Below are 144,179 nucleotides of genomic sequence, written 5' to 3' on the forward strand. Positions count from 1 at the left end.
AGGTGCTTTGTTATCTGATGAAATTACTGAGTCGTAATTTTGTGCGATTAAGATTAAAGCCTCCATAACATTGGAAAGCATAAACCAGAAAACACGATATCTGTCTCCAGTGTTCCTGGCATTTCTGCACCAAATCTCAATATGCCCACCACTACTTTGACAGAGTTTCTGAGGACACAAAACAGAACTTAGAAAGGGCTTAACATAGAGTTCCTCAGAAATATGGAGATTCCTTCTGAGGCCCTCAAAACATGGAAAAGCTCTCAGATTATGGAGGCTGACCCACTCCAAGGGGAGTCACCTGGCCCTAACTGTAGATGTGATGAACCATCATTGGAGCTGAAGGAGAAGCTGAAGGACAGATGTCCCTCTGTGAGAAGGAGAAAAAGAAAATGAGGCTTCTCAAACTAACTTCCATTTCAAAGAGACTACTTGAATCACATTTTAAGGTCTATCTTCCCCTTTAATAGTTGGACCTCACCTCTGTCATCTACTTCATTCATGCCCACCTACCTGGGTCTGTGCCCTCTGTCTCCTTTCCCTTTACATCCCGAGGCTCCTTCTTTTACTGCAAAAAGATGACCAGGGCTGGCTTTGACACAACAAGACTTGTTTATTAGAAAAAAGGAACATGAGTGTGGTTGGAAACTCCAACTTCTGATATACTATTGTGCTTAGTAGGGAAAAGATGACACTGTAGAATTCTATAAAATTATTTCCCAAATGATGATGCCCAATAGACCCTTTAGAACACGCAGGAGGGATTTCTGATGTTTAGACCTTGATCTCTGCTTCCAAAGTATCATCACAATAATGAGTAGAAATTGGAATTTAAGACAGGGGAAATAACATTTTATGCCATTCAATATTTAGAATGGCCATTAATCTACAGAAATAAGATGTTACCTTAAGGAAGGCAAAGCTAAAGCAGAAAAGGAAACATCATGAAGGTATTTGTCTACATCTAACAAACCCCTACTTATTCCCCACATTGCATGGATCTGAATCTCAGTCATGCAATGAGGAAAGCTTCCAAGAGACAGTCTTCAAAGGAAAGAACAAAACCCTGAGTGTGGTTTGGGACGTCTGGAAGGAGTTACGCTCACCCAAGAAGAGGAGGTGTCCTTAGTTCTCTAATATCACATCCCTGTACAGTTCCCGCTCACTGTGGTTTAGGAATCTCCACTCCTCCTGAGAGAATTCTGTGGCCACATCCCTGAATGTCAGCAGTCCCTGCAATAAAAAACACAGTTACCAAGTGGCCATCAGTAGAGTTCATATTGGTACCTAAGATGAAAGAGGGAGATAATGTCACCAGCTAGACCTCAAGATGTGATCTTCATACTAATCTATTATGCCCAATGACATTTGTCCCACATTTTAGTTATCCTCTTCTTCCCATCTTATCTTTTACTGCAGGCAAAAGACCCCATGGGCATAGCCTCCTGTGGGAGAAATGGAAACTACATTAAAAAATGTAGTGACTGCCCTGAGGAAAAGCTTGGGCCCATTGGTTTCAGCTTAACCTTTGACTCAAACCTATGGGAATAGACCAAGGTATAAGCCAGGGAATGACAGACAGTTACACACACCACATTATAATACTAAACTCTCCACCCAAGGAGGAGAACAAACCTCATTTACATAAGATGCAAAGTATTTAAGTAACTGTTGTCTTGAGGTGCTTTTGCAACCTTGTACCCAACTCTTCATAAATGACAGAACACCTCTTTCTAAATATCCACCCTAACCCCAAGAAAAGGAAACCATCCCCCCCCCCCCCTTTCTCTGTGCAACTCTGGTTTGGAAGTTATCCCCTCTGATCTCCTTAATGATTAAAAATCAAGTTACCTTTCTGTGACGACCCCAGGTGGTATAGTTTCTATCTATGACTCTATTATATTTCAGGGTTTTAAGACATTCAAACATGTTTCTTTCCTGAAAATACAAAAAAGTAAACAGAAAGGTTTTTCTCTGACCTGAGTGTGGAGGAAAATACAAACCTACAGAATGGAGATCTAATTTAGAACCTCCACTCCCAGAAGTCAATATCTCTACTACTCCAAGGTGAGAGGCTTCATTGTCCAATAGAAACTGATGTGATGTAGGCTGGGAGCAAAGTGTCAAGAAAGCATTCTTGAGACATTTATGGTGCAAAAAAGATGTATTTATCAAAGCATGGGGACAGGACTTGTGAACAGAAGACCAGAATTGTCCACATGAGAAGCCATCCATTATATACTTTAACATTGGGGAGGGGGGCTGGCAGAGATAAAGTTAGTGAATGGATTTTCATATGTTAAACAAGATACAGGATCCTGAAGGTCTGGCTGTTATCAAGCCAAAGTTGCTTTTTACTTGTAGCAAATATTAACATTAGGGCAGTTGTGAATTCCTTAAGGAATGTCATGCTCTGGCTGTCTCAAATATTTATCACTGGGATGCAATTGAAGAAATTTACTTTTTTCTAAATATCTTTGGCCCTTGTTCTCAACGGAAACTACAAGCAAAACAAACTGAGAAGAAGTTCTGTGTAAACATGATAGTTTGTCACATTAGTAATCCACCTAAGATGCTTAGGAATGACAAGAGGGATAATATGAATTTTATAGTGGAGGAATCTAGCAGACAGCATCAAGCCAAGTAAAAGAAGGTAACAACAGCTGCAAGAAAATGAATTGATATCAGTGCCTAAGACACACCAAAGGATACATTATCACTGGTGTGTTCTTATGGCCGCCAAACATCAAATCAGAAGATATATCAAATTATGAGAATACAGTGGATTTATACACCCTTCAAACACATATAGTTTCCATGTCCTGTAATATCTACTATATTTTAGTTTTTTATTTTAATGTTTTTTTTTTTTTTTCAACTTTTTTTTTTATTTATTTTTGGGACAGAGAGAGAGAGACAGAGCATGAACGGGGGAGGGGCAGAGAGAGAGGGAGACACAGAATCGGAAACAGGCTCCAGGCTCCGAGCCATCAGCCCAGAGCCTGACGCGGGGCTCGAACTCACGGACCGCGAGATCGTGACCTGGCTGAAGTCGGACGCTTAACCGACTGCGCCACCCAGGCGCCCCTAATGTTTATTTTTGAGAGAGAGAGAGAGAGAGACAGAGACAGAGACAGAGCACAAATGAGGGAGGGGCAGAGAAGGAGGGAGACATAGAATCTGAAGCAGGCTCCAAGATCTGAGCTGTCAGCACACAGCCCAATGCAAGGCTCGAACTCACAAACCATGAGACCATGACCTGAGCTGCAGTTGGAAGCTTAACCAACTGAGCCACCCAGGTGCCCATTGAGAATATATTTTAAACAGACAATCATTTTAAAATTTGAAAGAGCAGGATACTGCATCCCCCACTCCCACTTTTTTTTTGAGAACTTTCTGAGTTAGTCTGGCTCTCATACCCATTGTATTTGTGTATTTTCTTAATCTTGTCAACACAGAGCTAATAAAGCATACAGACAGTACCTAATTAAGAACTTATTTCCGTAGCCATCAAAATCCTTGAGGAGAAAGCAGGCAAAAACCTCTTTGATCTTGGCCACAGCAACTTCTTACTCAACACGACTCCAGAGACAAGGGAAACAAATGCAAAAATGAACTACTGGGACCTCATCAAAACAAAAAGTGGAGAAGATATTTACAAACGACATATCAGATGAAGGGTTAGTATCCAAAATCTATATATAAAGAACTTACAAGCTCAACACCCAAAAAACAAATAATCCAGTGATGAAATGGGCAAAAGACATGAATAGACACTTCTCCAAAGAAGACATCTAGATGGCCAACCGACACATGAAAAAAATGCTCAAAATCACTCATCATCAGGGAAATACAAATCAAAACGACCATGACTTAGTACCTTATACCTGTCAGAATGGCTAACATTAACAACAACAGATGTTGATGAGGATGCAGAGAAAGAGGATCTCTTTTGCATTGCTGGTGGGAATGCAAACTGGTGCAGCCACTCTGGAAAACAGTATGGCAGTTCCTCAAAAAATTAAAAATAGAACTACCCTATGACCCAGCAATTGCACTACTAGGCATTTATCCAAGTGATACAGGTGTGTTGTTTCGAAGGGACACATGCACCCCCATGTTTATAGCAGCACTATCAACAATAGCCAAAGTATAGAAAGAGCCCAAATGTCCCTCGATGGATGAACGGATAAAGAAGAAGTGGTATATCTACACAATGGGGTATTACTAGGCAATCAAAAGGAATGAAATCTTGCCATTTGCAACTTTGTGGATGGAACTGGAGGGTATTGTGCAAAGTGAGATTAGTCAGTCAGAGAAAGACAAATATCAAAGACTTCACTCATATGACGACTTTAAGACACAGATGAACCCAAGGGAAGGGAGGCAAAAATAATATAAAAACAGGGAGGGAGACAAAACATAAAAGACTCATAAATATGAAGAACAAACAGAGGGTTCCTGAAGGGGGTGTGGGAGGAGGGATGGGCTAAATGGGAAAGGGACACTAAGGAATCTACTCCTGAAATCATTATTGCACTACTAATCATTAGTATGCTAACTAATTTGGATGTGAATTTAAAAAAATAAAAAATAAAACAAGCTAAAATTAAAAAAAAAAAAAAGAAAAGAACTTATTTCCTTGACTGAAATCCCAGGAACAGACCCCATCAGCAATAGGAATCCTTGATTCCACAACTTCCCATGTGGATCTGTGGCAAAGGCAATGTTTCCAATAAGTGCAAGACTTTAAGTCAAAGTGACAAATGTTGATGGCCTATTGGCAAACAGGTGGGAGACAAGAGAGAGAAAATTCTGGGCCTTTAGAGAAGTGCTCTAAGTGTCATTGAGTATTGCGTATCATTTATAAGAAGACTTTTAAAAATTAGGTGAAAATATGAGACAGAAACATCAGAAGGAATCAACATTTGCAATTTCTAAATGCATGGAATTTCAGGAGAAAAAAATGACAGGGACTTTTACCTGGGACACCAGCCTTACTGTAATAGGTCAACTTATAAGATATCAGAAAGTTTATTGTATATAAGTTTGGCTTAAACTCACCTTTCATGAATAATTGACATAAAAGGCTTATGTAGTTCCCTATTAGGGTTATCAGAAATTACCAACCACCCTATCTCGCTTCTGTGACCTCGCCTGCTTGCTAAATAGATAACTTAGGATGCAAAACGCTCCCCCACACCTTCTACCAAGATCTGGCCTAGGCAAGACCAACATATAAAAAGTCACCTACTCACTGCCCCAAGGTATCTCAGGTGGCTAACTATGATTGGTCATTTTAAACCCTCTTAGGACAAAGACCTTTAAACTGATAGGTTCCCACCAAAACTAATGTCTGTGTGTCACAATATAATTGGCTACCATGAAATGTTGTAAATTGTAATTGGTTAACCAAATAATGATGTATTCTGACTTGCTAAAATCCATATAAGCTCACTGCTACCTTTGTTCGGGGCCATTCTCTGCATTTTTCTCCTTAAGATCAGGAGATCAGGTTTGGCCTGGCCGTGAATAAAATCTTGCCTCACTTCTATTCAGCGTCTGGGGGTTTTTTCGACAGCACCCTGTTTCATTACCTGAGAACTGGCCATTTCTTCTTTCACCTTAACTCCTAGATTCCTTTCTCAGAAGGTATTTGTGGAGAAATCACAGCTGCATCAGGAGAAAATGCCTTCAAAGCCACCAGCTGACTCTCCTCACCTGTAAAGTGCTCACCTGCAGACGGGACATTGAAATGCAGAAAACACCCAACTTCCTAGTCCTTTGTGTCCTGAGCTTTTCAGAAACTGTAAGTCCCTACTTGGAGAACAATGCCTGAGTTTTCCTTCTCTACTTTCAGGGGGCTCCCTTCCACAGAAGTTCACAAATTCAACTAAAGTATAGGAATAGTGTGCTGCATGGACCTGAAGCTCCCAGACTCAAGTAGAGGAGACCCTGCCTGTTACCACTCCTTGGGCCAACGCCTGCACTCAACTCTCACAAATTAATGGGAAGTCTTCCTGCTTAACCCTGGCCTCACTTAGAATCACCCGGAGCACTTAATTAAAACAACAGTGTTGTTTCCACCCAACAAGTTGAGGGAATCTGAGGAGGATGGCAGCAGCAATGATCCTTCTTAGAACTCCACACGTGATAGATCCTATGGGGGAGCATTTGGGGAAGTGACCAAGCAAAGCACAGTAACCGTGGCTATGGTTGTTGTCCAGATTTACATCCATGCCTTCTCCACTGATCAGTTTCTGGAGATTTGCACATTCTCCCTCTTTCCTTTACACAGAAAGAAACACCCTTAAATGGAGTTTTTCCTCATGCTTGCAATGTGTCTTACATAAGAAACTTATACTGGGTTTCTAGCTTTTTTTGGTCTGTTTTTTCCTCAAAATAACAATGTTGGGGGCACCTGGGTGGCTCAGTCGGTTAAGCATCTGCCGCCTTTGGCTTAAGTCATGATCTCAGGGTTCACGGGTTCAAGCCCCACATCAGGCTCTGTGCTGATAGCCCAGAACATGGAGACTGCTTCATATTCCGTGTCTCCCTCTCTCTCTCTCTGCCCCTCACCCACTGGTGCTGTCTCTCTCTCATAAATAAATATTTTTTTAAAAAAATTTAAATAACAAGACATATTTTTGGCTGACAAACTGCACCCCTTCAGTATGAATTCTGTGATAATGAGTAAAGGTTGAAGAGTGATTAAAGACCTTACTACATTCTTTACATTGTTAAGGTTTCTGTAAAGTAGAAATTTTGTGATGTCAGGTAAGATGTCAAGGGTCCATTAAAGACCCGGTCACCTTCTTTACATCTGTAACGTTTCAATCCAGTATGAATTCTGTGATGTTTAATCAGGTGTGATTGTTGGCTAAAGGCCTTGTCACATTGTTTACATTGGTAAGGTTTCTCTCCAGTATGGATTCTGTGATATCAAGTAAGGTTTGAGTGCTGGGTAAAGGCCTTGCCACATTCCTTACATTTGTAAGTTTTCTCTCCAGTATGAATTCTGTGATGTTCAGTAAGAGGTGAGTGTTGGGTAAGGGCCATACCACATATTTTATGTATGTAAGGATTCTCTCCTGTATGGATTTTCCCATGTCCATTGAGTGATGAGCCATACTTAAAAGTTTTACCACATTCTTCACATTTGTAAGGTCTCTCTCCAGTATGCATTTGCTGATGTTGAATTAGTGTTGAGTGCCAGTTGAAGGCTTTGCCACATTCCTTACAAATGTAACCTTTCTGTCCATCAAGGATTATTGTGTTTATATTTAGTGTTGATGACTGACTAAACATGTTTCCATGTTCATTGCATGTGTATGGTTTTTTTCCCACATGGCTCCTCGGATGATCACCAACATTGGAGGACCGGTTAAGAATTTCCCCACACTCAGTATATTCAGAAGGATTCTCTCCCAAATGTATTCTCTTCTGTCTAATAAGGTTTGAGCTTTGATAAAAGACTTCCGTACATTTAGTACAGTCACATAGGTTCTCTGGCAAATGAGTCCTTAGAAACTTATTAACGTTTGAATTCCTGGTTAAATATTTTCCCAGATTCACTACAATGAGCAATTCTGTTTTCATTGAAAATGCTGTGGTTTTGTTCTAAGGTCGACTGCTCAAGGAAGGACCCCTCAAATGTATACCACTTACCATTTTTGTCTTCCTTTTTCAGTCTCTGGTTTCGGGAATATTTGACTGAAAGGTTAATGCAATCCTATTGTCAAAATTGTACAAATAAGAATTTTCAGCATGGACTAGGTCACTTTCCAGATTTTCCAAATTTTTGTTCTGCAAATATGTCTGACCATTTGAATTGAGCCTTTGATTATAGAAACACACTGCCTTGCAGAAGTAGTGGACTTAGAAAGGGGGGGGTTTCCAAAATGTTTTATATCCTTCACTGTTTGGGGCAGTGAGATTCATATAGTGGGCAGTTGTCTCTGTTTGCATATGTGCTCCATGAGATCTTTGATGCCATTGTCTCTCTCCAAAACTGTTCCAGTCTATCATTAAGCGTCCATTCTCAAGGGCACTATGTTTTTCTCTACCCACTGACACTCTTTGGAAAGAAGTTTCTCTGTACATCTTTGGAAGGGGGCTCTGGGTATCATTTGAAGATACAGCTGAAAGGTAATGAATAAAAGTAAAATCATTCCACTTTCTGCCGTCAGATGAATACAATTAATATTTCTTATACACAAAACTGAAATCAGAGAACTCCACTTCAGGAAAAAAGAATCATTAGTTTTTCTACTTCACTCGAATTGTATCTGAATTTAAATCCAAATATTTTTTTTTTACAAACTTATTGTTGGCATATTTTACAACTTTGATGATGTTTGTTTATTTAGAAATGAAAGGTTTTAGGGTGTTTGGGTGGCTCAGAGGGTTGAGCATCTGACTCTTGGTTTCAGCTGAGGTCATCATTTCATCCTTTGTGAGTTCCAGCCCCACATCCCGCTCTGCACTGACAGTGTGGGCCCTGCTTGGAATTCTCTCATCTCTCGTTGCCCCTCCTCCATTCTCTCCCTGTCGCTCAAAATACACGGAAGAATAAAAACCATAAATTAAATGAAATGAAAGTCTTTGCTTGTTTGATTTTTTTAAAAATTGTGTGTAATAATGTCTTCTAAGTGCTATATTCATAACGGTTTTCATTTAGAGCATTCCATGGTTGATATTAATGAATATACTTTACAATTTTACTGTCCATGAAGACATGCCAATAATTCAAAATGTTCCTTTTCATGGGTACACAGTCACAGTTTAGTATTATATCTACAGAGGCATCTACGTGGCTCAGTAGGTTCAGCGTCTGATTTCAACTCAGGCCATGAATTCATCATCCGTGAGTTGGAGCCCTGTGTTGGGCTCTGTGCTGACAGCTCAGAGCCTGGAGCCTGCTTCAGATTCTGTGTCTCCCTCTCTCTCTGCCCCTCCCATACTCACACTCTGTCTCTCCCTCTCAAAACTAAATAAAAAAAGATTAAAATTTTATAAAAAGCAAACAGTTTATAATTATAGCCACAAAAGGGCTCATGGGTGGTGGATTAGTTGGTTAAGAGTCTGACAGTTGATTTCAGCTCAGGTCATGATCTCACATTTCAGGAATTTGAGTCCTGCATGGGGCTCTGCGGTGACAGCGCACAGCATGCTTAGGATTCCCTCTCTCTCTCTCTCTCTGTCTCTCTCTCTCTCCTTCTCTCTGTTCCTCCCCTCCTTGTGCTCCCTCTCTCAAAACAAAAAAATAAAGTTATACTAGGTTTCCTTTAAATAATTCACCTTATGTAGAATTTTTTGGGTTATATTTTGTCTTATTTTGGTTTTGCAATTCCATAATAATGTGTTTCCTTTTGTATAGGACTTTACACAGCATTCTTTTTCAACTTCAGCTTGAAGTGTGGTTTTGTTTTTACCTGTGTATTTTGTTACAGGGTGACAATTTTCGACTCATTACATTTTCAGACAATGTCAGTGTAACTCAAAAATGAATCAGCTGTGTGCCCTTTGCCAATAAAATGATCTAAGCATTCATGTGTAGAAATATTACCCATGATACTTTGTGAATCGTCCTGTGCTTTTCTTTCCTGGATTAGTCGTCAGTGAATGTTGTCTCATATCTATGTGAGTTGTCATAATAATAGAATTAATTTCATTATCTATTTATTGGTGGATGTATTTTGTACATATTTTCATTGCAGTTTCTTTAGAGATTACTTAAAACATCTTAAAGGTGTAACAAAACATTATATTCAGCACAGAACTTAACAGAGGGGTTGAACTCACAAACTGTGAGACCATGAAATCAAGAGACAAAATCAATAGCCATACTCTTGACCAACTGAGCACCCTGACATCCTATGTACCCCTAATATTAAACTGTGACTGTGTACCCATGAAAAAAGGAACATTATCAATTATTGGCATGTCTTCATGGATGGTAAAATTGTAAACTATATTCATTAAAATCAACCATGAAACCTCTAAGGAAAACTTGTACAAATTAAGCAGCTAAAAGACATTAAATAGTGTATTATGTTACTATATCCCTCCAATGACACAGAATTTAAGGGTATAATCCATTCTTTAGAATCAAGCATACAAAAATCTTTCCTTTCTTTTAAGTTTTTTCAAGTGTATTGAAAGAGAGAAAGAGAGAAAGGGAGAGAGAGACAGAGACAGAGACAAAGAGAGAAAGTAGGAGGGGCAGAGAGAGAGGGAGAGAATCCCAAGCAGGCTCCATGCTGTCAGGACAGAGCTTGATACAGGGATAGAACTCACAAAGCATGAGATCATGAGCTGAAGTGAAATGAAGGGTCAAATGCTCAACCCCCTGAGCCACCTAGGTGCCTCAAAACCTTTCATTTCTTCCGTGATCAGACGAGATCGGGTGCGTTCAGGGTGGTATGGCCGTAGACTAAAACCTTTTATTTCTAAATAAACAAACACCATCAATGTTGTAAACAGGCCAACAAGCACTTTACAAAAAAAAAATCTTTGAGATCAAATTCAGATACATTCTGAGGGAAGTAGAAACACTAATGATTCAGTTTTCCTGATGTAAAATTACATTTATAATTAAAACATTTTTCTCTAAATATAGGAATTTTACTGATAATCTACCTCATTTCTTATAAAGTACATACCCATGTCATATCAGAACTTTTGATCTAGGGATACCTGAGTGGCTCAGTCGGTTGGGCATAAGACTTCAGCTCAGGTCATGATGTGAATTGTGGGTTTAAGCCCCATGTCAGGCACTGTGCTGACAGCTCAGAGCCTGGAGGATGCTTCAGATTCTCCCTCTTTCTGCCCTCTACCGCTCATGATCACTTTCTCTCTTTCTCAAATATAAAGTTATTTTTTTTAATTTTGATCTAATAAATCATAAAGTAATCTCATATATTAACTAGTAAGAAAGTGAAAATATATATGACAAAGTCACAGGAACTTCATATTATACAAGGCAAAATTATACAATGACTAAACTATTAAGAAATAATCTAACAATTGAGACTTTATTATAGGCTGTGAGTTTTAAATTCTAAATGTTCTATCTCCCCTATGGCATTAATTTGTGTAGGAATTCTAGGAAAATAATAGGTGCTTTAAATTATTTCACCATTGAGGAACAAAACATATAGAGCGGAAATCTCTTAGTTTAGTTAATACAAAAAAAAAAATGAACTACTCTTACTTTTTACGTTTATTTTTATTTATTTTGAGAGAGATAAACACCAAGTAGAGGAGAGGCAAAGAGAGAGAGGGAGATGGAATTCCAAGCTTGCTCTGTGCTGTCATCACAGAGGCCTGTGCGGGCCTCAAACTCCCTAACTGTGAGATCACGACTTCAGCTGAAATCATATGCTTCACCAACTGATCCAACCATGCGCCCTCAAAACTGAACTTTTGAAATGAAATAAAGGGTTACGTGTTCTCATTTTAGGGAGGTGCTTTATTATTTGATGAAACTAGTGCGTCTCAATTTTGTACGATTAAGATTAATGCCTCCATAAATTTGGAAAGCATAAACCAGATAACATGTGGTATCCCAGTGTTCCTGGGATTTCTGTGCCAACCACCAATATGCCCACCACCACCCTGACACACGTCTCACACAAGGCAAATACTCAAAAATGAATTAACATAGACTTCCTCAGAAATGCAGAGATTTCCCCAAACACTCAAAACAATGGAGAACGAGTCAGATTATGGAGGACCTCACTGTGGACGTGAAGGACCTACAGTGGAACTGAAGGAGAATCCTTAGAGAATGTAAGAGCATGATGTGTTGGAAAGCAGAAGTCCACTGTGAGAGGAAGATACATAAAACTAGGTTTTTTCAAACTAATTTCTACTCAAGGAGGGCTGCTCAAACCACATTTTCATGTCTATGTTCCTCCTGGACAATGGCACCTCACCTCTGTCATTGGATTCATTCCCACCTACCTGGGTGTGTAGCTACTGTCTCCTCTCTCTTGATATCCCAGAGCTCCCTCTTTTGTTCCAAAAAGATGACCAGATCTGGCTTTGACACAACAAGACCTGTTTGTTAGAAAAAAGGAATAGGAGTATTGTTGGAGATTTTACTTTTCAACTGGACTCAGTGGAGAAGAGAGGACATTGTACAATTCTGGAAAATGATTTCCCAAATGCTGTTGCCCAATAGCCCCTTTAGAACACCCAGGATGGTTTCCAAGGTTTACATCTTGATCTCCACTTCCAAGTATTACCACTACCATAACGAGTAGAAATTGGTATTGAAGATGGAAATACCATTTTATGGCACTCAATGTTTAGAATTGCCATTAATCTAAGAAATGATGAGGTTAGTCTAAGGAAGGGAAAACTAACTTGAAAGAAAACATCATGAAGGTATTTTTTTACATCTAAAAACTCCTACTTCTTTCCCTTATATAGGGATCTGAATCCCAGTCATACAAAGGGGAAGCTTCCAAGAGACAGTCTTCAAAGAAAGGAACAAAACCTGAGTGTGGTTTGGGAAATCTGGAGGGAGTTATCCTCACCCAAGAGGAGGTGTCCATAGGTCTCTAACATCACATCCCAGTATAGTTCCTGCTGACTGTGGTTCAGGCATCCCCACTCCTCCTGAGAGAATTCTACAGCCACATCCCTGAAGGTCAGCAGTCCCTGCAATAAATACCAGTTACCAAGCGGACACAGAAGGAGGTCATCAGGATCCCTAAGATGCAAGGGGGAGTTCATGGCACCAGCTGGAAACCACCTTCAGTGCTTACCTGCAGGTGCTCACTGACCTTAGTCCCTCAGTTTACTTAACCTCTTCTTTCCACCTTACCTTTTACTTCAGGCAAAACACCCCATGGGCATACTGTCATGTGGTGGAAACAGAAAGCATCCAACAAAAGGTAATGACTGCCCTGAGGAAGAGTTTGGATTGGCTCAGTTTGAGATTAACCCCTGACTCACACCTAAGCACATGGATAATAGAGTAAACCACAGCAGTGAGTACAGTTACCTTCACCTCATGTATACATATACATATATACGTATACATATATGTACAGTTACCTTCACCTCATTTATACATATACGTACATATATGTATACATATACGTATATGTACGTATATGTATATGTACCAACAAAGGTAATGACTGCCTTGAGGAAGAGCTTCCATTGTCTCAATTTGACCTTAACCCCCGACTCACATCTATGCATATGAGCATTAGAGTAAGCATGAAGTGAGAACAGTTACCTTTATCTCATTATATATATAAGTTTATTTCCTGAGAGAGAGAGCACAAGTATGGGTGGGGCAGAGAGAAGAAATCCCATCAGGCTCCATGCTCAGCATGGAGCTTGACTTGGGGCTTGATCTTAAGACTATGAGATCATGACTAGAGCCTAAATCAAAAGTCAGAAGCTCAAGGGACTGGGACACCCAGGAGCTCCCTTTTACCTCATTATAATGCTAAAATCTCCACCCAAGGAGGAGCACAAACCTCATTTACTATGTAACACACTGAATGTATAGAGATGTTTTCTTAAGGCTCATGTACAACCTTATCCCCAGGCTCATTTTCTAAATATCCACCCTAACCCTAAATAAAAGGAAACCATTCTGGGGCGCCTAGGTGGCTTGGTTGGTTAAGCATCTGACTCTTGTTTTCAGCTCAGGTCATGATCTCACGGTTTTTGAGTTTGAGTCCCACATTAGGCTCTGTGTTGACAGAGCAGACAGTGCAAAGCCTGCCTGAGATTCTCTCTCTCCAACTCTCTCTGGCCCTCCCCTGCTCTCTCTGTCTCTCAATATAAATAAACTTATTTTTTTTTAAAGGAAATGATTCCCCGTTCCTCTGTGAGTCCCTGCTTTTGGCATTATTCCCTGTGATCTCCTTATTTCCTGTAAATCAATTTTCCTTTGTCTGACATACCCACTTGGTATAGTTTTTTTGTGATTCACCAAGGACTGTATTCCTGTTTGTTCAGTTATATTAGGAGAACTGGTTCCTGCTTAGATGAGTTTCTTGCTTTCTGCAGTAAGATAATTTGTAACACAGTATTATGCTCTAATATATTCTTGAATTTGAGGTATGAACCGTTATAAATATTGTGTTTATTCAAGAGAATTTGTAAAATAAAGGCATCAACACAGGCATACACATTTTGGAATCCTGTATTTCCATCATACAGTACATGTGGTGTCTATTTCTTAATGGGAAGTATCAGTGAGTTACAAATATACTTAGTATATCCTAATCTGAATAGAACTCACAACAGTGCCTTGGAGATCTTGTTAAAATGCAGATTCTGTTCAGGAGTTCTGAGATGGGGTAGGTTTTTGCATTTCTAACAAGACATTAGTCTATGGGACAAGGGATACAAATACTTCAATAATGAAGAAGTAGAACTCAAATTCGAAAACTCTTTGAGGACTTGAAGCTGAACAGGTTTTATACCAATTACAAGTTCTTCTAGAATAGCAAGAAAGGCAACAAGGCTTTCCAAGCATTTCCTGGTCAGTAGAGAGCATCTAACAGTTTCTCATAAATTCATGGAAAATAAATAATACTAATCTAAGAGAGGAAACACATTATCCTTTTTAGTGAATATTCTGTCAAGCATCCAGCACTTGGTATGGATCAGATTTTAACCCAGGTTAACTGACCTAGAGTTGATCTAAAAGGACACACAGATCAATATACACAAGGGACCCTAAATCAATGTTCACAGCAGGTGTTAAAACCTGAGATGACTGATGGAAAGAAGAAGGTATGCACACAAAATTGATCCACGTTTATACATTCCATGCACACATCCATACGTTTTGAAAGGAGTTATATAACATTAAACTTGATAGACTAGAAAATTATCAGGATGACTAAAAACCAATTTCAATGAGCAGTGACCGGGTGGCTTAGTCAGTTAAGTGTCCAACTCTTGATTTCAGCTCAGGTCATGATCTCAAGGTTCGTGAGTTCATGCCCCACCTGAGGCTCTATGCTGACAGTGTGGAGCCTGCTTGGGATTGTCTCTCTCCCCTCTTTCTCTGCCCCCCCTTGTCTCTCCCAAAATAAATTAAAAAAACAACCAACCAAAAAACATTTTGATGGCATGAAACTCCTCAATCTAGTTGTAGGTGATAATGCTTAGGTCTTTGACTCACACTACGAACACAAACAGAATGATATGAATATAACAGTTTTTTTTTTTTTTCTGACTCTACTATGATGAAGGATACAAACAGAAACATGTTCACCTTCACCACAGAAGTCTGACCTAGGGACTGCATAGTTTGGATGAGCATCAAATAAAGACTCGGTAGTGCATTCAATTTTTCTTTTTCCATGTTTATTTATATTGTGAGAGAGAGCATGGTGTAAAAGGGGGAGGGGCAGATAGAGGAAGAGAATCAAAGCAGACTCCAGGCTGTGACTTAGCCACACAGGTGCCTCTGGATGCTGCATTTTTAAAAGTGTCTCCTGAATGTTGGTATGTCTCACCAATAGTTATTATTGAACTAAATGATAGCCACCAGAGAAATCTTGCAGTTTTGCAAGTATCAATTTAAAGAAATATTTGCGATTGAACACCCTTTGCAACTACCCTCCCCCATGAACATATAAGCTTCATGCAGCCAAAGTACATTTCTTTCTGCCCACGGGTCCTGTGCCTGTACTATTTTGGTAAATTCCCTGTCTTGTACCATACAGTACCTCAAGAACAGTATCTTGACCATAGTGCTCAGTGATCCCGTAACATAGTATTTCATGGAAACCTTTTTTTTTTTTTTTTTAGATTTTTAATTTATTTATTCTTTACTGAGAGACAGAAGGCATAAGTAAGGAAGGGTGGAAAGAGAGACGGAGAGAGACAGAGAATCCAAGGAGGCGTGGAGATGGAGAGGGAGAGGGAGAGGGAGAAGGGGAGAGAGAGAGTTAGTTAGTTGTGGGACGCGAACTCATGCACTGTGAGATTGGTGACCTGAGTTGAGTCAGATACTTAACCAACTGAGCCACCAGGCACCTCGAAAGCCATTTTTTAATTTAATGTTTATTCATTTTGATAAAGAAAGAGTGAATTCAAGGGAGGGACAGAGACAGAGAGAGAATCCCAGGAGAGCTCCCACTGTCAGCATGTAGCCTAACATGGGGCTCTACCTCACGAACACTGAGATCATGATCTGCACCAAAATCAAGAGTGGAGACTTCATCGACTGAGCCACCCAGACACCCCTCATTGAAAGCTTTTGTTTCAATCATCAATTGTGCTCTATGGTATTTCAGGATTTTAAGACACTCAAACATATTAATTATGTCATTCTTCTCTTTCTGAAAACACAAACAAGTAAATAGAAAAGTAGGTCTATGTCATGACTATGAAGTGAAATAAAAACCTACAGGATAAAGGTCTGATTGATTTAGAATCTTTGCTCCCATAAGTCATTACATCTACTACACAAGGTGAGGGCCTTCATTGCCCAGTGGAAACTGATGTGAGGTGGGCCAGGAGTAAATAAATGCTCAAGAAACTATTCTTGAGACCTTTTTGGTGAACGAGGCTGATCTTATTAAAGCACAGGGACGGGGCATGTGGGAAGAATGAGCTGCAGTGTGATTGTGAGGAGACATTCATTATATACTTTAAGTTGGTGGGGGGGTTGGAATAAAGATTCTGAAGGGATTTCATAGGTTAAAGAGGACTCACAGGATCCTGGAAGTCTGGCTATTGTCAAGGGAAGCTTGCTTTTCCCCTCTAGAAAAGCATTAACATTAAAACAGTTGTAAATTCCTTGAGGAATATCTTCCTCTTCCAATCTTAAGTATTTCTCAGTGGGTTGTAAGTTGTAAGACAATTTAATTTTACCTACATTTCTTTTGCCTTTGTTTTCCTCACAGAAACTGCAAGGTAGGGGTGCCTGGGTACTTAGTCAGTTAAGCGTTTGACTCTTCAGCTCAGGTCAAGGACTCATGGTTTTGTGAGTTTGAGCCCTGAGTCATGCTCTGCACAGACCCTGTGGAGCCTGCTTGGGATTCATGCTTTCTCTGCAACTCCACTGCTCCTGCTCTGTGTCTCTCAAAATACATAAACTTAAAAAAAGAAAGAAACTACAGAGAAAGAGAAACCAGGAGAAAGAAGGTACCAGTTTAAATGCGACGGTGTCTGGAAATCGCTTGGGAACTCTACCTAAAATCATTACAACTGATAAGAAGGAAAATATGAACTTTACTGGGGGGAAATCTGGCAGAGAGCCAAGGCCAAGGAATACAAGGTAACATCAGCTGCAAGTACACCATTCATATCAGTGCCTAAGGCACACCTCAGGACACACGATCACCAGTGTATTCTTGTGACCCCCAAACAGTAAATCAGAATATAAACAACTTTAAGAATACAGTGCATTTATACAGCCTTCAGTCACATATAGTTTCCATGTCCTGTAATGTCTAGACTATTTTAAAGTATATTTTCCACATCCTAATGAGCAGGAATATTCCAGGTTATTCTGTGCCTCATATCCCTCTGGTGTATCTGTGCATTTTCATAAACCTTCTCTACCCAGAGCAGAGAAACCACCCAGATCAGACCTAAATGGGAAGTGTTTTCCTTAAGTGCTATCCCAGAGCAAGCAAAAGGACACTTGGATTCAACATTTTCGCCTCTGGATCTGTCACAAAGGGAATATTTTCAATACTTGCAGGAATTTAATTCAAAGTGAAAACTGTTGATGCCCTACTGGAAGCCAGGTTGAAGAGAAGGGAGCAAAGTCTCTGGGATATAGGGGAGGAGTGTTCTAAAGACATAACCTAGAATATCATTTCTGAGAAGGTTAAAACTTAGGTGAAAACATAAAGCAGAACCATCAGAACTAAAAAAAAAAAAAAAAAAAAAATCATTGCCTTTTTTTCTTTTTTTTAATTTCTCTTAGAGAGGATGCATATAAATGGAGGACAGGGAAACAGGGACAGAGAGGAAATCTTAAGTAGGCTCCAAACTCAGAAGGAAGCCTGATGCAAGGCTGAGATCATGACCTGAGCCCAAATCAAGAGTCTGATGCTCTCAAATGGCTGAAACACCCAGGTTCCCTGCAATTTCTACATGCATGGAATTCAGGAGAAAAAGATCACAGGTCCTCCGGCCTGGGACACAAGGCTTACTTGAGAACTGGCCATTTCTTCTTTCACCTCCTCTTCATGATTTCTTTCTCAGAAGACCTTTGTGGAGAAATTCCAGCTGAAGTAGGAGAAAATGTCTGTAAACACACCAACACAGCCTCTCCACCTGTAACCTGATCTCCTGCAAGCAGGGCTTTGAAATGCAAAAACGGCCCAAATTCCCAGTCCTTTGTGTCAAGAGCTATTCAGAAACTGTCATCTCCCACTTGGGCACCAATCTCTGAGTTTCCCTCCCCTGTTTTCAGGGTGCCTCCCCTCCCACAGGAGCCCACAAATTCTGCTACAGCATAGGAACAGTGTGCTACATGGACCTGACCCTCCCCAACTCCTGTACAGGAGACCCTGTTACCTCCCTTTGAGGAAAAGCCTAAACTCAACTCTCATAAATTAATGGGAAACCTTCCTGCTTACTCAGGCCTAACTTACAATTTTGATAGGGAAAGATAGGATTCAGTAAGCAGAAAGGGAAGGATTAGGACCTGAGATCCCTGGGTGGGGAAAACACTTTTTGGAACAATGCTGGGAGTGTCTGACCGCAGCAAAACCCCTCAGGTGTAAGGTTCCTCTTAAGGATGTAACAGTTACCACCGGCTTCCCCTCAGGTTCCCATCAGTAATTTGAGAAATAATTTTGTATATCTTTTGTAATATGCTGTCTTCTCTTGTAAACATAATGCTTGAGTTGAAATCCTAGATTCCCCAGCAAGACTCATGTTTTTTGCTTTGTTTGTTTTTGTTGTTGTTGTTGTTGTTGTTGTTTTTTGTAAATAGGTCTTGCTGTCTCTGGATCTGGTCAAGATTTTTGGAAAAGGAAAGAGCCCTGGCATGTGAAGAGAAAGGAGACAGTACCCACACACACAGGTAAGTGGGAATGAATGCACCAGATGACAGAGGTACGGGCCAAAGATCAAAGGAGAAAACTTGACCTTAAACTGTGGTTTTGAAAGCTCTGCTTCAGTGGACTGATTCTGGAAACCTAGGTTTACTTCTGTGGTGTGTTTATTTCTCTGGTGAACAGAGGTGGTCACAGAGGGACCTATCCTGTCTCCCTCTTGTCATGTTCCTACATCCTCTAAAGAATTCCCTTCTGTGCCAATGTCTTCCATGGCATTCACAGTGAAACCCAAATGCCTCTCCATGGCCAGTGAGGGTCTGTGTGATCTGAAGGCTATTCCGTTGCTTTTGGGTGGCAGGTGAAAATCTCTACACATAGGCAGTTTCTAAGTGGAGGCCCCAATGTGATTTATTCCTCTCCCACTTTTGGGTACCCTTGTCTGTTGCAGACATGCACAAATACTGGTACATCAGGAATGTCTGGGTAAATTGAATCTCCCATGTCAAATAGTATATAGAGCAGCTTTCCCCATAGAGGTTTCCCTATTGACCAGACCCTGTCCCCCATCCTCAGAAATCTACCTGGGAGCTTGGTGCTTGGGTGGCTCAGTCAGTCAAGCGTCCAACTTCGGCTCAGGTCATGACCTCATGGTTTGTGGGTTCGAGCCTTGCTTTGGACTCTCTGCTGACAGCTCAGAGCCTGCAGCCTGCTTCAGGTTCTGTCTCCCTCTCTCTCTCTGCCCCTCCCTGGCTCACTTGCTTGCTCTATCTCTCTCTTAAATAAACATTAAAAAAAAAAAGTACCTGGGAGCCTCAGTGTTCACATTGGCCTCACAATGGAATACGTTGGGCCACTTCATTAATATCTAATTGACGCTAGGCCCCATCAAGAACTAAGTGCCAAAATCTTTGGGGTTGGGACGCTGGAGATGGTAGTGCAAAAAACTACACAGGGTATCCCAACGGGAAGGCAAAGCTGAGAACTTTTCTAAACGTTGCTTGTCAAAATTTCATGTATATACCAATCACTTCAGGTTACCATTAAAAAAGATTCCAGGGCCCCACACTCAGATATCATGACTCCCTAGGACTAGACGAAGGTCATTAGTTTGTACTTTTAACAGCCATTGAGGTTGGTAACCCAAGACTACATTTCCAGTAGCACTAAGCTAGAGAAAGCAGAAGAGCACACCCGAGCCCCTTACACCCAACCATCTTATCTCAACATAAACACTGCTGTTGCCAGTGTGAAGATTAACAGCTTCTGGAAAGATGGCCTTTTCTGCTCATCCCCTGCAAGTTGGAAAGGGACTAGATAAGGCAGGGATGTCTGAGCAAGGCTGTTTGGGGTACATAATAGGTACTCATTCTCGAATGTCTACTGAGCATCTTTTCCATGGTCTAGGTATAGGAGGATGCAGTCTGTCCAAGATACTGTGCAGGGAATTAGACATATATTACGTGGGTTAATCTTTCTAAAACCTTGGGAATTGGGTACTGCACATTCCTTTGTTCCAGGTGGGTTTTGGATGCTCGGTGAGCCTTCCTGGGTTTAGAGATGGCTTCTCTTCTTTTGCATCATCAGTAATCTTGAAACAATGTTGGATTTAATGGCACAAATATAGAGAAAAGATTGGGAAACAGAAAAGAAGGGTGGATTAGAGGGATATTTAATAGGCCAGTAATTTTCCTTACCTATTTGGTTAGTTTTATTAAAGAATTCTTTTAATGTTTATTTATTTTTGAGAGAGAAAGAGACAGAGAGAGAGAGAGAGACTGAGAGTGGGGGAGGAGGGGCAGGGGCAGTGAGAGGAGACACAAAATCTGCAGCAGGCTCCAGGTTCTGTCAGCAGAGCCCAAAGTGGGTCTCCAACCCACCAAATGTGAAATCAAGACCTAAGCAGAAGTCAGCGGCTTAACCATGTGAGCTGAGCCTCCCAGGCGCCCCCAGGTGCCCAGTGTTTGGTTAATTCTAAATGTGGACTTTCAAAGGATGTCCCAGGAATGGAAGAGGGGATGCTTTGGGTTACCTTGGAAGCACTGTTTTAACCAGATAGGTGAAAAGGATTCACCAAGTTGTAAGTGCTTGACTCTCCTCTATCTGAGTCTGAGCCTCAAGAAATTTTGAGCATCAACTTAGGCCACCCAGTAGGTGGAGCTGCCGGAAACTCTGTCCTCTGAGCTGTTCTTTGAAAGGAGGATCAGGGACTGACTGTGGAGGCATGGAGGGCAATATCAGGGCCCAACAGGTCATCTTTGACAGAATCTGAAGGGAAAGTTCTCTGTTGGGCTTTGCAAGCTGCATTTAGGCAGAGGGTCTCTTCCCAGTGCAAATTCAGGGGTAGCTGAGCTCTGTGCCCAGTGTTAGGCCCAAAGTATGGATCAGGAATGGGGCTGGGGGTGGTGTGTCAGAAGGGCCACTGGAGGTGGGATTGATGGGTCTGGTTGAGCCAAGATGCAAGGCTGGTGCTGGGGAGCCCTGGGCAGGTGAAAGGAGAAGCCGGTGACTACAGGTTTAGTCCCAAGAGGGGAGGTCTGTGCTACAAGTCCCCTGTGCGCATGTGCCGCACTTGGTGGCAACCTGTCTGCGCAGGCGCGGTGGGGAGCCATTACCAAGAGTGAAGTCTGGGCAAGTGCGGGCAGAGTTTTATTGAGGTCTAAGGTGCACATGCAAGAGTGAGCAGCGAGGGGCAGGGAAAGAGGTCACACTGACTCTTAGGTCCACAATGCAAGTGGGCAAAATGGAAGGTGATACTGTGTGGTGGTAAATGATGAACTGATGTACATTCACATTTTCAAGGGTTAATTTGACCGTTTAATTGATCTATTCAGATGACTGAGCATGTCCACTTGTAGGAGGTAGTGATAAGGGTTTTACAGAGTAGGTGGAAGCAAAGGAAGGAGAGTGTTTTATTGCATACACCTTAAGCATTTCCTTGATTTTTGGAAAGCCTAGTTGACTGTAATTGCTTGTTCTTAAGTTAATTTTTGTCCTCTCCAGTGCAGTGACTGCGAATTACGTCAAGGTTTCCCTACAGAGGCTTTGGTGGCATTAGAACCACCGCAGGCTATGGCTTCCCTATTTCACTTAACTGTGGAAACATGGTTGGTAGGATATTATGTGGTGTTCGTTTTAAATCCATTAGCAAGGGACATTTAGAAATAGTCCATTCAGTATAAGAGTGCAGTCATGATGATGCAACAATCTCCATAACCACCCAGTTAAGTCACATGTTTTCACCTCAAAGATCACATTTCATGATGTGTGTGATAGGAAGAGACAGACACATTCAACTATGTAAGCGTATAAACAAGAAACTGTTGGAACAAGGACGTTTTGTTTATAATTACCGTGGTATTTGATGCGTTTTGGTTTTTGTGAAATCAATTTTTACTGGTGTGAAAATACCACCCTCATGTAGCATTAAGAAAAGCAATTTGAGAATAAGTTTGATGTGACAATATTTATAGAAACATTGAACCAAGCACAAGATACTTTAGTGCCTGTGTGTTGCTCAATTTCAAGGGCAATTTCACATACACTCTGAATTTGCCTAAGAGGGAATATCCACCTCTACTTGAAAAATAGTTATCTCCGAAGGTCTAGCTATTTTTGATTGACAGGAATTAATGTTACTTTTTATTTAAATATTTTATAAGCGTATACTTTATAATTTTCCTATTATAATTCATGATATGCCTAAGGTAGTTGTTTTCTATCACTACCATAACCAGTCATCATGATTTTATGAGCGAATGTTAACACAATTGTGTTGTTGTTAAGTGTGAATTTCAGTGGACATGGCTTTGCTTTCTGTTCAGGGTCTTGTGAGGTTAAAAATCAAGGTTTCATGAGGAAAATATCTTCTGGGTCACCACATTCATTCCCTTATCTTTATGTATGCACAACCACTAGTCTGCTTATTTACGTTTTTTTTTTCTACTTTTATTCAGAGAGAAGTTGTACACCTTAGTCTAATATAATGTGTCACTTAAGGATTTGATACATGTATATATTGCAAAGTATTTACAATAAACCTAGTTAACATCCATCACCTCACAGTTAGAAATTTCTTGGGTGTGATAAGAAATCCAAGAAAGCTACTCCGTTTAGCATCTTTCAAATAGGCAATACAGTATTGTGAATTAAAGCTAGCATATACCTTATATACATACCACATTATCTACTTTTCTGACAGGGGCCACAAATGTTTTTCAAGTCTTGGCTTTTAGGAGTGTTGTGCTTTTTTTGAGTTTTCACACACTTGAGATTTTTATTTTGTTTTGTACTTCTAATTGGCTTTTGGTTTTATGGCATTGTGTTTGAAAGAGATACTTCCTGATTTTTTCTTTTAAGTTTGTTCCTTTGGAGATAAAGAGCACCAGAGTGAGCATATGAGGAGGGGAGGGATGGAAGGAGGGAGTGAGAGAGAATCCCAAGCAGGCTCCACCCTGTGATTGTGGAGTCTGATGGGGGGCTTAAACCCAAGAACTGTGAGATTGTGACCTGACCAAAGTCAAGAGTTGGACACTTTTGAGCCACCCAGGCACCCTGCTTCATAGGATTTCAATCTTAAATTTATTATGATTTTGTGACCCAACATGTAACATATATTAGACAATGTTCCATATGTACATGAGAAGAATGTGTTTCCTGCAAATGTTGGATGGAATGTTGTAATACACCTACTTAATGGCATTGAAGTCTGATATTAATTGATTTTCTGTCTGGATACTCTACTTATTATGGGAACGTGCACAATTGAAGTCCCCTGCTAATATATCTTGTCTTTTTCTCTATTCTTGTCTGTTAATAGTTGCTTTATATTTAGGTGCTTTTGTGTGGGATGGACAAATATTTACCGAAGTTCTATCTTTGTGTTGAATTGATTCTTTTATTTTCTATTAGTTCTTTTAAAAAAAATTATGTTTATTTATTTTTGAGAGCAAGAGAGACAGAGCTTGAATGGGGGAGGGGTTGAGAGAGAGGGAGACACAGAATCTGCAGCAGGCTTCAGGCTGTGATCTGTCAGCACAGAACCCAATGTAGGGCTTGAACTCAGACCGCGAGATCATGACCTGAGCCGAAGTCAGCAGCTTACCTCACTAAGCCACCAGGCACCCCTCTATTTATTCTTTTTTTAGGGAAAGCTGGTTATATTTCTTTAAAAAAACTATAAAAGATATATATATATACATATATATGTATATATATATATATATATTTAACAAACAAAACAAGATTTTAAAAATAAATAACTCTAATGTACCAAAAGTTGGCCACATCAACACAATAATCGGATGCACAAAAAGATTATTAAGTAGCTCAAGGAGTAAAAAGCAATAAACACAATTAAATGTCTTGTCAATGCAGACACTACATGGATATACAAATCTATCGCTTTAAGGTAACACGGACAAAATCTAAATGCATGCATTAGCTACCTTTCTCCAACATGAAAGGATTCATGTTTTCTATTTGGTGAATACATATATAATGTATAAAACCTTTAGTAACAGGTACGGAGGTCTACAAAGTGTGAGCCAAGTAGAATGTAAGGTTTTCATCTATCATTTCAGAAAGAACCCAACATGAAATAAATCCACCAGCACAAGTATTGCAAAGGTGATCCATAAAAAGTGATGATTGGCAATTTCATACAAAGAAGAGTCCTCAGAATTGAATATTAGGAATTTTACAGAGAGGTATTCTGGTAACCTGCCTGAAAGGACCAATAACTTATTTGGGGGCTTAAAACATGAGATAACAATGTAAAGTAAATGACATGTGAGATGAAAAAAATGCAGTGTTCTTACAGCAAGAGGTTAGCAAATGGAATACTGTGGGAAAGATTTATTAGCCTCTACAAGTTGGTTTTCAGAAACCATTGGTCACTTGTTACAGTACAGTACCCACATTTTCATTGCAACAGTTGTTTTTCCACACTCATCAAAACCTGGAAGCAATAGGTGTTTCTCAAAGTGTCATTCAGAGTTCTTTTTTTCCCCCCAACCCTCAAATCACAGGAATAGGTCTTTGAATATCAACTAGCCATTTAGGAGACTCCTAAGATACAGATGTTCATAAACATTACACAAGCTACAATTCAGATACCTGCACAAACACCACCAACATTAATGGAAAAATGTGTTGGTTTTTAAATTGTTAAACACTACATGAGTTACACGAACACTCTTGGTGTCCTTCCCAAAAAATGGGTGAACACCTTATTGTCATTCTGCCAAACACCACATAACTAAAAACGCTGCATGAGGTGACCCCTCTATTTTGTAAGGACATGCACTGTGACTTCTTACAGTCTTGGGCTTAAAGTCTGTTTTGTCTGATGTAAGCATGGCTACTCCACATTCTTTTGTTTTCCACTGGCATTGAAGATCTTTTCCACACCTGCGCTTTCAGCCTGAGTGTGTTCCTACAGCTGAAGTGAGTCTCTTGAAGGCAGTACATATCCTTTGTTTGTGTACTTCTTTCCCTTCAGCCAATGTATCTTTTGGTTGGAGAATTTAGTCCCTTTATATTTAAAGTAAGTATTGACACAGGTATGGATGGAGTTACTCTTGTCATTGTTTCCCATGTTTTTAGCTCTTGTAGAATTACTTGCCCCTTTCTTATCCATTTGGTCTTTTTCTTTGTGATTTGTTGATTTTCTAAAGTGGTGTACTTTGATTCCTTTCGATTTGGGTTTTGTGTATCTACTACAGGTTTTGCTTTGTGGTTACCAAGAGGCTTTAAGGAGACATCTTTTTAAAATCTATTTTGTTAACACCTTAATCTTGCATACCAGAACACTTTGAGACCTAAGGTAATTCTTAAACAATGTCAGTGTACAATCCTATGCCATGTCAGGGAAGAGTTAGTTACTCTCTTTCTGATATCTGTGAAGGTTTCTTCCTTTCAACCACATCAACTGGTATTCTCTACTTTTAACTATATCTGTTAAGAAGTTGTCTCAGTATGTGCCTGGACTGCACAAAACCAATAAGTAAAACATTTTATTTGTAACATTCAGAAACATTTTTAGTTTTAATAAATGTTCAAGAATGATGTTCTGAAAACCCATTTCATAATAACTTACATCAGTGTTAGAAACATAAATGACACCTCCATTTAAGTTTGTTCATAGATTCTACATCATATTGTCCTTCATCTTCCATGGAAGATCAGGTATGCAGGAGTCCCACCTAAGAGGGAAGGGCATCTGATATCTTTGATGCAGGAAGAATCAGCCACATACTTTCAACACCCACTGGGAATCAGTGAATTGTCTGAAGTGATTTGAGGGCACAAATAATTATTACTTGCTAGTCAACATCTTAAAGAGGGCCAAGGTAAAACAAAACCATATTGAAATTACTTATTCCTATGCAAAACACCACCCCCTTCTCTATTTTCCGGCATACCCGCATATTCGTTATCTAAGTGTTCAACTTTGTTTTATCCCATATGGTTAAGTATTTTTATGGAGATAATGTCTGAACAGAGTGGCCAATGTACTTCTTTCTACTGTGAATTCTGTGACGTTGTCGTTCAGGTAATTAGATGACTATATATATATCTTTCAGGTTACTTTCCTCTCTGTATGGTTTTGTTTTCTGAAGTGTATATTTAAAAAGGTCTTTCCTTCTTCATACATTATCCCCAAGTAGGCATTTGGGGATACTGAGTCATGATTGAATTCCAGTTAAAGGTATGGCCACTCCCTTTACATTTTATAGTTTTGCTCTTGTATCATAACTGTGATATTGAGGCAGTTGTGAGATCCAGCTAGAGGTTTGCCACATTCATTACATTTGTAATGTCTCTGTGCAACAGGAACTATGGTAATGAGTAAGGCTTGAGCAGTCTGAAACGTTTTTTACCACATTCTTTGTAAGTTTTCTCTGCAGTATGAGTTCTGTGATGTTGGATGAGACTTGAGTACTGATTAAAAGGCTTGCCAAATTCTTTTTATTGGTAAGATCATCTCCAGTATATGTTCTCTGACGAAGAATCAGGGTTTACTTGTAAAGCATTGCTTTACTATCTTAACAATTTCCAATGGGTATCAATGGGTATCATTACTCTTCAGTATGAATTATCTGATGTGGAATAAGAGTTGAGGAATCCTTAGAAATTCTGTCACAGTCTTAACATTTGGAAGATTTGCTCTAGTATGAATACTATGTTAATAAGTCAAGGATGAACAGTGAAGAAAGGTTTTCCCACATCCTTTACATTGGTAAGGTTTCTCTCTGTTATGGATTCTGTGATGTTCATTAAGATGTGCCTGGTGGGAGAAGGTCTTCCCACAGTCTTGACATTGGTAACCTTTCTCTCCAAGATGGATTCTGTGATGTACATTAAGATGTGCCTCGTGGGGGAAAAGGCCTTTCCACATTCATTACATTGGTAAAGTCAGTCTTCAGCATGAATTCTGTGATGTTTGGTAAGGCTTGACTGTCGCGGATATGCCTTGCCACATTCTTTGCATTGGTAAGGTTTCACTCCAGTATGAATTCTGTGATGATCTGTAAGGGCTGAGGGCCGGATGAAGGCCTTGCCACATTCTTTGCATTGGTAAGGTTTCTCTCCACTGTGAATTCTGTGATGTGCCTTCAGGGCCGATTGCCAGTTAAAGGCTTTGCCACATTCCTTACATTGGTAAGGTTTCACTCCAGTATGAATTCTGTGATGTACTGTAAGGGCTGAGGGCCGGATGAAAGCCTTGCCACATTCACTGCATTGGTAAGGTTTCTCTCCACTGTGAATTCTGTGATGTGCCTTCAGGGCCGATTGCCAGTTAAAGGCTTTGCCACAATCTTTACATTGGTAAGGTTTCACTCCAGTATGAATTCTATGATGTTTGCTAAGGTTTGAATATCGCGTATAGACCTTGCCACATTCTTTGCATTGGTAAGAGTTCACTCCGGTATGAATTCTGTGATGTTCTGTAAGGGCTGAGAGCCAGCTAAAGGCGATGCCACATTCTTTACATTGGTAAGGTTTCTCTCCACTATGAATTCTGTGATGTGCCTTAAGGGCTGATTGCCAGTTAAAGGTTTTGCCACATTCTTTACATTGGTAAGGTTTCTGCCCAGTATGAATTACTTTATGTTGTTTAAGGTATGATTTCTGGTTAAAGGTCTTGCCACATTCATTACATTTGTAAGGTTTCTCTCCAGTATGGACTCTGTGATGTACATCAAGATGTGATGGGCAGTAAAAGGCCTTGCCACATTCATTACATTGGTAAGGTTTTACTCCACTATGAATTCTGTGATGTATCTTAAGGACTGATGACCAGGTAAAGGCCTTGCCACATTCTTTACATTGGTAAGGTTTCACTCCAGTATGAATTACTTTATGTCGTTTAAAGTTTGATTTCTGGTTAAAGGCCTTGCCACATTCTTTACATTGGTAAGGTTTCTCTCCACTGTGAATTCTCTGATGTAACATAATGGCTGAGTGCCAGTAAAAGGCTTTACCACATTCTTTACATTGGTAATGTTTCCCTCCAGTATGACTTCTGTGATGTACTTTAAGGGCTGAGAGCCAGCTAAAGGCCTTGCCACATTCTTTACATTGGTAAGGTTTCTCTCCACTATTAACTCTGTCATGTGTCTTGAGGACTGAGTGCCAGATAAGAGATTTAGCACATTCTTGACATTTGTAAGGTTTGAGTCCAGTATGAATTCTGCGATGTTTCAAGTTTGAGAAGGACCCAAAAGCCTTGCCACATTCTTTACATTGGTAATGTTTCACTCCAGTATAAATTCTGTGATGTTTGGTAAGGCTTGACTGTCGCGTATAGGCCTTGCCAGATTCTTGGCATTGGTAAGGTTTCACTCCAGTATGAATTCTGCGATGTTGTGTCAAGTTTGAGAAGTTTACAAAGGCCTTGCCACATTTTTTACATTGGTAAGTTTTCTCTCCCGTATGGATTCTGTGATGTCTCCTAAGGGCTGTGCGCCAGTTAAAGGCCTTGCCACATTCTTTGCATTGGTAAGGTTTCTCCTCAGCATGAACCGTGTGATGTTCAGAAATTTGTGAATGATGCCGAAAGGTCTTACCATATTGTTGACGTTTGTAAGGTTTCTCTACAGTATGAATTCTTTGATGTCCTGAAAGGGAGGAGAGCCAGATAAAGGACTTGCCACTTTCTTTTTCTTGGTAAGTTTTCTCTCCAGTATGAATTCTTTGATGTCCTGTAAGGGTGGAGAACTGGTTAAAGACATGGCCACACTCCTTACATTGGTAAGGTTTCTATACAGTATGAGTTAATTTATGTTGAATAAGGGTTGAGACAATTTAAAGGTCTTGCCACATTCTTCACATTTGTAGGTTTCTGTCCAGCATGCAGTTGCTGGTGGTCAAAGGCTTTGCCACATACGTTACCTATATAACTTTCCTCTGCTGTACCAGTTGTCTTACCTGTACTGAATCTTGATGAATGACTAAACATGCTCCCAGGTTGATTATATCTGCAACGGTTTCTTCCCACATGAATCCTCTGATGATCACAACATTAGGAAACTGGTTAAGAATTTTCCCACATTCAATATATTTATAATGATTCTCTCCCTTAGGGATACTCCTCTGCATAATAAGGTTGGCACTTTGATAAAAGACTTCCCCATATGTATTACATTCATCATCATTCTCTGGGAAGGAGTCCCCAGATACCTTTGGTCTTCACTCTCCCCAACCTTGTTCCAGTCTGTGAGTAAGTGTACATTCTCAAGGGAACTGTGTTTATATCTACTCATGACCCTTTTAGGAACGAAGCGTCAATGCATGACTTTAGCAGGAATGTCTTGGTACCATGTGAAAATATACCTGACTGAGATCAAATAACAGAAAAGTAAAATCATTCCAAGGTACTACTCTCAGATGAAGGACTGACAACTTCTAATATAGAAGCTTAAAATCAATCAGAATATCAGGAAGACAGCTAAGAAGAAATCATCAGGACTTGCTTCTTTCATGAACACATAAACTTGCACACAAGGAACTGACAACATAGCTTAGTAGAGAATTCTGTAGCATCTCTTGGTGTAGTACAAATCACGTTCTTGTATCTCAGAAAATGAAGAAAATCACCCTATGTGCCATGTGCTCAAAATTAGCAGAAGAAAGGCAATTGAAACATAAAACAGAAATGAAAACTATAGAATAAAGCAAAAATTGGAAAAATCAACAATAGAAACAGTTGTTCAGAAAACCCCCTAAAATCAACAGATGTATGTCTAATGAAGCCAGAATGATAGAGAAGACTAACCAAAGTCAAGTGAAGAAGTGAAGACAGACACAGTATAACTGATCTCATAGAAATAATAAATCCAGCCCACGATAATTATATGGCAAGAAGTAGATACCAAAGAATGCTTATGAATTTCCAAAAAGATAAAACCCACCAGGACTCCATCATGAAGAATTCTGTCTGTCTGTCTACCTACCGAACTAGCTACCTACCTACCTATCAATCTAGGGTCTTTAACACACCATAGAGATATTGGGTACCTGGGGAAAGAAAGGTGCATTTTGGCACACTGTTCAAGTTCATTTGGAGAGTAGAGCAAGAGCCCAGGCATGTACCACAATGGAATTTTGATGTCCTCCCTTACACCCTTGAGAATTGTACAGTACTCTTGTGGTCAGAAAGCAGCTCCTGCCCAAGATTTTGGGGGAACGATCATTCTCCTCTTTTCCACATCCCCAAGAAATCATTGTTACAACAACTGTGCCTCTGATTTTGAAGAACTAGACATAGATAGATTTCCTCGTATTTGGAGTGTCAGGAGCGGAATTTGGCACAGCTCCACAGGGTAAGAGGGCTTGATTATTTACAACGGGTGGTCTGCCTTGCACATTTGGTCCTTGCAGGCCTGTCATGGCAGAATCATTGGTTGCCAGGACCAGAGGCAATACTGGGGCTCAAGCCTCCATCATCTGGGGAGGGGCTCATTTGAGATGAGGTTGACTGTGGGCAAACAGCATCTCATTTCCATGTAAGAGCTAGCCAGTGGATCCTGGTCACCTCATGGTGGTTTTCTATGGCTTTGGGCACATTTTGAATGTAACGGCATTGGGCAGGATTTTTTGAACACCTGCCAACAATTGCAATATAATGAGAACTGTGGTCTAAGGGGAGAATACTAGTTGTTGCTTTATTGGAATAAGCTATTTTCTTAGGTGACACTAATATTTACACTGACTTTCAAGTTTTTAATAGATCCTAAGGATGAGAATCTTAAAATGATAGAAAAGTCTCCCTCCTATCATTTAAAGGATTATAAAATTATTATCTGTATAATTATCCATGTATCCACCTATTAATACTCTACCAAAATACAAACCTTTCTTTCCTTACTCTCCAAAAGTTTTTTTTTTAAATGCAATTATAAATGCAGATTATTTTCCTCCTTCCTTATAGTTGGGCATTATTCCACTTCATTGGTTTTCTACCAAAGGATTTTGGGTTGTTCCCAATCTTTGGCTTTTACATAGGGGTGGTGAATACTTGAAGGTCACTGTTGTGCAAGTTTGCAAGTACTGTGTAGGTAAATTTGAGGGAAAACTGTTAGCCAAGAGATGAAAAAGTATACATAATTTTGCTAGATATTACCAAATTGCCTTCCACAGCTACGTAGATAATTTCACCCCCAATAGCAAGCACGCCTGTTTCTCCCCAAGGTCACCCAGAATGATTGGCACTATTTTGCTGATCTTTTAAGGCACATAGTCTGAGTTCAGTATTTCTGGCTTGAGTCTGCTTCATAGGCCAGCAGTTGTGGCTCTCTCAAATTTCCCTCAGCTAGTGCACCCTTCCCACAATCACTTGGCAATGAATGTGTGTGCAAATGTAAACTGGAGAATCGGGAACCCAAATTCTGCAATGTGAATGAAACACACAAAAAGGTCTTTGCCTTTAAGGAGCGCCTGGGTGACTCAGTAGGTTAGCATCAGACTCTTGATTTTGGCTCCTTTCATGATCTCATGGTTTGTGACATCCAGTCCCTTCTCGGGCTCTGTGCTGTCCATACAGGGCCCGCCTGGGATTCTCTCTTTCCAAAAACAAATAAATATTAAAAACAACAACAGGGGTGCCTGAGCCCCTCAGTCGTTTGAGCAATTGAATTTGGCTCAGTTCACAAACTCGTGGTTAGCCAGTTCAAGCCCCACATTCAGCTCTGCAGGAGGAGAAGGAAATACCAAGGAAAAATCAGAAATTCATTAAATAGTTGGGACACCTGGGTAGGTCGGTCTGTTAAGCATCTGACTCCTGATTTCAGCTCAGGTCATGATCCCAGAGTTGTGGGATCAAGTCCCAGGTAGGGCTTCACTCCCAGTGAGTAGACTAAGATTCTGTCTCTCTTACTTTGGCCCTTGCCTCACTTGCATGTGCTCTCTCTCTCGCTCAAAATAAATGAAAAAATAAAACTAAAAACTTAAAAATTAGAAATAAGAGAGCAGAATAAACAATAACATGGAAAATAATGCCCAGGTTTTTCAAAACAAACAAAATTGGAAATTCTTCAACTACATTAACTAAGAAAAAACGAGAGACAACTCAAACACCAAATGGAGAAATGGAACAGAAACCTCACAACAGATAACCACAGAAATACATAGTGTGATAACAAATCACTATCAACAATTATATACTAACAAGTTAGGCAAAATTGTAAAAAAATGTAATTTTAAACAACGCACAAGTTACCAAATTTGAGAAAAGAATCTTGAACTCAAGAAATAGGAAATCTTCTTAGACCCTCACAAAAAAATAAGTTGAATTTGGAATAAAAAACCTCCCAGCATAGGAAAGCCCACAACCTCTTATCTTCATTGGCCAATTCTGACAAACATTAAAAACAAAACAAAATTTAGGACAATCTTCATGAAAATCTTAAAAGTAGAATAGAGGGAACCCACTGAAAATAACCCTAGGAGGCCAGCATTACCCTAGTACCAAAGCAGGATAATTGCCACACAAGAACAAAATACGTGGTTTGTCCATCCTAAGTATTGCTACTCTGGCTTTCTTTTGACCTTCATCTGCGTGAGAAAGGTTTCTCTACCACCCGCACTTTCTTTCTTTAAGTGTCTTCAGGTCTATATGGAGTCTCTTGTAGGCATCATATAGATGGGCCTGGGGTTTATTTTTTTGTTGTTTTTGTTTGGTTGGTTTATTCCATTCAGAGACTCTATGCGTTTTGATTGGAATGTATAGTACATTTTTATTGCAGGTGTTTATTGATAGATATATATTTATTGCCATTTTATTACTCGTTTTGTCATTGTTTCTAGAAACTTTCTTGATCCTTTTTCTGTCACTTTTGGTGTCTTCTTTGCACTTAAAGATTCCCCTTTGACATTTCCTGCAGGGCCAATTCAGTGGTGAGGAATTCCTTGAGATTTTGCTTGTCTGGGAAACTCGGTCTCTCCTTCCCTTCTGAATGACAGCCTTGCTGGGTAGAGAATTCCCTGCTGCCTATTTTTCCCAGTCAGCACGTGGAATAGATCATGCCACTCCCTTCTGGCTTGCCAAGTTTCTGTTGAAGAATCACCAGGTAACCTTATGGTTCTACCTGATAAGTGAAAGATATCTTCCTGCTTTGAAGAGTTTTTCTTTATCACCATATTTTGTAAATTTAATTCGAATATATCTTGGTGTGGGCCTGCTTTTGTTGATTTTGACGGGAGTTCTCTGTGCCTTCTGGATCTTACTCTTTATTAAAAAATTTTTTTTAAGTTTTTCTTTATTTTTGAGACAGAGAGAGACAGAACATGAGCAAGGGAGGGGAGAGAGAGAGAGGGAGACACAGAATCTGAAGCAGGCTCCAGGCTCTGAACTGTCAGCAGAGAGCCCGATGTGGGGATAAAACTCATGCACTATGAGATCATGACGTAGCCAAATTCAGAGGCTTAACTGACTGAGTTGCCCAGTTCTATTTTTAATTTTTTGTGTGTGAAGTAACCCTTACACCCAACATAGGGTTTTGACTTCCAGCCAAGCATTCAAGAGTTAGGTACTCTACTGCCTAAGCCAGCCAGGCATCCCTCCATTTACATTGTCTTTTCTGTAGGTACACATCAACATTTCATGGTGTGCTTACCACAGAATAACAGGTACTGAGAAATGAATTATTATCTTTCAATTGAACCAATGTGAAATGTGACTATCACATGCTACCCAACGTTATCTTATCAGTTTCTACAACTGATAAAAATCCTCTTTCCCCTCAAGTCAGGATGGGTGACAAAGACCATGGGCTGTAAAACAACACAGGGACATCTAACCCCAAAACCGCGTGGGCTCTGTGAAGCAGACATCCTCGCTACTGGTGACTGGTGATCTGGTACCCAACTAATCTGTGTCTTGCACACAGTCCAGAGCACAGGACTAGCCTCATCGTGGGGCTGCATGGAAGTCAGGAAGGTCCCTGCTGGCAGGGAGTCAAGATACCTGGGATGTCATCAATCTTAGGGATCAGAGAGGTGTTGGGGTTGTATACCTGGGATGCCAGTGCTTTGTGGAAACACCACACCCACCTTGCTGGTTCTGACTATTAGTGTTCAGAAGCCTGCTTCATCTTCAACTTCCTGTCACATGACACCTTAAAGCAGTGGCCACACTGTTTAAATCCTCGTATTTCCCCTTTCCAGCTACTGCCACGTATCTGGGCCTGGGAAAGGATGGTTACCTATGGCATCCAAAGCAACTGGTCCTGAGGACGGCCAAGGAATTCATGAACACATGAGGAAAGGATCTGACTTCCCTCAACCTAAGAACCTACCACATTTCCCATGTCCCCATGTCTGTCACATTTGTTCATTACAAGTATGTTCCTAAGACTTTACAGTGACCAAAGGAGGATTCCTACCAGATCTTTCCCTGCATTTCAAGAATTCTCCATATGTGCTTTTAGTAGGACCTATCGTTCTGGTCAAGGATAGCATCCTCATATTCTATCTGTCCTCACAACTCTCTCTATGCCAAGTGAATGAGAAAATCCTGTGGCCCATTGATGTTTTCCTTTTCCTCCAGGGAAGTGATGACCACATTGTATTTAAATCTCAGGTATGGCCTCCATACCGGTTAACAACCATTTCCCTTTGAATTAAAAGTTCCAAATCACACCTAAGAATCTACCAGAGTCTGTGCGGCTTATGTGGGAGTGGGAGAGTGGTAAAAATGGGATATCCACAACACAGCATAGAAGGACAGCTGTGATGCCTGCATCACTGTAATGGAGATGAGAAAATGAAAAAACTGGAGACGATTCAGAAAGAAAACAAGCAAAATGTATCCTTCTCCAACCAGAGTCAGCAACACATCTTGGACGGTGTCCTCTCCCCACGTGAAGAATTCATGGCAATGCTTCAGCCTAGATGTTTTTCAGTATTCTTTGGGCTGCAGAATTATTCCTAATACAAGATTGTTTTCTCCCTATATGTAGAACATCTAGTAAGCACCAAGCAACGTCACATGCTTGGTCTCATCAAGTCAATGTTAAAACAACCCTTGACACATGAATCTGCAAGTTTTCACTCTGAAGTTTTCACTCTCCAAGTGGACAACTTGGAGGATACCACTTCCAAGAAGGAAAAAGAACAGTAACTAAAGAAATCTTACTTCGTGTTCTTCTCCAATTGAGAGAAGTGAAATGTATTAATAAAACTATACGGAATTTAGTATGTTCACTGTTGAACTACTCCCATAATCAAACTAATTTTGGAACACCATGTCATTTCATGCAAACCATCCTTAACATCCCTGGGTATACCTGATAAGCAGCAGTTCCTAAACATTTGAATGAGGAAGAGTATATGCTACATAACTAATAGGCAGGTAGACAAGACAGGATTTGCATGGGGAGATTCTCAAGCCATGATGCAGGAGATTTAGGAGAAATGAATCGAATACGATCTATAGAAAATTATTCCCATTTTCAATCTGTAACATTTTTGTTTACTACATAAAGCATCAATTTTGAAATTACCTCATTGGATCTAATAGTCCCTTTCCTTCTGAAGATATAGGTACACACACTTAAATATACACACCCCTATACTTGCACTTCTTTCGAGTTAGTTCTTTTATTCCAAACTACATCTTTAGCAGGACACCTGGGTGGCTTAGTTGGCTAAGTATCCAACTTCAGCTCAGGTTATGACCTTGCAATTTATAAGTTCAAGACTTATGTTGGTCTGTTCGCTGACAGCTCTGAACCTGGACCCTGCTTTGGATTCTATGTCTCTGTCTCTTGCTGGCTCTTTCCTGCTCATGCTCTGTTTCTCTCTCTCTCTCTCTCTCTCTCTCTCTCTCTCTCTCTCAAAACTAAATGAACATCAAAAAAGATTAAAAACAAAAGAACAAAAAACTAAAACGTATCTTTAGCTTAATATAACATACTGTATTCTGTGCGTATCCAAGCCATAAATATTTGTGTTCTGTATACTCCTAAAAACAACATAAGCGGAGAAAAAGAGTGTAAAATGTTAAAAACAATAAATGATAATTCTGTACATATGGCTTATAATTATAGTTGTAATAACTTTGTTCCCTTAGGAGTTAAACAGAAACTGCGGACATTGGATTGTGAGCCATGGTTGAATAAAAGAAAACAAAGAATGTGAAACAATAAAGTTTGCTACTCACAGATCCCACAGGATGTACCCAATATGCCTTGAGGTCAGGGCTGAGTGAAGACAGAGACAGTGGCAGGAACTGGGGCAGATGCCTTTTGTAGGGTCTACAGTTGGAGTGCTTTGCACTTCCTGAGCTAAGTCTAGAATGTACAAGTCAAACCCACATGAAAAGAGCATGGTGAACTCTGCAGGGCTCTTCTCTAAGGGATGCTGAAGGTAGACACACTGGGAGTGGGTGCTCTTTCACAAAGGTTATTGGGGAAGCCCAAACAGGGACTACTTTGAGACTTTGAGGGCATTATCTACTCTATTGGCTGCTGGGTCTAGCTAGAGTCCCTTCAGTCCCCCTGTAGCCAGTCTGGTTATACAAAATGGATCCCATGGCCACAGTATCAAGAAATTGAGTAGCTATGCTCTAGGGGCAGCTGGGTGGCTCAATCGGTTGAGTGTCCCAACTTCAGCTCAGGTCATGATCTCACAGTTGGTGGGTTTGAGCCCCGCATCAGGCTCGGTGCTGACAGCTCAGGGCCTGGAGCCTGCTTCAGATTCTGTGTCTCCCTCTCTCTCTGCCCCATTCCCCACTCGTGCTCGGTCTCTCAGGAATGAAAAAATGTTGAAAAAATAAAAAGAAGAAATTGACTAGCTATGCTCTCAAGAATACTTCCGTGTCATCTATATTAACAGCACCTTAATGTTCCAGCAGTCACAATAAGGAAGTTAGAATACATAAACTTGCGGAGAATAGTTATTAGGGATATCATCCCACTGCTTTCCCAAGCATGAGTGACGCTTGAACAATGCAGGGGTTCAGTGTGGCCACCCCTCATGCCATTGAAAATCTGTGTATTACTTTGACTCCCCAACACTATATTTTAATAGTCTACTGGTGACAAGGAACTTGATCGAGATCGATTAATGTATATTTTATGTTATATGTATTATACATGGCATTCCTATAGGAAAGTAATTTCAAAAAAGGAAAATGTTAAGAAAATCAGACGAGAAAATAAATTTCTGTACAATGAACAAACCTGACTATAAATGTACCCACACAGACCAAACTCATGTTGTTCAATGGTCAAGTGCACTTTGTGTTACTGTTTACCTACAACCTTAATGAAGGTGGGGCAGGCTAAGGTTGGTGTAGGGGAACAGTTCATTCATTCAGACAGTGTTAACACATTAAAATCTATTCAGTGTTCTTAATCAAAATGTATTAAGTTCAAACACATGCTAAACATACCGTTGCAAAACCACTGTACGATCCTTGGTCAAAACACCCATTCAAGCATTCAAGAACTATTCTGTTCCTCTGATATAAGAATCTGTGAGTTGTGCTTTCCATGCTGTGCAAGCTGAGGCTCATCATTGAATAAATGTGGATTTACAATAATTTTACACCCTTTTATGCAAGAGTTAGCTATGCTTGCCTAAGATGTGTGAAAATCTCTATTTCAACTGCCTAATATTCTTGACTTCTATCGATTGCTATTATGAAGATGCATGCAAATTTTAATCAACAGCTAACATAATCTCCTTGGAAAAAAACTGGCATATCTATTTAAAATTCAGAATGTTCCTCTATCTTACTTTTATTTACTTATTTTTTAAAAATTTTTATTATTTTAAAAGTTTATTTATTTATTTTGAGAGAGACAGAGAGAGCACAAGCAGGGGAGGAGCAGAGAGAAGGAGAAACAGAATCCCAAGCAGGCTCTGCACCATCAGTATTGAACCTGACGTGGGGCTTGAACTCATGAACTGTGAGATCATGACCTGAGCTGAGATCAAGAGTCAAACGCTTGACAGACTGTGCCACCCAGGCATCCCTACACTATCTTACTTTTAATGCAAATAATGATGTCCTGAATGATCACTTCGTGGTGACTTACATCACTGTTATAGATCAGCCACAAACACCATGTGAATGTACACTTTCTTCATACCTTGTACATGACAGTGTCCATTATGTTCCATGGAAAAGTTGGTATGAGTGAATTCCCCATCATACTACAGCCCTGCACGTCTGAGAGACAGAAACAATCAAATCCTTTTGCATGCACACGAGCTAATAATATTTTCCACCCCCTCACCCCCAAAATTGCAATTATGGTCAAAAGAAAAAGGAGACGGTGACATTATTCCTCTCCAGACACACAACCATCTTCCCTTCATCCTTTCACGCAGATTAACAAACACAGTTGACCATGTTAGAACATGGGATTGAACAGTGTGCGTCCACTTATACACAAATTTACATATATTCTGTAAATCTGTTTTCTCTTCATTATGATTTCCATAATATTTTCTTTCCTCAAGCTTGCTTTATTATTACTGCATATAAAATAGGCCATGTATTAAAAATGGGTTATTGGCTGTTTTAGATGAGGCTTCTGGTCCACAATAGGCTATTTCCATGGGAAAGTACCTATGTTTTTAAATTTGGGGACTCGCAAGTTACAAGCAGATGTTCACTTGTGGAGGGGTTGGCACCCATAGCACCTCCATTGTCCAAGGATAAATAAGTGATCTGAATGATTTGACTTTGGATTTTCATCTATAATAAATACTGATTTAGAATCATGTCTCAAAAGTGGTATTGACTGCTTTCTGCTGAGAATTCTTTCAGTTTATTTAGATTTCACATTCCATTACACAGCTTGCCAACTGTTCACAGCTGTAATGTTTTTTATATTCAAATAAGTTTGCTGTTTTTCAAATATACACTAAACACAAAGTTTTTCATTATTCATTACATTTCTGGGGTTTATATCCAGTGTAGTTTTCTGATGTTTTATGAGAGTTCAGTTCTGGGTAGAGTTTGCCAACATTCTTGACATCTGTAAGCTATCTCCTCAGGACGGTCTCATGTTGAAAGGTTTTGATGAGGATTAAATGCTTTGTCAAATTTTTTACATTGGTAATCTTTCTTTCAGTATGCACTCTGTGATGGTCACAAAGTTTGAAGTTCTGCCTAAAGCCTTTGCCACATTTTGTAAACACCTTTCAGCCTTCTCCCCAGTATATATCACACCTCGTGTTGACAAGTTTTGTGGTACTGAAAGCCTTTGCCATATTGTTATATTTGTAAGCTTTCTTCCCATTATGAAATCTCTGCTGTTGAGCAAGTTTGAAGACTGGTTAAAAGTTTACCAGAGTTGCTGCATTGTTAAGTCTTCTCTCCAGTAAGGATGCAATGATGTGCCATTGGATTTGAGCTTTCATAAGACACTTTCCCACATTTATTACTTTTATACTGGATGTTTGGAAACGGAGTTCTCTGAAATTGAGGATTTGACCCTTGCTTCACGTTTCTTGCCAGATTCTTGGCATTGGGAAGTTGTATCTCCATACTAAACCCCTTGGTAATTATGGAAGATAGAGTTCTCACTAAAGGCCTTCTGAAGTTCACCACACATAAAAACTAGATCCAAATTAGGGACTATGTGATAACATTGAACAGTGATGTTTGCATACAGACTGTCTGGTTATTACCAAATTTAGAGACATTGGAAAAGGAGGGATAAGGCAAGGTAGAAGAATAATGAACCCTCTGAAAAGCCCTCTCAAAACAATCACATTTAGACACTGAAAAAGGAAGATAAAAATTCTAACTTTTAGAAACATTTCAGTGAATAAGTGAATGAAGGATTAAACGAATTTTATATTTGAAATGATTTCAATGATTAGTTTTGGCATGGATTGGTTCATTTTCCAGAATTTCCAAAGTCCTTTCAGAGAATATTTAAGAATAAACATGAATTTTGGAGGGGCAGCTGGGTAGCTCAGTTGGTCAGATATCTGACCTCACCCCAAGACACCATCATCTCATGGTTCAAGAGTCCAAGCCCTACATCAGACTCTGCTGATAACTCAGAGCCTTTAGCCTGCTACTGAATATGCATCTCTCTCTCTCTGCTTCTCCCCTGCATGGACTCTTTCTCTCAAAAATGAGTAAAGTATTTTTAAAGATTTACAATAATGTATTTTAGTTTTCCCCAAACAAAAACTGAGGGATTCACCACCACTAAACCAGCCATACAAGAGACCCTAAGGGGGATTCTGTGAGTGAAATGTTGCAAGGACCACGAAGGACCAGAGACATCACTACAAGCATGAAACCTAAAGACATCACAGTGACTCTAAACCCATATCTTTCTGTAATAACACTGAATGTAAATGGACTAAATGCTCCAACCAAAAGACATAGGGTATCAGAATGGATTAAAAAAACCAATAACATCTATTTGCTGTCTACAAGAGACTCATTTTAGACCTGAGGAAACCTTCAGATTGACATGAGGGGATGGAGAACTGTCATGTTACTGGAAGTCAAAAGAAAGCTGGAGTAGCCATACTTATATCAGACAAACTAGACTTTAAATTAAAGGCTGTAACAAGAGATGAAGAAGGGCATTATATAATCATTATAGGGTCTATTCATCAGGAAGAGCTAACAATTATAAATGTCTATGAGCTGAATACAGGAGCCCCCACATATATAAAACAATTAATCACAAACATAAGCAGCCTTATGGATAAGAATATGGTAATTGCAGGGGACTCTGATACCTCACTTACAGCAATGGAGAGATCATCTGGACACACAATCAATAAAGAAACAAGGGCCCTGAGTGATACACTGGATCAGATGGACTTGACAGATATATTTAAAACTCTGCATCCCAAAGCAACAGAATATACTTTCTTCTCGAGTGCACACGGAACATTCTCCAAGATAGATCACATACTGGGTCACAAAACAGCCCTTCAGAAGTATAAAAGAATTGAGATCATACCATACACACTTTTAGACCACAGTGCCATGAAACTTGAAATCAACCACAGGAAAAAGTCTGGAAAACCTCCAAAAGCATGGAGGTTAAAGAATACCCTACTAAAGAATGAATGGGTCAACCAGGCAATTAGAGGAGAAATTTAAAAATATACGGAGACAAATGAAAATGAAAATACAACAATCCAAATGCTTTGGGATGCAGCGAAGGCAGTCCTGAGAGGAAAATACATTGCAATCCAGGCCTACCTCAGGAAACAAGAAAAATCCCAAATCAAAACCTAAGAGCACACCTAATGGAAATAGAAGCAGAACCGCAAAGACACCCCAAACCCAGCAGAAGACAAATAGTACAGATCAGAGCAAAAATAAACAATATAGAATCTAAAAAAACTGTAGAGCAGATCAATGAAACGAAGAGTTGGTGTTTTGAAAAAATAAACAAAATTGATAAACCTTTAGCCAGGCTTCTCAAAAAGAAAAGGGACAGGACCCAAATGGATAAAATCATGAATGGAAATGGAATTATTACAACCAATCCCTCAGAAATACAAGCAATTATCAGGGAACACTATGAAAACTTATATGCCAACAAACTGGACAACCTGGAAGAAGTGGAAAAATTCCTGAGCACCCAAACACTTCCAAAACTCAAACAGGAAGAGATAGAAAACTTGAATAGACCCATAACCAGTGAAGAAACTGAATCAGTTATCAAAACTCTCCCAACAAATAAGAATCCAGGACCAGATGGCTTCCCTGGGGAATTCTACCAGATATTTGAAGTAGAGTTAACACCTATCCTTCTCAAGCTGTTCCAAAAAAGAGAAAGGGAAGAAAAACTTCCAGACTCATTCTATGAAGCCAGCATTACTTTGGTTCTCAAGCCAGACAAAGAGCCAGCAAAAAAAAGAGAACTACAGGCCAATATCCCTGATGAATATGGATGCAAAAATTCTCAATAAGATACTAGCAAATCGAATTCAACGGCATATAAAAAGAATTATTCACCATGATCAAGTGGGATTCATTCCTGGGATGCAGGGCTGGTTCGACATTCGCAAATCAATCAATGTGATACATCACATTAATAAAGATCCTGTCAATAAAATGATACTGTCAATTGATGCAGAAAAAGCATTTGAGAAAATTCAGCATCTTTTCTTAATAAAAACCCTGGAGGAAGTCGGGATAGTAGGAACATACTTAAATATCATAAAAGGCATTTGTGAAAAGCCCACAGTTAATATCACCCTCCATGGGGAAAAACTGAGAGATTTCCCCCTGAGATCAGGAACACGACAGGGATGTCCACTCTCACCGATATTAACATAGTGTTGGAAGTTCTAGCATCAACAATGAGACAACAAAAGGAAATCAAAAGCATCAAAATTGGCAAAGATGAAGCCAAGCTTTCAGTACTCAGCAAAGTCGCAGAGTACAAAATTAATGTACAGAAATCAGTTGCATTCTTATACACTAATAATAACGCAACAGAAAGACAAATAAAGAAACTGATCCCATTGACAATTGCACCAAGAAGCATAAAATACCAAGGAATAAACCGAAGCAAAGATCTGTATGCTGAAAACTATAGAAAGTTTATGAAGGAAATTGAAGAAGATACAAAGAAATGGAAAAACATTCCATGCTCATGGATTGGAAGAATAAATACTGTTAAAATGTCAATACTACGCAAAGCAATCTACACATTCAATGCAATCCTAATCAAAATTGCACCAGCATTCTTCTCGAAGCTAGAACAAGCAACCCTAAAATTTTTACAGAACCACAAAAGACCCCGAATAGCCAAAGTAATATTGAAGAAGATGACCAAAGCGGGAGGCATCACAATCCCAGACTTTAGCCTCTACTACAAAGCTGTAATCATCAAGACAGCATGGTATTGGCACAAAAACTGACACATAGGCCAATGAAATAGAATAGAGACTCCAGAATTGGACCCACAAAAGTATGGCCAACTAATCTTTGACAAAGCAGGAAAGAATATCCAATGGAAAAAAGGCAGTCTAACAAATGGTGCTGGGAGAACTGGACAGCAACATGCAGAAGAATGAAACCAGATCACTTTCTTACACCATCCACAAAAATAAACTCAAAATGGATAAAGGACCTGATTGTGAGACAAGAAATGATCAAAACACGAGGAGAAAGCAGGAAAAAACCTCTCTTACCTCAGCCGCAGCAATTTCTTACTTGACACATCCTCAAAGACGAGGGAATTAAAAGCAAAAGTGAACTATTGGGACTTAATCAAGATTAAAACTTCTGCACTGCAAAGGAAACAAGTCAACAAAACTAAAAGGAAACCGACCAAATGGGTAAAGATATTTGCAAATGACATATCAGTCAAAGGGCTAGTATCCAAAATCTACAAAGAGCTCACCAAACTCCACACCTCAAAAACAAGTAATCCAGTGAAGAAATGGGCAGAAAACGTGAATAGACACTTCTCTAAAGAAGACATCCAAATGGCCATCAGGCACATGAAAAGATGTTCAACGTCATTCCTCATCAGGGAAACACAAATCAAAACCACACCGAGATGTCATCTCATGCCAGTCAGAGTGGCTAAAATGAACAAATCAGGAGACTATAGATGCTGGGGAGAATGTGGAGAAACGAGAACCCTCTTGCACTGTTGGTGGGAATGCAAATTGGTGCAGCCACTCTGGAAAACAGTGTTGAGGTTCTTCAAAAAATTAAAAATAGATCTACCCTATGACCCAGCAATAGCACTGCTAGGAATTTACCCAAGGGATACAGGAGTACTGATGCATAGGGGCACTTGTACCCCAATGTTTATAGCAGCATTTTCAACAATAGCTAAATTATGCAAAGAGCCTAAATGTCCATCAACTGACAAATGGATAAAGAAATTGTGGTTTATATACATAATGGGATACTACTTGGCAATGAGAAAGAATGAAATATGGCCTTTTGTAGCAACGTGGATGGAACTGAAGAGTGTTATGCTAAGTTAAGTCATACAGAGAAAGACAGATACCATATGTTTTCACTCTTATGTGGATCCTGAGAAACTTAATACAAGACCATGGGGGAGGGGAAGGAAAAAGAAAAAGGGAGGGAGGGAGACAAACCAAAAGAGACTCTTAAAAACTGAGAATAAACTGAGGGTTTGTGGGGGCTGGGAGGGAGGGGAGAGTGGGTGATGAGCATTGAGGAGGGCACCTGTTGGAATGAGCACTGGTTGTTGTATGGAAACCAATCTGACAATAAATATCATATTTAAAAAAATGGGAAGCAACCAAAAATAAATAAATAAATATTTTTTTTTTTTAATTTTTTTTTCAACATTTTTTATTTATTTTTGGGACAGAGAGAAACAGAGCATGAACGGGGGAGGGGCAGAGAGAGAGGGAGACACAGAATCGGAAACAGGCTCCAGGCTCCGAGCCATCAGCCCAGAGCCTGACGCGGGGCTCGAACTCACGGACCGCGAGATCGTGACCTGGCTGAAGTCGGACGCTTAACCGACTGCGCCACCCAGGCGCCCCAATAAATAAATATTTAAAAAAATAAAACTTTACGAAAATGGATTTTGGTCCTGGGATTCAAATAGAACTGACTTAAGGTGGGGTTTTCCCCCAAGTATTTTATACGCTTGATCTCTTCTGGCAATATGGGTTCCATTAAGGGCAAATATCCCAGTTTGGCGATATCCATCGTAACCTCATTTCTACCTTTCTCTACCTTCCATCTTCATCCAAGTCATCACTGAGTGTAAATACTAAGAGCCACAACTTGCATTTGTTCCTACATCACTCTTTAAAAAGAATATTCTTTACCTGACTTTGCCAACAAGCCTATGGTGTTATGAAAAGACACAAGTAAAAGATACACGATCAGTTCTCTCACTTACTATCCTCACATGCGTATATGTTAAATGCTAATATCCAAAATTAATACCCATCACAGGATATCAGCAGTGAAGAAATAGGGAGCATCAGGATGGTGTCTCCTCCATGGAGACACAAATGGACTAAATTACCTTGTGAGTGCTCCAGAAGGCAATTAGGAGAACCCAGCCCACACAGGCAAGTAGAAAAGAAGAGAAACATCAAAGAGACAAAGTTTGTGACACTGGCCCACAAAGCTACTCACCCTTCCTGACGCTCCATGCCAACACTGTGTGAAAACTGTTACCTCTCATCAGGAGATGAACACAGGAGTGACCTCTATGTTCAGTGATCTGGCTTTTTTGCAGGTGCCTGAGGGACTTGTTTCTGTCATGCAGAACATGGAAGCAGAGGGAATGAGGGCACCCGCTGGATGCACTATGATGGATGCTGAGACAACAGGAGAGCTTTTGTTTACACACTGGAGAGACTACAGAGCTGAGGACAACAGAGGAAGGTATGGGCTCTAAAGAAGTAACTATACTTTCGTAAACTGGGAAATTCCAAAAATTCAGACATTACCAATTACTTGTGTTCTCCTGTACAAACAAGTTCATAAGCCTAAGCCCAGAAGCTGTTTTCTTAAATTCACTAATCTCAACAAAAGGCCACAAGGCCATAAAGAAATAGAAGAACTTGTTTCACTCACAGGAATGAAAGAAATCTCCAAAACTGACCTTGAATTAATTAGGAAGTATTAATGTTATGATCAAGAATTCAAGAAGAAAACATCATAAAGATGCCCATGGAGGAAGAAGAGAAAACAGACAGGTAACTAAATGAGAGCAGAACAACTATGCATGACCAAAATGTAAACCCAAAGAGGCAAAGTATAAGAAACAATCACCCAGAATTTGGGAGCTCAAGTGGAGAATCTCTGAATTTAAAAATATACAAAGGAGTCAGCAACAGACTTGCTCAAGCAGAAAAAAGAAGTGGACAATCTAAAGACCCCTTGTTTTAAATTACCTAAGAGGACCAAAGAAAAATGTGGAAAGAACAAAGTCTAGGGACACACGGGACACCGACAAGCGGAACAATGTGTACAATAATGGCACCCAAAAGGAGAGCAGAGTGAAAGGGGGCAGAGAGTTTCCATGAAGAACTAAAGGCTTGTAGCTCTCTTGTATGTGGAAAGAAGAGACAAATTCACAAACACGGTAAATTCACAATAGGATAAGTATCTATGGCAGGAGACGGGTGAGGGACAGGTTGCTTGGTGATGGCTATTAAGGAAAGCAATTGTTATGATGAACACTGTATATAAGTGATGAGCCACTGAATTATACTGAAATCAATATTGCACTGTATGTTATCTAATTAGAATTTAAGTAAAAATAGAAGAAGAAAAAAGACAAGACATGAACACAGTGACACGTTGTAATTAACTGACCAAAAATGACCAGTGAAAAGAGAATTTTGAAAAGCTTGACAAAGGCAACTCATCTTGTACAAGAGAGCTCCTACAAGATTGTTAGTGGGGTTCTCGGTAGATGTTATAGAAAGAAAAGCATTGAACAATATATTCAAATACTGAAAGATCAAAAAATATCCACCGAGAATACCCTACCTGGCACAGCTGTTTTCTATGCATGTAGAAATGAAGACTTTGCCAAGGCAAAACCCCTCTAAGTTTATCAGCAGATCTCTCCTACAAAAATGTTAAAGAATGTCCTTCTAGGGGCACCTGGGTGCCTCGGTTGGTCACGTATCCAACTTTGGTTCAAGTTATGTTCTCACGGTTGGTGAGTCTGTGCCCTGTGTTGTGATCTTGCTGAAGACTTAGTGCCTGGAGCCTGCTTCAGATTCTGTCTCTGTCTCTCTCTCAAAATATAAATAAACATTAAAATTTTTTTTAAAAAGTCCTTGTTGAAATAAAAAGATTCTAAACAGTAACTGAAAAGACATAACATAAAGCTCTCTGAGAAGTATAAATATTTACACAATTATAGAAACCTATAGTGTTGTAACAAGGTAGGACAAGTCACATTTATTTCTGCTACAGACTTTTTCTTAAATAAAAGCATAAAAATCAAATCTAGGTAATAATAAATGCAATATAAAAAAAGAATTTATGATGTCATCAATATAAAGTGGGTACAGGTGCAGAGATGGTAAGTAGAAGAGTTTTGTATAAAATTGACACTATCAGCTTAAAACAGTGTGTTAGAGGCATGAAAGTGGCTCATTCGGTTAAGTGTCCAACTCCTGATTTCAGCTTAGGACATGTTCTCCCAGTTTGGGAATTCAAATCCTGTGCTGAGGGTTGCTTCAGGGCTCATTTGGTTACGTGCTCAACTTCAGCTCAGGTCATGATCTTGGGGTTCATGAGTCTGAGCCCCGCATTGGGCTCTGTGCTGACAGCAAGAAGCCTGGAGATCCAGATTCTGTGTCTCCCTCCCTCTCTGCCCCTCCCCTGCATGGGCTTGGTCGGTCGGTCTCTCTTTCTCTCTCTCTCTCTGTCTCTCTCTCAGGAATAAATAAACGTAAAACAAAAAAGAAAAAAACAAGCCCTCTGTTGAGCTCTGCACTAGCAGCATGTATAAAGGTTTGTAATACCTTTAAGATGTTTTAAGTACTCTCTAAGGTAACCAGAATGAAAATACATACAGCCAATACATTCACCAATAAATACATGATGAAATTAATTCTATTAGCATGATAACTCACCTAAACAGGATACAACATTCATTTACCACTAATCAAGGAAAGAAATACACAAGATGAGTCACAAGTATGCATAGGTAATACTGCTACAAATACATAGATCCTTTTATTAGCAAAGGGCATAAGGCTGATCGTATCTGAGTTAGACTCACTCACATTGTCCAAAAATGTAATGAGTTGAAAATTGTCACCCTAAAACAAAATACACAGGTAAAAGCAAAATCCCACCTAAATAATGCCGTGGAAAGTTCCATAAAAAGGAAGCACATTACTATGGAATTTCAAAACCAGACAAAATGTAAACCAAAAAATTCTACATAAAAATGATGAGCTATTTAAAACAGGCCCACTATATATACATATATATTTTTTTTAACCTTATTTACTTTGAGAGAGAAAAAGGTAAAGCATAGAAGGAACAAAGAAAAAATCCCAAGCAGTCTCCACAGTGTCAGTATAGAGCCCGATGCAGAGCTCAGACTCTCGAACCATGAGATCATGACCTAAGCCCAGGCACCCCTAGCTTTAGCTCTAATTTTCAACTGTGACTGTGCACCCATGAAAAAGGAACATTTTGAATTACTGGCTTATCTTCATGGGCATTAAAATTGTAAAGAATGTTCCTTAAAATCAACCATGGAAACCTCTAATGAACTTTTGTGAATTAAGCACTTAAGACATTAAACAACGTGTTATGTTAATAGATCCCTCCTATCACACAGATTTAAGGGTATAATCAATTGTTTATTTTTTAGTTTTTATGTATCAGAAAGAGAGAGAAAGGGCAAGCCAGGGAGACTCTCAGAGAGACGGAGGGGGACAAAGAATCCAAAGCAGGCTCCAGGCTGTGAGCCCTCAGCACAGAGCCAGACACGGGGCTAAAGTCACAAACCACAAGATCATTACATACACTGAAGTTGAAGGCTTAACCAACTGAGCTACCGAGGCTCCCCTATAATCCATTCTTTAGAATCAAACAAATAAAAACCTTTCATTTCTTTTTTGTAATTTTTTAATAAGTTTGAGAGAGAAAGCGAGTGGGGGTAGGGAGAGGGAGAGAGAGAAGGGAATTCCAAGCAGGCTCCACACTGGGTGCAGAAATGGTCTTAGGACTTAAACTCAAACCATGAAGTCATGACCTGAGCTGAAATCAAGACTCAGATGCTCAACCCTCTGAGTCACCCAAGTGCCCCAAAACCTTTCATTTCTAAATAAACAAGTTTCATCAAAATTGTAAAATAGGCCAACAATCACTTTATCAAAAAAATCTTTGGTATTAAATAGATATACATTCTGAGAAAAGTAAAAAAAAAAGAAAAAAAACAATACTTAATTTTTCCTGAAGTGAAATTACATTTATAATTAAAACTCTTTTTCTAAATATAGGAAGTTTACTAATTCTCTCCCTCACTTCTCATAAAGCACATGCCCATGTCATATCAGGACTATTGATGTAATAAATCATAAAGGAATCTCATATACAACTACTCAAAATGAAAACATATGACAAAGTCACAGGAACTTCATATTATACAAGACAAAAATCATAAAAGGATTCAATTATTAAGAAATAAAGTAACAATTGAGATTTTATTATAGGCCATGAGTTTTAACTAATAATGGCATTAATTTATGTAGAATTATATGAATATAATGGGTGCTTTAAATTATTTCACCATTGAGGAATGCAACACGTTGAGTGAAAATTTCTTATTTTACTTAATACAAAGCAAATGAACGTACACTTTATTTATTTTGAGAGAGGGATAAAGAGCAAGTGTGTGAAGGGCAGAGAGAGGGAGAGAGAGAGAGGGAGGGAGAAACCAAGTATGATCTGGGCTGTCAGCCAAGAGTCCTAAGTGGGGCTTCAACTCAGAAACCCTGAGATCATGACCTGAGCCAAATGCAATGGACTCTTAACCAACTGAGTCACCCAGGCATCCTGCACTTTCTTTTTTTTTTTAATATTTTATTTTTGAGAAACAGAGAACATGTGCCAGACGGACACAGAGGCAAAGGATCCCAAACGGGCTCTTCACTGACAGCAGAGAGCCTGATGCAAGGCTCAAAATCACAAACTAAGATCATGGCTTGAGTTCAACCCAGACGCTTAACCAACTGAGTCAACCAGGCAACCCAAGAAATGAACTTTTGAGGTGAAAAAAAGGACGAGATTTTCTCATTTTAGGGAATTGCTTTATTACCTGATGAAATTACTGGGCCTCTATTTTGCATGATTAAAATGAAAGCCTCCTTAATCCTGGAAAGGATCAACCCGATAACTTGTGATGTCTCCCAGTAGCGTTCTTGGGATTTCTGCACCTAACCCCAAGATGCCCACCACTACCCTGACACATTACACACAAGAGGCAAAACCGAACTCAGAAATGGATTAACCTAGACTTCCTCAGAAATGCAGAGATTTCCCCAAGACCTCCAAGCAATGGAGAACCAATAAGGTTCTGGAAGACCTCACTATGGATGTGAAGGACCTTCAGTGAAACTGAAGAACAATCCTTTGAGAATGTAACAGCATGATGTGTTGGAAAGCAGATGCCCGATGTGAAAGGAGAGACCTAAAACTGGCCTTTCCAACCTAATTTCCATTCAAGGAGAGCTGCTCAACCACATTCTGAGGTCCAATTCCTCCTTCACGACTGGACCTCACCTCTGTCATCGACTTCATTCCCACCTACCTGGGTGTGTAACTACTGTCTCCTTTCTCTCCACGGCCCAGACATCCTTCTTGTGTTCCAAAAAGATGACCAGGTCTGGCTTTGACACAACAAGACCTGTTTATTAGAAAAAAAGAATATGAGTGTGGTTGGAGATTCTAACTTCTGATCCACTATTGTGCTGAGTTAGAGCAGAGAGGACATAGTACAATCCTAGAAAATGAATTCCCAAATGCTGTGGCCCAACAACCCCTTTAGAACATGCAGGACAAATTTTCCATGTTCAGATCTTGACCTCCACTTCCGAGTACTACCATGACAATAATGAGTAGAAATCGGTATTTAAGACAAAAGAGATACCGTTTTATGCCACTTAGCCTTTAGAATTGTCATTAATGTACAGAAATGATGATGTTACCCTAAGGAAGGGAAGGTAAAGCTGAAAAGGAAACACCATGAAGATTTTTCTGTACATCCACAAACCCCTACTTCTTTCCCTTACTGCAGGGATCTGAATCCCAATCATGCAAAGAGGAAGATTCCAAGAGACAGTCTTCAAGGGAAGGAACAAATCCCTGAGTATGGTTTGGGAAATGTGGAAGGAGTTATCCTCACCCAAGAAAAGGAGGTGTCCGTAGTTCTCTAACATCACATCCCTGTACAGTTCCCACTGACTGTGGTTCAGGCACCGCAACTCTTCCTGAGAAAATTCTATGGCTACATCCCTGAATGTCAGCAATCCCTGCAATAAAAAACACACTTATCAAGTGGCCACAGGCAGAGTTCATAATGCTAGGTCAAATGAAAGGGGCAGTTAATGTCACCAGCCGGACTCCAAGACCTGACTTTAATGCTTGTGCTTGTACCCACCGATCTTAGTTCCACACTTTACTTAACCTCTTTTTCTATCTTATCTTTTACTTCACAAAAAACTCCCCATGGGTATAGTCTCCTGTAGTGGAAACAGAAACCATCCAACAAAACGTAATGACTGCCCTGAGGAAGAGCTTGGATGAGCTCAGTTGGAGATTAACCCCTGACTCACACCTAAGCAAATGCATAATAGACTAAACTACGGAGTGATACAGTTCCCTTCATCTCAAATATTTTATTTTAAATCTTATATCTTTGAGGGAGATAGAGCATGCACAAGTGGGGGTGGGGCAGAGAGAGACAGAATTCCAACCAGGGTCCATGCTTAAAGTGGAGCGTGATCTCAGGACTTTCATCCTGACATGAGCCTAAATTAAGAGTAGGACGCTCAATGGACTCAGCCACCCAGGAGCTCCCTTTTACCTCATTATAATACTAAAATCTCACCCAAGGAGGAGCACAAACCTCATTTCCTATGAAATATGCAGAGTATGTACACAACTGTTCTCTTAAGGCTTATGTGCAACCTTATACTCCACTTGACATAAGATGATGGCCTCCCCTTTCTGAATATCCACGCTAACCCTAAATGAAAGGACACCATTCCCCCCCTTCCTCCGTGAGTATCTGATTTGGAACTTCCTCCCTGTGATTTCCTTGTTTTTTGTAAATCATTTTTGCTTTGCTCACATCCTCACGTGGTATAGTTTTTTTGTGATCCACCAACGACTGAACTTCTGTTAGTTCAGTTAGATCAGGAGAACTGGTTCTGGCTTAGGTGAGGTTCCTGCTTGATGAGGTAAGATTATTTGTCACCCAGTATTATGCTCTAGTATATTCTTTACCTTGGAGGTAATAAACTTTATAAATACTGTGTTTATTCAAGAGAATTTGTAAAATGAAGGCATCAACTCAGGCATATACATTTTGAATATTGTATTTACATCATACAGTACATGTGCCATCTATTTCTTAAATGGAAAGTTCTGGGGAGTGACAAATGTACTTAACATATTCTAATATGAATTAGAATTTCACAACAGGACCTTGGGGATCTTGTTAAAATGCAGATACTGTTCAGGAGTTCTAGGATGGGGTAGATGTCTGCATTTCTAACGAGGCATTAGTCTATGGGCCAAGAGATACATATTTCAATAACGAAGAAGTAGAACTCAAAGACAAGAACTTTTGGGGAACTTGGAACTAAATGGGATTCATAGCAATTACAGGTTCTACTAGAATAGCAAGAAAGGCAGTAAACCTTTCCAAGCATTTCCTGGTTAGTAGAGAGCATTCAGTTTTTCATAACTTATTGGAAAACAAATCATAATCTAAGACAACAGACACATTTTTCTTCTATTTCCATGTGAATATTTTTTCAAGCATCCAATACGTGGTAGGGATCAGGTTTTAACCCAGGTCATCTGACCTGGAGTTGACCTAAAATGACACCTAAAATATACGGAGGGGCCCCTAAGCAAATGATCATAGCAGGTGTCAAACCTGAAGAATGATGGAAAGAAGGTATGCACACAAAATTGATCACCTTTATACATTCCACGCTCACATCCATAAATATTCAAAGAAGTTGTATAGATATTAAACATAGAAAAGTATACTGGTGACTAGGAAACATTTTCAATGAAGGACACCTGGGTGGCTCAGGTGGTTAAGTGTCCACGTCTTGAATTTGGCTCAGGTCATGATTTCACAGTTCACCAGTACAAACCCCACCTCAGGCTCTGTGCTGACAGTCTGGAGCTGGCTAGGGATTCTCTCTCTCTGCTCCTGCCTCTCTCTTCCTCAAAAACAAACAAAATATTTTCAGTGACATGAAACTCATAAAACTAAATGTAGATAATGATGCTTAGGTCTTTTACTCACACTATCAACACAAACACACATTAAGATACAAATAAAACAGTTATTTCTGATTCTAGTATGATGAGGGATACAATCAAAAATTTTCACCTTTGGCACAGAAAGCTAACATACAGTTGTATTATTTGGACATTCATCAAATAAAGGCTGGTTCCTACATTTTTCTTTAAGTTTATTTATATTGTGAAAGAGAGCATGAGTAAGCACAGTATGAAAGGTGGAGAGGCAGAGAGAGGGAGAGAACCCCAAGCTGTGACTCCAGGCTCCAGGCTGTGACTGAGCCACCTAGGTATCCCTGGTTATTACACTTTTACAGGGTCTTATGACCACGGGTCCATGTCACCGCTGCTTAATATTGAACTGAATGGTAAGCACCAGAGAAATCTTGCAGAAGCAGTTTTACACGTAAAAATTTAAAGAAACATTTGTGATTGAACACTCTGTGCACCTACCCTCCCCTTGAGCATATAAGCTTCATGCAACCAAAGTACAGTTCTTTCTGCCCACGGGTCCTGTCCCTGGGCTACTTCAATAAACTATCCGGCACCATACAATGTCTCAAGAAATGTCTTGATCGTAGTACTCCATGATGTGCTAATGTAGTTTTTATTTGAAAGCTTTTTAAAATTTTATTTTTTAATTATTACTTATTATTGACAAAGAGAGAGAGCGCGACAGAGAGAGACAGGGTGGAAGTGAGAGAGGGCAGAGACAGGGAGAGAGAGAATACCAGGAGGGGCAGAGAGAGAGGGAGAGAGAAAGAGAGAGGCATGGCTCCTGTTCACCTGATGCTGGGCTCCAGCTCAGGATTGGTGAGATCATGACCTGAGTGGAAGTCCCACACTTAATGAACTGAGCCATGCACGTGCCCCTCATTGAAAGATTTTGTTTCATTCATCATTTGTGCTCAGTTTTATTTCAGGATTTTAAGACACTCAAACATGGTAATTATGTGATTCTTCTTTCTTTTTCTGAAACCCACAGAAGTAAATAGAGTATGCCTGTGTCATGACTATGCAGCAAAATAAAAACATAAAGGATGAAGGTCTGACTCATTGAGAACCTCGACCCCCAGAGGTCATTAATCTACTACACAACGCTGAGGGTCTTCATTGTCTGGTGGGAACTAATGTGAGGTGGGCCAGGGGTCAATGTTCAAGGAAATAGTCTTGAGCCTTTTTGGTAAATGAGGCTGTTGTGTAAAAGCACAGGGACAGGATCTGTGGGAAGAATGAGCTGCAGGGTAATTGAGAGGAACTGTTGATTATATGCTTTAAGTTGGGGGGGGGGGGAGAAATATAAGTGTCTACAGGGACTTCATATGTTAAAGAAGACTTCCAGGATCCCAGAAGTCTGACTATGGTAAAGCTAAGCTTGCTTTTTGTCTCTAGAAAAGCATCAACATTAAGGCAGTTGTGAATTCCTTGAGGAGTATCTTCCTCTGCCAGTCTCGAGTATTTCTCCGGTGGTTGTAAGTTGTGAGAAATTTTAATTTTATCCACATTTGTTTTGCATTTGTCCTCCTCCTCAGAAACTACAAGGAAGGGGGGCCTGGATGGCTCAGTCAGGCTTCTGACTTTTGAATTAGACTGAGGTCAAGACCTCTTGATTTGTGAGTTTGAGCCCCCTGTCCCACTCAGTGCTGACCCTGTGTTGCCTACTTGGGACTTGGCTCTGTCTTGGCCACTCCCCTGCTCTCACTCTCTCTCAAAATAAACTTAAAAACTTAAAAGAGAAAAAAGCTACAAGGAAAAAAAATACAAGAAAAGAGAAACTAGGAGAAAGATGTTTCCAGTTTAAATGTGATGGTGTCTGGAAATTGTTCAGGGAACCAGCCTAAAATCATTACAACTGATAAGGAAAATATGAACATTACAGGGGAGGAATCTGGCAGAGAGCACAAACCCAAGTAATAGAAGGTAACATCAGCTGTAAGGAAACAAATTGGTATCAGTGCCTAAGGCACACCTCAGGACACCGGATCGCTGGTGTGCTCTTGTGACCCCAAACAGTAAATCACAATATAAAGAAGGACACAGTGGATTTATACAGACTTTATCGCATATACTTGCAATGTCCTAGAATATCTAGTGTATCTTAAAATAGCTTTTCCACATCCTCAAGAGCAGCAACATTCTAAGTTATTCTGTGACTCATATCCATCTTGTGTATTTGTGCATTTTCATAATCCTACTCTGCCTGGAGCAGAGAAAAAATTCGGATAAGACCTAAATGGGAATGGTTTTCCTTGATTGCTATCCCAGGACCAGACCCCATCAGCAACAGGACACTTGGCCTCAACACCCTCTCTGGATCTGTCACAAAGGGAATATTTTCAATACTTGTAGGAATTTAATTCAAAGTGACAACTGCTGTTGCCTTACTGGAAGCCAGTAGGAGAAAAGGGAGAGAGGTCTCTGGGATATAGGGGAGGAGTGTTCTGAAGACATAACCTAGAATATCATTTCTGAAATGTTAAAAATTAGGTGAAAACCTGGGGCACCTGGGTGGTTCAGTCGGTTGAGCATCTGACTGCGGCTCAGGTCGTGGTCTCGCGGTCTGTGAGTTCGAGCCCCTCATCGGGCTCTGTGCTCAGAGCCTGGAGCCTGTTCTGGATTCTGTGTCTCCCTCTCTCTCTGACCCTACCCCGTTCATGCTCTCGTCTCTGTCTCAACAAAATAAACGTTGAAAAAATTTTAAAAAATTAGGTGAAAACCTAAAACAGAACCATAAGAACTAAAAAAATAAAACCATTGGTATTTACAATTTTTTTTCATTTAGAAAGAGAGAGAGAGAGAGAGCATGCATGCAAATGGAGGACAGGGACTCAGGTAGAGAGAGAAAATCTTAAGTAGGCTCCAAGCTCGGAAGGAACCCTGATGCAGGGCTGGATAGCAGGTCCCTGGGATCAAGACCCGAGCCTAAATCAAGAGTCATATGCTCAACTGAATGAACCACCCAGGTGCCCTGCAATTTCTACATGCATGGATTATCCTGAGAACAAGGTGACAGGTCCTCTTGCAATTGACTCAAGGCTTACCTGAGAATTGGCCATTTCTCCTTTCCTCTCCTCTTCAAGAGTTTTCTCAGAAGATTTTTGTGGAGAAACCCCAGCTGAAGTGGGAGCAAATGCCTTTAAAGCCACCACTGCAACCTCTTCACCAGTAACCCGGTCACCTGCAGGCAGGGCTTTGAAATGCAAAAAAGACCCAAGTTCCTCATCATTTGTGTCAGGAGCTATTCAGAAACTATGGTGTCCCACGTGGAGACCAGCCTCTGAGTTTCCTGTCTCTGCTTTCAGGAGGCCTCCCCTCCCACAGAAGCCCACAAATTCTGCTTGAGCATAGGAACAGTGTGTTACATGGACCTGACCCTCCCCAACTCCTGTACAGGAGACCCTTGAGCCAAAGCCTGCACTCAACTCTGATAACTTAATGGGAAACCTTTCGGCTTAACTCTGGCTTCCCTTCACATTTTGATAGGAAAAGATAGGATTCAGTAGGGAGAAAGGGAACCATTAGGACCTGAGGCCCCTCGGTGGGGAAAACACATTTTGGAACAATGCTGGGAATGTCTGACTACAGCAAACCCCCTCAGCTGTAACGTTCCTCTTAAGAATGTAACAGACACCACCTACTCCCCCTCAGGAATTTGACTAAAGACCTAACTAAAAACCAGTAGTAGATGATAAAACTTAAAACCCACAAGGAGCAATATGGCCATAGACCACCCCTCCTGCAACGGAAATGAGCCAATCAGGAAGGGACAGCCCAGCACCTGGAGTTGTTAATCCAGTAAGTGTAGGACTTGAGAAGGAACAGGGGGGAAGGGAAGGGGGGAGAGACTAGAACCTTATACCACAAAGGCCCTTATTGTCACTGGTATTCACATTCCAATGCCCCCCCTCTGTAAACAGAGCTTTCCTACCAGTCTTCCTCTCTTACACTCTAATAAACTTTTGCCTGTTGCTTATTTTGTGTCCACCTCTTTATTCTTTGAATTGGTGAGAAAACAAGTCCCTGAATCCTGGGTATTTATGTAAAAATCCCATAACAGAATCCCCTGGAGCACTTCACTAAAACAACACTGTTGTTTCCACCCACACCAGTTGAGGGAATCTGAGGGGGAGGGTAGCAGCAATGATTATTAATGCAAACTCCACACACGATCCTATTGGGAAACATTTGGGAAGTGAGCAAGCAAAACACAGTAACCATACGTATGGTTAGTGTCCAGATTTAAATCCATGCCTTCTCCACTGATCAGTTTCTGTAAATTTACACATTCTCTTTCTTTCTGCTTCACAGGAGACAACTTTACAAATGGAGCTTTCCCTGATATATGTGAATGAGGAAGTTTGGGGTGATAGTGGGGTGGTCCAGAGCTGAGGGCCAAGAAAGAATTCTTGAAGACATCTTTGGTGCACCCACAGGATTTGTTTAATATGGGGACAGGACCCAAGGTTAAGAAGAGCTGTCCCAGGACCCTGAAGAGACCCTGAGTATATACTTGGGAATCAGGGGAGGCAAAGTCAAGGTGAAGTTTTCAAAGAGATTTCCATATGCAAAAGAAAACTCACAGGATATGGAGACCTAGCTATTGTCAAGCTAAAGTTGTTTTTCCCTCTAGCAAAGCATTAAGACAGTAAGGAATTCCTGGCCAAACTTTTACTCTGCTTGCCTCAAGTAGTTGTCAATGGGCTGCAGGTTATAAGGAAATTTAATTTTATCTGCCATTTCCTTCAGCCTTTGTTTGCCACATCAATCCCCAAATAATTATCCAAATAGGATGTAATTTTCAAACTCCCATTGGCCACATGCGATAATTCGAATTGTTCATTATTTTCATTGACATTTGGTGTTACACTATTTTCTTTTTAAGCTATTCTAGAAAATATTGAGTGGTTTCTCACAGTAAATATCAAGTGGTCTTAATACTGTTGCCCTGGTGGCTGAAACAGAAATCGCTTAAAAGTATAAAGTTGAACAAAATAAAACTGGCGGCATTAAACCATCAGCGAGGCTTGACTTTTAACCAAGTAACCTTTTTCTTCCCTTGGGTAAACCTCGACTCATCTCTTCTTAGCCTTATTTTTTTTTTTCTTAATTTTTGAGAGAGAGAGAGAGAGAGAGAGAGAGAGAGAGAGAGAGAGAGAGAGGGAGAGGGAGGGAGGGACAGAGAGAGACAGAGAGAGAGAGACACAGGAGTGGGGGAAGAGTAGAGGGAGACTGAGGATCTGACACAGGCTGCACACTCACAGCAGAGAGCCCGAAGTGGGGCTTGAACTCACAAGTTGTGAGATCATGACCTGAGCCAAAGTGGGATGCCTAAATGACTGAGCCACCCAGGAGCCCCTCTTACCCTTTTTTTTTTTTTTTTTTTTTTTTAAATGAGACACCAAGGACCACACTGAAAACATGAACAAGGATGGCAGGGCAAACACAATAATTGTTGAACCCGGATGAATCCTTTATTTCCCTACAACCCCCCAGCCCCCTCCTCTGGGTGGGCTTGTAGTTCTCAAGACCCTAACCTGCTACAGCCTCCTTCACCTGTCAAAGCAAGAAAGCTATTGTTCCTCTTTATCCCAAACTCTGTCTTCACAGTGTATTTTGGCTCTGAAGTACACACGTCAGTTTTCAACAAGAGAATGAATGTGTAGGAGAGGAAAACATTTTTCTTCATCTTTTCTCAATTCTTTGGTGGTTCTAATAATTAAACTGACACGAGACAGTTCCACAAGAGAAAACTATTTAATTAGAGGAACATCAATGATATGAGGATCAAGGTCAGGCAGGTGATGCTTACATTCCATTGGGTCTTAAGGAGAAGGGGTAGGATTTAGAATTTCAAAAAGGGGGAAGTGCATTCACAGGAAAAAGGAAACAGTAAATGTTTGGCAAACCAATGTTTGCCATGCCGGGCAGGTAATGCTTTATAAAAAGTTCCCATCTGGTATTAGCTCTTTTCCATGTAGAGGTCCCTCATCTAATTTGTGGTTTGTCTAAAAGCCTCAGAAAGAGGTAAATCTTTCTCTTTGCAGCAACAGAATAATCCTAGAGGACATTTTAAGTTAAATGAGCCCCACACAGCAAAATACACACTGTAGGAAATCACATATATAAAATCACATATATGAATCATCATAATCAGGCTCATGGAGGAAGAAGAGAGAACACATGGGGAACTAAATGATATCAGGAAAACTATGTATGGCCAAAATAAAAATTCAAACTGACAGCAAGTATCAAAAAATTGCAACAAAATTTAGGAGTTAAAGAGTACCATTAAGTACATTTTGAAAACCTGTAGAAGGGGTGGCAGTGCTTGGCTGGCTTGGTTGGTAAAGCATGCAACTCTTCCTCTTAGGGTTCTTGGTTTGAGCCCCATGTTGGGTGTAGAGATTACGTACATATATATATTTAATTTTTTAAAGAAGAAAAAAAATAGTAATGGGTTAAGAAAAGATTTGATCACGCAGAAAAAGGAATCAGACAACTTAAAGGCCTCTTGTTTTCAATTACCCACTGAGGGAACAAATTAACATTGGAATAGGACAGAGTCCAACGGACTTAGGGGACACCAAGAAGTGAGCCAACATACACATTAAGGGCACCCCATATGAGAGGAGAGTCAAAGGGGACAGAAAGCTTACATGAAAAACTAATGGCTCATAATTCCCACATTGGTGGAAAGAAACAAACATACAAGAAGCTCAGTGAATTATTACACAGGATAAGTGCCGAGACATAAACACAGTGACACACTGTAATTAACCTATCATAAATCACAGGTGAACACAAAACTTTGAAACACTAGGAGAAAAACAACTTATCTTGTGCAGCAGATCCACTGTAAGTTAGTAGTGGTTTCTCAATACATCCTATAGGAAGTAGGCATAGGATGATACACTCAAGTACTAAAATACCGAAAAATATCAACCAACAATATTGTAACTGGTAACACCGTCCTTCAAAAATGGAGAAATGAACACATTCCCTTTCATTTCCTAGAAATGAAGACAAACCCTTACAAGTTTACCAGGAAAGTCTACAGGAAAAATTACAGGGAAATTCTGGTTAAAGTACAAAGAGTGTAGAAGTAACTGACCCAAAAGGAACATATAAAACTCTCTGCTTGATGGAAATACTTAAACAAATAGAGAAATCCGTCGTTTGTAATAAGGTACCACAAATCACTTTTATTTCTGTGACAGAGTATTAAAAAATTTAAAAGTATAAAAATCACGTATCCATATCATAGTGTATGCAAAATAAAAGACAGAATTTGGGATATCGGTAAGACAAAGGGGGTGCAGTGGTGGACATGGCATGTGTGAGAGGTTTTCAGTCATTCTCATGGAAACCACATATAAAATGCCTATAGAAGACATAGAAAGGATAGGAGAATGGTATCAAAGCATGTCATTACAAACACCATAAAAACATAATGGGACACAGGAACAGCGAGGAAGTGGCATAAAATAGCCACAACAAATACAGAAAACTATACAAAGTTGGTAGCAGTAGTGGTTCCCTTTCAGTAATACATTGATTGTAAAGGGATTCAAGTCCTCCAATCAAAAAGCATAGACTGGTGCAGTGAGTTAACAACAAAACCCTACAGTCTCCTGTGTATAAGAGACTCACAGTAGATTTAAGGACACACATAGGATGCAAGTAAAAGTGTGTCAACAGACATTCCATGCAAATGGGAGCCAAAAGAAGGCATAGGTGGCCATACTGTTATCAAACAAATACACATTAAGTGTCAAAAAGTGTCAACAAGAGAAAAAGGACATTATATAAAGTCATGAAATTACCAGGGCACTGTAACAATTATATTTATGTGTGCACCTAGCGTCAAGGATCCCATATATGTGAAGCACACATGACAGAATTGAAGCAAGAAGTAAACAGCATCATAAGAGTAGCAGAGGTCAACACTACAGTTTAACTTGATAGAAAGACCGAATTGCATTCCAGTAAAAAGTGCACTTAGGCAACATTACATACCAATTGCACATAATAAACATCAAGAGACAGGTCCACCAAGGAAGAGCAGAATACACAATCTTGTCAATTACACGCGGATCATCATCCTGTATAGATACTGTGCTAGTCTACAAAACAAGTCTTAAGACATTTGGGAAGATTGACATCATATAAGAATGTTTCTTGTCCACCATGGAATGAAACTAAGTTTTAAGAGCAGATGGAAAATTGTAAATTCCACAAACATTTGAAAGCTTAACAATATGCTCTTGAACAGTCAGATATTGAACAAAACGACCAGAAAATTTCTTGAGCCAAGTGAAATGACACACAATACACTCAAACATACGGAATTCAGACAAAGTAATTCTAAGGAAACAGAGGAATGAATAGGCAACCTGTGAAATGGAAGGAAATTTTTTGCAGAGCACTTAGAGCAGAAGGAGGTAATATCCACAATAAAGAACTCGTTCATCAACAACCAGAAAGCAAATAACACGATTTAAATTTGGAGAAAGGATAGAATGAGCATCATCCAGTGAAGATATACAAGTGGCCAACCATATGAAAGATACTCAAAACCATTATTCCTTAGGAAAATATAAATCTGACCACAGTGAGTTATCACATTACACCAGTTTACTTTGGACTATTAAACAAACATATGTTGCAAAGGATGTGGACAGACTGGAACACTTACACACTGTTAGAGTAAACACAAATGGTGCAACTACACTGGAAAACAAGAGGAAGGTTTGTCAAAAAAAATTAAATAATATTATAAAATCCAGCATCCCACTTGTGGGTATAAAATCAGAAGAATTCAAAATAGGTTCTGCAAAGACATGTGCACAAGTAGATTGCTAGCAGCATTATTCAGAAAACCCAATAATAAGGAAAGCAATAGGAATGTTCACAGGTGCATGAATGGGTAAAGAAAAACCACCATATACACACAATGGAAGAATATTCAGCTTTGAAAGAACCTATCTCATCATATTATACAACGTGGCTAAAATGGGATGACATTATGCTCAGTGAAATCAATGAGTCACAGAGACGGATACACTGATTTCACTTACCCGACTAATGTAATGTAGTGAACCTTATGAATAAAGGAAGGAAAAAAGAGACAGAAGGAGGGAGACAGAAAATGTAGTTGGGGCTGAGAATAGATACAAACGTGGAAGTGGTTGTTTAAGAGGCACTGAGTTGCAGTTTTGCAAGATGAGAAAATTCCAGAGATTGGTTTTGCAACAACATAAGTATACTTAACGCTACAGTTTAAAATGGTCAGAATGGTAAATTTTATAGCATATGTTTCAACCACAATTAAGAGTAAAATATAAAACTTAAAGTTGATACACAGTTATGAGTTCTAAAATATTACCTTCTATTTAAGACGGCATTTCTCATACAATGGGAATATACTTCCATACAGAAATAGATTATGACCTTAGTTCTACTATAACTATTCACCCAAACGGGATAAAACAACCACTGATCACTAACCAAGAAAAGAAACAAGGTAAATCATAAGCAAAAAATGTATGGGTAATATTAATATAGACAAATATACAAGTAATTTATTGGCAATTGACATATGGCTGATTCCTATTTGAATTAAACCTTAAACTGTTGTAAAATGTACTGAGTTTAAAATTGTTATCCACAAGCAGAAAACATAGATAAAAAAACAAAAACAAATTTAATTAATGTGGTGGAGCCTATCAGACAAAATGAAGAATGGTTACAGAATTGTCTAACAAGAATAAAAGAAATGTTAACCAACACAATCCTGAATAAATCATCGATATTTATTTAAAAAGCATTCACTAAAAAGAAAGAAAAAAAAAACCTCCACTTCCAACTATTATTGATACAATAACAAGGAGTGGAAATTAAAATCTAAGAAGTAGCCAATACTGAGAACCCAGAAAAGGACCCACAAACATATTACCAACTAATCTTTGACAAACCAGTATAGAATATCCAATGGAATAAAGACAGTCTCTTCAGCAAATGGTGCTGGGAGAACTGGACAGTTACATGCAGAAAAATGAACCTGGATCACTTTTTACACCACACACACAAACTCAAAATGGATGAAAGACCTAAATGTAACATGGGAAGCCATCAACATCCTTGAGGACAAAGCAGGCAAAAACCCGTTTGACCTTGGCTGCAGCAACTTCTTATTCAACACGTTTCTGGAGGCAAGGGAAACAAAAGCAAAAATGAACTATTGGGACCTCATCAAAATACTTTTTAAATTTTTTTAACGTTTATTTATTTTTGAGACAAAGAGAGACAGAGCATGAACGGGGGAGGGGCAGAGAGAGAGAGGGAGACACAGAATTGGAAGCAGGCTCCAGGCTCTGAGCCATCAGCACAGAGCCCAACGTGGGGCTCGAACTCATGGATGGTGAGATCGTGACCTGAGCTGAAGTCGGACGCTTAACCAACTGAGCCACCCAGGAGCCCCGGGACCTCATCAAAATAAAAAGCTTCTGCACAGTGAAAGAAACAATGAACAAAGCTAAAAGGCAACCAATGGAATGGGAGAAGATATTTGCAAATGACATATCAGATAAAGGGTTAATATCTAACATCTATAAAGAACACATCAAACTCAACATCCAAAAAACATATAACCCAGTATAGAAATGGACAAAAGACATAAATAGACACTTCTGCAAAGAAGACATCCAGATGGCCAACCGACACATGAAAAAATGGTCAACATCACTCATCATCAGGGAAATACAAATCAAAGCCACAATAACATATCACCTTACACCTGTCAGAATGGCTAACATTAACAACTCAGCACATAAGAGATATTGGCAAGGATACCAAGAAAAAGGATCTCTTTTGCACTGTTGGTAGGAAAGGAAGCTGGTGTAGCCACTCTGGAAAACAGTATGGAGGTTCCTCAAAAGATTAAAAATAGAATTACCCTACCACCCAGCAATTGCACTAGTAGGTATTTAGCCAAGGTATGCTGTTTTAAGGTATGCTGTTTCGAAGGAACACATGCACCCCCATGTTTACAGCAGCACTATCAACAATAGCCAAAGTATGGAAAGAGCCCAAATGTCCATCGATGGATGAATGGATAAAGAAGATGTGGTATATCTATACAATTGAATATTAGTTGGCAATCAAAAGAATTAAATCTTGCCATTTGCAACTATGTGGATGGAACTAGAGGGTATTATGCTAAGTGAGATGAGCCAGTCACAGAAAGACAAGTACCATATGAATTCATTCATATGAGGAATTTAATATACAAAACAGATGAACATAAGGGAAAGGATGCAAAAATAATATAAAAACAAGGAGGGGGACAAAACAGAAGAGACTCATAAATATGGAGAACAGAGGGTTACTGGAGGGGTTTTGTGTGGTTAGATGGGATAAATGGGTAAGGGGCATTAAGGAATCTACTCCTGACATCATTATTGCAGTATAGGTGAACTTGGATGTAAATTAAAAATGTAAATTAAACTCTTTCCGTAAGAAAAAAAATAATAAACCCAGAAATAAACCCAGAAAAAAAATTTTTTAACATTAAATAATAAAAAAAGAAACTATGGGTCCACCTAATTCCTCAAAGGACTTACCTTTAAAGGAGCAGGTTTTAATAGGTTCAGGAGAGAAGAAAGCAGACGGAACTTAAGGGAACAGGAAGGTGCAGCAAAAGGTAGAATGAAAGTGGAGGAAAAGAAAAAAAAAGTGGAAGTGAGGGGAGAACAGAGGAAGATGGCACTGGAGGTGGGGCCTGAGCACAAGGTGGCTTTGGAGTGTCTGTTGACAAAGTAGATGGGGAAGGGGAAGAACAGGTCACAGAAGCTCTTTTTGGTCATTATAGTTTGCTTATCTTTTTTGTTTGAAAACTGTATGTAGGAAGGAGGCAATGTTCCATTTCTGATAGTGCTTGAAGCCGGAAAACATCAATTAAGATAGGAATCCCATTCAGTTTTGTCAACTTTGTACCTTGGTCGTCGTGCAAGTCATCTTTGACAACAATAACTTGGGAAAGATCAAAGAAACCAGTAATGGCCACAGAAGATCTAAATTACTTCTAGCTAAGTCAGTTCATTTATGAACAAACATCCAGGCAGAAGGAAAGTATTTTTTTAAATATATATTTTTTAAATTATTTATTTTGAGAAAGACAGACAGACAGACACCAGCCACCTGTAGGGGAGGGACAGAGAGCAAGGGAGAAAGAGAATCCCAAGCAGGCTCCACAGTGTCAGGGCAGAGACTGACAGGTGGCTTGAACTGACGAATCATGAGATCATGACCTGAGCATAAGTCAGACACTCAACGGACTGAACCATGCAGGTGTCCCAGAAGCAAAGTATTTTTTAAACATCAGGAAGGCATCTGTTCCTTCAGCTGGAATAGAGAAGTAGGATCCATGAGCAAGATCAAGTCCAACCCTTGCTATTGGGTCTGCAGATGACTACCAGTGGTATGCAGAAAGATCTCCTGCCATATCCCCTGACTCCATTTTAGTGAGGTATCCTATTACCAATTTTTACCATTGGAAAGGAAAATTTGCTTTGTTCAGGAGGCTGGCATTACAGGAATAAGGTAAACTTATGTCCAAGACTATCTACAAAGTCACCTACCAAGCAGGGAGTATTGAAGGGGGAGGCACACAGAACTAGTAAGCACTGACATGTAGGAGAAGCAGTGCTACAGTGCTTAATCAACAGGATTAATATAATTCTCATCGTACTGAGAATGATTCTCAGATCCCAGACAGCATCAGTTCCAGAAGAGCAAGCGTTGTGAAAACCATGGGCTTTCTGGCTAAATATTGGGTGGACTGTTTGAAGCAGTTGTACTTGCTGCTTCTGAGTACTGAATTGTGACCCCACTAATTTCTAACAGGTACAGAGCCCAGAGCACGTGACTACCCTAATCATGGACTAAGTGGCAGGAAGGAGGTATCTGTCACCTAGAATCAGAATCCCTGGAGCCACCCATCCATCTATAGTGGACCCAACCTATGGTGGGGTTATGTACCTGGGATACTTGTGCTTTGAGGAATCACAGCACACACCTTGCTGATCCTGCCTGTAACATTGTCCAAGAGGCTTCTTCACCTTCAACATAGAGTCTGCCATGTGACATTAAAAAAAAATAATCTTTTAATGATTATTATTTATTTTTGAGAGAGAGACAGAGAGAGAGCACATGCACAAGTGGGGGAGGGATAGAGACAGAGGGAGACACAGAATTCAAAGCCAGCTCCAAGCCGTGAGCTGTCAGCACAGAACATTAAGCAGGGCTCAAACCATTGGGCCATGAGATCATGCCCTGGGCCAAAGTCTTAAGCTTAACTGACTGAGCTACCCAGGAGCCCGAGGATTAAGAAATTCTTTTAATGTTTTTTGTTTTTAATTTGAGAGAGAGAGAGCATGAGTGGGATGGGGTAGACAGAGAGGGAGACACAGAATACAAAGCAGGCTCTACGCTCTGAGCTGTCAGCACAGAGGCCAAAGCAAGGCTCAAACTCAGGAAATGCAACATGATGACCTGATCCAAAGTTGTATGCTTAACTGACTGAGGCATCCAGTTGCCCCTGGGTGCTGTATTCTTAAAGTGTCTCATGACTGCATCTATACCTGATTGATTATCAATATTGGACTGAATGATAAGCACCAGAGAAATCTTGTAATAGTAGTTTCAGGAGTGGAAATTTGAAAACAACATTTATGATCTAATACTCCCTGCATGACCCACCCCCTTGAGCACTAAGTATATAGCCATCATCTTCATACAGCCAAAGTGCAGCTCTTTCTGCCCACAGATCCTATCCCTGTGCTACTTGAGAGAACTTACTAAGTTGCACCATAAAACATCTCAAGAATTCTTTCCTGACCAATGATTCCACAACAATTTTGTGACCTAACCACCCATTTGATAGCCAGTCACTAGAAAAGCCAATACTCAACAGGAGCTTCATTGAAAAGGAATAGGAGCTCTTTTTAGGAAGCTGGCCACTTGGAAGCAAGCAGACTCTTGTCCAAAATCCAACTTCAAGGTTTCTGCCTGATCAAAAAATTTTTAAAGGCACTTTAGGGCAGTTAAGCAGTAAAAGGGAAGGACAGTAATGTGTAACACCTCTTGACTGTGTGTAGACCCAATTCAGGCAGCTACAAACATTACTGGGTGCTGGAATGTTGTGTATTGGTGCCACAGGGGGAGGCTGGGCAAGAGGGTTTGGGACCAAAGTCTAAGAAACAATGCATGATATACACATCTACATAGAAAGATTTGGTTAATCAATTACACAGGCCACAGGTGCATGCTAAAACTTAATGATCCCTGGGGCACCTGGGTGGCGCAGTCCGTTATACATCTGATTCATGGTTTTGGTTTAGGTCATGATCTCACAGTTCCCGGAGCCTGAGCCCCCTTGGACTCTATGCTGGCAGAAAACAGCCTGCTCAGGATTCTGTCTCTCTCCCTCTATCCCTCCCCAACTTGCAATCTCTTTCTCTCTCAAGATGAAAAAAGTATTAAATTTAAAAACAAACAAACAAAAAAAACGTAAAGACTGCTTACTTGGCTAGAGGGGCTGCATTATGGCTTCAATGTAACGTAAAAAACAAACAACCAAACAAAAACAAAAGGCCCTCCAAGTTTATTGTTGCTGCAAATGAAGGACTTCCTTTTCTGTTTTAAATTTATGTATTTATTTTGAGAGAGACAGAGACTGCTCAATCAGAGAGAGGCAGAGAGAAAAGCAGAGAGAAAGAATCTCAAACAGGCTCCAGACTACCTGTGCAGAGCATGATGTGGGGCTCATACTCACAGACCAACCAGGAGATCATGACTTGAGCCAAAATCAAGAGTCTGATGCTTAACCTATGGAGCCACCCAGGTGCTCCAGGAGTTCCTTCTTTTGTGAGGCTGATATGGTTACCAAGAATAAATTAGGAGGGACAACTGTACCAGAAAGAGAGCTAATTCCAGAGATTAACTGTTTATATCATAAGACGTTGGTGCCTGGTGTGGCAAACCAGTATGAGACAATCAGTTGCTCTTTGCTTTCTTCTGTATTGAATATCTTTCTCCTGCTCTGAAATTCTAAATTCCTACTGCCTTCTTCAATGTCCCCATGTTATAAGCATCAGTCATCTTTGAGACTCCTATCTTTAAGGTTCCCCTAATTAAGAAATAATTTTTTTGTCTTGTGAATCTGTCTTAAGTCAGTTTAATTACTAGACCAGCCAAAGAATAGAGAAGGGAGCAAGAAAAAAGTTTTCCTCTCCTACACATTCTGTTGTGGAAATCGACCTCTGTGCTTCAGAGCCAAACATAATTAGAAAAATAGTGGGGAGTAAAGAGGAACAACAGCTTTCTTGCTTTGTCAAGCAAAGGAGACTGGAGCACATTAGGGCCTTCAGGACTGCAAGCCACCCAGAGGGAAGGGCTGGGGGGTTATGTAGGGAAATACAGGGTCTAGCTGGTTTCAAGAGGAATTGTGTTTGTGCTACTGAAGTAGTTTGAAGCTTTGGCCTTCAGAGCCAAAAAAGAATTCTTGACACAACTTCAGTGCCAAAAGATGGTTTTATTAAGACATGGGAACAGGTCCTTTGGGCAGAAAGGGCTGCACTGAGGTTGTGACAGGTGACTCATTATAGGACTTCAAGTTGGGGATAGTGTAAGTTGATGGGGTTTTGGAGTGGGGGTGGGGGTCCAGAGCCAAAGGCCAAGACAGAATTCCTGAGACATCTTTGGTGCAAAAGGGTAGTTTTATTAAAGCCCTAGGACAGGACCCCTGGGAAGAAGGGTTTCCCCAGATCCTGAGGAGAGACATGTTATATGCTTAGGAGCTGAGGGAAGTAAAGTCAAGGGCAAGTTCCCAAATGGATTGTCCTATGCTAAAGATTCATAGGATACTAGAGGCCTAGCTATTGTTAAACTAAAATGGTTTTTCCCTCTAGCAAAGCATGAAGACAGTAGGGACTTCCTGGAGAAATGGTAGACTCTGCCTGCCTCAACTACTTGCCAATGAGCTACCAGTTATAAGGAAGTTTAATGTTATCTACCATTTCCATCTGCCTTTGTTTCTTCCATCATAGGTCTCTAAGGAATTTTTGGAAGCAAGGTTTCCAGGAACTTAAGGGGGCTAGCTACTGCTACGAAAAGGTCATTCATTACTTTTTAGAAAAAACTCAGTCATGAGACCCTTCAAATGTATATCCATGGGCCAGATGTTTGGAGTATGACTGCCAAAATATATCTTGGGGGGTAGAGAAAGGAAGTTTCCAAGGGAATTTTTGTATGTTAATGTAGACTTACAGGATCCTTGAGATTGGGATACTGTTAATCTAAGGTGGCCCATTCTTCTTACCAAAGAGTCATCATCTAGGTGGCTGAGCTCCCAGAGGAAGGTCGTTCTGCCTGTTTCATGGACTTGTCAATGGTCTGGAAGTAGTAGGAAAATTTAATTTTTCTTTTGCCTCTGTTCCCCACATCACTGCTGGTCTTGTTCATCATGTTTTGAAGGTGGTGCTGGCTTCCTCAAGAAAAAGGCTAAGAAGGAGGAGGGAAATTTTGCAGTAGAGAGGAAAAAGGTTATTTCAATATCAAGCCTACTGATGTTTGAATGCATCCATTTTGACTTTTGTTCAACTTTACACATTTAAGTAGTTTCATTTTGAGTCACCAGGATAACTGTAGTAACAGCATTTCATATTTTACAATGAGAAGCCACTCAATATTTTCTGGAATGACTAAAATAAAAAAAAGATAACACCAAATATCCAAAAAATGTTAAGGAATTAGAAATCGTCTATGTTGCTGAGAGGAATGTAAAAAGTACCTTTACTTTGCAAAGTCGTGTGGCAATTACTTTTGAAAATACAAATTTCCGGGGTGCCTGGGCAGTTCAGTCACTTAAGCATCTGATTTTGGCTCAGGTCATGATCTCACACTGTGTTGGTTAAAAACCCACATTGGGGACTCTGTGCTGGTAGCTCAAAGCCTGGAGCCTGCTTCAGATTCTGTCACCATGTCTCTGTGACCTCCCTTGCTTGTGCTCTCTCTCTCAAAAATAAAAACGTTAAAAAAAAAAAAAAAAAAAAAAGGAGGGGCGCCTAGGTGGCTCAGTTGGTTAAGCGTCTGACTTCAGCTCAGGTCACTATCTCGTGGTCCATGGGTTCAAGCCCCACGTCAGGCTCTGGGCTGATGGCTCAGAGCCTGGAGCCTACTGATTCTGTGTCTCCCTCTCTCTCTGCCTCTCCCCCGTTCATGCTCTGTCTCTGTCTCAAAAATAAGTAAACGTTAAATTTTTTTAAAATAATAATAAAAAATAAATAAAAAATTAAAAAAATAGAAATAAAAAAAGGAAGTAAACAATTCCCTACTGAAGGGGAGCATTTTATCACCCCCACATACGTCTCTTTGTCCATCACTCAACTCTTTTTCATCACCACTGAATTCATACTGGAGAGAATCTTTACCAATGTAAAAAATGTGGCTGGGAATGCAAGCTGGTGCAGCCACTCTGGAAAACAGTATGGACGGGGCGCCTGGGTGGCTCAGTCAGTTAAGCGTCCAACTTTGGCTCAGGTCATGATCTCATAGTCTGTGAGTTCGATCCCCGCATCGGGCTCCATGCTGACAGCTCAGAGCCTGATAAACGTTAATAAAAAAAAACTTTTTAATAAAAAAAGAAAAAAAAAGAAAACAGTATGGAGTTTCCTCAAAAAACTATAAATAGAACTACCCTACGACCCAGCAATTGCACTACTAGGGACTTATCCACAGTATACTGTTGTGCTGTTTCGAAAGGACATATGTACCCCCATGTTTATAGCAGCACTATCAACAATAGCCCAAGTATGGAAAGAGCCCAAATGTCCATTGACAGATGAATGGATAAAGAAGATGTGGTATATATACACGATGGAGTATTACTTGGCAATCAAAAAGAATGAAATCATACCATTTGCAACTACATGGATGGAACTGGAGGGTATTATGCTAAGTGAAATTAGTGAGAGAGAAAGACAAATATCATATGACTTCACTCATATGAGGACGTTAAGAGACAAAACACATGAACATAAGGGAATGGAAACAAAAATAATATAAAAACAGGGAGGGGGACAAAACAGAAGAGACTCATAAATATGGAGAACAAACTGAGGGTTACTAGAGGGGTCATGGGAGGGGCAATGGGCTAAATGGGAAGGGGCACTAAGAAATCTACTCCTGAAATTATTGTTGCACTGTATGCTAACTAATTTGGAGGTAAATTAAAAAAAAAAAAAAAAAAAAAAAAAAAGAATGTGACAAACGTTACCACCAAACGTTATTTAACATCACAGAACTCATACTGGAGAGAACACTTACCAATGTAAAGAATGCAGTCAGGCCTTGAACCAGAACTCAGCCCCTTCCTGAACATCAGACAATTCACACTGGAGAGACACCTTACAAATGTAAAGAATGTGGCCAGGTCTTTAACTCAAACGTTATTTAACATCACAGAACTCATACTGGAGAGAACACTTACCAATGTAAAGAATGCAGTCAGGCCTTGAACCAGAACTCAGCCCCTTCCTGAACATCAGACAATTCACACTGGAGAGACACCTTACAAATGTAAAGAATGTGGCCAGGTCTTTAACTACCCTTCACACCTTATTCAACATCACAGAATTTGTCCTTGACAAAAAGCTTACCAATGCAATTTGTAAAGTGTTTGAAAACTGTTTGACATTTACCACATTGACCACAGAATTCATACTTGAACAAACCTTACAAATTTAAGGAATGTGAGAAAATCTTTGTGGACTGCTCACCCCTTACTTCACACTGGAGAATTTATACTGGAGAATAACAATTGAATACAAGACAGTGTGGCAAGGACTGTAAGGAATGCTAAACCCCGACTACTGACCATAGAATGTATAGTGAGAGAGGATTTTGCAAATATAAAGAATTTGGTGATCCTGTTAATCAAAGGTCAAGATTCACTCTACAACACAGAATCCATACTGGAGAAAAAACTTAAAAATGTCAAGGTGTGGTACAATTTCTAGGACTGCTGAACCCTTACTCAGCATCAGATAGTTTACACTGAGGAGCAACATTATAAAGGTCATGAATGTGTCCAGCCTGTAACTGGAATTCGTAACTCGCTCAACATCATAGCTTTCTTACAGGATAGAAACCAAAACATGTAGAGAAAATTTCAGTGCCTTCCACTGGAACTCGATCCTTAATATCCCAGCATGCACACTAGATTTAAACACTACAAACATATTGAATGAGAAAAGGCCTTTGTATTAAAAGTACACTTTAACAAACACCAGAGAAGCATAAAAGTAACTTGAAAGCCATAAATACTTGGAAAAGTATTTAATTTAACATCACGTATCAGTAACTGTCACAGAATTCAGAGTAGAAAGGACTATGTCAGTCATTCTATTCAGACATTACATCAAAATATTCATTGTAGGGATGAATACAAAGTTAATCACTTAGAAGGCAGCAAGCTGTGTTTGTGGAGAAGGGCAGAGAAAGAGGACCACACAGGTATGCCCAAGGAGAATGTTTCCCCATAGCTAGTGGCTTGGAAAACAAGAGAGTTGAACTTTGTGAGTTCTTTCAACCAGCATGGCTTTATGCCTAGAGTTTTAAAGGTCAGCTGTAGACAGGAGGGCATTGCAGTGTTCCTGGGGAGAAGGCAGGCATACAACTGCGGGGTGGGGCAGACAGGTTAGAAACAGAGATCTGAAGATCACTGGGGGACACACTGGGGTGAGATTATCCACTATTCTAGGAGACTTACCTCAGAGGCAACATTCACAGAGATACCTGTCTGAAAAGAAAGGAGTTGGGGGGCACCATTTCCTTCCCCCCCCCCCCAGCATAAACACAGGGCCCCTGAGCAAAGCATCTCAGCATGGTCCCTGGTTGTCTAAGTTGGTTACACACAGCCCCACTCCCCCACCGCCACCCCCATGTTGTGGTGGGAGTATCCTTCTTAATCAAGCTTCCCTCAAGCCCAGCAAGGTCAGCCCCTCTCCAGAGACCTGCACAAGCCCCTGGCCACACCATGTCTCTGGACTAGACAGTCTTGCAGGGCCATAGTTCTAGTGGATTCGGTGTGAGGTATGATTTTGCAAACAGACCTCAGCACACCCAGTGAACACTCACCACATTCAGTCCAGGCATGAAACACTGTCTACAGCAGGCAAGGAGAGCATCTGCAGATCACTGGCCTGCAGTGCGGTGACAGAACTAACTTTTTGAACATACAGAAGAAAGCAGACACTTAGAAAAATTGCCAAGATAGAAGAATGCTTCCATAACAAAAAAACAACATATGGCCTCGGCCAGAGATTTATGCAAAAACAGTTGTCAGTAACATGCCAGATAGAGAATGGAAGACAATAATCATAAGAACTACTCACTGGGTTGAGAAAAGAATAGGAAACATAAGGAGACCCTTTCCCCAGGGGTAAAAGAGTGAAAAAACAACCAGAGATGAAAAATGCAATAAACAAGATTAGAAATCAGCTTCCTGCCATGAAGAGCAGTCTGGAGGAAGCAGAGAGATGCATTAGTGACCTACAAGACAAAATAATGGAAAATAGTGAACCTGAACAAAAGAGAGAAAAGTGTTCCAACATGAGAAGAGACAGGGAACTCTGACTTCATCAAAAAGAATGACATTTTAATTTTAGGAACTCTAGGAGCAAAAGGGAAAGAAAAGTTATTTCAAGAAATAATAGAAAACATTCCTACTCTGGAGAAGGAAACAGACATCCCCATTCAGAAGGCACATAGTATTTGCATCAAAATAAGCAAAAGCAGGCCCACAATGAGACATGTTTGAATTAAATTTGCAAACTACGGTGATAAAGACAAAAAACCTTAAATGCGGCAAAAGACAAGCAGTCCTTACTTGCAAAGGAACACACATAAACCTAGAAATTTCTCAACAGAAACTTGGGAAGCAAGAAGTGCATGGCATGATATATTCCATGTACTGAATGAAAAAAATCTGCAGCCAAGAACTCTATCCAGCAAGGCTATTCTTCAGAACAGGAGAGATAAAGAGGTTCCCAGAAGGGCAAAAACAAAAGTAATTCCTCACCACTGACACAGCCCCATGAGAAACGTTCGAAGGGAATCTTTGAATGCGAAGAACACACCAAAAGTGACAAAGACTTGAGAGGATCAGAAAAAATCTCCAGAAACAGACAAAACAAGTAATAAAATGGCAATAAATGCCTATACATCAATAATACTTTGAAGAAAAGTTACACTCCCTTCAAAACACATAGGCTGTATGAATGGATTAAAAAGCCCAGACCCATTTACATGTTGCCTACAAGAGACTCAAATTAGACCTAAAGATACCAGCAGACTACAAGTGAATGGGTGGAGAGACATGTTTCATGCAAATGGAGGCCAAAGGAAAGAGTACTGACACTTACATTGGACAAACTAGACATTTTGTTCCTGTATTAGGCTTATCATCCTTTGCTATCTGGGTAACTGGCCTCATAGAAGGATTTTCAATGTTTTCCCTCTATTCCACCATTTGTTAGATTGTGATGAACACTGTCATTTATCATTTTTTAAAAAGGTTTCTTAGCATTGGAGCACCTGGGTGGCTCATTTGTTTGAGTGTCCGACTTCGGCTCAGGTCATGATCTCACAGCATGTGAGTTTGAGCCCCGCATCAGATTCAGGTGCTGATAGCTCAGAGCCTGGAGCCTGCTTTGGATTCTGTGTCTTCCTCTCTCTCTGCCCCTAACCCACTCGCATTCTTTCTCTGTCTCTCTCAAAAATAAATGTTAAAAAAATATTAAAAAAATAAAAAATAATAAAAAATAAAAGGTTTCTTAGCATTGACCAATAAAGGCATGTGGTCTTGGGCTTTCATGTGTGGGAGGTTTTTTATTCCAAAGTCAACTTGCATTCTTGTGGTCTAAGAAGATTTCCTATTTCTTGGGTTCAAGATTCTTATTTCAATTAGGTAACTTATGCATTTTTAGGAATTACCTTTTTCCCTACTTTATGGGATTTCTTACCTTATAATTGTTCATAATAATCTGTTATCGCACTATATACTATTTGAGGTATAGTTTTATCATTTTCTCTTCCAACCATTTTCTCTTCCAAAAACCAACTCATTTGGATTTTGAGTCTTCTCTCCTGTTTTTATTCATGTAGTTAACTCAGCGTCTATTATGCTTATTAAAAAAAAAAAAAAAACAGAGCACCATTTTCAATGTTATTTTATTATTTGGTCTGTATTTTATTTATTTCTGATTATTCCTTGTAATTTACTACCTCTACTAAGTTTCACCTGTATTCCTTTTTCCCCCCAGTTCCTTGTGGCTTAATGTCAAGAACATAAAGTTAGGGCACCCAGGTGGCTCAGTCAGTTTACTGTCCAATTGTTGATTTCAGCTCAGGTTATGATCTCATCCTTCATGAGTTCGAGCCCTGACTCAGGCTCTGTGCTGTTAGTACAGAGCCTTCCTAGGATTTTCTGTCTCCCTCTCTCCCTCTGCCCCTCCACTGCTCTTTCTCTCCACCTCTCGCACTCTCAAAAAGAAACACTGAAACAAAAGAAAAAATGGTGGAACAAACAAATTGATTCAAGCATTGGTAGTATAAAAATTCAAAAATAGAGTGTCTACTAGATCAGATTAGCAGAAGTAAGCAATACAAGTGATGACCAAAACAAACCAGTAACAACAAAAATAAAAAACAAAGGATTCTTGGGGTGCCTAGGTGGCTCAGTCGGTTAAATGTCTGACTTTGACTCAGGTCATGACCTCATGGTTAGGGAGTTTGAGTCCTGCGTTGGGCTCTGTGCTGACAGCTTGGAGCCTAGAGCCTGCTCTGTTTCTGTGTCTTCCTCTCTTTCTCTACTCCTCCCCCACTCACACTCTGTTTCTTGCTCTCCCTCAAAAATAAATAAAAACATTAAAAAAATTAAAAATAAAAGTCATGACATCCTTTAAAATTTAAAAAAGAGAAGTAGAGAATATGAATTAATGTGGTAGAAATGAAGAAATCTTCATAGATATAAAATACTAGCTAAGTCTTACCTAAAATGGCATGGGATTGCACATTCACATTTTTTAAAGAATTACCAGAGGCCTGAAAGTGTGTTAGTATGGAGAATTAAAGAACTAACAACTTAAAATGCAGGGTCATAAGTAGGTCATGAGGTCATAAGCCTCATGGTAACCACATATCAAACTCGTGTTCTAGATATGTGAAAGAGGAAAGGATTGAAGTATACCGCTATAGAAAGACCTAAATGTGAGATAGGAAACTCAAAATCCTACAGGAGAAAATAGGCAGCAACTTCTCTGACTTAGGCTACAGCCACTTCTAGTGAAGATTTCTCCAGAGGCAAGGGAGAAAAACAAAACAAATAAAAACAAAAATGAATTATTGGGACCTCATCAAGATAAAAGGCTTCTGCACAGTAAAGGAAACAATCAACAAACCAAACGGCAACCGAGGGAATAGGACAAGATATTTGCAAATGACATGTGGGATAAGGGTTAGTATCCAAAATCTGTGAAGAATTTACCAAACTGAACACCAAATTACCCAGTGAAGAAATGGGCAGAAGACATGAATAGACATTTTGCCAAGGAAGACATCCAGATGGGTAACAGACACATGAAAAAAGGCTCAACATCCCTCATCATGAGGGAAATACAAATCAAATTCACAATGAGATGTCACCTCACACTTGTCAGAATGGCTAAAATTAACATTAAATTTGTTGTAAAATTTAATTTGTTTAAATTTGTAAATTAAAATTAACAACAGCATACAGAGAAAGGAGGACACTTTTCCAGTGTTGGTGGGAATGCAAATTGGTGCAGCCATTCTGGAAAACACTGTGGAGGTTACTCAAAAAATGAAAAATGGAATTACCTGCAGCCCAGCAATAGCACTACTAGGAATGTATCCAAGAGATACAGGAGTGCTGATTCATAGGGGCACATGTACCCCAATGTTTCTAGCAGTGCTATTAACAATAGCCAACTTATGGAAAAAGCCCAAATGTCCATCAACTGATGAATCAAGAAGCCATGGTGTACACACACACACACACACACACACACACACACACACACACACTGCAATACTACTCAGTGATCAAAAAGAATGAAATCTTGCTATATGCAACAATATGGATGGAGATAGAAAGGATTATGCTAAGTGAAAAAAGTCAGTCAGAGTAAGAGAGATCATATGGTTTACCTCATTTGGAATTTGAGAAACCCAAAAGATCAAATAGGGGAAGGGAACGTAAAAGGAGATAAAAACAGAAGGGAGGAAAACTACAAGAGACTCTTTAACACATAGAACAGAGTGAGGGTTTCTGGAAGGGAGGTACGTGGGGGGATGGGTTAAATGAGTGATGGGCATCAGGGAGGGCACTTTTTGGGATGAGCATGGGGTGTTATATGTAAGAGATGAATCACTGGATTCTATTCCTGAAATCAATACTACACTGTATGTTAACTAACTTGAATTAAAAAAAAAAAATAACCAAATAAATATAAAGGGATTAAATTCTCCAATCAAAAGATACATATTGGCTGAATGGAAAGAAATACAAGATACAACTCTACAGTACCTTCAAGAGACTCGCTTCAGCTTTGGGAACACAGTCAGACTCAAAGTGCAGGTAAGGAAAAAGACATTCCATGCAAATGGAAATAAAAGAAAACACAGTAGCTATGCTTACTTTAGACAAATAGACTTTAAGCTAAGGGCAGTATTAAGATGCAGCAAAAATGCTTATAAACTAATGGGTCATTTTCTGCAGTGTTTTTAGCTATGTGGTGTTGGGAAGAATGACAGTAAGGCTTTCCCAAACTTTGTGTTTGGAAGGATATGAATAGGGTGTTTCTGTAACTCATGTAGTACTTACCACTTCTCAACCCAACACCTTTTTCCCCCCATAAATGTTGATGGTGTTTCACCACATACCTCAATTATAGCTTGAGTCAAGTTGATGAACATCTGTATCTTAAGAGTTCCCTAAATGGTTAGTTGATATTCAAAAACCTATTACTGTGATTTGAGGATTGGGGAAAAAAAGAACACTAAATGACAATTTGAGAAGGACCTATTATTTCCAGACTTTTAGGTGTGTGGGAAAATATTGTTGCAAAGAAAGCTTGGTCCTTTACTGTAACCAGTAGCCAATAATTTATCAAAACCAACTTGTACAGGCTAATAAACATTCTACCATAGTGTGTTTTCTAACCTCTTGCTACTGTACATTGTATATTTTATCACTCATATGTTGTTAAATTACCTTGTTATCTGGCATTTTAATCTCCAAATAAGTTAGTTGTCCTTTCAGCAGGTTATCATTAAACTCCTCTGTGCACCTTGTGGTATAAATTTTTGAGCAGCTTTTCATTGGGCAGACATTCCAAAAAAGGAGCAAATACCAAAGGTTTTATCCAATCAAGCTGTCCTTCCTTTGCTTCCACATCGTCTCTGTAAAAACCTTACCACTATCTGCTACTAATGGAACGTGCCTAGCCATTTGAATAGATCAATTAACCGGTCAGATTAAGTCTTGAAAATATGAACATATATCAGTTCATCTTTTAACACCACACAGTACCACCTTTCATTTTGAGCACCTTTCTCCCTGGCCTGGACAACTTGCCCACTCGCCACTTGAGCATAAGACTCAATAGGACATCTTTCCCTGCCCCTTTCCGCCCACTTTTGCACATGCACATTAGACACCAATGTGACTCTGCTCTCACTTGCGCAGACTCCACTCTCGGCAATGGCTCCCCACAGCACCTGCGCAGATGGAGTTTCCCACCAAGTGCTGCACATGTGCACAGAGGATTTCCGGAACACACCGCCCCGCTCAGGAACTAAACCTGCAGTCATGTGCTCCTCCCTTTGCCAGCCCAGAGTTACAGAGCACTAGCCTTGAACCTTAGCTCAACTGTCCATACACCGGAGTCACAGTGGAGGCCAGCTGGGGCTAGAGTCTACAGACAGAACAGTCATCCCTCCGACCAGTGTTACCACACCCAGAGTTTTCGATCCTTTTCCCGTGTCTGCCTTCAGTATCATCAAAACTTCACACAAGCACGCAAAGAGAATCCCCATGAACCCGTCAAGCTGGGCACCTCCCACAATGAAGGGAGCCCGAGCAGATGGGGAGCAGGGACTGGCCATCCAGGAGCATCCTGTGTAATAGAAACGCTTAGGTGTCCATCAGTGCTACCACTGCAGGGGACCTTCTGACATCCTCAGATTCCTGTTTCATACCTTGGGGCTAACATTCTGGGCAAAGAGCTCAGCTGTCCCAGGATTTGCATCTGGAATAGTCCTTGTCTACATGGTGCTTGGGGAGCCTGATAGACAATTGTCCCTTCAGGTTCTCTCGAAAAGGACCTGTTCCACCACAAAATTGACCTCTCTGGCCCCGGTGCCAGTCCCTGATCCTCCCTTCTCAGGACAGCTCAGAGAACAGAGTTCCTAGCAGCTCCACCTCCTGGATAGCCCATTGATATCCACACTTTTCTGAGGCTCAGACTCAGATAAGGGAGAGAGCAAAGGACCTAGAATTTGGGGAGTCCGTTTCACCTTTCTGGTACCAACCGTGCTTCCAAGAGGACACATAGCATCCCACCTTCCATTCCTGGAATGTCCATTGATTTTCAACACATGAAAATGGATCAAATATGCAAATGCAAATGATAGATGCATCAGATTTCCCTCAGAGGTTCTACTCCACCCTTTCTGTCTCCTATCTGCTCTCTATATTTGTGCCTCCACATCCAACATGGCCTTCAAGAGTACTGATGTTGAAAGACAATACAAACAATCTCTACTCCCAAGAAGGCTCACCCTGGATCCAACCTTCCTAGAAAAATGAACACAGTGTACACAATCCCCAGGGTTTTACGAAGATTAATTCACACAATATACGTAAGTTTCCCAGCCCAACGTCTTGAACACGGTGCATCCTCATACACTTGCAGCATACACAAGATACTCAAGAAACATCCCTTTCATGGATGAGCACACATGTGCCCCAAAGAGCTGTGCTCAACCACCGCTGCCTTAGCTTTTCCTTTCCCAACTTGCAGGGGATGTGCACACAATGCCGTCTTGTTGAGAGCAGTAGTCTTCACTGGGAACAACAGGGTTTGTGTTGAGATAGGATGGCTGGATAGATGGGACTCAGGTGTGCTCTTCTGCACTCTCCAGCTTTGGGCAACTGGAGATGAGGTCTGGGGACAGCAACCTCAATGTTTGTTGGAAGAACAAATTAATGATCTTCATCTAGACCTAGGCAGACATGATATCTGAGTGTGGGGCCCAGAATCTGTTTTTAATGGGAACCTCAAGGGATTTGTGTATACATGAAATTTTGACAAGCAGTGTTCAAAATGTCATTCTTAGCTTTGACATCATATTGTGAACCCCTGTGTAGTTATTTGAACTACCTTCTCTAGGGTCCCATCCCCAAAGATTCTGGCACTTAGTTCTTGATGGGGCCCACCATCAATTAAGTCTTAAAGAAGTGGCCCGATTATTCCACTATGAGGTCAATGGAATTGCTGAGGCTCCTAGTACATTTAAGAATACAGAGTGCCAGGCAATGTCGAAGGCTCTATGAGGAAGGCCGTACTGTGTAAGTTTTCATAGAGGATGGTCAGTTTGCCTCACATTCCTGATGTTGTGCCCCACTATGTGTGTGTCTCCAGGAGATAAGGGCACCCAAAACTGGGACAGGAGTAAATTACATAGGGAGAATCTCAGTGGAGGCCCCAATGTGTACAGGTTTTCACATGTCCCCAAAAGCAAGTCAGATCCCATAGAGCCTCGGGGGACATGGGGATGCTTTTGGATTTCTTTGGTGAATGCCATGGTAGACACTGGCACAGAAGGTAAGCCTCAGGGGATGCAGCAGCATGGCAAGACCATGACAGGAATGTGCATCCGTGACCACTAGAAAAATACACCTAGGCTTTCAGAATCATTCCCTTCAAGCAGAGCTTCCCAGACCACATTTTAAGATTGAGTTTTCTCCTTTGACCTTTGAACCTCACTTGTGTCATCTGCTTCATTCATTCCCACTTATTTGGGCGTGTGGTTACTCTCTCCTGTCCTTTTTTGCACAAGGTCTCTTCCCTTTTCCAAAGATCATGCCCGAATCAACTCTAGAGACAGCAAGATCTATAGATAGGAAAAAAGATACGTGACCCTTGCTGGAGAACCTACAATTTCAAATCCAGCACTGTGTTCTATAGAGAAGAGAGCACATTTCAGAAGCTAATAGAAAACTAATTCTCCCAATGCTGTTTCCTGATGGCCTCTTTAGAACACTTAGGAAGGCTTTTCAATACTCGGTTCCCTAACTCCACTTCCAAGTAGTACTGAATCAAGAATAATAAATATTGGGGCACCTGGGTATCTCAGTTGGTTAAGCGTCTGATTTCAGCTCAGGTCATGATCTCACTGTTCCTGAGTTCAAACCCCACATCGGGCTCTGCACTGACTGCGTGGAGACTGCATGGCATTCTCTCCCTCCCAGTCTCTCTCTCTCGCCTCCACCCCCACATACACACATGCTCTCTCTCCCAAAGTAAATGAATAAACTTAAAAAAATAAGATTTAACCAAAGAATAAAGAATGTATATCAGATTTTAAGATGGTGACAATATCCTATGCCATTTAGCTTCTAGAATTATCACTAATTCACAGTGAGGGTAACAGAGAACCTCAAAGAAGGGGAAAGTTTAAGATACAACATCATGAATAGTTCATTCCCTACACAAACAAATGCCTAATTATTTCCCTGAAATGATATCATTTGGCATTTGTGCCAAGTTGTATTATAGAATTTTAAGACCTATGAACATATACTAGTTATACTTGTTACTTTTTTTTTCAGCAAAAGTTAATAATGAAGAAAACATCTGCTACACTATGCAAAATAAAATTGAAACTTAATAGATTAAGGACTGAAAGAGCAGACCTAGGCCGGCTGACTAGTGACTATGTCCCCGACATGGCCCCAGAAAGAAGTTCCTGCTCAAACCTCAGACCACGCCTCCTCCTCCCCTTGAGTAACTTACATTTTCTAAGAAAGCAGGCTACCAATTGATGCATTCTTCCAAAGTCTGAGGTGCGAGGAAGGGGAGTGTGAGAGGTGTGGAAAGTGTGAGTAGAAGAGGAAGGGCTTCTCTCAGGTAGGGGCCAGAAGCAGGAGCCCTCAACCCTGTCCAGGCTTAGAATGACCTGGGAGCATTGTACCCCTCCCCAAACCAATTAATCAGAGTCTCTGGGGATGGTGTTTGGTGCTAGGTATTTATATAGCACAGCAAGGCTGACAGCCAATGGTTAATAGGTGATCAGTGAGAAATGCTCTGTATACACTGAGGCCAAACATGTTAGAGATCCTCAGACACAGTGGTTCTTAAACTTCAGGTGCATCAGAATCTCCTGGAAGACTTGTTCAAACACAGATTGCTGAGCCCCACCCCCAGAGTTTCTGATTTAGTAGGTCTGTGACCACCAGGCCCAACATTTGCATTTTTAACAAGTTCCAGGTGACACTGAGAATTGCTGATCTGGGACCACACTTTGGCAGCCAATCGGCTGAGTCCACGACCCTTCCCCAGCCAATCGGCTAAGGCCATGGTCCCTATAAAACCTTTGTGCTTTTTGAAACTTGCTCTCTCTCTCTCTCTCTCTGGTATCCCACTTCTGTGTCAGTGCAGGTAGGGGATTGAGCTCGAGCTAGCTTGAATAAAGGCTATTTGCTTTTGCATCGGACTCGGCTCCCTGGTGGTCTTTGGGGATCATGAATTCTGGGCATAACAAGGACCAATATAAAACCTTTATTTGCAAAGACCAGGATCTCTAGTAAACAAAGAGACTTCATTTTCTAGGGGAATCTGTCAGAGAGACCCTGATCCATGTGAACAATGTTAACATCAGCTGTAGTGAGACAAATTGGTATCAGGGGCTTCATGCATGTAGACGGACTCATCATTGACGTGATAGAGTTTGCAAAGGAAGAAAAAACAGCAACGAAATCATACTAGGATAGGAATCATGAAAATATAGATTTTTGCAAATTTCAAGTCACAGATTCTTCCCATGTCCTCTAGTTTTTAATGCCTTCTAAATAGTAAGTCTTCGAAACAATCTAGACAGCAAAGCTCTTTTTCAGAACATCGACTTATTTGGGCCCCAAAGCTAGTTGATTTGCCTTTCATGCTTTGTGTGTTTTTTTTAAGTTTATTTATTTTGAGCAAGAGTGAATGGGGGCAGGAGAGAAAGGTAGAGAATATGCCAGACAGGCTCTTCTGACAGTGAGCAGCCTGACACAGGGCTCACTCAAACCTTGGGATAATGACCTGAGCTGATATCAAGATTGCATTGCTTGACTGAGCCACCTGGACGCCCTGTGTTGTTCAGGTTCTTAATCAGTTTACATAGAACTCGTGCCACACACAGACAGGATATGAATATATAATCTCGTCCTTTACTGGGGTCCTCAAACCTGACATATCTCCCATGAGAAACTTGTGTAGCAACACATTCCCATAATCTGCCACCGAAGTGTTATTTTCAATAATCTGCAGGTCATGAATTCATGGCAGGAATTCCTCATATTATATAGAGAGCCTGGTTGTAGAGAATGGAGAGAAGACTCTAGGATCTAACACAGGAATGTCCTAAGGAGCTAAATTTTACTATCATGAAAGGGATAAATACTAGTCCAAACATATTTATTAGGCAGACGCAGGTAGAGAAGTAAACGTTTGCAACCTCTAAAAACATGGCATTTCATTAAGTAATGAGGACACAGCTTCTAAGCTAAGTCCTGACCAAATTTACCTCAGAAACAGCCATTTCTTCCTCTCCTTTCTCCTCTTGAGTGCTTTCTGGTGTGATGTTATATGAAGAAATCACGTCTGTAGGACTTTCAAGGCCTCAGACAGCCTCTTCACCTGTTCTTATCACCTCAAAAGCATAAGAATCTTGAAATTCAGAAAAAGCCGCCTTCTCCTTGACTTTGTCACAGGAAAGATTCAGGAAAACTGAGTTCCTGTGTGGACATTTACCTGTGAGTTTCTCCTACCGGGTTTCAGATGTCCTCCCCTCTCACAGACAGCCACACATTCTGCCACAGCCCGGGAAACATGGGCTGCACTGACCTGCCCCTTCCAGGTCCACGCCAAACAGACTATCATCATCTCTTCTACTGAAAGGCGAATGCAACCCTCCCAAGTAGTTTGCGAATCCTCGTGCTTCACCCTGGTCTCACCTGAGAATCACCTGGAGCTCATAGTTAAAGCAGCACCGGTGTTCTCACCCTGATCAACAGACTCTGGCAGAGGGCAGAGGTGATGCTGGTTCCTAAAACTCACCAAGGGATGTTTTTCGTAAATCCAGGCTGATAAGCAGTTCTGTGCTTTGAAGTTTTCATGTGCATATAAATCATGTGGTCTCCAGGGCCCATAAAAGAAACGGTGATTTTGTAAGTTTGGAATGGGGTCCATGAATGGGCTGGCGTCTTTCACCAGTTCCTTGTTAGTGCAGATGCTGTTCCCCGAGACCCATTAGTAGCACCTCACGAGCCAATGCAGGCACAGCACACTTGAGCCCCCCATCGCCACCATCTGACTCAACACAAACAACTCCTGCTTAGTTTCCAGGGAAGACTTTACCACTTACGTTCTTCTTTTGTGAGTTTACTTTTGGTTCCCAGCAAAGACCACCATCACCATCCTTCAGAACATTTTACATTGCACTAGGTCACTTTCAGATTTCCAAATAGTTGTTCTACAGGTATGCATGTTCCACCATTTGATTTGAGCTTTTGCTGACAGAAATATACTGCTTTGGTAAAGTACTGGACTTAAAAGGAAGGTTTTCCAAAATGGTTTATATCCTTCACCAGTTTGGGCAGTGAGATTCTCATTACACACAGTTGTCTCAATTTGGGTATGGCCTTCCTGATACTGTTGATAAACTTCACTCTTCCCATCATTGTCCTGGTTTATCATTCAGTGTAAATTCTCAAGGGCACTAGGTTTATATCTACTCATTGACATGTGTTGACAAGAAGCTTCTATGCACGATGTTGTCAAGAAGCTGAGGGTGCCATGGGAAGTTACAGCTGAAAGATATCAAATAACAGAGAGGTAAAATTCCACTTATTACTCTCACAGAATGTGCTGACATCTAATCTACATCCCTAAAATCACTCAGAGAATGTCAGCAATGTGGCTGAGAAGGAATCATGAGAACATCATTCCTCCATAGACACATAAACTTGCACATGATGCACTGACCACATAGCATAATAGATAATGCTATAGTGTTGTGCCATAGCACAAATCACTTTCTTCTACCTCAAATACTCAGGTCAAATACCATATGAACCCAAAATTATCAGCAAGAAGGAAATTCAAACATAAAACAGAAATGAACAAAGTAGGATACAGCAAAACTAGGAAAATATAAAGAATAGAAACACTTGGTTTTCAGAACAAATGAACAAAACTGACAAACCTTTAACTAAATCAGGAAGGAAAGGGAGAAAGAAGACAACTACAATCGAAGTGAAGAATTGAAGGCAGGCACAGTATAACTGATACCATAGAGATAAATATATTGCAAGAGGTGACAGTAGAGAATTACATGCCAAGATAGATATTGAAAAATGAGAATAAATTTCAGAAATATAGAACCTATATGGACCCCCTTGTGAGGAAATATTTTTAAAAATCTCCACTGATCTACATATACTAGGTAGATGATAAAAAATTAATTAAAATCAAAAACAAAAACAAAAAACTTCCCAAAAAGTAAAAGTATTTATCCAGATGAATGAACTGGATAATCCATACAAACATTGAATGAGAAAATTGTTCAAATCTCCTCAAACATTTCCAAGGAGTAAGAGAAGGGAGATTAAGAACACACTCTCTGGGGGTGCCTGGGTGGCGCAGTCGGTTAAGAGTCCGACTTCAGCCAGGTCATGATCTCGCGGTCCGTGAGTTCGAGCCCCGCGTCAGGCTCTGGGCTGATGGCTTGGAGCCTGGAGCCTGTTTCCGATTCTGTGTCTCCCTCTCTCTCTGCCCCTCCCCCGTTCATGCTCTGTCTCTCTCTGTCCCAAAAAAAAAAAAAAAAAAAGAACACACTCTCTGTGACACCAACATTAATAAGTTACCAAAACATAGGAAGACATTGTAAGTAGAGATGAAGAAAATAATTTAAAAAATAGTATTTTAAACCATAAGCAAGTGGGAATTCTTCCTGAAATTCAAGGGTGTTTCAGCACATGGATAACCATCTGTTTAAAACTGCACATTAAACAATGAAGATCAAAATGACATGATGTTAAGTGATGCAAAACAGGAAGTGAGCTTATTGGACATAATTTTATGGTTAGAAATACTCAATAAAGCAGGAATGGAAGGAAACAACCACGACCTGATAAAGGCCATTTATGTACGGAAAGCTGAAATCTCACATATTCCATAATAAAATAAATCTCACATATTCCATAATAAAAGACTAAAAGCTTCTCCCATATGAACAGAAACAATGTAATGAAGTCACGTCACCATTTCAATTCAACACAGCAATGAATAGTCTGTTCAGAACAACTGGGCAAGAAAAAAATAGATTAAAGGCATCGTAAGTGGAAAAGATAAAACAAGGTTTAGAGAGGGAAGATGGCGGCATAGGAGGACGCTGGGCTTACCGCGCGTCCTGCTGATCACTTAGATTCCACCTACACCTGCCTAAATAACCCAGAAAACCGCCAGAGGGTTAGCAGAATGGAGTCTCCGGAGCCAAGCGCAGACGAGAGGCCCACAGAAGAGGGTAGGAAGGGCGGCGAGGCGGTGCGCATTCCATGGACTGGCGGGAGGGAGCCGGGGCGGAGGGGCGGCTCGCCGGCCAAGCAGAGCCCCTGAGTCTGGCTGGCAGAAGCGGAGGGGCCTGACGGACTGTGTTCCGACAGCAAGCGCGACTTAGCGTCTGGGATGTCATGAGTTAACAGCTCTGCTCTGAAAGCGGGAAGGCTGGAGGACAAAGGGAGGGAGAGCTGCCGAGCCCCCGGACGACAGAGCTCAGTTTGGAGGGGAACAAAGGCGCTCGCCAGCGCCATCTCCCCCGCCCATCCCCCAGCCAAAATCCCAAAGGGAACCAGTTCCTCCCAGGGAACTTGCTCGCTCCGCGCAAACACCCAACTCTGTGCTTCTGTGGAGCCAAACCTCCGGCAGCGGATCTGACTCCCTCCCGCTGCCACAGGGCCCCTCCTGAAGTGGATCACCTAAGGAGAAGCAAGCTAAGCCTGCCCCTCCCGCCCCCGTGCACCTTGCCTACCCACCCCAGCTGATACGCCAGATCCCCAGCACCACAAGCCTGGCAGTGTGCAAGTAGCCCAGACGGCCACGCCACCCCACAGTGAATCCCGCCCCTAGGAGAGGGGAAGAGAAGGAACACACCAGTCTAACTGCGGCCCCAGTGGTGGGCTGGGGGCAGACATCAGGTCTGACTGCGGCCCCGCCCACCAACTCCAGTTATACACCACAGCACAGGGGAAGAGCCCTGCAGGTCCTCACCACTCCAGGGACTATCCAAAATGACCAAACGGAAGAATTCCCCTCAGAAGAATCTCCAGGAAATAACAACAGCTAATGAACTGATCAAAAAGGATTTAAATAATATAACAGAAAGTGAATTTAGAATAATAATCATAAAATTAATCGCTGGGCTTGAAAACAGTATAGAGGACAGCAGAGAATCTCTTGCTACAGAGATCAAGGGACTAAGGAACAGTCACGAGGAGCTGAAAACCACTTTAAACGAAATGCAAAACAAAATGGAAATGACGACGGCTCGGATTGAAGAGGCAGAGGAGAGAATAGGTGAACTAGAAGATAAAGTTATGGAAAAAGGGGAAGCTGAGAGAAAGAGAGATAAAAAAATCCAGGAGTATTAGGGGAAAATTAGAGAACTAGGTGATACACTAAAAAGAAATAATATGTGCATAATTGGTATCCCAGAGGAGGAAGAGAGAGGGAAAGATGCTGAAGGGGTACTTGAAGAAATAATAGCTGAGAACTTCCCTGAACTGGGGAAGGAAAAAGGCATTGAAATCCAAGAGGCACAGAGAACTCCCTTCAGACGTAACTTGAATCGATCTTCTGTACGACATATCATAGTGAAACTGGCAAAATACAAGGATAAAGAGAAAATTCTGAAAGCAGCAAGGGATAAACGTGCCCTCACATATAAAGGGAGACCTATAAGACTCATGACTGATCTCTTTTTTGAAACTTATCAGGCCAGAAAGGATTGGCACGATATCTTCAGTGTGCTCAACAGAAAAAATATGCAGCCGAGAATCCTTTATGCAGCAAGTCTGTCATTTAGAATAGAAGGAGAGATAAAGGTCTTCCCAAACAAACAAAAACTGAAGGAATTCGTCACCACTAAACCAGCCCTACAAGAGATCCTAAGGGGGATCCTGTGAGACAAAGTACCAGAGACATCACTACAAGCATAAAACATACAGACATCACAATGACTCTAAACCCATATCTTTCTATAATAACACTGAATGTAAATGGATTAAATGTGCCAACCAAAAGACATAGGGTATCAGAATGGATTAAAAAAAAAAAAAAAGACCCATCTATTTGCTGTCTACAAGAGACTCATTTTAGATCGGAGGACACCTTCAGATTGAGAGTGAGGGGATGGAGAACTATTTATCATGCTACTGGAAGCCACAAGAAAGCTGGAGTAGCCATACTTATATCAGACAAACTAGACTTTAAATTAAAGGCTGTAACAAGAGATGAAGAAGGGCATTATATAATAATTACAGGGTCTATCGATTAGGAAGAGCTAACAATTATAAATGTCTATGCGCCGAATACCAGAGCCCCCAAATATATAAAACAACTACTCATAAACATAAGCAACCTTATTGATAAGAATGTGGTAATTGCAGGGGACTTCAGGACCCCACTTACAGATATGGATAGATCATCTAGACACACGGTCAATAAAGAAACAAGGGCCCTGAATTATACATGGGATCAGATGGACTTGACAGATATATTTAGAACTCTGCATCCCAAAGCAACAGAATATACTTTCTTCTCGAGTGCACATGGAACATTCTCCAAGATAGATCATATACTGGGTCACAAAACAGCCCTTCATAAGTTTACAAGAATTGAAATTATACCAAGCATACTTTCAGACCACAATGCTATGAAGCTTGAAATCAACCACAGGAAAAAGTCTGGAAAACGTCCAAAAGCATGGAGGTTAAAGAACACCCTACTAACGAATGAGTGGGTCAACCAGGCAATTAGAGAAGAAATTTAAAAATATATGGAAACAAACGAAAATGAAAATACAACAATCCAAACGCTTTGGGACAAAGCGAAGGCAGTCCTGAGAGGAAAATACATTGCAATCCAGGCCTATCTCAAGAAACAAGAAAAATCCCAAATACAAAATCTAACAGCACACCTAAAGGAGCTAGAAGCAAAACAGCAAAGGCAGCCTAAACCCAGCAGAAGAAGAGAAATAATAAAGATCAGAGCAGATATAAACAATATACAATCTAAAAAAACAATAGAGCAGATCAACGAAACCAAGAGTTGGTTTTTTGAAAAAATAAACAAAATTGACAAACCTCTAGCCAGGCTTCTCAAAAAGAAAAGGGAGATGACCCAAATAGATAAAATCATGAATGAAAATGGGATTATTACAACCAACCCCTCAGAGATACAAACAATTATCAGGGAATACTATGAAAAATTATATGCCAACAAATTGGACAACCTGGAAGAAATGGACAAATTCCTAAACACCCACACTCTTCCAAAACTCAATCAGGAAGAAATAGAAAGCTTAAAAAGACCCATAACCAGCGAAGAAATTGAATTGGTTATCAAAAATCTCCCAACAAATACGAGTCCAGGACCAGATGGCTTCCCAGGGGAGTTCTACCAGACGTTTAAAGCAGAGATATTACCTATCCTTCTCAAGCTATTCCAAGAGATAGAAAGGGAAGGAAAACTTCCAGACTCATTCTATGAAGCCAGTATTAATTTGATTCCTAAACCAGACAGAGACCCAGTAAAAAAAGAGAACTACAGGCCAATATCCCTGATGAATATGGATGCAAAAATTCTCAATAATATACTAGCAAATCGAATTCAACGGCATATAAAAAGAATTATTCACCATGATCAAGTGGGATTCATTCCTGGGATGCAGGGCTGGTTCGACATTCGCAAATCAATCAATGTGATACATCACATTAACAAAAAAAAAGAGAAGAACCATATGATCCTGTCAATCCATGCAGAAAAGGCCTTTGACAAAATCCAGCATCCCTTCTTAATAAAAACCCTTGAGAAAGTCGGGATAGAAGGAACATACTTAAAGATCATAAAAGCCATTTATGAGAAGCCCACAGCTAACATCATGCTCAATGGGGAAAAACTGAGAGCTTTTTCCCGGAGATCAGGAACACGACAGGGATGCCCACTCTCACTGCTGTTGTTTAACATAGTGCTGGAAGTTCTAGCATCAGCAATGAGACAACAAAAGGAAATCAAAGGCATCAAAATTGGCAAAGATGAAGTCAAGCTTTTGCTTTTTGCAGATGACATGATATTATACATGGAAAATCCGATAGACTCCACCAAAAGTCTGCTAGAACTGATACATGAATTCAGCAAAGTTGCAGGATACAAAATCAATGTACAGAAATCAGTTGCATTCTTATACACTAACAATGAAGCAACAGAAAGACAAATAAAGAAACTGATCCCATTCACAATTGCACCAAGGAGCATAAAATCCCTAGGAATAAATCTAACCAAAGATGTAAAAGATCTGTATGCTGAAAACTATAGAAAGCTTATGAAGGTAATTGAAGAAGATTTAAAGAAATGGAAAGACATTCCCTGCTCATGGATTGGAAGAATAAATATTGTCAAAATGTCAATACTACCCAAAGCTATCTACACATTCAATGCAATCCCAATCAAAATTGCACCAGCATTCTTCTCGAAACTAGAACAAGCAATCCTAAAATTCATATGGAACCACAAAAGGCCCTGAATAGCCAAAGTAATTTTGAAGAAGAAGACCAAAGCAGGAGGCATCACAATCCCAGACTTTAGCCTCTACTACAAAGCTGTCATCATCAAGACAGCATGGTATTGGCACAAAAACAGACACATAGACCAATGGAATAGAATAGAAACCCCAGAACTAGACCCACAAACGTATGGCCAACTCATCTTTGACAAAGCAGGAAAGAACATCCAATGGAAAAAAGACAGTCTCTTTAACAAATGGTGCTGGGAGAACTGGACAGCAACATGCAGAAGGTTGAAACTAGACCACTTTCTCACACCATTCACAAAAATAAACTCACAATGGATAAAGGACCTGAATGTGAGACAGGAAACCATCAAAACCTTAGAGGAGAAAGCAGAAAAAGACCTCTCTGACCTCAGCCGTAGCAATCTCTTACTCGACACATCCCCAAAGGCAAGGGAATTAAAAGCAAAAGTGAATTACTGGGACCTTATGAAGATAAAAAGCTTCTGCACAGCAAAGGAAACAACCAACAAAACTAAAAGGCAACGGACAGAATGGGAAAAGATATTTGCAAATGACATATCGGACAAAGGGCTAGTATCCAAAATCTATAAGGAGCTCACCAAACTCCACACCCGAAAAACAAAGAACCCAGTGAAGAAATGGGCAGAAAACATGAATAGACACTTCTCTAAAGAAGACATCCGGATGGCCAACAGGCACATGAAAAGATGTTCAACGTCTCTCCTTATCAGGGAAATACAAACCAAAACCACACTCAGATATCACCTCACGCCAGTCAGAGTGGCCAAAATGAACAAATCAGGAGACTATAGATGGTGGCAAGGATGTGGAGAAACTGGAACCCTCTTGCACTGTTGGTGGGAATGCAAACTGGTGCAGCCGCTCTGGAAAGCAGTGTGGAGGTTCCTCAGAAAATTAAAAATAGACTTACCCTATGACCCAGCAATAACACTGCTAGGAATTTACCCAAGGGATACAGGAGTACTGATGCATAGGGGCACTTGAACCCCAATGTTTATAGCAGCACTCTCAACAATAGCCAAATTATGGAAAGAGCCTAAATGTCCATCAACTGATGAATGGATAAAGAAATTGTGGTTTGGGGCACCTGGGTGGCTCAGTCGGTTAAACGGCCGACTTCGGCTCAGGTCATAATCTCATGGTCAGTGAGTTCAAGCCCCGCGTCGGGCTCTGTACTGACAGCTCGGAGCCTGGAGCCTGTTTCAGGCTATTCCCTCTCGCTGACCCTCCCCTGCTCATGTTCTGTCTCTCTATGTCTCAATAATAAATACAACGTTAAAAAAAAATTAAAAAAAAAAAAAGAAATTGTGGTTTATATACACAATGGAGTACTACGTGGCAATGAGAAAGAATAAAATATGGCCCTTTGTGGCAACATGGATGGAACTGGAGAGTGTGATGCTAAGTGAAATAAGCCATACAGAGAAAGACAGATACCATAGGGTTTCACTCTTATGTGGATCCCGAGAAACTTAACAGAAACCCATGGGGGAGGGGAAGGAAAAAAAAAAAAAGAGGTTAGAGTGGGAGAGAGCCAAAGCATAAGAGACTGTTAAAAACTGAGAACAAACAGGGTTGATGGGGGGTGGGAGGGAGGGGAGGGTGGGTGATGGGTATTGAGGAGGGCACCTTTTGGGATGAGCACTGTGTGTTGTATGGAAACCAATTTGACAATAAATTTCATATATATTAAAAAAAAAAAAAGCAGTTTTTAATAAAGCATGTAGTCTCCTGGGCAGGAAGACCTACACAGTCATTTTGAGAGGACATTCATTTCATACTTTTAATCTGGGGAGTAAAGACAAAGTTTCTAAAGGAATTTTCATACATTAAATAAAATGAATAGGATCTTGCAAGTCTGGCTATTGTCAAGGCAAAGGGTCTCTACCTCTAAAAAAGTATTAAATTAAGGCATTTCGGAATTCCTAGAGGAATGTCATTCTCTGCAAGTCTCAAGAATGTATCAGTTGTGCTTCAAGTTGAAGGAAAGTTAACTAGAGAAAGCATGAGTGGGGAATAGAAGAGAGAGAGGAGAGAGGAAAAATACCAAGCAAGGTCCACAATGTAAGCCCGGGAGCCCAACGGGGATGGAACTCATGAACCACAAGGTCATGACCTGAACCAAAGTTGGCAATTAGCCAGTTGAGACACCCAGGTGCCCTGATTTTCACTTAGTTCAGACTCCATGTGATTCCATACAGTATTTTTTTTTTTCTGTGCAATTCTTATTTAATTCAACAAAATATCCTCCAGTTTCTATGAGCTACTCCCAGGCTTCTCTATGATGGACCACTTTGGCAGGAAGATTAGAGTTAATAAGCAATCAAAATTAAGCGGTTTCATGAAAAATGTTTACCTTTCCCCACTCTCTAAAAATAATATACATAGAAAAGCTGCCCAGGATGAGCGCAATCACCATACATGACCACATTAGGATAGAAGCTAGGTATGGTCGACAGGGAGGAACCCACTAAGGACTATGTGAACAAAGGTTTCTGTCCTATTGTCTCAGAGTGGCCCACAAAATAATTGCTTACCAAATATGTACTTTTTCATCTTCCTGTGAATTACATTCTTTCTCTTGGAGGTCCCAGACTTCTGATTCTTCCCTCCTCCTCTTCCTTCTTCTCCTCCTCCACTGTCTTCTCCTCCTTGTCTCCTCTTCAAAGACATATATACCTTCCTTTTCCTTTCTTTGCAATTTTCTTGTGTTTGTGGAGTCTCCATACATATACTATTAAATTTGATTTTCTCCTGTTTACCTCATACTACTTGATTCTTGGTCAACAGTGAGAACTTCCCATGAGGTTCAAATTCATGCTTTTGTATATTCTTCCAAACCATATTTAGCTCTTTTATGCAATCCATGTTTTGAAAGAAAAGTAAACAGAAAGGCAGGACACAGCATCTATATTCTGGGGGAAATATGGGACATCTATTTTCAAGTCCTAAAGTATGATGATTAACTCACATGCATGTTCCTGAGGTACCCACCACAGCACCATGTGACCTGTGTGTGTGCACAGAGTAAAAGCTCAGCAAACACTGCCTTAATGATGTATCTATGTTATGTTCCAAATACAGGCTTTCTCAGACTAGAACTGTTCCAAATACTGTAATGGGTACATACATCTAACTCACTGATCTCTGTTCTCTAGCTTATGGCTTGACTAATAGTGGCTTCCTTGAGATTTCAACAGACCACTGATGCTGGGGAAAGAAGGAACCTGATGTTACTAGAAGATCAAGCTTGACTGTGGTAGACAGTGGCCTTTTCTGATGCCAGCAAGTCTTAGGATCTTATCGAGAATCATTCAGGACTATAGCACTGTATCCCCTACCTATCAATGCTGAGTAGTTCTGTGATTCCCCCCTTAAAACTCCCTGCTTGCTGTGAGACTTTGTAGATTTTCTACAACTCCTGCTTCCAAGAACTAAAACAATTCAAATATTATGGCTTTCTAATAAATCTCATCAGGTCCCTACCTCTGAACGTATTCTCGTGCGTCTAGGCCCTTTGAGGATCATCTCCAATATCTACTGTAACATGTGACATTTTAAAGTTATGCCCACAATGATTACATCATCCAATATGCCTGCCTCCATAACTGTCACTGATCAAGGGGTGGGGAGTCACGGTAATCATTATCATGCTTCTCAGGAACACACGGAAATTCAATTAAGTCATAAAGATTAAATAGCATTTCCTGAATCCTCAGAAACTCACCATATTTGCCAATTCCTTATTTCCATGACATTTATTCATCAGATGATGCCACCAAGAGCTGCCTGTTGACTTCGGAGTTTCAAAAGGGAGCCACTTCGAGTTCCCACCTTACACTGGAAAGAGATCTTTACATTTTCTAACTTTCTATCCCTTTCCTACAACATTAAATAATATAAGATAGGTTAACATTGGTATTGGGATAACACTTGGTACACATCATTAAAGACAATTATGTTTTAGTAATGAAAATGTATTAAGTTCACACATAGACTAAGTTATGCATTTCAAATCCACTCTATAAACATTGTTCAAAGTCTAGAATACACGCCTTCAGAAAGTATTTGTTGATAAAATGACTGGGAATAGACACTTCCATAATTTCCCAGCCTGAGGTCATTCTTTAAACATGTGTATGTGTAATTGTATGCATTGTGGTAGAGTTGGTTATGCTCTAATATCTCGGAAGACTTCATCATTTCAACCACACCAACTGACATTCTCTAACTATTGCTGTGAATGAAGATATACCAGTGCTTCACTGCACTGCCACCTCTTGTTTCCTTAAAGACCAGTTGGGAAATTATTTTCTCCATAATATTCAAGAAGATTTTTATTTTGGGGCACCTGGGTGCCTCAGTCAGTTGGGCGACTGACTACAGCTCAGGTCATAATCTCGTGGTGTGTTCGAGCCCCATGTCAGGCTCTGTCCTGAGAGCTCAGAGCCTGGAACCTACTTCTGATTCTGTGTCTCCCTATCTCTCTGCCCCTTCCTTGCTTGCTCTCTGTCTCTCTCTCTTTCAAAAAAAATAAATAAATAAACAATAAAAAATTTCTTTAAAGATTTTTAGTTTGAATATGGGGAAAAGAATCATGTTCTCAACACCTGTGTCATGAGGACATCACTGTCTTCTCCAAAAACAGCATCTCCATGGAGATTTTCTTTATATATTGTGTATTGTGTTGTCCTTCATCTTCCATGGGAAATGACACACGAGTCACACCAAATGAAGAAGGGCATGTTGTATCTTTGATGCATCAACATCAGCCACATAATTTTCTGAAACCACTCACAATAAATGAATTTTGGAAGTAATTTGGGAGTAGAAATATATTAGTATTTGCTAGTCACAAGGGTCAGATAGGGTTGAGGTGGGAAAAAAAACAAAGCACACACTGAAATTAATGATGCCATGCAAAAATTGATCCATTTAGAGTTAGCTGGAGGAAGATGGCGGCATAAGAGGACGCTGGGCTCACCGCGTCCTGCTGATCACTTAGATTCCACCCACACCTGCCCAAATAACCCAGAAAACCACCAGAAGACTAGCAGAATGGATTTTATGGAGCCAAGCATAGACGAGAGGCCCACAGGAGGGTAGTAAGGGCGGAGAGGCAGTGCGTGCTACACGGACTGGCAGGAGGGAGCCAGGCCGGAGGGGCAGCCCACTGGCAAAACAGAGCCCCAGAGTCTAGCTGGCAAAAGCGGAGGGGCCAGACGGAGTGTGTATCGACAGCAAGCGGGACTTAACATCTGGAAGGTTATAAGTTAACAGCTCTGCTCGGAGAGCAGGAGGGCTGGAGGACAACAGGAAGGAGAGTTGTTGAGCCCCAGATGACAGACAGAGCTCAGCTTGGCGGGGAGGAAAGGTGCTCGCCAGCGCCATCTCCCTCTCCCATCCCCCAGCCAGAATCCCAAAGGGAACGAGTTCCTGTCAGGGAGCTTGCTTGCACCAAGCAAACACCCAATGCTGTGCTTCTGCGGATCTATCCCTCCAGCAACAGGTCTGACTCCCTCCCGGTGCTGTAGGGCTCCTCCCAACGTGGGTCACCTAAGGAAAAGCGAGCTAAGCCTACCCCTCCCGCCCCTCTGCACCTTGCTGATCCACCCCAGCTAATACACCAGATCCCCAGCACCACAAGCCTGGCAGTGTGCAAGTAGCCAAGATGGGCCACACCACCCCACAGTGAATCCCACTTTTAGGAGAGGGGAAGAGAAGGTACACACTAGTCTGACTGTGGCCCCAGCGGTGGGCTGGGGGCAGACATCAGGTCTGACTGCAGCCCCACACACCAACACAAGTTATTCAAGACAGCACAGGGGAAGTGCCCTGCAGTTCTGCACCACTCCAGGGACTATCCAAAATGATAAAACGGAAGAATTCCCTTCAAAAGAATCTCCAGGAAATAGCGACAGCTAATGGACTGATCAAAAAGGATTTCAACAATATAACAGAAAGTGAATTTAGAATAATAGTCATAAAATTAATCGCTGGGCTTGAAAACAGTATAGAGGACAGCAGAGAATGTATTGCTACAGAGACCAAGGGACTAAGGAACAGCCAGAAGTAGCTAAAAAATGCTATTAATGAGCTGCAAAATAAAATGGAGATGACCACAGCTCGGATTGGAGAGGCAGAGGAGAGAATAGGTGAAGTAGAAGATAAAATTATGGAAAAAGAAGAAGCTGAGAAAAAGAGAGATAAAAAATCCAGGAGTATGAGGGGAAAATTAGAGAACTAAGTAATGCACTAAAGAGAAATAATCTATGCATAATTCGTATTCCAGAGGAGGAAGAGAGAGGGAAAGTGCTGAAGGTGTACTTGAAGAAATAATAGCTGAGAACTTCCCTGATCTGGGGAAGGAAAAAGGCATGGAAATCTAAGAGGCACAAAGAACTCCCTTCAGACATAACTTGAATCGATCTTCTGCACGACATATCATAGTGCAACTGGCAAAATACAAGGATAAAGAGAAAATTCTGAAAGCAGCAAGGGATAAACGTGCTCTAACATATAAAGGGAAACCAATAAGACTCGTGACGGATCTCTCTTCTGAAACTTATCAGGCCAGAAAGGAATGGCAGGAAATCTTCAATGTGATGAACAGAAAAAATATGCAGCCGAGAATCCTTTATCCAGCAAGTCTGTCATTTAGAATGGAAGGAGAGATAAAGGTCTTCCCAAATAAACAAAAATTGAATGAATTCATCACCACTAAACCAGCCCTACAAGAGATCCTAAGGGGAATCCTGTGAGACAAAGTACCAGAGACATCACTACAAGCATGAAACCTACAGACATCACAATGACTGTAAACCTGTATCTTTCTATAATAACACTGAACGTAAATGGACTAAATGTGCCAACCAAAAGACATAGGGTATCAGAATGGATTAAAAAAAAAAAAAAAAGACCCATCTATTTGCTGTCTACAAGAGACTCATTTTAGATCTGAGGACACCTTCAGATTGAAAGTGAGGGGATAGAGAACTATTTATCATGCCACTGGAAGTCAAAAGAAAGCTGGAGTAGCCATACTTATATCAGACAAACTAGACTTTAAATTAAAGGCTGTAACAAGAGATGAAGAAGGGCATTATATAATAATTACAGAGTCTATCCACCAGAAGAGCTAACAGGCATAAATGTCTATGCGCCGAATACGGGAGCCCCCAAATATATAAAAAAATTACTCACAAACATAAGCAACCTTATTGATAAGAATGTGGTAATTGCAGGGGACTTTAATACTCCAGTTACAACAATGGATCTATCATCTAGACACAGGATCAATAAAGAAACAAGGGCCCTGAATTATACATGGGATCAGATGGACTTGACAGATATATTTAGAACTCTGCATCCCAAAGCAACAGAATATACTTTCTTCTCGAGTGCACATGGAACATTCTCCAAGATGGATCACATACTGGGTCACAAAACAGCCCTTCATAAGTATACAAGAAATGAGATCATACCATGCATACTTTCAGACCACAATGCTATGAAGCTTGAAATCAACCACAGGAAAAATCTGGAAAACGTCCAAAAGCATGGAAGTTAAAGAACACCCTACTAAAGAATGAATGGGTCAACCAGGCAATTAGAGAAGAAATTTAAAAATATATGGAAACAAACGAAAATGAAAATACAACAATCCAAACGCTTTGGGATGCAGTGAAGGCAGTCCTGAGAGGAAATACATTGCATTCCAGGTCTATCTCAAGCAACAAGAAAAATCCCAAATACAAAATCTAACAGCACACCTAAAGGAACTAGAAGCAGAACAGCAAAGACACCCCAAACCCAGAAGAAGAGAAATAATAAAGATGAGAGCAGATATAAACAATATACAATCTAAAAAAACAGTAGAGCAGATCAATGAATCCAAGAGTTGGTGTTTTGAAAAAATAAACAAAATTGATAAATCTCTAACAAGGCTTCTCAAAAAGAAAAGAGAAGGGACCCAAATGGATAAAATCACCAATGAAAATGGAATTATTACAACCAATCCCTCAGAAATACAAGCAATTATCAGGGAATACTATGAAAAATTATATGCAACAAACTGGACAACCTGGAAGAAATGGACAAATTCCTAAACACCCACACACTTCCAGAACTCAATCAGGAGGAAACAGAAAGCTTAAACAGACCCATAACCAGCGAAGAAATTGAATCAGTCATCAAAAATCTCCCCACAAATAAGAGTCCAGGACCAGATGGCTTCCCAGGGGAGTTCTACCAGACGTTTAAAGCAGAGATAGTACCTATCCTTCTCAAGCTATTCCAAAATTAGAAAGGGAAGGAAAACTTCCAGACTTATTCTATGAAGCCAGTATTACTTTGATTCCTAAACCAGATAGAGACCCAGTAAAAAAAGACAACTATAGGCCAATATCCCTGATGAATACGGATGCAAAAATTCTCAATAAGATACTAGCAAATCGAATTCAACAGCATATAAAAAGAATTATTCACCATGATCAAGTGGGATTCATTCCTGGGATTCAGGGCTGGTTCAGCATTTGCAAATCAATCAACGTGATACATCACATTAATAAAAGAAAAGAACCAAATGATTTTGTCAATCGATGCAGAAAAAGCATTTGACAAAATTCAGCAACTTTCTTAATAAACACCCTCGAGAAAGTCAGGATAGAAGGAACATACTTAAAGATCATAAAAGCCATTTATGAAAAGCCCACAGCTAACATCATCCTCAATGGGGAAAAACTGAGAGCTTTTTCCCTGAGATCAGGAACACGACCGGGATGTCCACTCTCACTGCTGTTGTTTAACATAGGGTTGGAAGTTCTAGCATCAGCAACCAGACAACAAAAGGAAATCAAAGCCATCAAAATTGGCAAAGATGAAGTTAAGCTTTCGCTTTTTGCAGATGACATGATATTATACATGGAAAATCCGATAGACTCCACCAAAAGTCTGCTAGAACTGATACATGAATTCAGCAAAGTTGCAGGATCCAAAATCATTGTACAGAAATCAGTTGCATTCTTATACACCAATAATGAAGCAACAGAAAGACAAATAAAGAAACTGATCCCATTCACAATTGCACCAAGAAGCATAAAATCCCTAGGAATAAATCTAACCAAAGATGTAAAAGATCTGTATGCTGAAAACTATAGAAACCTTATGAAGGAAATTAAAGAAGATATAAAGAAATGGAAAAACATTCCGTGCTCATGAGTTGGAAGAATAAATATTGTTAAAATGTCAATACTACCCAAAGCTATCTACACATTCAATGCAATCCCAATCAAAATTGCACCAGCATTCTTCTCGAAGCTAGAACAAGCAATCCTAAAATTCATATGGAACCACAAAAGGCCCCGAATAGCCAAAGTAATTTGGAAGAAGACCAAAGCAGGAGGCATCACAGTCCCAGACTTTAGCCTCTACTACAAAGCTGTATTCATCAAGACAGCATGGTATTGGCACAAAAACAGACACAAAGATCAATGGAATTGAATAGAAACCCCAGAACTAGACCCACAAAAGTAGGGCCAACTAATCTTTGACAAAGCAGGAAAGAACATCCAATGGAAAAAAGACAGTCTCTTTAACAAATGGTGCTGGGAGAACTGGACAGCAACATGCAGAAGGTTGAAACTAGACCACTTTCTCACACCATTCACAAAAATAAACTCAAAATGGATAAAGGACCTGAATGTGAGACAGGCAACCATCAAAACCCTAGAGGAGAAAGCAGGAAAAGACTTCTCTGACCTCAGCTGTAACAATTTCTTACTTGACACATCCCCAAAGGCAAGGGAATTAAAAGCAAAAATGAACTATTGGGACCTCATGAAGATAAAAAGCTTCTGCACAGCAAAGGAAACAATCAACAAAAGTAAAAGGCAACCAACGGAATGGGAAAAGATATTTGCAAATGACATATCGGACAAAGGGCTAGTATCCAAAATCTATAAAGAGCTCACCAAACTCCACACCCGAAAAACAAATAACCCAGTGAAGAAATGGGCAGAAAACATGAATAGACACTTCTCTAAAGAAGACATATGGATGACCAACAGGCACATGAAAAGATGCTCAACGTCGTTTCTCATCAGGGAAATACAAATCAAAACCACACTCAGATATCACCTCACGCCAGTCAGAATGGCCAAAATGAACAAATCAGGAGACTATAGATGCTGGCGAGGATGTGGAGAAACGGAAACCCTCTTGCACTGTTGGTGGGAATGCAAATTGGTGCAGCCACTCTGGAAAACAGTGTGGAGGTTCCTCAAAAAATTAAAAATAGACCTACCCTATGACCCAGTAATAGCACTGCTAGGAATTTACCCAAGGGATACAGGACTACTGATGCATAGGGGCACTTGTACCCTAATGTTTATAGCGGCACTCTCAACAATAGCCAAAGTGTGGAAAGAGCCTCAATGTCCACCAACTGATGAATGGATAAAGAAAGTGTGGTTTATATACACAATGGAGTACTACGTGGCAATGAGAAAGAATAAAATATGGCCCTTTGTGGCAACATGGATGGAACTGGAGAGTGTGATGCTAAGTGAAATAAGCCACACAGAGAAAGACAGATACCATATGGTTTCACTCTTATGTGGATCCTGAGAAACTTAACAGAAACCCATGGGGCAAGGGAAGAAAAAAAAAAAAAAAAGAGAGAGATTAGAGTGAGAGAGAGCCAAAGCATAAGAAACTCTTAAAAACTGAGAACAAACTGAGGGTTGATGGGGGGTGGGAGGGAGGGGAGGGTGGGTGATGGGTATTGAAAGAGGGCATCTTTTAGGATGAACACTGGGTGTTGTATGGAAACCAATTTGACAATAAATTTCATATATTGAAAAAAATAATAATTGATCCATTTAATCTTTTGAAGCATAACAGCCTATACATTAAGCTTAACTTTGTATTATTCCTTATTATCAGTATTTTGATGTATGTCTAAATAGAGAGACTGATGTAGTACTTTCTCCTGTGAATTCTGTGACATTTATTGACATTGGATGCTCAATTAAATATTTCTCTAAATATTTATAACTTTCAAGTTACCTTCTTTTATGCACTGTCTGGTGTTGGCTAAAGTGTTCATTTACTATGAAGGCCTTTCCTCATTCATTAGGTCTGTAGGATTTAATCTCATGTGTACTTTGGGATATCAATTAAGGATTCAATTCCACTTAAAAGCATGGCAACTTTCTCTACATGTTAGTTTCTCTCCTGAAAGATACCTATAATCTTGAGCAAGTTGTGAGTTCCAGCTTTGGTTGGACACATTCTTTAACTCTGTAATGTTTCTTCTCGGTATAAAGTCTGAGATATTGAGAAGGTTTCAGTAGTTACAAAAGTTTTACCACATTCTTCACATTTAAAGTTTTTCTCCAGTATGAATTCTGTGATACAGAATGAAGCTTCACCTCTTATTTGTAAGCTTACCAAATTCTTATATTTGCAAAATCCTCCCCAGTATACCTTCTCTGGTCAGGAGTCAGGGTTTAGCATTGCTTAAACACCTGGCCACATGCTTTAGTATTCAGTGGTTATATTCCAGTGTAAATTTTCCAATGTAAAGTAAGGGGTGAGCAGTCCACAAAACATTTTTCAAATTCCTTAAATTTGGAAGATGTACTCCAGTATGAATTCTGTGATAATGACTGAAGTTTGAAAGTGATTAAAGACCTTATTACATTCTTTATATTGTTAAGGTTTCTGTCAAGTATGAATTCTGTGATGTTGAGTAAGTTGTAAGGTTCGGGTAAAGACCTGGTCACATTCTTTACATTTGTAAAGTTTCAATCAGTATGAATTCTGTGATGTTTAATAAGGTGTGACTGTCGGCTAAAAGCCTTGCTACATTCTTTACATTGGTGAGATTTCTCTTCAGTATGGATTCTATGATTCTATGATGAGTAAGCTGTGGATAGTTCTTAAAGGCCTTGCCACATTCTTTACATTGGTAAGGTTTCTCTCCAGTATGAATTCTGATATGTTGAGTAGGTCTGAGTGCCATTTAAAGGCCTTGCCACATTCTTTACATTGGTAAGGTTTCTCTCCAGTATGAATTCTGTGATGTTGGTTAAGGTGTGAGAGCTGTTTAAAGGCCTTGCCATATTCTTCACATTGGTAAGGTTTCTCTCCAGTATGGATTCTGTGATGTTCAGTAAGCTTTGAGTGATGGATAAAGGCCTTGACACATTCTTGACATTTGTAAGGCTTCTCTCCAGTATGCATTCTGTGATGTTGAATAAGGGATGATTGCTGGCTAAAGGCCTTGCCACATTCTTGACATTTGTAAGGTTTCTTTCCAGTATGGATTCTGTGATGTCCAGTAAGATCTGAGGTGCAGGTAAACGCCGTGCCACACTCTTTACATTGGTAAGGTTTTTCTCCAGTATGAATTCTGTGATGTTCCTTAAGGTATGAGTGCCATTTAAAGGCCTTGCCACACTCTTTACATTGGTAAGGTTTCTCTCCGGTATGGATTCTGGAATGTCGATTAAAGCCTGAGGGCCAAAAAAAGGTCTTGCCACATTCTTTACATTGGTAAGGTCTCCCTCTAGTATGAATTCTGTGATGTTGAATAAGGCTTGAGGGCCAGTTAAAGGATTTGCCACATTGTTGACATTCCAAAGATTTCTCTCCAGCATGAATTCTGTGGTGTTTTTAGTAAGAGGTGAGTCTTGGGTAAAGGCCATCCCACCTTTTTTAAGTTTGTAATATTTCTCTCCAGTATGGATTTTCCTGTGTCCATTTAGCGATGACCCATACTTAAAAGTTTTACCACATTCTTCACATTTGTAAGGTCTCTCTCCATTATGCACTAGGTGATTTTGAATTAGTGTTGAGTGCCAGTTGAAGGCTTTGCCACATTCCTTACAAATGTAACCTTTCTGTCCAGCATGGATTGTCTTATTGATATTAAGTCTTGATGACTGACTAAACATGTTCCCAGGTTCATTGCATGTGTACGGGTTTTTTCCCACATGACTCCTCAGATGATCACCAACATTGGAGGACTGGTTAAGAATTTTCCCACACTCAGTATATTCAGAAGTATTCTCTCCCAAATGTATTCTCTTCTGTCTAATAAGGTTTGAGCTTTGATAAAAGACTTCCCTACATGTAGTACAGTCACAATGGTTCCCTGGCAAAGGAGTCCGTAGATATTTATTAACATTTGAGTCCTGGTTAAATATTTTCTCAGATTCACTGCAATGAGCAATTCTGTTTTCATTGAAAATGCTGTGGTTTTGTTGTAAGGTCGACTGCTCAGGGAAGGACCCCTCAAATGGATACCACTTACCATTTTTGTCTTCCTTTTTCAATCTCTGACTTTCAGAAATATTTGACTGAAAGGTTAATGCAATCCTATTGTCAAAATGGTGCAAAGAAGTATTTTCAGCATGGACTAGGTCACTTTCCAGATTCTCCAAATTTTTGTCCTGCAAATATGTCTGTTTGACCACTTGATTTGAGCCTTTGACTGTAGAAACACACTGCCTTGCAGAAGTAGCCATCTTAGAAAGGGTGGTTTTCCAAAATGTTTTATATCCTTCACCGTTTCGGGCAGTGAGACTCGTATAATGGGCAGTTGTCTATGTTTGCATATGTGCTCCATGAGATCTTTGTTGCCTTTGTCTCTCCCCAACACTGTTCCACTCTATCACTAAGCATCCATTCTCACGGGCACAATGTTTACATCTATCCACTAACACTCTTTGGAAAGAAGTTTCTCTGCACATTTTTGGAAGGGGGCTCTGGGTATCATTTGAAGATACAGCTGATAGGTAATGGATAAAGGTAAAATCATCTCACTTTCTGCTGTCAGATAAATACAATCAATATTTCTTATACACAAAACTGAAATCAGAGAACTTTCACTTCAAGAAAAATGAATCATTAGTCTTTCTACAACACTCAGATTGTATTTGAATTTAATCCCAAATATGTTTTTATAAACTTACTGTTGGCATATTTTACAACATTGATGGTGTTTGTTTATTTAGAAATGAAAAGTTTTGGCATGCCTGGGTGGCTCAGAGTGTTGCACATCTGACTCTTGGTTTCAGCTGAGGTCATTGTCTCACCGTTTATGAGTTCCAGCCCCACATTCCGCTCTGCACTGACAGTGTGGAGCCTGCTTGGAATTCTCTTGTCTATCTTTTCCCTTCCTCCATTCTCTCCCTCTCTGTTTCTCAAAATACATGAAAAAAAAAAACTTAAGAAAATGAAAGTTTTCAGCTTGCTTGATTCTAAAGAAATGATTACAGCCTTAAATTCTGTGTAATAATGTCTTTTAAGTGCTTAATTCATAAGGGTTTTCATTAGAACTTTCCATGGTTGATATTAATTAATATACTTTACAGTTTTACTATCCATGAAGACATGCCGATAATTCAAAATGTTTGCTTTTTTCATGGGTACACAATCAGAGTTTAGTATTATAGCTACAGGGGCATCTAGGTGGCTCAGTAGGTCCAGTGTCCAACTTCAGCTCAGGACATGGTTTCATGGTCCATGAGTGGGAGTCCCCTGTCGGGCTCTGTGCTGAGAGCTCACAGCCTGGAGCCTGCTTCAGATTCAGTGTCTCCCTCTCTTTCTGCCCCTCCCATGTTTGCACTCTGTCTCTCTCTCTCTCTCTCAAAAATAAATAAATAAACATTAAAATTTTAAAGAAAGGAAACAATTTATAATCATAGTGACAAAGGGGATCCTGGGTGGTGGCTTAATTGGTTAAGAGTCCAACTATTGATTTTGGCTGAGGTCATGATCTCACATTTTAGGAGTCAAATCCTGCATTGGGCTCTGCAGTGACAGGGGAGAGCATGCTTGGGATTCTCTCTCTCTCTCTCTCTCTCTCTCTCTCTCTCTGTTTCTCTGTTCCTCCCCTCCTTGTGCTCTCTCTTCAAATAAAAAATAAAATTATAGATTTCCTTTAAATAATTCACCTTTTTTTATGTAGAAGTTTTTGGCTTATATTTTGTCTTATTCTGGTTTTGCAATTCCATAGTAACGTGCTTCCTTTTGTATGGGACTTCCCACAGCTTTATTTTTCAACCTCAGCTTTAGGTGTGGTTTTGTTTTTTACCTGTGTATTTTGTTATGGCGTGACAATTTTCAACTCATTACATTTTCAGAAAATATCAGTGTAACTCAAATATGAATCAGCTTTTTGCCCTCTGCCAACAAAATTATCTAAGTATTTGCGTGTAGAAATATTACACATGCTTACTTTGTGAATCATCCTGTGTATTTCTTTCCTGGGTTAGTGGTCAGTGAATGTTGTTTCATGTCTACGTGAGTTGTCATAATAATAGAATTAATTTCATTATCTATTTATTGGTGTACATATTTATTGTGTACATATTTTCATTGTGGTTTCCTTAGAGATTACTTAAAATATCTTAAAGGTATACCAAACCATTATATGTGCTGCTGGCAGAGAGCTTGACACAGGGCTTGAACTCACAAACTGTGAGACCATGACGTAAGCCAATATCAAGGGCCAGACACGTAACCAACTGAGCCACCCTGATGCACCTATGTAGCTATAATATTAAACTGTGACCGTGTACTCATAAAAGAAAAGGAACATTTTGAATTATTGGCATGTCTTCATGGACAGTAAAATTGTAATGTATATTCACTAAAATCAAAAGCTCTAATGAAAATTCTTATGAATGAAGCAGTTAAAAGGCATGAAAAAGTGTATTATGTTAATAGATATCTCCATTTACACAGAATTTAAGGGTATAATCCATCCATAGAATCAAGCATACAAAAACCTTTGCCTTCTTTTAAGTTTTATTAAAGTATATTGAGAGAGAGAGACAGAGAGAGAGAGAGTAGGAGGGACAGAGAGAGAGGGAGAAAATCCCAAGCACGCTCCATGCTGTCAGGGCAGAGCTGGATACAGGGTTAGAACTCACAAACTATGAAGTTGTCATGAACTGAACTGAAATCAAGAGTCAGATGCTCAACCCTCTGAGCCACACAGGTGTCCCAAAAACTTTCATTTCTAAATAAACAAACACCATCAGCATTGTAAATAGGCCAACAAGCACTTTATTTAAAAAACAAACAAACAAAAAACAACCTTTTTATATTGAATTCAGATTCATTCTGAGGAAAGTAGAAAAGACTGATTCATGTTTCCTGAAGCAAAATTACATTTATAATCAAAACTTTTTTTCTAAATATAAGAAATTCACTAATCATCTACCTCATTTCTTATGAAGCACACATCCATCCATGTCATATCAGAACTTTTAATCTAGGAGTACCTAGGTGGCTCAGTCAGTTAAGCATAAGACTTCGGCTTAGGTCATGATCTCACAATTTGTGGGTTCAAGCCCCATGTCAGGCTCTGTGTGGACAGCTCAGAGCCTGGAGCCTGCTTCAGATTCTGTGTCTCCCTCTCTCTCTGCCCTCCCCTACTCAGTCTCTCTTTCAAAAATAAACATTAAAGGGACGCTTGGTGGCTCAGTCGGTTAAGCGGCCAACTTCAGCTCAGGTCATGATCTCGCAGTCCGAGAGTTCGAGCCCCGTGTAGGGCTCTGTGCTGACTGCTCAGAGCCTGGAGCCTGTTTCAGGTTCTGTGTCTCCCTCTCTCTCTCTGACCCTCCCCTATTCATGCTCTGTCTCTCTCTGTCTCAAAAATAAATAAACGTTAAAATTTTTTTTTTAAATAAACATTAAAAAAAATTAAAAAAATTTTTGATCCAATAAATCAAGTAATCTCAAATATAACTACTCAGAAAGTGAAAACATATATGGCAAAGTCACAGGAACTTCATATTATACAAGACAAAATTATGAAATGATTCAATTATTAAGAAATAATGTAACAATTGAGATTTATTATAGGTTGTGAGTTTTAAATTCTAAATGTCCTATCTCCCCTATGGCATTAATTCATGTAGGAATTCCAGGAAAATAATAGGTGCTTGAAATTATTTCACCATGAAGGAATGGAACACCTAGAATAGAAATCTCTTATTTTAGTTAATACCAAACAACTGAACTTTTTTTGTTTTGTTTTTTTTGTTTTGTTTTTTTTTTTTTTGAGAGAGAGATAAAGACCAAGTAGGGGAGGAACAGAGAGAGAGAGGGAGACCGAATTCCAAGCTTGCTCTGTGCTGTCATCACAGAGGCCTATGCTGGCCCCAAACTCACTGTCTGTGAGATCATGACTTCAGCTGAAGTCAGATGCTTAACCAATTGATCCAACCATGCGCCCTCAAAACTGAACTTTTGAAGTAAAATAAAGGTTAGATTTTCTCATTTTAGGGAGGTGCTTTATTATCTGATGAAATGAGTGGGTGTCAATTTAGTACGATTAAGATTAAAGGATCCATAATATCGGAAAACAGATAACATGTGATATCTGTCCCCATTGTTTCCAGGATTTCTGCACCAACCGCCAATATGTCCATCAGTGCTCCAACACACTTCTCACACAAGGCAAATACTCAGAAATGTATTAACATAGACTTCCTCAGAAATACAGAGATTTCCTGGACCCTCAAAGCAATGGACAACCAATCAATCAGATTATGGAGCCCCTCACTGTGGATGTGAAGGACCTACAGTGGAACTGAAGGACAATCCTTAGAGAATGTAAGAGCATGATGTGTTGGAAAGCAGAAGTCCACTGTGAGAGGAAGAGACATAAAACTGGCCTTTTAAAACTAATTTCAATTCAAGGAGGTCTTCTCAAACCACGTTTTAAGGTCAGTCTTCATCCTTCACATTTGGACCTCACCTTTGTCGTCTGTTTCATTCATTCCCACCTACCTGGGTGTGTAGCTACTGTCTCCTTTCTCTTCCATTCCCAGAACTCCTTCTTAAGTTCCAAAAAGAGGACCAGGTCTGGCTTTGTCACAAGACCTGGATGCTAGAAAAAAGGAATAGGAGTATTGCTGGAGATTCTACCTTTCAATCCAGTATTGGACTCAGCAGAGAGGACATTGTGCAATTCTGGAAAATGCCCAATAGCCCCTTTAGAACACCCAGGATGGTTTCCAAGGTTCACATCTTGATCTCTACTTCCCAGTATTACACTACCATAATGAGTAGAGATTGGTATTGAAGATGGAAATACCATTTTATGGCACTCAATGTTTAGAATTGTCATTAATCTAAAAAATGATGATGTTAGTCTAAGGAAGGGAAAACTAACTTTGAAAGAAACATCATGAAGATATTTCTTTACATCTACAAACTCATAATTATTTCCCATATGTAGGGATTTGAATCCCAGTCATGCAAAGAGGAAGATTCCAAGAGACAGTCTTCAAAGGAAGGAACAAAACCTGAGTGTGGTTTGGGAAATCTGGAGGGTGTTATCCTCACCCAAGAAGAGGAGATGTCCATAGGTCTCTAACATAACATCCTTGTACACTTCTCGCTGACTCTGGTTCAGGCATCCCTACTCCTCCAGAGAGAATACTACAGCCACATCCCTGAAGGTCAGCAGTCCCTGCAATAAATACCACAGTTACCAAGTGGACACATGAGGAGTTCAAATGGTCCCTAAGATGCAAGAGGCAGTTCATGTCACAAGCCGCAACCCACGATCTGACATTCCGCTGCTTACCTGCATTTGCTCACTGACCTTATCCCTCAGTTTACTTAACCTCTTCTTTCCACCTTACCTTTTACTTCAGGCAAAACACCCCATGGGCATACTGTCCTGTGGTGGAAACAGAAAGTATCCAACAAAGGTAATGACTGCCCTGAGGAAGAGCTTCCATTGTCTCAATTTGACCTTAACCCCCAGCTCACATCTATGCAGATGAACATTAGAGTAAGCATGAAGTGAGAACAGTTACCTATATCTCATTATATATATTTTTAAGTTTATTCCCTGAGAGAGAGAGAGCACAAGTATGGGTGGGGCAGAGAGAAGAAATCCCACCAGGCTCCATGCTCAGCATGGAGCTTGACTTGGGGCTTGATCTTAAGACTATGAGATCATGACTTGAGCCTAAATCAAAAGTCAGAAGCTCAAGGGACTGGGACACCCAGGAGCTCCCTTTTACCTCATTATAATACTAAAATCTCCACCCAAGGAGGAGTATAAACCTCATTTACTACGTAGCATACAGTGAATGTATAGAACTGTTTTCTTAAGGCTCATGTGCAACCTTATCCCCAGCCTCCTTTGATAAATATCCACCCTAACCCTAAATAAAAGGAAAGCATTCCAGGGTGCATGGGTGGCTCTGTTGCTGAAGCATCCAACTATTGGTTTCAGCTCAGGTCATGATCTCACAGTTTCTGAGTTCAAACCCTGCATCAGACTCTGTGTTAACAGCACGGAGCCTGCTTGGAATTCTCTCTCTCTCCCTCTCTCTCTGTCCCTCCTCCACTCAGTCTGTCTCTGAAAATAAATTTAAACAAAATTTTTTTTAATTTTTTTTTAACGTTTATTTATTTTTTTTGAGACAGAGAGAGACAGAGCATGAACAGGGGAGGGGCAGAGAGAGAGGGAGACAGAGAATCTGAAACAGGCTCCAGGCTCTGAGCCGTCAGCACAGAGCCCGACACGGGGCTCGAACTCACGGACCTGAGCCGAAGTCAGACACTTAACCAACCAAGCCACCCAGGTGCCCCAACAAAATTTTTTTTTTAAAAAAGGAAATTATTCTCCTTTCCTCTGTGTCTCTGCTTTGGAAATTATTCCCTATGATCTCCTTATTTCCTGTAAATCAATTTTCCTTTGTCTGACATCCCCACTTGGTATAGTTTTTTTTGTGATTCACCAAGGACTGTATTACTGTTTGTTCAGTTATATTAGGAGAACTGGTTCCTGCTTAGATGAGTTTCTTGCTTTCTGCAGTAAGAGAATTTGTAACACAGTATTATGCTGTAATATATTCTTTAACTTTGAGGTATGAACCATTATAAATATTGTGTTTATTCAAGAGAATTTGTAAAACGAAGGCATCAACACAGGCATACACATTTTGGAATCCTGTATTTCCATCATACAGTACATGTGGTGTCTATTTCTTAATGGGAAGTTTTGGTGAGTTACAAATGTATTCTAATGTATGCTAATTCACATTAGCATCTTCTAATGTGAATTATAATTTCACAACAGTGCATTTGAGATCTTGTTAAAATGAGGGTACTGTTCAGGAGTTCTAGCATGGGGTAGGTGTCTGCATTTCTAACAAGGCATTAGTCTATGGGCCAAGGGATACATATTCCTATAATGAAGTAGAACTCAAATTCAAGAACTCTCAGAGGACTTGGAATTGAGTGGGTTTTACAGCAATTACAAGTTCTACTAGAATAGCAAGAAAGGGGACAAGGCTTTTCAAGCATTTCCTGGTTAGTAGAGAGCATTAAACAGTTTCTCATAAATTCATGGAAAATAAATAATAATAATCTAAGACAAGAAACACATTATTCTTCTATTTTTGGTGAATATTTGTTAAGCACTCAGTACATGGTATGGATCAGATTTTAATCTAGGTTAACTGACCTAGAGTTGATCTAAAATGACACACAGGTCAATATACACAATGACCCTAAATCAATGTTCATAACAGGTGTTAAACCCTGAGAAAACTGATGGAAAGAAGATATGCACACAAAATTCATCTATATTTATACATTCCATGCACACATCCATACATTTTGAAAGTAGTTATAACATTAAACGTGGTAGAATAGAATATTATCAGGGTGACTGAAAAAGTTTTCAAGAGCAGTACCTGGATGGCTTAGTACCTTAGGTTTCCACCTCTTGATTTCAGTTCATGTCATGATCTCAGGGTTCCTGAGTTCAAGCCTCACCTCAGGCTCTGTGCTGACAGTGTGGCTTGCCTGGAATTCTGTCTCTCCCTTTCTTTCTCTGCCCCTCCTTGTCTCTCTCAAAACTTAAAAAAAAAAAAAAAAAAAGCCAAACAAACAAAAAACATTTCAATGACCTGAAACTTCTCAATCTAGTCGTAGGTGATAATGCTTAAGTCTTTTACTCACATTATCAACACAAACACATAGAATGATATGAATATAACAGTTTTTCTTTCTGAGTCTACTATGACGGATACAAACAGAAACATGTTCACCTTCACCACAGAAGGCTGACCTAGAGCCTGCACAGTTTGGATGATCATCAAATACAGACTGGTTCCTGCATTCAATTTTTCTTTTTCCATGTTTATTTATATTGTGAGAGAGAGCATGGGCAAACATGGTGTAAAAAGGGGAGAGGCAGAGAGAGGGAGAGACTCCAAGCCTGCTCCTGGCTGTGACTGAGCCACGCAGGTGCCTCTGGATGCTGGATTTTTTAAAGGGTCACATGAGTGCTAGTGTGTCTCATCAATTGTTAATATTGAACTGAATGATAAGCATCAGAGAAATCTTGCAGAAGTAGTTTTACAAGTAGAAATTTAAAGAAAGTTTTGTGATTGAACACTGTGCACTTACCCTCCCCCATGAACATACAAGCTCCACGCAGCCAAAATACATTTCTTTCTGCCCATGGGTCCTGCCCCTGTCCTATTTCAGTAAATCCCGTCTTGTACCATACAGTACCTCAAAAATAGTATCTTGACTGTAGTACTCAATGATCCCGTAATATAATTGTCCTTGGAAACCTTTTTTTATATTTTATTTTGTTTTAGATTTTTAATTTATTTATTCTTTATTGAAAGAGAGAGAGGGCACAAGTAAGGGAGGGTGAAAAGAGAGAGAGGGAGAGAGAAAGAGAGTTGTGGGACTCAAACTCATGAACTGTGAGTTGAATCAGATACTTAATCAAGTGAGCCACCCAGGCACCTCGAAAGGCTTTTTTTCAATATAAGGTCTATTTATTTTGAGAAAGAAAGAGTGCAGGTGCAGGGGAGTGACAGACACAGAGAGAGAATCCCAAGAGGGCTCCCGCTGTCAGCATGTGGCCTAACATGGGGTTCTATCTCATGAACCTCCAGATCATGATCTGCACGGAAATCAAGAGTGGAGACTTCATCGACTGAGCCACCCAGGCGCCCCTCATTGAAAGCTTTTGTTTCAATCATCACTTGTGCTCTATGGTATTTCGGGATTTTAAGACACTCAAACATATTAATTATGTCATTCTTTTCTTTCTGAAAACACAAACAAGTAAATAGAAGAGTATGTCTGTGTCATGACTATGCAGTGAAATAAAAACCTACGGGATGAAGGTCTGATTGATTTAGAACCTCTACTCCCATAAGTCCTTACATCTACTACACAAGTCGAGGGACTTCATTGCTCAGTAGAAACTGATGTGAGGTGGGCCAGGAGTAAATAAATGCTCAAGAAACTATTCTTGAGACCTTTTTGGTGAACGAGGCTGATCTTATTAAAGCACAGGGACGGGGCATGTGGGAAGAATGAGCTGCAGTGTGATTGTGAGGAGACATTCATTATATACTTTAAGTTGGGGGGGGGGGGTTGGAATAAAGATTCTGAAGGGATTTCATAGGTTAAAGAGGACTCACAGGATCCTGGAAGTCTGGCTATTGTCAAGGGAAGCTTGCTTTTCCCCTCTAGAAAAGCATTAACATTAAAGCAGTTGTAAATTCCTTGAGAAATATCTTCCAGTCTTAAGTATTTCTCAGTGGGTTGTAAGTTGTAAGACAATTTAATTTTACCTATATTTCTTTTGCCTTTGTTTTCCTCACAGAAACTGCAAGGTAGGGGTGCCTGGGTCCTTAGTCAGTTAAGTGTTTGACTCTTCAGCTCAGGTCAAGGACTCATGGTTTTGTGAGTTTGAGCCCTGAGTCATGCTCTGCACAGACCCTGTGGAGCCTGCTTGGGATTCATGGTTTCTCCGCAACTCCCATCCTCCTGCTCTCTCTGGGTCTCTCAAAATATATCAACTTAAAAAAAAAAAAAACAAGGAAAGAGAAACTAAAAGAAAGTTTCCATTTTAAATGTGATGGTGTCTTGGGGCACCTGGGGGCTCACTCGGTTGAGCCTGACTTCAGCTCAGGTCATGATCTCACAACTCTGTGAGTTCGAGCCCCACACTGGGCTCTGTGCTGATGGCTTGGGGCCTGGAGCCTGCTTCAAGTTCTATGTCTCCCTCTCTCTCTGCCCCTCCCCCACTCACATTCTGTCTCTGTCTCTCTCAAAAATATATAAACATTAAAAAAAATTTAAATATGATGGTGTCTCGAAGTCACTCAGGGAATCTGCCTAAAATCATTACAACTGATAAGAAGGAATAATATGAACGTTATAGGGAGGAAATCTGTCACAGAGCACAAAGTCAAGTAAAAGAAGGTAATAATGGCTAGAAGGAAACAAATTGTTATCAGTGCCTAAGGCACACCTCAGGACACAGGATCACCGTGTGTTCTTGTGACCCCAAACAGTAAATCAGAATATAAACAATTTTGAAGATACAATGGATTTATACAGCCTTCAGTCACATATAGTCTCCATGTCCTGTAATATCTAGACTATTTTACAGTATGTTTTCCACATCCTAATGACCAGGAACATTCCAGATTATTCTGTGCCTCATATCTATCTGATGTATTTTGCATTTTCATAATCGTACTCTACCCGGAGCAGAGAAACCATCCAGATCAGACCTAAATGGGAACGGTTTTCCTTGAGTGCTGTCCCAGGACCAGACCCCATCAGCAACAGGAAACCTGGACTCAACACTCTCCTCTCTGGATATGTCACAAAGGGAATATTTTCATTACTTGCAGGAATTTAATTCAAAGTGACAACTGTTGATGTCCTACTGGAAACCAGGTTGGAGAGAAGGGAGCAAAGTCTCTGGGATATAGGGGAGGAGTGTTCTAAAGACATAACCTAGAATATCATTTTTTTTTTAACGTTTATTTATTTTTGAGACAGAGAGAGACAGAGCATGAACGGGGGAGGGTCAGAGAGAGAGGGAGACACAGAATCTGAGACAGGCTCCAGGCTCTGAGCAGTCAGCACAGAGCCCGACACGGGGCTCGAACTCACGGACTGCGAGATCATGCCCTGAGCCGAAGTAGGACGCTTAACCGACTGAGCCACCCAGGCGCCCCTAGAATATCATTTCTGAGAAGCTTAAAACGTAGGTGAAAACTTAAAGCAGAACCATCAGAACTAAAAAAAAAAACAAAAAAAACAAAAACAAACAAACAAAAAAAAAACATTGCCTTTTTTTTTTTTTAAACTTCTCTTAGAGAGGATCAATGTAAATGAATGTAAATGGAAGACAGGGACACAGGGACAGAGAGGAAATCTTAAGTAGGCTCGAAACTCAGAAGGAACCCCGACTCAGGGCTGGATCACAGGTCCCTGGGATCATGAGCCCAAATCAAGAGTCTGATGCTCAAATGGCTGAAACACCCAGGTGCCCTGCAATTTCTACATGCCCGGAATTCAGGAGAAAAAGATCACAGGTCCTCCGGCCTGGGGCGCAAGGCTTACCTGAGAACTGGCCATTTTTTCCTTCACCTCCTCTTCAAGATTTCTTTCTCAGAAGATCTTTGTGGAGAAAACACAGCACAAGTAGGAGAAAATGTCGGTAAAGACACCAACACTGCCTCTTCACCTCCTGTAACCTGATCGCCTGCAGGCAGGGCTTTGAAATGCAAAAAAGGCCCAAGTTCCTAGTCCTTTGTGTCTGGAGCTATTCAGAAACTGTCAGCTCCCACTTGGAGACCAATCACTGAGTTTCCCTTCTCTGCTTTCAGTGGCCCTCCCCTCCCACATGAGCCCACAAATTCTGCTTGAGCATAGAAAAATGTTCCTACGCAGACCTGACACACCCCAACTCCTGTACAGAAGACCCTATTACCTCCCCTTGAGGAAAAGCCTGCACTCAACTATCATAAATTATTGGGAAGCCTTCCTTCTCAACCCTGGGCCTCACTTAGAATTATAATAGGAGGGGCACCTGTGTAGCTCAGTAGGTCCAGGGTCCGACCTCAGCTCAGGTCATGATCTCACGGTCTGTGAGTTTGAACCCCATGTCTGCCGCTGTGCTGACAGCTCAGCGCCTGAAGCCTGCCTCAGATTCTGTGCCTCCCTCTCTCTCTGCCCCAACCCACTCGCATTCTGTCTCTGTCTCTCTCAAAAATAAGTAAACATTAAAAAAAAAAAAAAGAATTATAATAGGAAAAGATAGAATTCAGAAGGCAGAAAGGGAAAGATTAGAACCTGAGGTCCCTGGGTGGGGAAAAACACTTTTTTTTCCAAAACACTGGAACAATGCTGGGAGTGTCTGACCACAGCAAACCCCCTCAGGTGTAAGTTTCCTCTTAAACATGTAACACATATCACCGACTTCCCTTCAGGTTCCCCTCAGGAATTTGACAGAAGACCCAACTTAGTGGTAGAACATAAAACGTATGACCCACAAGGAACTGTGGGGCCTCACCATCCCGAGTACAATGGGAATGAGACAATCAGGAATGGAAAACCCAACACCTAGAGTTAGCAAGCCAATACAAGTAGGTGGTGAAAAGGAAATAGGGGAAAGGGAAGGTGGGAGAGACCCAATCCTCACAAAACAAAGATCCTTGCCTATTGTCTCGGGTTTTCACCCTCCGACACCCCTCTGTGTACAGCGAGCTTTCCTACCACTCTCCCTCTCTTAGACACTAATCACCTCTGCCTGTGGCTCATTTTGTGCCCACCTCTTCTTTCTTTGAAGCAGGAAGACCAGGAATCCCTGGTGTTGAGGTCAAAAATCCTGCACCTGAATCCCCTGGAGCACTTCCCTGAAACCACACTGTGGTTTCCACCCACTCAGTTGAGAGAATGTGAGGGGGAGGGCAGCAGCAATGATCCTTCTTGAAACTCCACAGGTGATCCTACTGGGAAGCATTTGGGGAGGAGATCAGCAAAGCACAGTCACCCAGGCTAGGGATGTTGTCTCCAGATTAAAATCCATGCCTTCTCCACTGACCAGAGTTTGTGGAGATTTACACATTCTCCCTCTTTCTGCTACACAGAGGGAGACACCCTTCCAAATGGAACTTACCCTGATACATGCAAATGTCTGTTACAAAGGAAACCTGTCCTGGGTTTCAGAGCTTTTCCTTGGTCTGTTTCAAATAATCCTTCTGGCAAAGAGACATAATTAGACTCGATGAGCTGCTGTCCTTCAGGAGGAAAGTTTATTTCCCTAAGTCACTGCCAGGTAGTTTTCCAAATGCAATATATATATTTTAATGTTTATTTATTTCTGAGAGAGAGGCACAGAGCATGAGCAGAGGAGGCACAGAGAGAGAGGGAGACATGGAATCTGAAGCAGGTTCCAGGCTCTGAGCTGTCAGCACCCAGCCCAACACATGGATCCAACCCTCCAAACCATGAAACCATGACCTGAGCCAAAGTCAGACACTTAACTGGGCCACCAAGGCGCCCCAGAAATTCATGTTTATTGAGAGGTATCATGATTCATGCACTGATAATGAATACGCGACAATCTAATTGTTTTATGGTAGCCTAGTACAATCAATACAATGGCTTCAAGGTAGACCAGCCTGTACACAAATGAGTGGCTCCTCATAAAATTGTTACAAATCTGACCTTTCTGTCCAGTGTAGGTTGTCTTATCCATTTTCAGTCTTGATGATTGACTAAGCATGTTCCCAGGTTCATGACATGTGTATGGGGTTTTTTTCCCACATGAATCCTCTGATGATCACCATCATTGGAGGATAGGTTAGGGATTTTCCCACATTCATTATATTTGTAATGATTCTCTCCTAAATATATACTCTTCTGTATACTAAGGTTGGAGCTTTGATAAAACACTTCCCTACATTTATTATAGTCATAATGGTTCTCTGGAAGATGAGTCTTCAGATGTTTATTAACGTTTGAACGCTGCTTAAATATTTTCTCAGACTGACTGCATTGAGGAATCCTGTTTTCATTGAAAGTGTTGTGGTTTTGTTTTAAGGTTGACTGCTCAGTGAAGACCTCTCAACGGGATACCACCTACCACTTTTTTTCATTTTTAAATCTCTGATTTTCAGAAATATTTGATTGAAAGGTGAATGCAATCCTATTGTCAAAAGGATACAAATAAGTATTTTCAGCATAGACTAGGTCACCTTCCAGGTTTTCCAAATTTTTGTTCTGCATATATGTATGTTTGACCATTTGATTTGAGCCTTTGCTTATAGAAATGCACCACTTTGCAGTAGTGTAGTTAGAAAGGGGGGGTTCTAAAATGTTTATATCCTTCACCATTTTGTGCAGTGAGACTCTTATTATGGGTAATTGTCTCCCTTTGGATATGTCCTTCATGATAGCTTTGATGCCCTTCACCCTCCCCAACACTGTTCCAGTCTCTCATTAAGCATACTTTCTCAAGGTCACTATGTTTATGTCTACCTACTGACAGTCTTTGGAAACAAGTTTCTATGCACATCTTTGGGAGGAGGCTCTGGGTGCCATTTGAAGATACAGCTGAAAGGTAATGAATAAAAGTAAAATCAATCCACTACTGTCAGATGAATACAATTAAAATTTCTGATACACAAAACTAAAATCAGAGACTTTCAACTTAAGGACAAATGAATCATTAGTTTTTATACTTCACTCAGAAAGTATCTGAATTTCATCTCTCAGTTTTTGGTTTTTTTTTGATATATAGTGATTGTTGGCACATTTTACAACTTTGATGGTATTTGTTTATTAAGAAATGAAATGCTCAGGGCATTGAGCATCAGACTCTTGATTTCAGCTCAGGTCACCATCTCATGATTTGTGAGTTGAAGCCCCATGCCTGGCTCTGCAGTGACAGAGTGGAGCCTACTTGGGATTCCCTCCCTTTCTCTCTGCCCCTCTGCCACTTTCTCTCTCTCTCTCTCTCTCTCAAAATACACTTTTAATACAAACTTAAAAATAATGAAATGAAAACTTTTGTTTGCTGGATTCTAAAGGATGGGTGAATCCCTTAAATTCTGTGGAATAGGACAGAACTATTAACATAGGTCATTTCTTAAGGTCTTTTAAGTGCTTAATTCATAAAAGTTTTCATGAGAGCTTTCCATGGGAGATTTTAATGAATATTCTTTACACCTTTATTGTCCATGAACACATGCCAATAATTCAAAATGTTCCTTTCTTCATGGGTACACAGTCACACTTTAAAATTATAGATACACAGGGTCACTTGGGTGTCTCAGTTGCTTCACCATCCAACTCCTGATTTCAACTCAGGTCATGATCTCATGGTTGGGATTCTCTCTCTCTCCTTCTCTCCCTGATCCTCCCCTCCTTGTGCTCTGTCTCTTTCAAAATCAGTAAACTTTAAAATAAAATTATAGTAGGTATCCTTTAAATAACTCATCTTTCTTATGTAGAATTTTTTGGGTTATATTTTCTCTTATTCTGGTTTGCAATTCCATAATAATATGCTTCCTTTTGTATAGAAATTTCCACAGCATTATTTAGGTGTGGTTTTGTTTTTACCTGTATGTTTTGTTATAGAGTGACAATTTTCAACTCGTTACATTTTTGGACAATGTGAGTGTAACTCAAATATGAATTGGTTTTGTTCCCTTTGCCATTAAAAGTATCTATGTGTTTGTCTGTAGAAATATTACCCATGTGTCCTTTGTGACTCACCTTGTGTATTTCTTCCCTTGGTTAGTGGTCAGTGAATGTTGTATTATGTCTATGGGAATTGTTAGAATAATAGAATCCATTACATCATCTATTTATTGGTGAATGTATTATCAGTAGGTATTTTCATTGTGGTTCCCTTAGAGATTACTTAAAACATCTTAAAGGCATAACAACTATTATATGTGTCACTAGCCCCATGTCAGTCTGAGCCATTGTAGTTGGATGACATTCCACTGAAGCTGATCTACAGCTGGCAGAACACTCAGTCCTGCTTGAGCTCCATGATGTGTTCTACTCTGAGGATTGTGCAAAGTACTGATTAGTTGAGGAGCAGTTCACCAGTCATAGGCAGTGAGTATTTCTGCCTCAAACAGTCCACCTAGTTTTTAGGCTAGATGCCCCTCTCTTCATGCACAGCTCACGTAGCATTTTTTTCCCCATCTGGTGGGGAGCAGAAAGAGGATGTCTGTCCATTGTAGAGACTGACACCATGAAGTTGGGAACCAGGCTGTGCTCACATTTAACACTGGCACAAGTGACAATAACGATGCATTTTGGGGTAGCTGTTGTTTTGTGTTCTGCTATACCATGAAAAGGCCAATGTGTACTTTGTAGAAAGGAAGATGCATATTTTCTAGTATGTATACAGTGAGTATATAGATGCCCATGTCAGATAAAATGGCTCATATACCCTATGGTGCACTCTGGCTTCTCCGTTTCTTCCCTGTGGTATTGTCCACCTGCAATCATGTGTTCACAGTTGCTCTCTCATGGCCACAGTTGCTTGCCCCTCCATCAGCTATCAGACTGTGTTCCATGCAGCAAGGAGGGAGTATAAATCAGATGGGACTTCAGGAATTTATTTTGCAACCACTCCTGTTTCATTCAGGGAAGGCCATCCTTTTCAAGGCCCCTCTCTCTTCATCTCATGGACCTGAACATTGGCAAACCACAACTCTAACTAAGAACGTATCTGTAAGACAGGTGGATACGTGAGGTGGTTGGGAATGGGCAGTGTAACCTGAAGTGCTTCAAGGCATCTGACACTAAGGACATCATGCCTTGCACTGGAATCAGATGTTATGAAAATCCCCTGAAATTTAGAGTATGCCTACCCAGATTCACAAGAATTTATCATGTATGCAAATGGGGTGCTAATTCTCTATACCTGAGTACAAACAACTAATTAAGAGTGTAATTATTTATTGTGTTATAGGAAAAGTCATGAAATGCAGATTCAGAGTAAGAATGTTGCCATATTCAACTCCATTATAAAATATAACATCTATTAACGTGTGGCCATATGTGTTTCATATCTTACTTGATGAAATATTTGAATAAATTCCAATTCATGTAAATTTGTATTATTTGATGAAATAATCTGAGGACAAGTGTATTTTTGGGTGATTCCAGCATACTCAATGAGGAACATGAGACATGGAAGATGTGAAAACTGAACCAGACTATGTTAGAGTCAGACTTATTTATGAATAAAGCAAATGTGTATGTTGTGTGTGTGTGTGTGTGTGTGTGTGTATCACACCGCTAACATCACCACAAACACAGAAGGTTTCTAAGAGTGACTTTAAATTTTTTTTAACGTTTATTTATTTTTTGATAGAGACAGAGTATGAGTGGGGGAGGGGCAGAGAGAGAGAGGGAGACACAGAATCCAAAGGAGGCTCCTGGCTCTGAACTGACAGCACAGAGCCCAATGTGTGGCTCAAACGCACGGACTGTCAGATCATGACTGAACCAAAGTCGGATGCCCAACCGACTGAGCCACCCAGGCACCCCTAAGAGTGACCTTTAATGTGTATAACTCAGGGATGACCTTTGATTTAGTTACTGCAGAGACTGTCAAATTTATTTTGAATCAGATTTACCTGAAGCACTTATAAAATATCAGATTTCTAGGTCTCTTCCCATGTTACCATTTCAATACTTCTGGGCTGTAACTCCCCAATTTTCCTTTCTCACACGTTCTCAGGTGATGCCTAAGGGCCATGTTTTGGAGCCTACTTGGAGAATAAACATCTGGGGACATATTTATGGTTGTCCTCTTCAATAAAAATATTATTTTATTTTTGGTGGTGCCTGAATGGTTCAGTTGGTTAAGCGTTCGACTTCGGCTCAGGTCATGATCCCGTGGTTTGTGAGTATAAGCTCCTGATCAGGCTCTGCACTGAGCATGGAGCCTGCTTCAGATCCTCTATCTCCTAGTCTTTCCACCCCTCTCCAGCTTCTACTTGCTCTTTCTCTCTCAAAAATAAACACATATTAAAAAAAAAAAAAAAAGAGATCAGCCCATGAAGAATGTAGTCAGATACACAGATGACCATGAAATTGTTGTAGGTGGATGTGGTCTTGGTTTCTAGATGGGAAAGTAGGCTCATGTGTAGTCTGGGCTTCTCCTGTGTTTTAACCTGGAAAGGTTGACCAGTGTACCTTGTCCTCAGTAGTCAAATAAATAGTGACTCTGTTACCTCACATCAGTAGAAAAGCAATCAGATTTGTCCAAGTGTATAAAATCGTAAGGGTTAAAATCTTTACAATAAAGCATTAATAACAGTGAACCATGCATTTTAAAGGTTATAGAATGACTTTAGACTTTGGTGAACAGTGTAGTTTGGATTTCATTTTTCATGGAGTACATAGCCCACAACTTATGTTTCCCTGCTGTTTTCACTGTTTTTGAATATAAATATTGAACCATGGAAAATGGCAGCTGTGTATTGAGAGTGGAAATGATCTTTCCTGGTCCAGATTTTCACTGGAAACCTGCAGGATTTCTTTTTTTTTTTTTTAATGTTTATTTTTGAGACAGAGAGAGACAGAGCATGAATGGGGGAGGGTCAGAGAGAGAGAGGGAGACACAAAATCTGAAACAGGCTCCAGGCTCTGAGCTGTCAGCACAGAGTCCGACATGGGGCTGGAACTCACAGACCGTGAGATCATGACCTGAGCCAAAGTCGGACACTCATTCGACTGAGACACCCAGGCGCCCCAGAAACCTGCAGGATTTCTAATGTCGTCATTTTCCTTTACTGTAGTGGAACCAGGCAAGGTTGACAGGTTTTTCTTCTGTGGGACCTGGGACACCAAACGATTTATATGCACATGAAAACTTGGAAGCACAGAAGTGCTTATCAGCCTGGGTTTACAATAAACATCCCTTAGCTAGTTTTAAGAACCAGCATCACCTGTGCCCCCTGCCAGAGTCTGTCTATTGGTTAGGGTGAGAGCATCGGTGCTGCTTTAACTACAAGCTCCAGGTGATTCTCAGGTGAGGCCAGGGTGAAGCAGGAGGATTCGCAGCCATATTTGGGAGGGCCGTATCTGCCAGCCTTTCACTAAAAGAGATGTTGATAGTCATTCAACTCTGTAAGCATATAGACAAGAAACTGTTGGAAAAAGGACGTTTTCTTTACAATTACCGTGGTATATGATGCATTTTTGTTTTTGTGAAATCGATTCTACTGGTGTCAAAATACCACCCTCGTGTAGCATTGATTAAGAAAAGCAAGTTGAGAATAAGTTTGATGTGACAATATTTATAGAAACATTGAACCCAGGACAAGGTATTTTAGCACCTGTGTGTTGCTCAATTTCAAGTGCAATTTCACATACACTCTGAATTTGCATAAGAGGGAGGATCCACCTCTACTTGAAAAATAGTTATCTCTGAAGGTCTAGCTATTTTTGACTGACAGGAATTACTGTTACTTTTTATTTAAATATTTTATAAGCATATACTTTATAATTTTCCTATTATAATTCATGATATGCCTGATGTAGTTGTTTTCTATCACTACCATAACCAGTCATCATAATTTTATGGGCAAATATTCACACAATTGTGTTGTTAATAAGTGTGGAATTTCAGTGGACTTGGCTTTACTTTCTGTTCAGGGTCTTGTGAGGTTAAAAATCAAGGTTTCATGAGGCAAATATATTCTAGGTCACCACCCTCATTCCCTTATCCTTATGCATGCACAACCACTAGTCTGCTTAAGTTTTTTTTTCCTACTTTTATTCAGAAAGAAGTTGTACACCTTAGTTTAATATAATGTGTCACTTAAGGATTTGATACATGTATATATTGCAAAGTATTTACCATAAATCTAGTTAACATCCATCACCTCAAAGAAATTTCTTGGGTGTGATAAGTTTTAGGAGCTACTCCCTTTAGCATCTTCAAATAGGCAATCAGTATTGTGAAAGCCAGCATAAACCTTATATATGCACCACATTATCTACTTTTCTGATAGGGGCCACAAATGTTTTTCAAGTCTTGGCTTTTATGAATGTTACATTTTGTTGAGTATTTACACACTTGAGATTTTTGTTTTGTACTTCTAATTGGCTTCTGGTTTTATGTCATTGTGTTTGAAAAAGATACTTCATGAATTTTTTTTTTAAATTTTGTTCCTTTGGAGATGAACAGCACAAGAGTGAGCATACAAGCAGGGGAGGGACAGAAAGGAAGGGAGGGAGAGAGAATCCCAAGCAAGCTCCACACTGTGATTGTGGAGTCTGATGGGGGACTTAAACCCAAGAACTGTGAGATTGTGACCGGAGCCAAAGTCAAGAGTTGGACACTTTTGAGCCACCCAGGCACCCTGCTTCATAGGATTTCAATCTTAAATTTATTAAGATTGATTTTGTGACCCAGCATATAACATATACTAGAGAATGTTCCATATGTACATGAGAAGAACGTGTTTCTTTTACCTGTTGGATGGAATGTTGTAAGACACCTACTTAATGGCATTGAAGTCTGATATTATTGATTTTCTGTCTGGACAATCTACTCATTATGGAAAGGTTCACTATTGAAGTCCCCTGCTAATATATCTTGTCTTTTTCTCTATTCTTGTCTGTTAATAGTTGCTTTATATTTAGGTGCTTTTCTGTGGGGCGGACAAATATTTACCAAAGTTCTATCCTTGTGTTGAATTGACTTTTATTTTCTATTATGTCTTTTCTTAAAAAAATTTTTTTTATGTTTATTTTTGAGAACAAGAGAGACAAAGCTTGAGTGGGTAGGGTCTAAGAGACAGGGAGACACAGAATCTGCAGCAGGCTTCAGGCTCTGAGCTGTCAGCACAGAACCCGATGTGGGGCTCGAACTCACAGACCACGAGATCATGACCTGAGCGGAAGTAGGCAGCTTACCTGACTAAGCCACCCAAGTGCCCCTCTATTTATTCTTTTTTTAGGGAAAGCTTGTTATATTGCTTTAAAAAACTATAAAAGATATATATATATATATATATATATATATATATATGTATATATACATATATATTTAACAAACAAAACTAGTTTTTAAAAATAAATAACTCTAATGTATCAAACTTTGACCACATCAACACAACTATCTGATGCACAAAAAGATTATTAAGTAGCTCAGGCAATAAACACAATTAAATGTCTTGTCAATGCAGACACTACATGAATATACAAATCTATTGGTTTAATGTAACACAGACAAATTCTAAATACATGCGAGGATGAAAGGATTCATGAAAGGATTCCTGTTTTCTATTTGGTGAATACACATATAATGTATAAAACCTTTAGTAACAAGTACTGCAGTTCTACAAAGTGTGAGCCAAGTAGAATCTCAGGTTTTCGTCTATCATTTCAGAAAGAACCCAACATGAAATAAATCCACTATCACAAGTATTGCAAAGGTGATCCATAAAAAGTGATGATTGGCAATTTCATACAAAGAAAAAATCCTCAGAGATGAATGTTAGGAATTTTAGAGTGATATTGTGGTAACCTGCCTGAAAGGACCAATAACTTATTTGAGGGCTTAAAACATCAGATAACAATGTAAATTAATTGACATATGAGAGGAAAAAAATGCAGTGTATTACAGCAAGAAGTTAGCAAATGGAATACTGTGGAAAAGATTTATTAGCCTCTACAAGTTGGTTTCGAGAAACCATTGGCCACTTGTTACAGTAAAATTCCCAGATTTTCATTGCAACAGTTATTTTCCCCACACTCATCAAAACCTGGAAGCAATAGGTGTTTCTCAAAGCGTCATTCAGGGTTCTTTTTTCCCCCCAAACCATCAAATCTCAGGAATAGGATTTTGAATATCAACTAGCCATTTAGGAAACTCCTAAGATACAGATGTTCATAAACATTACACAAGCTACAGTTCAGGTACCTATACAAACACCACCAAGAGTAGTGGAAAAATGTGTGGGTTTTCAAATTGTTAAACACTATATGAGTTACATGAACATACTCTTGTTGGTGTCCCTCCCCCGCTCCCCCAAGAAAAATGGGTGAACACCTTATTGCCATTCTGCCAAACACCACATAACTAAAAACGCTGCACGAGGTGACCCCTCTATTTTGTAAGGACATGCACTGTGACTTCTTACAGTCTTGGGCTTAAAGTCTGTTTTGTCTGATGTAAGCATGGCTACTCCACATTCTTTTGTTTTCCATTGGCATGGAAGATCTTTTTCCACACCTGCGCTTTCAGCCTGAGTGTGTTCCTACAGCTGAAGTGAGTCTCTCGAAGGCAGCACGAATCCTTAGTTTGTGTACTTCTTTCCTTTCAGCCAATGTATCTTTTGGTTGGAGAATTTAGTCCCTTTATATTTAAAATAAGTATTGACACAGGTATGGATGGAGTTATTCTTGTCATTGTTTTCCATGTTTTTAGCTGTTGTAGAATTACTTGCCCCTTTCTTATCCGTTTGGTCTTTTTCTTTGTGATTTGTTGATTTTCTAGTGGTGTACTTTGATTCCTTTCTCTTTATGTTTTGTGTATCTACTACAGGTTTTGCTTTGTGGTTACCAGGAGGCTTTAAGGAGACATCTTATAAAAATTTATTTTGTTAACACCTTAATTTTGCATACTAAAACTCTTTGAGACCTGAGGTAATTCTTACAAGATGTCAATGTACAATCCTATGCCATGTTAGGGAAGAGTTAGTTACTCTTTTTCTGATATCTGTGAAGGTTTCTTCCTTTCAACCACATCAACTGGTATTCTCTAGTTCTAACTATTGCTGGTAAGAAGTTGTCTCGGTATGTGCCTGGACTGCACAAAACCAATAACTATAACACTTTTTTTTATAACATTCAGAAACGTTTTTAGTTTTAATAAATGTTCAAGAATGACGTTCTGAACACTCATTTTGTAATAACTTACATCAGTGTTAGAAACATAATGACCTCTCCAGTTAGGTTTGTTCATAGATTGTACATCATATTGTCCTTCAGCTTCCATGGAAAATCAGGTATGCAGGAGTCCCACCTAAGAGGGAAGGGCATCTGATATCTTTGATGCAGGAAGAATCAGCCACATACTTTCAACACCCACTGGGAATCAGTGAATTTTCTGAACTGATTTGGGAGCACAAATACATTAATACTTGTAGTCAACATCTTAAAAAGGGCCAAGGTAAAACAAAAGCATATTGAAATTACTTATTCCTATGCAAAACACCGCCCCTTCTCTATTTTCAGGCATACCCGCATATTCGTTATCTAAGTGTTCAACTTTGTTTTATCCCACATGGTTAAGTATTTTCGTGGAGAATAAGGTCTGAATAGAGTGACCAATGTACTCCTTTCTAGTGTGAATTCTGTGACGTTTATTGACAGTTGATGTTCAGGTAATTAGATGACTAAGTATTTATATCTTTCAGGTTACTTTCCTCTCCGTATGGTTTGTTTTCTAAAGTGTATATTCAAAAAGGTCTTTCCTTATACATACATTATCCCCGAGTATGCATTTGGGGATACTGGGTCATGACTGAATTCCAGCTAAAGATCAGCCACTCTCTTTACATTTTACAGTTTCACTCCTGTATAATAACTGTGATGTTGAGGTAGTTGTGAGTTCCAGCTAGAGGTTTCCCACATTCATTACATTTGTAATGTCTCTCCACAACAGGAACTCTGATGATGAGTAAGGCTTGAGCAGTCTGAAACACTTTTTTGCCACATTTGTTATCATTTTTCTCTGGAGTATGAATTCTGTGATGTTGAATGAGGTTTGAGTACTGATTAAAAGGCTTGCCAAATTCTTTGTATTGGTAAAATCATCTCCAGTATATATTCTCTGATGAAGAATCCAGGTTTAAGCATTGCTTTAATATCTTGCCACATTCCCAATGGGTATCATTACTCTTCAGTACGAATTATCTGATATGGAATAAGAGTTGAGGAGTCCTTAAAATTCTGTCACAATCTTAACATTTAGAAGCTTTGCTCTAGTCTGAATTCTATGTTAATAAGTCAAGGTTGAACAGTGGTAAAACATTTTCCCACATTGTTCATATTGGTAAGGTTTCTCTCCAGTATGAGTTTTGTAATGTCTACTACGGGATGAGTGGTGGTTAAAGGTCTTGCCACATTCTTTACATTGGTAAGGTTTCTCTCCTCTATGAATTCTGTGATGTCTCTTAAGGGCTGATGGCCAGTTAAAGGCTTTGCCACATTCTGTACATGGGTAAGGTTTCTGTCCAGTATGAATTCCTTGATGTTCTCTAAGGGATGAGTGCTGGCTAAAGGTCTTGCCACATTCTTTACATTGGTAAGGTTTCTCTCCACTATGAATTCTGTGATGTCTTTTAAGGGCCGATTGCCAGTTAAAGGCTTTGCCGCATTCTTTACATTGGTAAGGTTTCTGTCCAGTATGAATTCCTTGATGTTCTCTAAGGGTTGAATGCTGGTTAAAGGTCTTGCCACATTCTTGACATTTGTGAGGTTTCTCTCCACTATGCATTCTGTGATGTACATTAAGATATGCCTGGCGGTAAAAGGCCTTGCCACATTCTTGACATTTGTAAGGTTTCACTCCAATATGAATTCTGTGATGTTGTGTATAGTTTGAGATGTAGCTAAAAGCCTTGCCACATTCTTTACATTCATAAGGTTTCTGTCCACTATGAATTCTGTGATGTACATTAAGATGTGCCTGGCGGGAAAAGGCCTTGCCACATTCTTTACATTGGTAAGGTTTCTCTCCACTATGAATTCTTTGATGTGTCTTAAGGGCTGAGTGCCAGTTAAAGGCTTTACCACATTCTTTACATTTGTAAGGTTTCACTCCAGTATGAATTCCGCGATGTTGTGTAAAGGTTGAGAAGTACCTAAAGGCCTTGCCACATTCATTACATTGGTAAAGTTTCTCTCCAGTATGAATTCTGTGATGGTTGGTAAGGCTTGAGAGGTGGGTAAAGGCCTTGCCACACTCTTTACATTGGTAATGTTTCTCTCCAGTATGAATTCTGTGATGTACCCTAAGGGATGCGGGCCAGTTAAAGGTCTTGCCACATTCTTTGCATTGGTAAGGTTTCTCTCCAGTATGAATTCTATGATGTGGAATAAAGTCTGAGGACCTGTTAAAGGACTTGCCACATTGTTGGCATTTGTAAGGTTTCTCCTCAGTACGAATTTTTTGATGTTCAGGCGGTTGTGAATGAATAAAAGCCTTACCACATTCCTTACGCTTGTAAGGTGTCTCTCGAGTATGAATTCTTTGATGTCTTGTAAGGGATGAGTGCCGGTTAAAGGCTTTGCCACATTCGTTACATTGGTAAGGTTTCACTCCACTATGAATTCTGTGATGTTCTGTAAAGGTTGAGAGCCGTTTAAAGACATGGCCACATTCCTTACATTGGAAAGGTTTCTCTCCAATATGAGTTAACTTATGTTGAGTAAGGGTTGAGCAGAATTTAAAGGTCTTGCCACATTCTTCACATTTGTAAGGTTTCTGTCCAGTATGTATTTGTTGGTGGTCAAAGGCTTTTCCACATTCGTTACCTATATAACTTTCCTCTCCAGTACCAGTTGTCTTATGTGTGCTTAGTCTTGATGAATGAGTAAACATGTTCCCAGGATTATTACATCTGTAATGGTTTCTTCCCACATGAACCCTCTGATCAACAACATTGGAAGACTGGTTAAGAATTTTCTCACATTCAATGTATTTATAAAGATTCTCTCCCTTAGGGATACTCCTGTGTATAATAAGGTTGGTGCTTTGATAAAAGGCTTCCCCATATTTATTACATTCATCATCGTTCTCTGGAAAAGGAGTCCCCAGATATCTTTGGTGCCCTTCACTCTCCCTACCCTTGTTCCAGTCTGTCAGTAAGTGTACATTCTCAGGTGAACTATGTTTATATCTACTCATTGACACTTTCTGGGAAAAAGCTTCAATGCATGGCTTTGGCAGGAATGTCTGGGTGCCAAGTGAAAATACAGCTGAAAGAGATCAAATAACAAAAGTAAAATCATTCCAGATACTACTCTCAGATAAATGTACTCACAACTTCTAATATAGAACCTTAAAATCAATCAGAGAACATCAGGAATATAGCTGAAAGAAATCACCAGGACTTCATTCTTCCATGGACACATAAACTTGCACACAAGGAACTGACCACATAGCTTAATAGAGAATTGTGTAGCACATCTTGATGTAGCAGAAATCATTCTCTTACATCTCAGAAATTCAGGAAATGTACAATATTGCTCAAAATTAGCAGAAGAAAGGATAACTAAAACAAAAATGAAAAATATGTAGCAAAAATAGGAAAAATCAACAATAGGAAAAGGTGGTGTTCAGAAAGCCCCCCAAAATCAACAGAGCTATATCTAATCATCAAAATGACAGAGAAAGCTGACTAAAATCAGAAGTAATGAAGTGAAGGCAGATACAGTACAACTGATCCCATAGAAATAAAAATAAATAGGCCCACAATAGATAATTATATGGCAAGAAGTCAATACCAAAGAATGGTTATGAATTTCAAAAAGATAAAACTTACCTGGACTCCACCATGAAGAAATCTATCATCTATGTACCTATACATCCATCTATCTATGTATCTATGTATGAATCTCCCTATCAATCAATCTGGGGTCTTTAACACACCATACAGATTTTGGGTAACTGGGAAAAGAAAGGTGCATTTTGGCACACTGTTCAAGTTCATTTGGACAGTAGAGCAAGAGCATAGGCATGTACCACAATGGCATTTTGACACCCTCCCTTACAGCCTTGAGAATTGTACAAGTACTCTTGTGGTCAGAAAGCAACTCCTGCCCAACATTTTAGAGGAAGGATCATTCTCCTCCTTTCCACATCCCCAAGAAATGATTGTTAAAACAACTGTGCCTCTGATTTTGAAGAACCAGACATACATAGACCTATTGAAACACACAAAATGGTCTTTGCCTTTAAGGAGCGCCTGAGTGACTCAGTAGGTTAGCATCAGACTCTTGATTTTGGCTTTCATGATCTCATGGTTTGTGACTCCAGTCCCTTCTCAGGCTCTATGATGTCCATACAGGGCCTGCCTGGGATTCTCTCCTTTCCAAAAACAAATAAATATTAAAAACAACAACAGGGGTGCCTGAGTCGTTCAGTCATTTGAGCATCTGACTCTGGCTCAGTTCATGGTCTCGTGGTTAGCAAGTTCAAGCCCCACATTCAGTTCTACAGGAGTAGAAGGAAATACCAAGGAAAAATCAGAAATAAATAAAATAGTTGGGGCACCTGGGTATCTCAGTCCATTAAGCGTCTAACTCCTGATTTCAGCTCAGGTCATGATCCCAGGGTTGTGGGATCAAGTCCCAGGTAGGGCTCCACTCTCAGTGAGGAGTCTAAGATTCTGTCTCTCTTATTCTGCCCCTTGCCCCAGCTTGCATGCTCGCTCTCTCTAAATAAATAAATAAATAAGTAAAACCAAAAAATTAAAATTAGAAATAAAAGAGACCAGAATAAAGAATAACATGGAAAATAATGCCCAGGTTTTTCAAAACAAACAGAAATGGAAATTCTTCAACTACATTAACTAAGAAAAAACGAGAGAGAACTCAAACACCAAATGGAGAAATGGAACGGAAACCTCACAACAGATAACCACAGAAATATATAGTGTGATAACAGATCACTATCAACAATGATATACTAACAAGTTAGACAAAATTGAAAAAAATGTAATTTTAAACAATGCACAATTTACCAAGATTGAAAAATGAATCTTGGGCTCAAGAAATAAGGAATCTTCTTAGATCATCACAAATATACAAGTTGAATTTGGAATAAAAAACCTCCCAGCATAGGAAAGCCCACAGCCTCTTGCCTTCATTGGTCAATTCTAACAAACATTAAAAAGAAAACCAAATTTAGGGACTCTTCATCAAAATCTTAAAAATAGAATAGAAGGAACCCATTCAAAATAACCCTAGGAGGCCAGCATTGCCCTGGTACCAAAGCAGGATAATTACCACACAAGAATAAAATATCTGGTTTGTCCAACCCAAGTATTGCTACTCTGGCTTTCTTTTGACCTTCATCTGCGTGAGAAAGGTTTCTCTACCACCCGCACTTTCTATCTGTAAGTGTCTTCAGGTCTACATGGAGTCTCTTGTAGGCAGCATATAGATGGGCCTGGGGTTTATTTTTTTGTTGTTTTTGTTTGGTTGGTTTATTCCATTCGGAGACCCTATGTGTTTTGATTGGAAGGTATAGTACATTTTCATTTAAAGTATTCATTGATACATATTTATTGCCATTTTATTAATTGTTTTCTCGTTTCTATATACTTTCTGGATCCTTTTTCTTTGTCACTTTTGGTGTCTTCTTTGCACTTAAAGATTCCCCTTTGACATTTCCTGCAGGGCTAGTTCAGTGGTGAGGAATTCCTTGAGATTTTGCTTTTCTGGGAAACTCTGTCTCTCCTTCCCTTCTGAATGATAGCCTTGCTGGATAGAGAATTCCCGGCTGCCTATTTTTCCCAGTCAGCACGTGGAATAGATGATGCCACTCCCTTCTGGCTTGCCAAGTTTCTGTTGAAAAATCACCAGGTAACCTTATGGTTCTCCCTGATAAGTGAAAGATGTCTTCCTGCTTTGAAGAGTTTTTCTTTATCACCATATTTTGTAAATTTAATCTAATATATCTTGGTGTGGGCCTGCTTTTGTTGATTTTGACAGGAGTTCTCTGTGCCTTCTGGATCTTACTGTTTCCTTAGCCAAAGTAGGGAAGTTTCAGTGTGCCCACCCCTCATGCCGTTAAAAATCTGTGTATTACTTTTACTCCCCAACACTACATTTTAATAGCCTACTATTGACAAGGAATTTTATCAAGAACAATCAATTAATGTATATTTTATGTTATATGTGTTATATATGCCATTCCTACAATAAAGGAATTTCAAGAGAGGAAAATGTTAAGAAACTCAGAAGAGAAAATATATTTCTGTACAATAAACAAACCTGACTATAAATGTACCCACAGAGTCCAAACCCATGTTGTTCAATGGTCGATTATACTTTGTGTTACTGTTTACCAGCAACCTTAATGAAGGTGGGGCAGGCTAATGTTGGTGTAGGGGAACAGTTCATTCATTAACACAGAGTTAACACATTAAAATCCATTCAGTGTTCTTATTCAAAATATATTAAATTCAAATGCCTTCTAACCAAACCAGTGCAAAACCGCTATATGATCCTTGGTCAAAACACCCCTTTCAATCATTCAAGAACCATTCTGTTCCTCTGATCTGTGAGTTGTGCTTTCCATTCTGTTCAAACTGAGGCCCATTATTGAATAAATGTGGATTTATAACAATTTTACACCCTTTTATGGAAGAGTTAGCTATCCTTGCCTACGATGCGTGAAAATCTCTATTTCAACTGCCTAATATTCTTGACTTCTATCGATTGCTATTATGAAGATGCATGCAAATTTTAAATCAACAGCCACCATAATCTCCTTGCAAAAAAACTGTCATATCTATTTAAAATTCAGAATGTTCCTCTATCTTACTTTAATGCAAATAATGATGCCTTGAATGATCACTTCATGGTTACTTACATCACAGTTATACGTCAACCACAAACAGCATGTGAATGTAGACTTTCTTCGTACATTGTACATGACAGTGTTCTTTATCTTCCATGGAAAAGCTGGTATTAGAGAATTCCCCATCATACAACAGCCGTGTATGTCTGAGAGACAGAAACAATCAAATCCTTTTGCATGCACACAAGCTTATAATATTTTCCACACACACCCCCCCCCTCAACAAATCACAATCACGGTCAAAAGAAAAAGGAGACAGTAAAATTATTCCTCTCCAGACAGATATCCATCTTCCCTTGATTCTTTCACGCATATTAACAAACACAGTTGACCATTGAAGAAAATGGGTTTTAATAGTGTGGGTCCACTTATACACAAATTTATATATATACTGTAAATGTGTTTTCTCTTCATTATGATTTCCTTAATATTCTTTCCTCATCCTTGCTTTATTATAAAAACACTGTCTGTAATACAGACCACATATTAATAATGGGGTATTGACTATGTTCTAGATGAGGCTTCTGGTCAACAATAGGCTATTTCCATGGGAAAGTGCCTATGTTTTTAAATTTGGGGGCTCACAAGTTACAAGCAGATGTTCACTTGTGGAGGGGTTGGCACCCCATAGCACCTCCATTGTCCAAGGCTAAATAAACGACCTGAGTGTTTTAATTTTGGATTTTTCTCTATAATAAATACTCTGATTTAGAATCATGTCTCAAAAGTGGTATTGACTTCTTTCTGCTGAGAATTCTCTCAGTTTATTTAGATTTCACATTCCATTACATAGCTTGCCAATTGTTCACAACTGTAATTTTTTTTTATCTTTATAAAGAAATTTTTTTAATATATATGAAAAGCAAACATTTTTCATCACTCATTACATTTCTGGGGTTATATCCAGTGTAGTTTTTCTGATGTTTTATAAATTCAGTTCTAGGTAGACGTTGTCAACATTCTTGACATCTGTAAAGTATCTCCTCAGGACGATCTCATGTTGAAGGTTTTGATGACGATTAAATGCTTTGTCAAATTTTTTTACATTGGTAATATTTCTTTCAGTATGCACTCTCTGATGGTCACAAAGTTTGAAGTTCTGCCTAAAGCCTTTGCCAAAACATTTTTCAGCCTTCTCCCCAGTATATATCACACCTCATGTTGACAAGTTTTGAGTGGTACTGAGAACCTTTGCCATATTGTTATATTTGTAAGGTTTCTTCCCATTATGAAATCTCTGCTGTTGAGCAAGTTTTGAAGACTAATTAAAAGCTTTACTAGAGTTGCTGCATTTTAAGTCTTCTCTCCAGTAAGGATACAGTGATGTACAATAGGATTTGAGGTTTCATAAGACACATTCCCACATTTATTACTTTTATACTGGATATCTGGAAACGGAGTTCTCTGAAATTGATGATTTGACCCTTGCTTCATGTTTCTTCCCAGATTCTTTACACTGGTAAGTTGTAATTCCATACTAAACACCTTGGTAATTATGGAAGATAGAGTTCTCATTAAAGGCCTTCTGAAGTTCACCACACATAAAAACTAGTTCCATATTAGGTACTATGTGATAACATTGAACAGTGATGTTTGCATACAGACTGTCTGGTTTTTATCAAATTTAGAGACTTTGGAAAAAGAGGGATTATACCTGGTGGAAGAATAATGAACCCTCTGAAAAGACATCTCAACACAATCACATTTCGAGTTTTTATCTTCCTTTTTAAATGTCTAAATTTAGAAGTATTTCAGTGAATCACTGAACGATTAATCCAATCTTATATCTGAAATAATTCCAATGAGTAGTTTTGGCATGCATTGGTATATTTTCCAGAATTTCCAAAAGTCCTTCCAGAGAACATGTAGGATTAAAAATGAATTTTGGAGGGGCACCTGGATCGCTCAGTAGGTTGGATATCTGACCTCAGCCCACATCACTATCTCATGCTTCATGAGTTCAAGCCCCATATCAGGCTCTGTGCTGACAGCTCAGAGCCTTGAGCCTGCTACTGATTATGTGTCTCCATCTCTCTGTCTCTACTTCTCCCCTGCTTACACTCTATCTCTCAAAAATGAGTAAAATATTTTTAAAAATTTACAAAAATGGATTTTGGTCTTTGGGTTCAAATATAACTGACTTAAGGTGGGGTTTTCCCCCAAGCATTTTATACACTTGATCTCTTCTGGCAGTACGGGTTCCATTAAGGGCAATTATCCCGCTTTGGTGATATCCATCGTAACCTCATTTCTGCCCGTCTCTACCCTCTTCATCCAAGTCATCACTAAGTGTAAATACTAAGAGCCACAGCTTCCATTTGTTCCTACATCACCCTTTAAAAAGAATATTCTTTACCTGACTTTGCCAATAGGCCTATAGTGTTATGGAAAGACACAAGTAAAAGATACATGATCAGTTCTCCCACTTATTACACTCACATGCATATATGTTAAATGCTAATATGCAAAATTAATACCCATCACAGGACATCAGCAGTGGAGAAATAGGGAGCATCGGGACGGTGCTCCTCCATGGAGACGAAAATGGACTAAATTACCTTGTGAATGCTCCAGAACGCAATTAGGAGAACCCAGCCCATGCAGGCAAGTAGAAATGAAGAAAAGAAACATCAAAGAAACAAAGTTTGTGACACTGGCCCACAACAGCTACTCACCGTTCCTGACACTCCTTGCCAACACTGTGTGAAAACAGTTACCTCTCATCAGGAGACAAACACAGGAGTGACCTCTATGTTCAGTGATCTGGGTTCTTTGCAGGTGCCTGAGGGGCTTATTTCTGTCATGAAGGACATGGGAGCAGAGGGAATGAGAGCACCCTCTGGATGCACTATGATGGCTGCTCAGACAACAGGTGAGCTTTTGTTTACACACTGGAGAGACTCCAGAGCTGAGGACAACAGAGGAAGGCATCATGGGCTCTAAAGAAGTAACTATACTTTCATAAACTAGGAAATTACAAAAATTCAGACATTACAAATTGGTTATTTGTGTTCTCCTGTACAAACAAGTTCATAATCCTGAACCCCGAGGCTGTTTTCTTAAATTCACCAATCTCAACAAAAGATCACAAGGTCATAAAGAAATAGAACTAGTTCCAATCACAGGAATGAAATGTATCTCCGAAACTGACCCTAAATTAATAAGGTAGTGTTAATGGTGAGACAAAGAATTAAAGAAAAAAAAGTCATAAAAATGTCCATGTAGGATGGGGCGCCTGGGTGGCTTGTTCGGTTAAGCGTCCGACTTCGGCTCAGGTCATGATCTCATGGTTCGTGAGTTCAAGCCCCGCGTCAGGCTCTGTGCTGGCAGCTCGGAGCCTGGAGCCTGTTTCCGATTCTGTGTCTCCCTCTCTCTCTCTGACCCTCCCCCGTTCATGCTCTCTCTCTGTCTCAAAAATAAATAAACGTTTAAAAAAAAATTTTTTTTTAATGTCCATGTAGGAAAAAGAGAAAGCGGATAGGTAATTAAATGATAGCAGAAAAACTATCCATGACCAAAATGTAAACCCAAAGAGACAAACTGTAAAAATCACTGAGAAATTAGGACCTGAAGTGTAGAACCACTGAATTTGAACATACACGAAGGGGAGAGCAACAGACTTTATGAAGCAGAAGAGAGAATCAGACAATCTAAAGACCCCTTGTTTTAAATTATCTAAGAGGACCAAAAAAAAAAAAAAATGTGGAAAATGACAAAGTCTAGGGACACATGGGACACCTACAAGTGAACCAATATACACATTAAGGGGACCCCATAAGGAAAGGAGAGTGAAAGGGGGCAGAGAGTTTCCATAAAGAACTAAAGGCTTGTAGGTCCCATGTATGTGGAAAGGAGACAAATTAACAAGCTCAGCAAATTCACAGTAGGATAAATATCAATGGTGGGAGATGGGTATTAAGGAAAGCACTTGTTATGATGAACACTGTGTGTTATATGTAAGTGATGAACTGCTGAATTATACTGAAATCAATATTGCACTGTATGTTAACTATTATTTAAATAAAAAGTCAAGAAAAAAAAGACAAGACATGAACACTGTGACACGTTGTAATTAACCTATCAAAAATGACCAGTGAAAGAATTTTGAAAAGCATGACAAAAGCAACTCATCTTGTATAAGAGCTCCTACAAGATTGTTACTGGGATTCTCAGTAGACCTTATAGAAAGAAAAGCATGGGACAATGTATTCAAATACTGAAAGATCAGGGGCGCCTGGGTGGCGCAGTCGGTTAAGCGTCCGACTTCAGCCAGGTCACGATCTCGCGGTCCGTGAGTTCGAGCCCCGCGTCAGGCTCTGGGCCGATGGCTCGGAGCCTGGAGCCTGTTTCCGATTCTGTGTCTCCCTCTCTCTCTGCCCCTCCCCCATTCATGCTCTGTCTCTCTCTGTCCCAAAAATAAAAAAATTAAAAAAAAAAAAAAACGTTGGAAAAAAAAAAAAAAAAGTTCAAATACTGAAAGATCAAAAAATATCCACCAAGTGGGAATGCAAGCTGGTGCAGCTACTCTGGAAAACAGTATGGAGGTTCCTCAAAAAACTAAAAATAGAACTACCCTACCACCCAGCATTTGCACTACTAGGCATTTATCCACAGGATACAGCTGTGCTGTTCCAAAGGGGTACATGCACCCCCATGTTTATAGCAGCGCTATCAACAATAACCAAAGTATGGAAAGAACCCAAATGTCCATCGATGGATGGATGGATAAAGAAGATGTTGTATACATATACAATAGAGTATTCCTTGGCAATCAAAAAGAAAGATATCTTGCCATTTGCAACTATGTGGATGGAACTGGAGGGTATTATGCTAAGTGAAATTAGAGAAAGACAAAAATCATATGACTTCACTCCTATGAGGACTTTAAGAGACAAAACAGATGAACATAGAAGAAGGGAAACAAAAATAATATAAAAACAGGGAGGGGGACAAAACAGAAGAGACTCATAAGTATGGAGAACAAACTGAGGGTTACCGGAGAGGTTTTGGGAGGGGGGATGGGCTAAATGGGTAAGGGGCACTAAGGGATCTACTCCTGAAATCATTGTTGCACTATATGGTAACTAATTTGGATGTAAATTAAGAACAAAAAAATTATATTTAAAAAAATCCACCAAGAATACCCTACTTGGCACAACTGTTTTCCATGAATGTAGAAATGCACACTTTCCCAAGGAAAAACCTCTCTAAGTTTATCAGCAGACCTGTCCTATAGGAAATGTTAAAGTTCTTCTAGGGGTGCCTAGGTGGCTTGGTTGGTTAAGCGTTCAACTTCTGTTCAAGTCATGATCTCATGGTTTATGAATTGCCAAACCAGAGTAAAACAAAATATACCTCAAAAAATTCTACATAAATAAAAGATGAATTATTTAAAGGAAGCCTATATAGAGAGATATAGAGGCATATATATGTATATATGTATTTTTTCAACCTCCTTTACTTTGAGAGAGAGAAAACTAAAGCAGAGGAGGAACAGAGAAAGAGGGAGAAAGAAAGAATCCCAAGAAGGCTCCACAGTGTCAGCACAGAGCCCAATGCAGGCCTCAGACTCCCAGACCATGAGATCATGACCAGAATCTAGGCATCCCTATGTAGCTATAATTTTCAACTGTGACTGTGTACCCATGAAAAAGAAACATGTTGAGTTGTTGGCATGTCTTCATGGGCAGTAAAATTGTAAAGAATATTCATTAAAATCAACCATGGAAAGCTCTAATGAAAACTTTTATGCATTAAGCACTTAAGACATTAAAAAAATGTATTCTGTTAATAGATCCCTAATATATTAATAATAGTTAATAATTTAAGGGCATAATCCATTCTTTATTTTTTAATTTTTTTTAATGTTTATTTACCTTTGAGAGAGAGAGACAGAGCGCAAGCAGGGAAGAGGCGGAAAGAGGAGATGCAGAATTCGAAGCAGGCTCCCTCCAGGCTCTGAGCTGTCATCATAGAGCCTGATGCGGGGTGCTCAAACTCATGAACCACAAGATCATGACCTAAGCTAAAGTCTGAAGCTTAAACAGTGAGCCACCCAGGTGCCCCTATAATCCATTCTTTAGAATCAAGCAAACAAAAACTTTCATTTCTTTTTATGTTTTTTTAAAAGTTTATTTTGAGAGAGAGAAAAAGGGAGGAGGAAGAGGGGCAGAGAGAGAGGGAGAGAATCCCAAGCAGGATCCACAGTGTGGGTGCAGAACTGGACTTAGGGCTTGAACTCACAAACAATGAGATCATAACCTGAGCTGAAACCAAGAGTCAGAAGCTCAACCTTCTGAGCGACCCAAGTGCCCCAAAAGCTTTCATTTCTGAATAAACATCATAAAAATTGTAAAATATGCCAACAATCACTTTATTATAAAAATCTTTGGTATTAAATTCAGATATTCTGAGGAAAACAGAAAAACCAATGATTAATTTTTCCTGGAGTAAAATTATATTTATAATTAAAACTTTTTTCTAAATATAGGAATTTTACTAGTTATATACCTTCTTATAAAGCACATGCCCATGTTATATCAGAACTTTAAAAAAAAACATAAAGGAATCTGATATGTGAGTAATCAGAAAGTGAAAACATATGCCAAGGTCACAGGAACTTCATACTGTACAAGACAAAATCATAAGAATATTCAATTATTAAGAAATACGGTAACAATTGAGACTTTATTTTAGGCTCTGAGTTTTAATTTTTAAATATTCTAGCTCCCCTGTGGCATTAATTTACGTAGAGTTCTAGGAAAATAATAGATGCTTTAAATTATTTCACCATTGAGGATGCAACACATTGAGTGGAAATTTCTTAGTTTAGTTAATACAAAGAAAATGAACCTTAAAACTTTTATTTATTTATTTGAAGGAAGGGCAAAGAGCAAGTAAGGGACAGGCAGAGACAGAGAGAGAGACAGAGGGATGGAGGGAGGGAAAGAGGGAGACAGAAACCAAATGGTTTCTATGCTGTCAACCCAGAGCCCTATGAGAGGCTTCAACTAAGAAACCCTGAGATATGAGTTAAACCAAAATCAAGAGTCAAATTCTTAACCAAGAGCCATGCAGGCATCCTGAACTTTTTTTTTTAAATATTTTGCCTTTGAGAAAAAGAGAGCACGCGGGAGAGGGGAAGAGTCAGAGGATCCCAAATGGGCTCTTCACTGACAGCAGAGAACCTGGTGCAGGTTTCAAACTCACAAACTGAGATCATGGCTTGAGTTCAACCCGGACGCTTAACCAACTGAGCCAACCAGGCAACCCAAGAAATGAACTTTTGAGGTGAAACAAAGGACGAGATTTTCTCACTTTAGGGAGTTGCTTTGTTACCTGATGAAATCACTGGATCTCTATTTTGTATGATTAAGTTTAAAGCCTCTGTAATACTGAAAGGATAAACCAGAAAACTTGTAATGTCTCACTCCAGCCTTCCTGGGATTTCTGCACCAAATCCCAAGATGCCCACCACTACCCTGACACACTTCACACAAGAAGCAAAACAGAACTCAGAAATGGATTGGCGTACAGTTCCTCAGAAAGGCAGACATTTCCCCAAGACCTCAAAGCAAATGGAGAACCAATCAGATTATGGAGGACCTCACTGTGGATGTGAAGAACCTTCAGTGAAAGTGAAGGAGAATCCTTAGAGAATGTAAAGCATGATATGTTGGAAAGCAGATGTCCGATGTGAGAGGAAGAGCCCTGAAACTGGCCTTTTCAACCTAATTTCCATTCAAGCAGAGCTGCTCAACCGCATTTTAAGGTCCAGTTCCTCCTTCACAACTGGACCTCACCTCTGTCATCCGCTTCATTCCCACCTACCTGGGTGTGTAGCTACGGTCTCCTTTCTCTCCATGGCCCAGACATCCTTCTTGTGTTCCAAAAAGATGACCAGGTCTGGCTTTGACACAACAAGACCTGTTTATTAGAAAAACAGAATATGAGTGTGGTTGGAGATTCTAACTTCTGATCCACTATTGTGCTTAGTAGAGCAGAGAGGACATGGTAGAATGCTAGAAAATGAGTCCCCAAATGCTGTGGCCCAACACCCCCTTTAGAACACACAGGATGAACTTTCCATGTTCAGATCTTGACCTCCACTTCTGAGTACTACCACGACATTAATGAGTAGAAATTGGTATTTAAGATGTCAGAAATACCATTTTATGCCACTCAATGCTTAGAATTGCCATTAATCTACAGAAATGATAATGTTATCCTAAGGAAGGGAAAGATAAAGCTGAAAAGGAAACATCATGAAGATTTTTCTCTATATCTACAAACCCCTACTTCTTTCCCTGACTGCAGGGATCTGAATCCCAGCCATGCAATAGAGGAAAATTTCAAGATTCAGTCTTCAAAGGAAGGAACAAACCCCTGAGTGTGATTTGGGAAATCTGGAAGGAGTTATCCTCACCCAAGAAAAGGAGGTGTCCATAGTTCTCTAACATCACATCCCTGTACAGTTCCCACTGACTGTGGTTCAGGCACCGCAACTCTTCCTGAGAAAATTCTATGGCCACATCCCTGAATGTCAGCAATCCCTGCAATAAAAAACACACTTATCAAGTGGCCACAGGCAGAGTTCATAATGCTAGATCAAATGAAAGGGGCAGTTAATGTCACCAGCCAGACTCCAAGACCTGACTTTAATGCTTGTGCTTGTACCCACCGATCTTAGTTCCACACTTTACTTAACCTCTTTTTCTATCTTATCTTTTACTTCACAAAAAACTCCCCATGGGTATAGTCTCCTGTAGTGGAAACAGAAACCATCCAACAAAACGTAATGACTGCCCTGAGGAAGAGCTTGGATGAGCTCAGTTGGAGATTAACCCCTGACTCACACCTAAGCAAATGCATAATAGATTAAACTACAGAGTGAGTACAGTTACCTTCATCTCAAATATTTTATTTTAAATCTTATATCTTTGAGGGAGATAGAGCATGCACAAGTGGGGGTGGGGCAGAGAGAGACAGAATTCCAACCAGGGTCCATGCTTAAAGTGGAGCGTGATCTCAGGACTTTCATCCTGACATGAGCCTAAATTAAGAGTAGGACGCTCAATGGACTCAGCCACCCAGGAGCTCCCTTTTACCTCATTATAATACTAAAATCTCACCCAAGGAGGAGCACAAACCTCATTTCCTATGAAATATGCAGAGTATGTACACAACTGTTCTCTTAAGGCTTATGTGCAACCTTATACTCCACTTGACATAATTAGTTCAGTTAGATCAGGAGAACTGGTTCTGGCTTAGGTGAGGTTCCTGCTTGATGAAGTAAGATTATTTGTCACCCAGTATTATGCTCTAGTATATTCTTTACCTTGGAGGTAAGAACCTTTATAAATACTGTGTTTATTCAAGAGAATTTGTAAAATGAAGGCATCAACACAGGCATATACATTTTGAATATTGTATTTACATCATATGGTACATGTGCTATCTATTTCTTAAATGGAAAGTTTTGGGGAGTGACAAGTGTATTTAGCATATTGTAATGTGAATTAGAATTTCACAACAGGACCTTGGGGATCTTGTTAAAATGCAGATACTGTTCAGGAGTTCTAGGATGAGGTAGTTGTCTGCATTTCTACAAAGCATTAGTCTATGGGCCAGGAGATACATATTTCAATAACGAGGAAGTAGAACTCAAAGACAAGAACTCTTGGAGGACTTGGAACTCAATGGGATTTATAGCAATTACAGGTTCTTCTAGAATAGCAAGAAACATGACAGCAAGCCTTTCGAGGCATTTCCTGGTTAGTAGATAGCATCTAACAGTTTCATAAATTCATGGAAAATAAATAATAATCTAAGAGAAGAAACACATTATTCTTCTATTTTTAGCAAATGTTTTGTCAGTCATCCAGTACCTGGTAGGGATCATATTTTAATACAGGTCATCTGACCTAGAGTTGACCCAAAATAACACACTGGTCAATATGGAGAAGGGACCCTAAAGCAATGTTCATAACAG

General features: G+C 39.9%; 4 protein-coding genes across 6 annotated transcripts; all 4 read right to left on the reverse strand.

Annotated features, from left to right (window-relative positions):
- Positions 1–11,811: 11,811 nt before the first annotated feature.
- On the reverse strand, positions 11,812–18,251 carry LOC109260590 (KRAB domain-containing protein 5-like). The gene is made up of 3 exons (XM_019438917.2): positions 18,159–18,251; positions 12,546–12,669; positions 11,812–12,063 (listed from the first exon to the last, which is right to left on the reverse strand). Exons 1-3 carry the CDS (start codon positions 18,171–18,173, stop codon positions 11,954–11,956), a joined length of 249 nt encoding a protein of 82 aa, XP_019294462.2. The 5' UTR covers positions 18,174–18,251; the 3' UTR covers positions 11,812–11,953.
- An 8,336-nt stretch (positions 18,252–26,587) lies between these two features.
- Positions 26,588–116,332, reverse strand: LOC109260581 (zinc finger protein 420-like). Of its 2 annotated transcripts, XM_053905826.1 has the most exons (5): positions 69,872–70,220; positions 56,535–56,683; positions 51,356–51,482; positions 50,762–50,857; positions 26,588–29,215 (listed from the first exon to the last, which is right to left on the reverse strand). In XM_053905826.1, the coding sequence occupies exons 2-5, from the start codon at positions 56,547–56,549 to the stop codon at positions 27,426–27,428; spliced, it is 2,028 nt and encodes a 675-aa protein (XP_053761801.1). In that variant the 5' UTR covers positions 56,550–56,683; positions 69,872–70,220; the 3' UTR covers positions 26,588–27,425. The 2 variants fall into 2 exon arrangements, with proteins under 2 accessions (XP_053761801.1, XP_053761802.1); XM_053905827.1 differs by lacking the exons at positions 50,762–50,857; positions 51,356–51,482; positions 56,535–56,683; positions 69,872–70,220 and adding exons at positions 109,540–109,639; positions 110,098–110,224; positions 116,167–116,332.
- Positions 102,881–104,802, reverse strand: LOC109260585 (zinc finger protein 678-like). Its single transcript, XM_053905828.1, is given in 5 exon segments — positions 102,881–103,538; positions 103,541–103,637; positions 103,640–103,740; positions 103,743–104,329; positions 104,500–104,802. Coding segments are annotated over 5 exon segments (1,056 nt in total). The 5' UTR covers positions 104,688–104,802; the 3' UTR covers positions 102,881–103,455.
- A 9,380-nt stretch (positions 116,333–125,712) lies between the features above and the next one.
- LOC109260594 (zinc finger protein 345-like) lies at positions 125,713–142,737 on the reverse strand. 2 transcript variants are annotated; one of them, XM_019438919.2, is made up of 3 exons: positions 142,614–142,737; positions 142,019–142,114; positions 125,713–130,578 (listed from the first exon to the last, which is right to left on the reverse strand). In XM_019438919.2, exons 1-3 carry the CDS (start codon positions 142,645–142,647, stop codon positions 128,597–128,599), a joined length of 2,112 nt encoding a protein of 703 aa, XP_019294464.2. In that variant the 5' UTR covers positions 142,648–142,737; the 3' UTR covers positions 125,713–128,596. The 2 variants fall into 2 exon arrangements, with proteins under 2 accessions (XP_019294464.2, XP_019294465.2); XM_019438920.2 differs by lacking the exon at positions 142,614–142,737 and adding an exon at positions 134,201–134,334 and having other exon boundaries at positions 142,019–142,115.
- Between the last annotated feature and the right edge of the window lie 1,442 nt (positions 142,738–144,179).

This window comes from Panthera pardus, unplaced genomic scaffold (genome assembly GCF_024362965.1).
Source record: "Panthera pardus isolate Hobbes unplaced genomic scaffold, ASM2436296v1 HiC_scaffold_18, whole genome shotgun sequence".
Lineage (NCBI taxonomy): Eukaryota > Metazoa > Chordata > Mammalia > Carnivora > Felidae > Panthera > Panthera pardus.

What these genes read in the sequence shown, in the direction of transcription:
- LOC109260581 (XM_053905826.1), bottom strand. An exon ending in CGGACACCTCCTTTTCTTGG is followed by an intron (nt 50,858 to 51,355) that starts GTGAGGATAACT and finishes TCTAATAAACAG; the next exon opens with GTCTTGTTGTGTCAAAGCCA. An exon ending in GACAGTAGTTACACACCCAG is followed by an intron (nt 29,216 to 50,761) that starts GTAGGTGGGAAT and finishes CCACCCTTACAG; the next exon opens with GACATCAAAGAATTCATACT.
- LOC109260590 (XM_019438917.2), bottom strand. An exon ending in CTATGGACACCTCCTCTTGG is followed by an intron (nt 12,064 to 12,545) that starts GTGAGGATAACT and finishes TCTAACAAACAG; the next exon opens with GTCTTGTTGTGTCAAAGCCA.
- LOC109260594 (XM_019438919.2), bottom strand. Translation starts at nt 142,647, where the DNA reads ATGTTAGAGAACTATGGACACCTCCTTTTCTTGG. An exon ending in TGGACACCTCCTTTTCTTGG is followed by an intron (nt 142,115 to 142,613) that starts GTGAGGATAACT and finishes TCTAATAAACAG; the next exon opens with GTCTTGTTGTGTCAAAGCCA. An exon ending in GACCGTAGCTACACACCCAG is followed by an intron (nt 130,579 to 142,018) that starts GTAGGTGGGAAT and finishes GATCTCTTTCAG; the next exon opens with CTGTATTTTCACTTGGCACC.